The 113,918-nt window shown below is 42.7% G+C and overlaps 2 protein-coding genes across 4 annotated transcripts; one reads left to right on the top strand and one right to left on the bottom strand.

Annotated features, from left to right (window-relative positions):
- Window positions 1–20,144: 20,144 nt before the first annotated feature.
- Tmem59 (transmembrane protein 59) lies at window positions 20,145–41,635 on the bottom strand. Of its 2 annotated transcripts, XM_042669703.1 has the most exons (9): window positions 41,351–41,617; window positions 38,298–38,330; window positions 37,249–37,354; window positions 34,929–35,023; window positions 33,225–33,377; window positions 30,777–30,858; window positions 29,036–29,117; window positions 26,060–26,168; window positions 20,145–20,795 (listed from the first exon to the last, which is right to left on the bottom strand). In XM_042669703.1, the coding sequence occupies exons 1-9, from the start codon at window positions 41,537–41,539 to the stop codon at window positions 20,640–20,642; spliced, it is 1,005 nt and encodes a 334-aa protein (XP_042525637.1). In that variant the 5' UTR covers window positions 41,540–41,617; the 3' UTR covers window positions 20,145–20,639. The 2 variants fall into 2 exon arrangements, with proteins under 2 accessions (XP_042525637.1, XP_042525638.1); XM_042669704.1 differs by lacking the exon at window positions 38,298–38,330 and having other exon boundaries at window positions 41,351–41,635.
- A 272-nt stretch (window positions 41,636–41,907) lies between these two features.
- Window positions 41,908–93,180, top strand: Tceanc2 (transcription elongation factor A N-terminal and central domain containing 2). 2 transcript variants are annotated; one of them, XM_042669694.1, is made up of 5 exons: window positions 41,908–42,004; window positions 42,617–42,758; window positions 68,177–68,318; window positions 85,041–85,234; window positions 92,153–93,180. In XM_042669694.1, exons 2-5 carry the CDS (start codon window positions 42,657–42,659, stop codon window positions 92,339–92,341), a joined length of 627 nt encoding a protein of 208 aa, XP_042525628.1. In that variant the 5' UTR covers window positions 41,908–42,004; window positions 42,617–42,656; the 3' UTR covers window positions 92,342–93,180. The 2 variants fall into 2 exon arrangements, with proteins under 2 accessions (XP_042525628.1, XP_042525627.1); XM_042669693.1 differs by having other exon boundaries at window positions 41,908–42,078.
- Window positions 93,181–113,918: the final 20,738 nt, after the last annotated feature.

The raw sequence follows: 113,918 nt of genomic DNA, 5'->3' as shown, positions 1-113,918 counted from the left end.
AAATAGGTCAATGAATCAAGAGGATTAACAATCCTAAAAGCTTATGCACTAAATAGCTTTACCGTGGATGAAGCAAAAGTGATAAACTTACGAGGAAAAATAGACAAATACAGAATTTTGGTTGTTAAAAAGTCATTGAACAAGTAGTCAGAAAACCATCATGGAAACAGTTGACAACACTGTCAACTAACTTGATCTGTAATACTAGCATCTTAGGTCCACAAAGAAGATATCAAGTGCAAGGTCAACCTGGGATGCCTAAGCAAAACCTTATCTCAAAAAACAGACAGTTGAGCTGGGTACTGTTGGCTCATACTTGTAATCCTAGCTACTCAGGAGGCTGAGATCTCAAGATTGCAGTTCAAAGCCAATTTGGGCAGGAAAGCTCATGAGACTCTTATCTCCAATAAACTACTCAGAAAAGGCCAGAAGTGGCACTGTGACTCAAGTGGTAGAGTGCTAGTCTTGAGTAGAAACAGCTCAGGGATCACACCCAGGCCCTGAGTTCAAGCCCTAGGACGGGGTAGGGGTGGGGGTAAGACAAAAACAAAACAAAACAAAACAAAAACCCAGCCAGACACTTGTAATCCTAGCTACTCAGGAAGCTGAGATCTAAGGACTGAGATTCAAAGATACACAAAGCAGATAAATCCAACAGACTCTTATCTCCAATTCATCAGAAAAAGCCAGAAGTAGAAAAAAGCCAAATGGTATAGCATCAGTCTTCTTTTTTTGGGGGGGGGTTCCGGTCGTGGGGCCTGAACTCTGGGCCTGGGCGCTGTCCCTCAGCTCTTCAGCTCAAGGCTAGCACTCTACCACTTGAGCCACAGCGCCACTTCCGGCTTTTTTCTTTTTGCTTATGTGGTGCTGAGGAATCGAACCCAGGGCCTCAGGCATGCAAGGCAAGCGCTCTACCACTGAGCCACCTTCCCAGCCCTATAGCATCAGTCTTGAATAGTAAAAGCTAAGTTGGAGCATGGAACCCTAAATTCAATCTCCAATAGTGATACAACAAATAAACAAGGAAACAAACAGCCTTAAAGTAGTGATGTGGTGGTTGATGTTGGTACTTTCATTACAGTACATTATTGTTCATCTCTGTATTGGATTTATAAGTTAAACTTTATCACAGGTATATGTAGGGGAGGGGCTTGTATTATAGAGTTTGATATTATTGTCCATGTACTGGAAATTGTAGAAGTCTTAGATGTATTACCTAGAAGGATGAGAACTACTGTTTAAATACATTTGTGTGTGTGTGTGTAAGAACTCAGAGATGTAATTTCTGCCTGGAGCAGGAGTTGCTGGATGGCTTTGAGAATCAGAATCTCTGTGAGGCGTTGGGCTGGTCTCTTTCCTGTCTTTCCTCTCTTCTTCAGTCATAAGCCTGGCTGAGCTCTGGGGTCTCTGCCAGAGCTAATGTCTGTGATTCTGTGAGTCTAAGGATGAAAGGAGAGCCCCTGGCAAACAGTGATGGCAGACAGTTAAACCAGACCAGCTTTCCCATCCAAACCCTGGGGCCAAGCCTGAGCCACTTTAAATTCCATTAATCTATCCCTGCGTGTTTGCTCAGTAAAGAACCTGTTGTACTTAGAGCCCTGATCTTGGAGCTGGGGCCAGGGAGGCTGGGAGAGGACAAATATTGACACAAGCTTCTGGGTTGTCTCCCGGCTGCTGCTCGGCGGCTGGGCACCAGGGGAGGGCCTGCCTAGCCTCCCAGGCCCTGCATCTTCCTGGGAAAGCTGTTTGGGAAGAAGCTATGATACCTGCTCATTTCTGAAAGTAAGAGCCAACAAACAAGACAAGAAGAATAAATGCAGCCAGATGCTGGTAGCTCCTGCCTGCAACCCTGGCCACTTGGGTGGCTAAGATCTGAGAGGATTGTGGTTCAAAGCCAGCCCAGGCAGGACATTCTTTTTTTTTTTTTTGGGTGGGGGGGGTCCGGTTGTGTAGCCTGAACTCTCGGCCTGGGCGCTGTCCCTCAGCTCTAGAGCTCAAGGCTAGCACTCTACCACTTGAACCACAGCACCACTTCCAGCTTTTTTTCTTTTTGCTTATGTGGTGCTGAGGAATCGAACCCAGGGCCTCAGGCATGCAAGGCAAGTGCTCTACCACTGAGCCATCTTCCCAGCCCCGTCAGCAGGACATTCTTTTTTTTTTTTCGGTTGTGGGGCCTGAACTCTGGGCCTGGGCGCTGTCCCTCAGCTCTTCAGCTCAAGGCTAGTGCTCTACCATTTGAGCTATAGCGCCACTTCCAGGCAGGACATTCTTATCTCCAATTAACCACCAGAAAACCTAAAGTGGCTCTGTGGTTCAAAGTAGTAGAGTAGCCTTGATCAAAAAAGCTCAGGGACAGGGCCCAGGCCCTGAGTTCAGGCCCCACAACCAACAAAAAGCAAGCAGGAAGGAAGGAAGGAAGGAAGGAAGGAAGGAAGGAAGGAAGGAAGGAAGGAAGGAAGGAAGGAAGGAAGGAAGGAAGGGAGGGAGGGAGGGAGGGAGGGAGGGAGGGAGGGAGGGAAGGAAGGAATGGAGGGAGGGAGGGAGGGAGGGAAAGAAAGAGACAGAAAGAAAAGAACAAATGCCACTTGTGCCAACACCAGCCAATTCCTGCTTCTAGTCTGTGGCTTCTGCCTGAGCTCCACCTTTCCCCCTAAAGACACCTAGCTGAGAAAGAGGGAGACATCAGGAGGGTTGTGGTGAGCCAGACTTGGGACTACCAAAGTTTAGTTCCTAGCTCTACATCTTAAAAGCTGTGTGGCAGGTACCAGTAGTTCACACCTATAATCCTTGCTACTCAGGAGGCTGACATCTGAGGACCATGTTCAAAGCCAGCCTGGGCAAGAAAATCCACAAAACTCTTATCTCCAATTAACTACCCCCAAAGCCAAAAGTGGAGCTGTGGCTCAAGTGGTAGAACGCTAGCCTTGAACTCATAAAGCACAGGGACAAGGCCCAAGCCCTGAATTCAAGCCCCAGGACTGGCACCCAAAAAAAAGCCAGAAGTGCAGCTGTAGTTCAAGTGGTAGAACTCTAACCTTAAGCACAAAAGTTCAAGGACAGTGCCAAGGCCCCGAGTTCAAGCCCCAGAACTACACAAAAGGAAAAAAAAAAAAAGCTGTGTGATCTTGAGCACGCCTCTCCTCCACCCCTACCTCTATCTTATTCTCTTTCTCTCTGCCTGTGGAATGCACAGATTACTAAACCAGGTTCCCAGAGCAGCTGTAAGGATCAGAAAAAGTGATCCTGCTGCAGAGATCAGAAAAAGGCTTGCCACAGTGCCTGACATGAACTAAATGCTTCCTGAACATTCACAGGCTGCTAATGTTGTCAGGTAAATCAGATACAAATCCAGTCAGGAGAAAACAGAGAAGCTGCATTTTGAAAGATTGAATTGGGAGTCTTTGTTAGAAGTCCAGGTAGACTCCAAATGTCAAGATGGCATGGCTTAATGCCCCCCAACCATGGCCTTGGAAGAGGGTGGACAGCCCCCATCCTCTAGGCATCAGGATGGCTGTGAAAACAAGATGACTTACTTAGACCTAGTCTTTCCCTTCCTTCACTAACACACAGCCACTTGTCCCATGCCGGGCGCCATTTCCTCTGCGTGAAGCAGGCTTTCACATTCCAGATCTTATTCTTCCCACTCAGTAAGCCTGCAAGATTGCCTAGTGCTGCTGGATCTTTATTCCTGAGCCTTCATCGCAACCCTCCTCCCAAGGAGACATCAGATGTGTCTCTCCTGTGCCACGCCCCCCCACACCTGGTATCCCACTGCTACCCAGGATTCAGCCATGCCTTTTCCTGTTTCCCAAATGCCTCAGTCTTCTCGGATCTGCCAAGGCATCACCTCTGCTGGCAGACCTTCCCAGACCTGCAGAGATGGCCTAGAACTGTGAACATAGTTCACTTTCCAATCCACACACCAGGCTCTGGCCTCCAGCCGTCACATATCCATGAAGCTGCTTTCCCTGTCCAAGCAACAGGCACTCTAAAAATAGATGCTTCCCTGCTACATTCCCCCCCCCCCGACACCCCACTTCCTTGGGGTGAAGTGTAACATGCTGTGTCCACTAGGACCCAGCCCCTATCTCCTCTCTCCCTTCTCTTCCCGTCTCCTTTCCCTGCTCTATGTTTGGGCCACTGTAGCCTCTTGGCCATCTCCTGACTAAGCCATACCATGTGGAGGCTCCATCTCTATGGAGCCAGAGGCCCCACCTCTCCTGCTTGGGCTGCATTTATAAAGAATCTTACCAGAAGGGGCTGACCATCCTCAGGCCAGATTCCAGAGACACCTGTTCAGGAGCTGGTCCTCCAATGCTGTCTCTTTAGGGCCCAGCATTTCATGCTGTCCCACTGGTCCCTCAGTGGTGTGAGGTGTGGCCTTCATAAGACCCCTCATTCCTCATTAGCCAGGATTCATGCTTTGCCACTCAGGCTCTGGTGCCCAGCTTATGGCTTAGTACAGAGACTGATGAGTGAATGAAGGAATGAGGCACCAAATGACCCAGTGCTCACCATTTCCAAGTCAACAAGAGATTGATGTATAAAACCAAGTGTATTGACTGTATAGCTGATAGAGCTGTATTTTTCAACAGGAGTTTTCTACTTTGACTAGATTCCATGACTCTCACGATAAAGGTGGGGCATCTTGTGCCTCTCAAGCTCCCTCTTTAATATCCCACAGAGACTCTTCCCAACCATGATATGGTCACATTGGTAACTAGGAGGACTTTGGGGTTGGGCTGCTGCCATAAACTGTGTTTGAGTCCCAATTCCAGCACTTGACTTTATTGGAGATCTTGGGTAAGTCATTTTCCCTCTGGGTCTCAGTTTCCTCATCTGTCTGATGGGACCACCCATCCTTGCCTGGCTGGATGCTGAAAAGCTGGGAAGCTATGTAGGGAGATGGCTCATTCCAGCTCCAGGATCAAAATAAAACCTCCTTTTCAAAAACCAGCTGGTGGGGCTGGGAAGGTGGCTCAGTGGTAGAGCGCTTGCCTTGCATGCCTGAGGCCCTGGGTTCGATTCCTCAGCACCACATAAGCAGAAAAGAAAAGCCGGAAGTGGGGCTGTGGCTCAAGTGGTAGAGCGCTAGCCTTGAGCTGAAGAGCTGAGGGACAGAGCTCAGGCCCAGAGTTCAGGCCCCACGACCGGACCCCCAAAAAAAAAAAAAATAAACCAGCTGGTGGCTAGACATAAGAGAAAGGGCTGTGGTGGGTGGGGATGGACAGAGGGGGAAAGAGGTCCCTCAAGCTGTCCTTTCTCCAGATCTTCCATTCTCTAGCCCAAGCCTCCTGCCATGCTTCCTTCTGGGAGAATGACCCTCACCCTGCCTCCTTTGTAGGCTCATTTGATCAGTCCATCCAGCCTTCAAAGGCTGCTCCAAACCCCAAACTATCTACCTTAATTAACCAAAGGGACAGGAAAATTTGTATGTGGCCTTAAGTGATACCTGTGGAACCGAACTCCTCATCTTGGCACTTAAGGCCAGACATATCTTCTCTCAAGGGTCAACAAGATATGATCCAGGGAGGCTGAGAATGTGGCTTAGTGGTAGAGTGCTTGCCTAGCATGCATGAAGCCCTGGGTTCAATTCCTCAGTACCATATACACAGAAAAAGCCAGAAGTGGCACTGTCATTCAAGTGGTACAGTGCTAGCCTTGAGCAGAAGCAGCTTAGGGATAGTGCCCAGGTCTGAGTTCAAGCCCCAGGACTGGAAAAAAAATGATACAAGAGCCTGTCTTGGAGCAGGAGAATTTATTTCCTCTGTAAGGACCCAGAAATAGACCTATAATCCTAGAACAGCTTCTCCACATCTTTGTTAGAAGCTGCGCAACATGGTAGATGGTTCCCTGGCACTGGAGCCATCCAAACGGAGGCAGAGCAACTTGAGAGTAGAAGAAATTCCTAATCAGAAGATCTTGGGGGGTGGGGTGGGGGGTTGATTTAAAGGTTCCTTCCTACCCTCATGGTCTAGGACTTGATGTTTATGAGAAGGGTTATCAGTGCCATTCCAACCAGCCAGTCACCCCTGCCTGGGGGCCCTATTCAGGTCCAGGACAGGAGAACTCATCAGACCAGTCCGAGCAGTGTTGCACGTGGTCCCGGCACAGGTTCTTTGGAATGCAGCTGCAGTACTTGAAGACTGTCGAAGGGCAACGCCACCACCCAGGGCCACAGAGTGGGCATGAAGTCACTAGAGAGAGAAAAGTCAGCATGGGAATAGTTGCTTGTCCGGAACCGCTTCATACATGAGGGTATTCCTTTGCTGTGAAACCTGCCACAGCTCTCCAGAGCCATGACTGCCCTATCAGGTGTGGGCTGACTGAGTTTGAATGCAGCAGACAGAACTGAGACTGTGTCTCCAACACCCTGTCTAAGCTTCTGTTTCTCATCGTTGTTAAGGAAAGAAAGACAGGCAATTCTGATACTAATGGGTGTATACTATTTTCTCCATCATCTAGCTCTTCCTCCTGCCTCACCCTGATTCCAGCCATGCCCACCCCTAGGACTCCCTAAGGGTGCTCAGCTCTGTCCTTTGCCCTGTGCCCTGGTCCCCAGCATTCCAACACTCCCCTCCTGCAGAATGAACCTCTAGCGAGAGCCATGAGCGGGCTACTGGACACCCCATTGGGAGATGTACACCCAGGAGCATACCTAGGAGTCCATGAGGGTATGGGGAACCTCAGAGGTGCCCTGGACAGCCTCTACCCTCTGGCCACTGTCTGGCCACTGTTCTGGCCCAGCCTGTGCCTAGACCTCCACCTGGGCTGAGTTCATCTGAACAGTCCCCACAGTTGTTGATTCCATCACACTTCTGGTCTGAGTAGATCCAGGAGGCCGGGTTTCCGCAGTGGGCCACGAGGAAGCTGGGGAGGCTCTGGGGCACATCTCCTGCAAGGGGACAGATGAGTCAGGATGAAGTCCACATTGAAGTCCATGGCTGCCTCAGGGCCATGTGAAGATGGATGGGTCCTGGCACCCGGTTGCCTTCCACCCAACCCAGAAAGAGCACCAGGAGTTTTCCTGGGGAGGAGGTCAGCCCAAGGGAGAGGAGTATCCTGCTCCCCACCAGCAGGTGGCCCCCCAAAGCCACTGTCTTGTCCTCATTCTCATTCCCTACCCCACATAAGCGCTAGCACTATTCTTCCCTCTAGAAAGATCTCCTTAAGACCCCCACAAAACTATGCCACCTCAAGGAAAGCCTCCTCCAACTGGGGTGTGTGTAGCAAGGAGAAATGAGACACTGTAGAGCTAGGCTTTGGCTAAGGATGCAGATTTTGTGTTAGGCAGGTGTGGGCCAGGGCTGCCCAGATTCACGCAAACTCAGCCACATTGCCTCAGATACAAAACAGACTGAGGAAAGAACCAGCCTTCATTCTTTGGTCTGGCCAGATTCCACTAGAGGCCTTATGGTTACTGCAGGGGTGTGTGCAAGGAGAAGGATGCAGGCGGGTGGAACGTATTCTGTGGTACTGAGGGGCCAAGAACTGGGTCATGGGAGGTGCTGGAGACTCTGGGGTTCAAGGCATGGTCTGGAGAAGGGGATGCTCATAGGGCAAGACAGCACCTCCTACTATCTTGGAGAGAGGTTAAATGGGATCTATGGGAGCAGGGGTGGAGGGGACTCTGGAGGCAGCTCTAAGCTCAGAACAAAGAAACCTCCCTGAGGAAAATCTACCCCAGAACTAGGAGCAGCTACCTCAGGGAGTGAGCTCCTCATTCCAGAAACATGCAAGCAGCAGCGAGTTGGCCTCTGGGTCTTGCTACAGAGGAGACTGAGCAGGAGTTGGGGTAGGAGACTAGATGACTCCTCAGAGTCTTCTCCTGCCCTCCAATGTGGGGGATCAAACCCAGCACCTTGAGTGTGCTAGGCCAGCACTCTACAACTGAGCTATTACCCATAGTCCTTGGTTTCTGGAGACAGTACCTCACTATGTAACTCAGACTGGCCTCAAACTTAATATGTAGTCCAGGCTGGCCTCAAACGAATCCTCCTATCTCTTCCTCTCAATTGCTGGGATTATAGGTATGAACCAACACTCCTGGCTCGGCCGCTGTTCTTCCCAACTCACCCACCTCTCTCCCAGCTGTAGATCCAGACACTGATTCATACATTCATTCATTCACTCATTCATTCATTCATCTATTCATTCAGAATAACTCCTGTATACTAGGGCATCATGATCAAGCAGACCAGCGCTATCCCAGAGAAGTTCACAGCCTGTTGAGAGTTGCAGATGTAACAACAGTGTGATTAGGGCATATAAGGAGGCACAAGGGCTGTGGGAGGCTAAAGGAGAGTCTTAACTTCATATGGGAGTCAGAGAAGGCTGAAGGATGAACACTGATGCTCAGGGGTGCAGATGCATAGTGAAGCACCCTTTAACATGGCTGTCTGGGGGCAGTGGTGATGGGCCGAAGGCACCACGTCATCAAAAGTGTGGGGCTGTGGTGGGCCTGGCATGCTCTGGATGGCAGGGCTTCAGTAGTGCTTCAGGGGGAATGGAATCAGCCCTGGGAGGGCCACACAGAGCGTAAGTACCAATGACAAGCTACTCACGGCACAAGCTCTCGTCCTCATCCTCGCCATGCGGGCATGTGCGGATGCCGTCACACACGCCGTGGGCAGGGATGCAGCTCCTCCTGTCATGGCACAAGAAGCCTGTCTTGTTGGTTGGTGTCACACAGAGCTGGGCCCCTGCATGGGCAGAGGAGGCACCTGAGGACCAACGGACAACACCTGGACGGGTTCTCCCACCTGACGCCTGCCCTGAACTGGGGTAGTAGGGAGGCTCTGGGCTCAGTGGCAGCCTCTGCCATTTGCAGCTGTATGGCCTTGGGCAGGTGATATAACCTCTCTGAGCCTCAGGTTCTTTGTCTGCAACGTGGGGATTGTAGCGAACCCCTGGGATGGGGACTGCTGAGGAAGAGGGGTTCAGTGAGAGCTTCCCTATGGATAGGTGGTGAACTCAATGTGCGGAGCAGGAGCTGAGGGCAATATTCTAGGCAATGATGTGGCTTGAAGTGGACCTCTGGCCACAGGCAAGCTGTTGGATCAATGAGTCTGGGCCATCTCAGAGAGCACGTGTTATAATCTTGTCTATCTGGGCACATCTGTGTCTGTGAGTGTGTGTGAGCATGTACATGTGTGTGTGTGTGTGTGTCATGGGGTTTGAACTCAAGGCTTGTACACTGTCCCTAAGCTCTTTTGCTCAAGGCTAGCATTCTACCGCTGAGCCTCAGCACCACTTCTGGTTTTCTGGGGGTTCATTGGAGGTAAGAGTCTCATGTACGGTCTCAGTCCTATCTGGACTGGCTTTGAATGGAGATTCTCAGATCTCAACCTCCTAAATAGCTAGGATTATAGGCGTGAGCCACCAGCACCTGGCTGGGCATATCTTCTACATTCTTATTCTACCATTCCCCCAAACACCTCTGCCAGAGGTGCAGGAGTCATTATCAGTTCTCCACTGAGGGGGGGGGGGGGCGGAGGGAGGGAAATAACACCCTAGGGCTGCCTCAAAGAATGAGAGGGAAACTGGGCAGATGAGCCAGCCTGGGGCTGGGAGATGGTTTTCCTGGGAAGGCCCCGGAGGTGACATCAGAGCAGGCTTAGTCTCAATAGCTCATGTCACAGAGGTACAAGCAAAGGCTCAGGCATTTGTCTAGGGTGTGGGCAGGAATCTGTGTGTCTATCCACTCTCAATATAAGGAATCACCCAGGTCTCTTTATAGAGCCAAGCAGAGTGTGGGCTCCCTGTCTCTGTGCCTCCACCCTCTCCTCAGCAGGTCTGACTGGCCCTCTCTTGCCCACTCTGACCTGGTGTGCGGGATGGGAGTCCAAGGATGATGACCAGGACGAGAAGGGCTGCAAGTGTTGCCAGCAGGAGCAGCAGGAAGGCAGAGAGGCAGGCCTCACGGCGAGAGCAGCAGAGGAGCCTGTAGCCTGAGGACAGGAGGAAACACAAATGGGGGTGCAGGGATGGCCAGGCTGGTCCAGGATTTCCTGCCCTGCTATCTGCATACAGCCCATCCCCCTCCAGGGATGGCCCTGGAAAGGGCTCCTAGGCCTTCTTCATAAGCCAGGCACTGGTGGCCCACACCAGTAATTGAAACTACTCAGGAGGCTGAGACAGGAGTTCCCTAGTTCAAAGGCAGCCCTGACAAGAAAGTCTGAGGGACTCTTGTCTCCAACTAATCACCCCAAATCTGGAGGTGGGGCTGTGGCTCAAGTAGAGCATCATCCTTGAGTGAAAAAGCTAAGGAATAGTGCCCAGACCCTGAGTTCAAGCCCCAGGATTGGCCCACGAAAGAGAGAGGGGGGGGTGAGGGGAGAGGGAAAGGCAGAGAGAGAGAGAGAGAGAGAGAGAGAGAGAGTTAGAAAGGTCACCGGAGCTCTGGTGATTTCCACAGGTAGGGGAGATGAGAGGGGAGAAGCGCAGACATTCCCCAGAAGCGGATGAAGTGGGCACTGTGTGTGGGGTGGAGACAGTAGGGGCTGGCAGGCCACAGGAGGCTCAGTGTAAATCTGAAACCAGGAATCCTTCCAACTCTAGTTGTTAGCAAACTCAGGTAACCAGGGGGACAAGGTAAAGCAGGCTGTGACAGGTGTCCTGGCCAGCCAAGTGGCTGCTCTTCAAATATTTGTGCAGCACAAGCCAGGCACAAAGTGGGGTCATTTGGAGGAGAAGCTGCAGAGCTGAGGTTGTCGCCCAGGTGAAGATGCATACCAAAACGCTTGAGGTGCAGTCCTTCCCCTGGCAGATGAAGAAAAGAGGAAGTTCTTGGTTCTACTACCACCCCTTTCTACCAGCCAGGACTTGGAAATAAACTACCACCAATGTGGCACTGAGAAGGCTCTGGGATTTTGCAGCCAGAAGGACCTCAGCTGGAATGTACGCCCAGCCTCTCCCACTTCTCAGTCTTGCTAATGTCCTCCCAGTTCCTAAGAGCTGTCCGGAGGATGAACTCTGGGCCTAAGCGCTGTCCCTCAGTTCTTCAGCTCAAGGCTAGCGCTCTACCACATGAGCCACAGTGCCACTTCTAGCTTTTTCTGCTTATGTGGTACTGAGGAATCGAACCCAGGGCCTCATGCATGCAAGGCAAGCACTCTACCACTGAGCCACCTTCCCAGCCCCTGGGTAGGCTCTTTATAGCTTTCATTGTCCTGTCCCTCTCAGGTCTGCTTCCTCACCTACCAAACATGGGCCAAGATAGGGTGAATAGAAGACGCTCTTCCTCCTCTCCCTCCTTCTCACCCATTTCCTTCATTCCATGAAGGTGAAGAAAAATCGTCAGAGTTGCACAGGGAGCCAGTAACACATGTAAATACTAAGTGTGGGATTCACTTTATCCCTCTGAAGGTAAAGCAAATCGTCTAGGTCATTCTCGGAATCAGGAATTTAGCTCTAAGGTCCCTTTTTCTTCAGGTTATAGGTGTGAACTGTATACAGTGCAGTACCTGATAGGTACACAGCATGTAGTAGGAGCTCAATAAATGCTCTTGCATGGAGAGAATAAGCAATCCTATTAAGCAAGTGATCTCAGCACAGCAGGAAGCTAGAAAGCTGACACCACTTGTAGCCAACTATGGGCTTAAGGAAGCACCTTGGATGCACAGCATCTAGCCCAGCCCTCCATTCTTACCTTCCCCTCGAGGGCCAGCTTTTGTTCTGGCAGCAGCATTGTCCTCTGCGTCTCCCTGCCCAAGACAGCAGAGCCAAGGTGGGCTTGGGAGAGACCAGACCAAGCCAGGGAGTAGAGCTAGGGTAGGGGCTGTAGACTTCAGGGTATTCACAATGGGTCTCTGAGAGCACTGAGTTTACTGGTCCCTCACATCCCAGCATGCCAAGCATCCCACATTCATTTTGCCTGCTTCACATTCCTACACTTTGCCTGGGAAGTGAGTGGCTTCTGTGCTGTGCTTCTTTCTGCTGTCCACTTGGCACCTGACGATCCTTCAGGCCAGTCTAAGGAGCTCCTTCTCACTCTCCTGGTTGCCTCTTCCCTCCCAGCATCCCAGGGTGCAAGTAGGACTGAATGCAGGTTTGTCTCCCCAGGACAGCTCCTACCTGAGGGAAGATCTTGTTCATGGCTCTGGCTCCTACCTCCCAGAACCAATGGAGTGCACAGAACTTAAGGCAGGTTTTCCTGCCTGTCACCAGGGACAACCTGGGGGAGGGAGGGTGAGACAGAAGAAGGCTTCACCCCAGGCCACACCTTCCCCTGTGGGCAGTCTCCTTCTGGGCTACTTTCCTGGCATGAAGAGGGCAGGGGAATCCTGCTCAGAGCAGGCCTTCTCCAATGCAGCACGCTGGGAGCCCTCATCCCCATTCTATAGAGGAAGAGTCACACAGTAGGTGGGTGAGGACTTAGCATATGTTTTCTCCTCCACATCTATGCTGAAGCTACTGGACCTAAAAGCTCCACTCATAGGGCTGCAGATACCAATACCAACAGCCACCTTTCTCTCTTATTTTTTTCTTTTGTTTTGTGCCAGTTCTGGGACTTAAACTCAGGGTTTGGACACTGTCCTTGACTCTCTGTGCTCAAGGCTAGTACTCTACCACTCAAGCCACAGTGCCACTTCTGGCTTTTTTTTTTTTTTTTTTGGTCGTGGAGCTTGAACTCTGGGCTTGGGTTATGTCCCTCAGCTCTTCAGCTCAAGGCTAGCACTCTGCCACTTGAGCCAAAGTGCCACTTCCAGCTTTTTCTGCTTATGTGGTGCTGAGGAATCGAACCCAGGGCCTCATGTATGCAAGGCAAGCACTCTACCACTGAGCCACCTTCCCAGCCCCACTTCCGGCTTTTCTGTGTATGTGGTACTGAGGTTCGAACCCTGGGCTTCATGCATGCTAGGGAAGCACTCTACCATTGAGCCATATTCCAAGCCCCCCTTTCCATGGCCAGAAATCAGGTTCACTTTGTCACCCATGTCCTTCTATTTGGTTACATAATCTAGATTGAAAGATGCTTTTTTGGTAAAGCTAAAGCAAATACAATCTTGAACTCATCTTTAAGAACACGGTAAAAACTTCGGCGGGCGGGGGGGAAGCGGGGTTGTTGTGGAGGTGGGAGGGAAGGAATGGTAGGGGAAAAACAAAGGAGGAAGCAACAATGCTTTATAGGAAATGTACTCATCACCTTGCTCATGTAACTGTAACCCCTCTGTACAGTATTTTTACAATAAAAACGTACAAAAAAGAGAACATGTAAAGCACATTTTGATTTTCCCCTAAGATGATGCCTTAGGCTGGGGGAAGGCAAGGAGCTGACTGCATACCCCAACTCTTGCACCCACTCAGAGGGTGCCATTTTTTCCTGGCAGCAGAGGTGCACTAGAAATGGAAGGGCTGAATTCAAGGGCCTGTACCCAGAGAACAAGGCCTGCACCTCCAGAAGTGAGTTCAGGGGCTCCAGGTAGGCAAGCCCCTGCAAACTTCTCTGATGCCGGTAGGCTTTCTAACCTGTGGTCGACTGCTTCTTTTGCATTGGGAAATAAGATGCCAAACCAGGAGCAGCCTGCAGGGGGCAGCAAGTGATGTTGGGAAGAGCTGAGTCCTGGGCTAGGCATGGAGAACAGAGTCCTCATTAGAACCCTGCTTGACTCTGGCTTGAGGAAGTCACTTGTGTTTACATCCATAAAACAAAGGGATAGACTAGCAAAAGAAATGTTTTAGAGTTCCTCAGAATCAGACCTTAAGAATGGAAGGAGGTTAATCTGGATATGGTATTGCACATCTGTAATCCCAGTTACTGCAGCTAAGAGATCCATGGTCCAAGGTCGGCCAGAGCATACATGGAGATCTGATCTGAAAAACAAACTTGAGAGAAAAAAAACTTGAGAGAAAAAACCACCAGAAAACCGGAAGTGGAGCTGTGGCTCAAGTGCTGCCTAGCAAGAGCAAGGACCTAACTTCAACCCTAATATCTCCTACCCTAGGTATCCACTTAAAGCTGAGGGCACAGCCACTTCTGGGAACTACTATGGAGCCTTCCTCCCTGGCACCACACACTGGCCTACAGTAGGCACAGAGGCCCAGGATGGCAGGTGAGAGTTGGCCTGCTGGAACTTGTAATGAAAAGGGCTGAGGAGTCTAACATATTCAGAAGACATTAATCTTCTTTATGTCAACTGCAATCAACTGGTAGAGGCTATGTCAAGTATGGATTCAAAAACAAAACAACCTTGCCAGGCGCTGGTGGCTCACACCTGTAATCCTCACTACTCAGGAGGCTGACATCTGAGAATCACAGTTCAAAGCCAGCCCTGACAGGAAAGTCCATGAGACTTTTTTTTTTTTTTGGTCAGTTGTGGGGCTTGAACTCTGGGCCTGGGCACTGTCCCTCAGCTCTTCAGCTCAAGCTAGCACTCTACTACTTGGGCAACAGCACCATTTCCAGTTTTCTGGTGGTTAGATGGAGATAAGAGTCTCATGGACCTTCTTGCCCAGGCTGGCTTTGAACCGTGATCCTCAGATCTCAGCCTTCTGAGTAGCTAGGATTACAGACATGAGCCACAGGTGCTCGACCTGTGAGACTCTTATGCATGATTAACCACCAGAAAACTACAAGTGTTGCTGTGGCTCAAGAGGTAGAGTGCTTGCCTTGAGCTCAACAGCTCAGGGATAACGCCCAGGCCCAGAGTTCAAGGCCCATGACCGACAAAACAAAACAGAACAAAACTAAACAAACAACAAAAAAACCCAACAAAGCTAAAAGGGGAAGGCCACATGTATGAAAAACAATTCACCAGGAAGGAAATGCACACACCCAATGTATTTTTTAAATGGCTATAAAGGTAATGTACAGAAGGGTGACAGTTACGTAAGTACTGGGAAAGTACATTTCTTTTTGGACAATGTCACCCCTTCCTTTTCTCTCTCCCAGTTTCTCCCTCCCATCCCCACCCATGAGTTGCATAGTTCATTTTCAATATGGTGTCTAGTGAGTACCACTGCTGCATTTGTTTACTCTTTGTCCCTCCATTTCTGTGCCTCCCAAAGACATATAAACAAACATAGTTGGGGCATACAAGGTGGCCTTTGCTCACAGCTGGGGCCCAGAGGCATTGGTGGGTACCGTTTCTTCCCTGGTGGTCCAGACATGGTTGGGTGCCTTCCTCCTGGTAGCTGCAGAAGGTGGGCCACTCCCTGGAAATAGGGAGTGAGCAGGTGAGGGGAAGGGACATGCCTGCCTTACCTCAGGGACTGCAGCTGTTCTAACATCTTTGTTGGGCTGGTCCCACAGAATAACTCATTCATGGCTGTATAAACCTTGTAGTTGAACATCAGGTCCAGTTTATAGACTAGGATATACTTCCTCAAGCTCTTCACAAGGTTGTCCTTGGCCTCTAGATAGACCTGCTGATGCTGACCTATTTCTGTGTCAACAAGGATATAGTCGTTGCTGATTGCCCTTGCTGATATAGTTAAGGCCAGCATAGAATCAGTAGATGACCTTGAAGCCAAAAACAATGCTAATTAGGACCTCTATATCCATGGCCCATATCAGCTACGTCATTCTGGCTCTACCTATGGCTTTCTACAGGCTGGATTTGAATAATTCATTATGTGGTTATATATCTCTCAGTGTATCGCTTGTCATGTGTGCTGGCTCCCTCTACCTTTCTAAATCTCTTTCCTGCCCAGATCAGATAAAAATCTCACTCTACAAAACCTTCTGATTCTCCTTTCTCTCCCAGGTTCTCTCTTTCCTTGCATTTCTTAGGCTTTGTCTTCATCTTAGCCAAGCTGTAGTCAGGAGACACTCAGTGGATATATCAACTACACAGATACCTGTTTGCCAAGTTAGTATCTACCCAAGGTGGCAGGTCAGTCTGTCTAAGCCTCAGTTTCCTTATCTGAAGAACGGGAATAAGAATACTAAACTCAGAGGTATAATGGGGATGGAATGAGCACATCCTTTGAAGATAGGATTTTTTTTTTTTTCTGGATGCTTTGCTTTCTTTCCAGTTCTAGAGATTCTTGACAGTTGAGGTTACTTTAGTCTGGGGCCCAGCACTGAGCAATGCTGTGGGCACTGAAGTTAGCTGGACTGATAAGGGAGCTGAGAGGGCATCTAGTCTGCTTAGAGGGAGGCCCAGCCTGTCACAGCCATTATCACTCTTCCTTGTAGCCTTATATAATTGAGAATTCCAGCTGACTAGCTCCACTCTCTGAGACTACTTCCTCAATTGTGAAACAGAGATGACAACCCCATCCTGTTCTCCTAGAGGGAGAGAAATTAGGATTCATTCAGTAGACATGTAAGGCTGTTATAAACGGCTTTGCAGACATCATGGGGAGATACACAAACCAACCCCACAGTGAATTATCTAAGTTTACAAGATTGCATTATACCACTGTTTAATGTAGATGGTCCACATTTTATTAAAGCTCACACACTTAAGCATCATGAAATTAATAGATTTTGGAGTACCACAACAATGGCAAGATAGTACACCTAAGGTACAATATCAGGAGCTTGTCTTGAAGCCTTTCTTTTCCAATCCATTGCTGATTTCTTTCCACTCAAGCCATCAATTATTGCTGTTCTAACACTTCAAAAACAATTCAAGGGCTGGGAAGGTGGCTCAGTGGTAAAGCGCTTGCCTTGCATGCATGAGGCCCTGGGTTCGATACTTCAGCACCACACGAGCAGGAAAAAAAAAAAGCTGGAAGTGGCGCTGTGGCTCAAGTGGTAGAGTGCTAGCCTTTAGGTGAAGAGCTGAGGGACTGCGCCCAGGCCCAGAGTTCAGGCCCCACAACCGGACCCAAAAAACAATAACAAAAAAATTCAAATATAAAAAAGCACGCAAGAAGCAATATAAGAAGCAACAAATAACTTAGAACTGAGCCGGCAAATGAAAATAGTTTGCTCTTTAGATTATGAAGTAAAATCAGGCCAGGGTTTTGGTGAATCTGGATGGGGAAAATAATTTTTAGCAGCTTCTAGCTGAAATGTACCCTTTAACAATCCAGTGTTATTAGTAGTAGTGCCTGTGATGTCATTACCTATAGAAACTCAGATATTTAGATGTAGATGTATTCCATTGAACTTATTTCAAAATACTACTTTGAAATCACAGAATTTTTAGAACTACCACTAAATCTTATTTTGTGTTAATAAGAAGATAATACATTATCGTACTACTTTTTGGAAAATATTACAACCCTTCATATTTAGTGTTCATGCATTAGAAAGCGTTATTCTGAGAAGGTATTCACAGATCACTTGATTGCCAGAAAGGTCTGTGACAACAGAACAGGTTGAGACTCTCTGTTGTAAACAAGTAAGTCATGAACATCCCAGGAAGACAGTGCTTGAAAGTGAAATATTTGACTTTAAACAATTATAAACTTGGACTGGGAAGGTGGCTCAGTGGTAGAGTGCTTGCCTAGCATGCATGAGGCCCTGGGTTCGATTCCTCAGCACCACATAAACAGAAAAAGCCAGGAGTGGCACTGTGGCTCAAGTGGTAGAGTGCTAGCTTTGAGCTGAAGAGCTGAAGGACAGAGCCCAGTCCCAGAGTTCGGATACCATGACCAGCAAAAAACGAAACAAAAAACAAAACAATTATAAACTTTAGAAAAGGTGCTTCAGAATTTCATCACTGTAAGGAACCAGAAAATCCAATCTAGTTTCCCTGACTACATTTCCCTCTATCTCTGTCTTTATTGCTGTCCGAGATCTCCCCACCCCAGAATCTGGTTGAGAACAAGTAGTCAAGGAGAGATTATGAAAGAACCTCCAGCTGACCATACAAACACAACATGACATGCTTAGCAACTGGAAACCCAGGGGAGAAGGGGAACAGCTCAAGAGTATGCTGAGCATGTACAGGCTGGCTAGCCAACAGAGGGTTAGAGGACGGCAATGAGTGGACTAGCACTGTAGTTTAAGGCTCAGCCCAACAGGAAGCATGTGGGAAGTGCTGTTAATGGTGGGCTGGTTTTGTTGGTTTGGCAGCACTGTCCAAGACCCAGCCAAGACCACTCCTAGATCTATCCTCTGATCAGTGAGGAACAAGAGACCTTTTAGATAAGAGCAATGGAGTGACATAAAAGTAGGGCTGTTGGGTATTAAAAGAACAGGGATAAAATGTTGGCCTCAGGACTACTCTGTCCCAATTTACTTTCCACATGGTAACTTCAATTATTTTAAAACACTGTTAACTCTGTTGCTTAACACATTGCAGCTCTCCTCCATGCTCAGGATCAAGTCTGGGTTTAACAACATTCCTTATTATCTGGCCTCTCTAGCTCATTGTTGCTGTTTTTCTAAGTTGGGTCTGGGCCTACTGCACAACTTGAATTCCCTGCCTGCACTGCCTAGAAAGCCACTCCTTAATATTTTGTTTGGCTTTCCCTTTCCTCCAGGTTGAAGCTTGGCTATCAGTTCCCTGCAGAAATTAGGGGTCTGCCCATGTGCTCCATAGTATTCCATGCTGGTGATATGACTTGAATATGAAGTGCTGTCCTCATCAAGGTGCATATTAAAGGCTTGCTCCCAAGCGTGTGGCACTACTGAGAGGTGGCTAGATCCTGAGGGTGCTAATAGCTAAACAAGTTATTTATTAGAAGTTGGACCCAGTTAAAAAAAACAAGCCTCTAGCTGTGCTCTGGAGAGGCATCAGTTGTTTCTTGAGAGGAGCAGCTCCCGTGTTGTACCTTACCTCAGGCCCAGAACAATGGAGACAGCGAGGATGGCTTGAACCCCCAAATCATAATAATCTTTTCTCCCTCAAAAGTTGATTTTCTATTTTGTCACAGCACCAAAAAGTACACATCGGGTCCTAGTACTTGTACTAACAGTGTTTCCCTCAGATTTCTCAGGGGCTTGTGGTTGCTAGGCAGGTGCTCTGCCACTTGAGCCATACCACCAGCCCTTTTTGCTTTTATTTTTCAAATACAGTCTTATTATTTGCCTAGGCTAGCCTGGACCTTGATGCTTCTGCTATAGCTTTAAAGACATGTACCACTGCACCCAGCTTTTTCTGTTGAGTTAGGGTCTAATATTAATGTTTCTATTGGACTTGCCTTCAACCACAATTCTCCCAATCTCAGCCTCCCTAGTTACCAGGATTCTGTGTGAACCACTTTATCCGGCCTAGTTTGACCTTCTTATCTAAATATTTCTTGGTATTGCTTTTAGAAGGGAAGCATTTCTTCCCAGTGGGCTAACTCCTAAGCTTGTAGAATCGTGTACTTTTCTCAGCCTTCTTCACTGAGTATTTCAGTTAAACGTGTCTGATTAATTAGTGTCAGCATGGGGCTGGGAAGGTGGCTCAGTGGTAAAGCGCTTGCCTTGCATGCATGAGGCCCTGGGTTCGATTCCTCAGCACCACATAAGAAAAAAGCCGGAAGTGGCACTGTGGCTCAAGTGGTAGAGCGCTAGCCTTGAGCTGAAGAGCTGAGGGACAGCGCCCAGGCCCAGAGTTCAGGCCCCACGACCGGACCCAAAAAAAAAAAGAAGTGTCAGCATACACTAGGGATGTGATGTGAGACAATGTCTTTTAAGGTAACTCATAGTCATGTTTTGCCTGCTTGGCAATGACTGCTTAGTAATTACTCCTTTCCCTATCTGTATGTGTTCACCACTTTCTGACCCTCCATCTTCCAAATCCAGACAAACTATTTTAGAAATGAAAACCTATATTTTTGTGTGAAGAGTCTTACTTGCTTAGCTGTTAATTTTATTTTCTTTGGACTCAGGAAAATCTGAAGACTAGGCCATTGGGTGAGTATGACTCACTAGTAGAACAGCACTACTGCATCTGCCAGCCATCCTCTGTGATTAAAACAACTGTTGGTTTGCAAAGGTATTTAGTACAATGCTGGAGCACGTTAAGACTCTGGTATATTGTTACCTGACATCACTCTAGTTTTTAAATCTGTATTCTTGTTGGCGAAAGAATGGTTGTAATAATAGTTTTTGTCAAATGTAGAGGAAAAGCAGTTCTCTGGGAACTCCTCCAACCTGTGTTATTTTACAAAGTAATAGCAAATGCATTGCTGAGAGGGTCACTGTGCTTCAATCCTGTTAGAGAGGAGTAAACACAACACTACATAATTCTTTTCTAGGCTGGGAAGTAATGGGTGGGAAGACCAGGGAAATCAGATACTCAAATTTCAGCACATAATTATTCAAATAAAATTTTAATGATTTCAGTTCAATACAACTGAAAATGTAGTGTCATTAAATGCCATTTTCTGCTAAATTTCAAATTACAGCTTTGTGGGCCATTGCTGAGCAAAAGCGTCATATCCTACTAAGTATTCAGCTTATTAACTAAGATAACTGACAGTATCATGACAGGAGGTGGGGAAGAACTACAATCAGCTCATAGAAATTGGCTAACAGAGAAAAAAACAAACAACAAAACCAACACAACTTACAAAGTAACTACAGATATTAGTAAAATAAAAATACAACCCCAAATGTCCATGTCTTAAGTTACTAGGGGGAAAAACCCTATAGGTAAAGTTATAGCAAATACAGTCCTCACACATTTGGGTGAGTTTATTTGCACTTCATATTGACTTAAGGCCTAAATCCAATGAAACCATTTTAAAAGCTCTATGAGGAATGGAAATTTCAGTGTCCCTGACACTTTTCTTTTTAAGAAGAGCTCTTAAATTTCTGAATGGGCAAGATTTACTTTAGTAGGCAGAGGCCCTGCTTCTTCATGATCTTCAGCTTTAGATCTAACAACCACAAGAGAAGAAGCTGGATATTTGCTTAGCTTTTGTTCATTCACAAATTCCAAGTCACCATAGATACTCAGCTTCTGCAACAAAAAACAAAACAAAAAATTATTTCCAAATAGCAATTTTATCAATCGATATTTAGTTTAAAAAAATTCTATAAATACTTTTGAAAAGGAAAGGAAGTATTTAGCAGGGTTGTGGTGGCTCATAACTGAAATCCTAGGTACTCAGAAGGCTGAGCTCTGAGAATCGTAGTTCAAAGTTAGCCTGGGCAGGAAAGTCCATGAGACTCATGTACAATTAATCAACAAAAAACTGTAAGTAGAGCTGTGGCTCAAGTGGTAGTGTTCTAGCCTTGAGTGAAAAGCTAATGGACAGCAACTAGGACCTGAGTTCAAACCCTAGTACCAACACAAAAACAAATTAAAAAAAAATCCAAAGTATTAGAGATGCTATGATTCAGGTTCCTTGAGAAAAAAAGCTAAGGAACAGCAACTACGTCTTGAGTTCAACCCCCAGTACCAGCACAAAAACCAGTAATAAAAATCCAAAGTATCAGAGATTATGTGATTCATGTTCCAGCAGATGTGTAAAGATTTCCCATGTGACCTAAGGCATAGCAAACGAGTACCAAGTGGAGTTAAGTTTATATAAAGTTGTACCAAGTGGAGTTAAGTTTATATAAAGTTAAAGTACTCATATTAACAGCTCTGACTCTGAAGGCTAAAACGACCAGGTTCTTTAAGATCTTAACTCTCATTCTGAGTAGCAACAGGATTTGGTACAAATGTTAATTAAAAAAGAGAAAATAAGGGCTGGGAAGGTGGCTCAGTGGTAGAGCGCTTGCCTTGCATGCAGGAGGCCCTGGGTTCGATTCCTCAGCACCACATAAGCAAAAAAGAAAAAAACCGGAAGTGGCGCTGTGGCTCAAGTGGTAGAGCGCTAGTCTTGAGCTGAAGAGCTGAGGGACAGTGCCCAGACCCAGAGTTCAGGCCTCACGACCGGACCAAAAAACAAAACAAAAAACAAAGTTCATAGTAACTTAATTACTAAAAATTATAGAAAAGGGGAAAGATAATGATGTTATCAGTAGAAATTTATAAAATAATTATAGAAAGTAGACAAAATAATACGCATTTCAATAACCATCAGTGAAGAAATGTAAGAGAACCAATTCCTCTCCCTTTAGCAGGAAGATACTAGATAATATCTCAAGTTGATACAATAACAAAAATAGATGTTAAAATCTGAATGAGCAAGAAGTTTCTTTCTGAAAGTTAAGAAATTTAATCAACAAATACATTATGGGCTACAGGCTCAGCCCTGCAACTAAATGATCTGAGATAAGTTACTTAAAAAAATTTTTTTTTAACTTTGGTGCCAGTCCTGGTACTTGATTTTTAGGGACTGCATACCATTTCTGGGCTTTTTTGATAAGGCCTAATGCTCTAACACTTGGTCACAGCTCCAATTCTGGCTTTTCCTAACCACTTTTAACTAACTGTATGCAATTAAGACCATCATGGTCTTGACAAATAACTTCAACACTCCTCTTTCAGAAAAAGTAGCAGGCAAAGATAATGAGACAACACCAAGGAAGCACCTATCATCACATCTGTTGCCACAGCAAATTTCTGTCTGAGGCTGCCTAGTCCTTAGGAAAGAACACTGGTAAACTGTTCTCATGCCAAGTTGGGCCTGCCTGAAAAACAACACCATGAATGACAACTTTTTATTGTCTTAAATAGATGAGCTCAACAAAAATATTCCCTGGGCACCTGAGATTCATGTCAGTGCCTGTAATCCTAGCTACTCAGGAGGCTGAGATCTGAGGATTACAGTTTCAAGCTTGGTGGTGTGGGGAGATATATTCTGTGAGATTCTTATCCTATCTGTAATTAAGTAGCAAAAACAACAACAACAACAACAACTGCCAGAAGTAGAACCACTGAAATGGTAGAGTGCTAGCCTTGAGTAAGAAAAAGCCCTGAATTAAAGCCACACCCACACCTACACCCACACCCACACCCACACACACACACACACACACACACACACGAAAGGAAGGAAGGAAGGAAAGAAAGAAAAAGAAAGAAAGAAAAGCTTCATTCTAAACTAAATGCGGTGGTACATGCCTATAATCCTAGTACTTGGAAGGCTCAGGCAGAAGAATGTTGAGGCCTGCCTACATAGATAGCAAGATTCTGTCTCTAAATGAATGAATGAATGTGACATCATAACAGTTAAAAAAAAACGAGGGCTGGGAAGGTGGCTCAGTGGTAGAGCGCTAGCCTTGAGCTGAAGAGCTGAGGGGCAGCACCCAGGCCCAGAGTTCAGGCCCCAAGACCGGACCCCCCCCCCCCACTCTCCCCCCTAAAAAGAAATGGGAACAAAGCATCAAAATTTTATGAAACTAAACTGACACTAATTCAGCTCACTGGTAGTGGTTTAGAGCCAGTTGGGGCAGACAAATCCAAGAGACTCTTACCTATAATTAATCTGCAAAAAGACAAGAGGTATGGCATAAGTGGTAAGGAAAAGCTGAGTAAGAGCTTGAGACTCTGAGTTCAAGCCCCAGTACTGGCACCAAAAAAGAAAGAGAGGAAAGAAGAAGAATGGAGAAAGAGAAGAGAGGCTAGGAGAGAAGAGAAAAAGATACTAATTGAGGATAACCAAGTAAATGATAGCCTTTGTTTCTTCTAAAATAAAAACTGATTATCAATATGTATTACAAACTGCTCATACTGGAAATAAACAGCACACTAACTATGGATGGTAGAATGAGTGATTTTCCTGCCTTACAGGTGCGTAAGTGCGTAACGCTTTTATAGAAAAACATACTTAAACAAAATTATTACCTTGCCAAAGTATAGTTTCACATGTAAAAGTCAAGTCTAAAAGTAATACATCCAAATGGCTCTTTTAAATAAACAACAACCAAAAACCACCCCAAATGGTTCTTTAATGCACATTTTCTCAGAAAATGTATTTCCTTAGAAGAGAACAGGTTCTCTTGGAATGCAGTCATCATTTTAGCTGCCAAGGATAGGAAGAAGGGACCATAGTGAAGGGGAAGGAAGCAGGGCCTTCATGGCTGATTATCCAGAGGCAATGCAATGGCAGCCAACAAGGCCACAAGTGTGTCTCTGATGCTGTACGTTTTATGGTGACAGAGGGACACATCTAGGAATGAGGTGATGTACTCCCCAAGAACTTAGGGGTGAAATTTTCTCACAAAATTAAAAAGATATATGCTCCCAATAAAACTTGTCCCAACAGAGACATCAACTCTAAGAAAAAGAGCAAAAGTCACCTAAAGGGGAGAAAGATCCTCATGTCTAGCATATCTAACCAAAAGTATGAGAGGCACTAAAGGGTGTGCGAAAACACCTCCAGAAGAGGAGTTACCTTTGTAAGTAAAGGGAAAAATAAGCCCGGCACCAGTGGCTCACACCTGTAATCCTAGCTACTCAGGAGGCTGAGATCTGAGGATCGTGGTTCAAAGCCAGCCCAGGCAGGAAAGTCCATGAGACTCTTATCTCCAATAAACCACTAGAAAACCGGAAGTGGCACTGTGGCTCATGTGGTAGAGCACTCCCTTGAGCTGAAGAGCGCAGGGACAGCGCCCAAGCCCAGAGTTCAAGTCCCATGACCGGCTGCCCCCCCCCCCCCCAAAAAAAAAAAGGAAAGGAAAAAATAGAGCTCCATGAATTGCCTGGCTGAGGACCATTAGATAAAAGTTTTGGGCATTGTGGGGCTTACCACATGAATCAGGTGGTCGCAGTGGTGTCTATCTTTGACACACAGGACAGCAGCTCTTGATAAGAGTCATATAACCATCTCCCCTACTTAGGATTCTAGGCTAATCAAAGGAAGTTAGCTAAGAGCAACAGCTCTGGAGTCATACTACTAGAGTTCATGTCCGGGTTCTAACACTTCCTGATATTTAACACTGGGGAAATTACAAACTCTCTCCTGAAGTTTCTTCATCTGAAAAATGGGGATGACAACAGCAGTCACCTTACACATGAAACACTCAGAACAGAACCCATTAGAAAGCACTGAACACTAGTCAGAAACCAGGCTATGGGGATTCATCAGGGTAAATTCTACCTGAAGCTGGTTTTAGTCTTTCTAGGCAATAGCTAGACCAATGGAGATATATATATCTTCCTTTAACAAGAGGCTTCCCAGAAATAAGATATAGAGAAAGGAACCAACTATCCCTGGGTATTTATTTATTTATTTTAATTTATTTTTGGGTCGTCGTGGGCCCTGAACTCTGGGCCTGGGCACTGTCCCTCAACTCTTCAGCTCAAGGCTATCGCTCAACCACTTGAGCCATGGCACCACTTCCAGCTTTTTTCTTTTTGCTTATGTGGTGCTGAAGAATTGAACCCAGAGCCTCATGCATGCAAGACAAGCACTCTACCACTGAGCCACCTTCCCAGCCCTCCCAGGGTATTTATTATCATAAGTTTGCAGCTTGGTCACCATGAGGATTTTGACTGCATGAGGTAGTTCACGGGGAAAAAAAACAGAAAAGACAATTCTATGCAAGATGTACAATTTCAGCTTTACTAGGGAAAATAAATTTCTTAAGATAAAGAAACCAGAAGTATAGCTTGGTGGTAGAGCACTTGCTTAGCATGTACAAGGCCCTGGGTTCCATTATCCAGCATAGTAAAATTAATAAGTAAATAATTTAAAAATACATATCAGGGAATATAGCAGGTAATCTAGAAAAAAGGACACTGTCAGTATATTCATATTATAAACAGAAGAGGGCTACAGATATTTAGCAATCATCCCTCATAATGAAACAAAACCCCTTTATCTTAACAATTAAGCTTCTTAGACAATTATATTTTAATTCCCAAATAATTCACACAATGGTCTTCCAACTCTCTGGTAGTTAGCAATCAGAGCAAAATAACTAAGAATCAAAAGTGCCAGTTTTATGGCTTCTAAAGTAACAATTACTTCTGAACAGTCACGGCAATTGGCTCAAAATTAAGTGGTCTACAAGTGTTCTTTTCTATATACTATCTTAGAAAACTGTATCAACCTTTCTTGTCAGTCTCAGAGTACCAGGGAGACATTACTCAAGCCAGCCAACACATATCACCCAGAACACTGGAACCAGGAATTTGAGCTAGTGATTGCAAATTTACAATTTTCATGTGTGATAACTTCAAACAGATAGGGTAAAGTCCTCAGATCTTCTCTCTTATATTAGTACAGAGGCTTTGTTTCTTTTTACTAATTAAACAAATAAGGCACTTAAAATGGTTTATGTCATGGCTCATTCTTCAAATGGCCCAAGGGTTAGAATTAAATTTACCTCAGGGGGAACATACTGTTCCACAGCTGTAGCAACAGCTGCACAACAAATCCAGAGCAAAACCATCACTGAGAGGACTAGAGTCGTGGTTAAAATCCACCCAGAGTTACTAAAAAACAAAACAAATGACAATTAGTCATATTAAAACTCACATTGTAAAAATTAGGAGAGTCTTAATTAGGCAACAACCTTATGTATTTACTTACCTGAATTGAAACTTGGTGTGCTAACTTTAAAATTATTTAAAAAACATGATTATAGAAGGAAAAATAAGAGCCAGTATGTTAGGGTGATATGACATTTTCTTTTTTTTTTTTGTTGGTCGCGGGGCTTGAACTCTGGGCCTGAGCGCTGTCCCTCAGCTCTTCAGCTCAAGGCTAGCGCTCTACCACTTGAGCCACAGCACCACTTCCTGATATGACATTTTCTTCTATTCCAAAAGTTTCTGTAGCCTGGCTAAAGAACTTGTATAATAATAATAATAATAATCATAATAACAATAAAACCAGTCACATTCCTTCTCTGCTAAGAGTACTTCCTAATTACTAAAAATAAGTATCCTATAAATTTAAGTCATATAAATGTTACAATTATTTTACAAAGTATTATACTCACTTTAAGAAAACTGTATCCCAAAAAATTAAAGTATACAATTCATACATTATGAGATGATTGTTTTTTTTTTTAATTTTTTTTTTTGGGTCCGGTTGTGGGGTCTGACCTCTGGGCCTGGGTGCTGTCCCTCAGCTCTTCAGCTCAAGGCTAGCATTCTACCACTTGAGCCACAGCGCCATTTCCGGCTTTTTTTCTTTTTGCTTATGTGGTGCTGAGGAATCGAACCCAGGGCCTCAAGCATGCAAGGCAAGCGCTCTACCACTGAGCCATCTTCCCAGCCCGAGATGATTGTTTTATAAAAGGATTCACAACAGATTTCTAGAAGTCAGTTTCTTATAACAGCTCAAACATTTAACTGGTAACAATTTATTTACATTTCAAATGAAAAGACACATTTATTAAGAGGCATCTTGTGGCTATTATAATCTGTCTTAATAAAGAGTTATATTTTACTTATGATTAAAACATTTTAAGGTAGAAGGCCAGTTTATGAGAATCAGTGACTGAGGTTTTTTCTATAATCGATTTAATAAGATTCAAAACACATTTTTTAATACTAAAGGATCTAATTCTGAAAAACTATATAATTTAAGAGAGTCACTGCTCATCAAACATTGCCTAAAAAAGACCTGTATTACCACCATAAACCATTCACTTGATGGTTTGTTAACACTGGGGCATGCAAAAGGAAAAGGTACCGTTGGACACTGTTGCCCAGAAAGTGAAATGCAGGGAATTCTGCTATAAAGCTTTAAGTGAAAAAATACTCACTTTCCTTTACTTTTTAAAATTTTTATTTTGTCAGTCATAGTGCTTGAACTCTGGGCCTGTCCCTCAGCTCTTCAGCTCAAGGCTAGCGTTCTACAACTTTGAGCCACGATTCTACTTCTGGTTTTCTGGTGGTTAACTGGAGATGAGTCTCATGGACTTTTTTCTAAAAGCCTAGGCTGGCTTTGAACCTCGATCCTCAGGTCTCAGCCTCCTGAGTAGCTAGGATTACAGGTGTGAGCCACTGGTGCCCAGCTACTTTCCTTTGTTTTTAAGGAATTTATATCCATGAAAAAGAAAGGTATGTTTGATATTTGGACTGCAACAGCAAAACAGAAAACTGGGGTTCATCTTAGAATCCATCATCTTCCTCACTCCACAGAAAAACAACTCCTAGATCTTATAGATTCTCTACTATCTCCATTATCTCTTGATTTTCTTGTCCATGGCTCTAGTTTAGGCCTTATAATTTCTTGGTTAAAGCTCTCTAGCCTGGTCTTCTGATTACCCTTCACATAGAGGGTTCTTAACACATTGATTTCTTTGCCACTGTATTTGCAGGAGTTTACCTGGTTTGGTCTAATTTTTGGCTCTTTGGGCTATAATACAAAATGATACATCTTACACATTCAGCTGAAAGACAGCTTATCTGAAATTCTAAAAAAATTAACGTCGTCGTCGGTTGCCAGTGTCTCATCACCGGTAAACCTAGTTACTCAGGGGACAAAGATCTGAAGATTATGGTTCAAAGCCACCCATGGCAGGAAAGTCTGTGAGATTCTTTTTTTTGGTTGGTCATGGGGCTTGAACTCAGGGCCTAAGCAATTTTTGCTCAAGGTTAGCACTCTACTATGTTAAGTCACAGTGCTACTTCCAGCTGTGAGATTCATATCTCCAATTAACTTCCAAATGTCAGTGAGCACCCAAGCCCTAAGTTCAAGCTCCAGTGCTAGCACACTTATACCAAAAAAAAAAAAAAACTCTTCCTATAACTAGCAAAAAGCTCTATTCATCATTAAAGACTTATTTCTATCACCTCAATATTTTCTTTTTCTTTTTTTCAGTCGGTCGTGGGGTTTGAACTCTAGGTCTGAGTGCTGTCCCTCAGCTCTATTAGCTCAAGGCAAGTGCTCTACCACTTGAGCCACAATGCCACTTCTGGTTTTCTTGTAGTTTATTGGCGATAAGAGTATCACAGACTTTCCTGCTTGGGCTGGCTTTGAACTGCGATCCTCAGATCTCAGCCTCCTGAGTAACTAGGATTACAGGTGTGAGCCACCAACTCCTGGCAATATTTTCTTCTCCTTGAAACCTCTAATAGATGTAGGGATATTCCTATGCTCTGCACATGAAGTATATGGAAAGGTGTGTGCATATGTGGAGCAACTACTAATCATTTTCAGTCTGTCTAGACTTAAGAACTAAACAGAGGCAGAAAGTAACACCCCTTTCACTTCCTATCATAGCTGGGAAAACAGGCTTATACCACTATGGAGAGGGAGAGAGAGAATAACAAAAAATATTAAGAAAGGGAACCTTAGTTTCTTAGACAAATCATATTCATCTTTTATACATAGAAGAAAGAATACATACAGAGAGAGGCATCTCAAAAAGCCATCACTTTCTCCATCTTCAAGATAGTTTCTGTGTGCCTGGGAACTTCTCAAGTGCAGATCTGAAAAAATAAGGTCCAAGTTTATATCTTATATTCTAAATGCTAGTCTCATAACTACTTCTAGGTAGAAACACTGTACAGACATCTAATTGCTTTCAATGACATATTTTATAATCTGTGAAAATTCATCTGGTACAACAGTGATGAAAAGTTATCTTACCATATTATTGGTTTCCTGTTTAATTTTCAAATTCTTGACATTGATACTTTCTATTTAAAAACATGTGGGCTTGAATAATAGAATTTGGTTTACTCTAATCAAAACTGTCTATATATGTTATGTGCTATTATCCACCCATTCCCATTCACAAATATAATCAGCAGGTTAATTAAATAAGTATTTAAAATAAAAGTTTTAAAAGGTACTCTCTGCCTTAGCTTGATATTTTGTGTTCTTATGGGTTAAAATTCACTTCTACTATGAAAATAAAATAGGAAACATTTTTCAGTAGTTCTACCATTTAATTTATTGGGAAATATCTAAATGTTTGATTGGTTCATACTTAAAACATCCTTTGCTGGGTGCTGGTGGCTCACTCCTGTAATCTTAGATACTCAGGAAGCTGAGATCTGAGGATTGAGGTTTGAATCCAGTCCTGGCAGCAAAGTCCATGAGACTCTCAACTCTAACTAACCACCAAAAAGCTGGAAGTGGCTGGGTGCCTGGAATTCTACTCAGGAGACTGTGACCTGAAAATCATGGTTCAAAGCCAGCCTGGAGAGGAAGTCTATGAGATTCTAATCTCCAATTAACCACAGAAAAAGTTGGAAGTGGTGCTATGGCTCAAGTGGCAGAGTGCTAGCCTTGAGCAAAAGAAGCTCAGAGATAGCACTCAGGCCCAGAGTTCAAGCCCCAAGATTGGCAAAAAAAAAAAAAAAAAAAGCAGACAGAGCTGTGGCTCAAGTGGCAGAGTGCTAACTTTGTGTACAAAGCTCAGGGACAGCACCCAGGTCCTGAGTTCAAGCCCTAGTATAGAAACATATGTACGTATACACACGCACGCACGCAGACACAAATCCTTTGAAACAAGTTAAATATTTTTGAATAGTGCTTTTCAAATGTCTCCATACCAATAGCATCAGCAAAAATGTAGAACTTGCTAGAAATACAAATCCTCAGATCACTTCTCAGATCTAGTAAATCAGAGGATGGGCAACTAATTCTATCAGATTTGATGCTAATTTTTTTTTTTTTGGGGGGGGGGGGGGGGGGGGTCTCGTCATGGGGCCTGAACTCTGGGCCTGGATGCTGTCCCTCAGCTCTTCAGCTCAAGGCTAGCACTCTACCACTTGAGCCACAGCGCCACTTCTGGCTTTTTTTTTTTTTTTTCCTGCTTATGTGGTGCTGAGGAATTGAACCCAGGGCCTCATACATACAAGGCAAGTGCTCTACCACTGAGCCACCTTCCCAGCCCCTTGATGCTAATTTGTTTATTTAAAAATTTTTTTTTTTGCCAGTCCTGGGGTTCGAACTCTGGGCCTGTCCCTGAGCTTCTTTTGCTCAAGGCTAGCACTCTACCACTTCTGGCTTTTTTTGTGTATGTGGTACTGAGGAATTGAACCCAGGGCTTCATGCATGTGAGGCAAGCCCTCTACCACTAAGCCATATTCCCAGCCTGATGCTAATTTTTTATACAAGTTATTTAAAATAAAACTTACAGGACATTTTGCTCAGAGATGATTCTCCCAAATTTGTAGCCTCCTGCTCCAACTGTGGTGCATACTGAATTTCTGGCTTTGACTAAAATGGTAATGAAAGTCAATTAAGTCATTTATACTTAAAGCTTTTTTTGGTAACTAGTTCTATAACACATCATCTCTATAAACATTTAAATTGAGAGAAAGTAACAAAAGTATGGTATAAAACATAAAACACATTAACCACAATATAGTTTTAATTGCACTTCCTGAACATCAGATCCAGTGCCTTTCAGATAAATAGACAGATTTCTGGCATCATCAACTAGTTAGTCAGTTCAACTTCCTGTCTCTTAAAAAAAGAGACAAGAGAGGGAAAAATTACGACAAAACATTGCATTAAACATTATACTTTGAAAAAACGAGCTCTAATTCTAGTTGATCAGGAATAATTCAGCAGATTGCCAAAACTTTTGGCTAAACATCTATTATCTCTATTCTTTATCTGAAACATCCCATTCTCTAAATAGGAATAATTTGTAATTTACAGACGAACACACCATACTTTACATTTTTTACTAGCTCTGATCCTCTGGAATGAGAGCTACTCCATCTCAGTTATAGTCGTATTTCTGAGAGCAACAGAACTACTCTTACATTTAAGGAGGACTGAATTAGCGTTCTATGCTGAACATCAACTGAAGCTTTAACACAAGAAGGTTTAGGACATAAAATTTGCTCAGAAATTTAAGTAGAGAAAATTACTGTCACTTATTACTAAATCAAGTACAAAAGATCCAGGCCTACGACAGTGCTATAACATAATCACACAGTAGTCATATGAGTAAACCAAAAAATGTTTAAAAAAATTAAAAAATAGCTGGGCACTGGTGGCTTATGCCTGTAAACCTAGGTACTCTGGAGGCTGAGATCTGATGATTGTGGTTCAAAGGCAGCCTGGGCAAGAAAGTCTGTGAGACTCTTATCTCCAATAAACTACCAGAAAAATGGAAGTGGCACTGTGGCTCAAAATGGTAGGATACTAGTCTTGGGTAAAGAGCTCAGACGGGGCTGGGAAGGTGGCTCAGTGGTAGAGTGCTTGCCTAGCATGCATGAGGCCCTGGGTTCGATTCCTCAGCACCACATAAGCAGAAAATGTTAGAAGTGGCACTGTGGCTCAAGTGGTAGAGTGCTAGCCTTCAGCTGAAGAGCTCAGGGACAGTGCCAGGTGCAGAGTCCAGGCCCCACAACCCAAAAAAAAAAAAAAAGTACTCAGAGCCCAGACTCTGAGTTCAAGCCCTATCACTGACCTAAAAAAATAAAATAATTAAAAGATGTACCTTATTAGCAAAAATAATTAAAATATTTACTTTATTACCTGAAAAAATTGAGTATCACAATGTATTTTTTAACAATATAATTTGTTGAATGGTATATTTGAGAAATTTACTGCATTAAAAGAAAATTACAAGCTGAGTGCTTGTGGCTCATGGCTACTCCTAGCTACTCAGTGTGAGGATCATGGTTCAAAGGCAGCTCAGGCAGGAATGTCTATGAGACTCTTATCTGCAATTAGCCACCAGGACAACAGAAGTAGAGCTATGGTTCAAAGTCGTGGAATGCTATCCTTGAACATAAGAGTTCAAGGACAGTGCACAGGCACTGAGTTCAAGCCCCACTACAGACAAAAAAAAAACCCCAAAAAAACAGAAAAAAGAAAAGGAAACTACATAGTAGGGAGATGTGTGTAGATTAAAGAACCTGACATTGGGGCTGGGAAGGTGGCTCAGTGGTAGAGTACTTGCCTTGCATGCATGAGGCCCTGGGTTCGATTCCCCAGCACCACATAAGCAAAAAAAAAAAAAAGAAAAAAAAAAGCCGGAAGTGGTGCTGTGGCTCAAGTGGTAGAGCTGAAGAGCTGAGGGACAGCGCCCAGGCCCAGAGTTCAGGCCCCATGACCGGACCCCCCCCAACCCCCCCCCAAAAAGAACCTGACATTATCAAATTTCGGTTTCCAAGGGAGTCTCAGAACCATTTCCAATACTTGGGACAAATGTACATACAAAATGTCTACTACAACAGAAACTTCTAAGAATAGTAGCTATTATCATATCACATGGTACATGGTAAGATAGGAAAAAAGTAACCTTTCTAAATATTATGTCACAAGTATCTACATATTATATACCACTACTTATGTTCAAAGTATATAAATATATTATCTCCTTTTAATTTTATTTACTTAGTCACTAGAAAATTTAGAAAATTCAAGAGTTCTGATTACAAGGCAAAGAGGAAGGGGCAATTACAGAGTCCTCATGCCCAATGTTTTCATCAAGGCCAAATAAGTAATTTTTATTTGATGATAAGTATTTTTAAGTGACCAAGTACATAGTTTTATGCCAAGACACGTAATCATATACATTCACTGTTGCTGGTACTTAGATGAATCCGAGGCACAATAGTTACCTGGAATATTACTATCTTCCCATCATCAGCTTGAAGATAAAAGGTCCATGAAGAGGTTATGAAGCTCTGTGCAGAGTCCATCATGTCACTCCAGAATGACCTCACCAGAGTTAGAGGGAAGAGGAGGTGCATTTTTGGCATCAAGGACATTAGCTAAACAAACAAACAAATTTAAATCTGAAATGCATTTATTATATATTATAAAGAACATACACATATAATCAATATAATCATAAAATAATTAAATGAATTTACCACAATCATTAGCATTAAACTGCTATTTATGCACATTAACTATAGTAAAACTTAAAATCCCAGGCTGCTTTTACTTGCCACCAGACATATTAACGCACTACCTCTCACTTCTATTAGAATAGTCAGTTTTTGAGTCAGGTCCAAATATACGGAAAATCAAAATCTGATGAAATGTCAAGCAAGGCAATTAGAAGTTAGGGCAAAAAAAGAGGACTCTATCAGTTTCTCTTAACTTCAGTTTTTTTGTGTGTGTGTTTTTTTCTTTTTGGTGGTCGTGGGTTTTGAAATCTGGGCATGGGCACTGTCCCTGAACTCTTCAGCTCAAGGCAAGTGCTCTACTACTTGAGTCACAGTGCCACTTCTGGTTTTCTGGTGGTTAACTGGAGATAAGAGTCTGACAGACTTTCCTGCCCAGGCTGGCTTTCAACCTCAATTCTCAGATCTTAGCCTCCTGAGTAGGTAGGATTACAGGTGTGAGCCACCGGAGCCCAGCTACAAACATAATTTCACTTGATGAAAATTAAATATAGGACTGAGGATAAGGCTCAAGTGGTAGAGCAAGGCCAAGTTTAATCCCGAGTCTTTCAAAACAAAATGAATTTTAAATGAATAAAGAAATGAATCACTATTAAAGTAGGACAAAGCAGGTAAAAAACACTTTGAAATAATGCAAGTCGATACCATCTAAACAGGCATTTATTTTTTTCTTTCTAAGAAAGATCCTGCAGGCTGGGAATGTGGCTTAGTGGTAGAGTGCTCGCCTATCATGCATGAAATCCTGGGTTTGATTGTTCAGTACCACATAAACAGCAAAAGTCAGAAGTGGTGCTGCAGCTCACGTGGTAGAGCACTAGCCTTGAGCAAAAGCAGCTCAGGGACAGTACCCAGGCCCTGAGTTTAAGCCCCAGGATTGGCAATAAATAAATAAATATCTTGCTACGTATCCCAGATTGGCCTCGAACTCATGGTCTTCCTGACTCAAACTCTCCAGCACTAGATTTAAAGGTATGGGCCAGAATGCTTAGCTGACAGACTTTTTCTCTACTAAGGGGAAATAAAGAAATGTCACATCTTTACTCTTTGTCTAAGATCCTCATTCTATCCTTGAACATATAAATAATATGCCAGTTATATTACTACATTTTAAGACTTAGGAACAAGTTATTCATGGTACAACAGGAATAGTTATGACAAAGTGAAAAGTCCTGGGACTTTTTGCTAGTCCTGGGACTTGAACTCAGGGCCTGGGCACTATCCCTTAGCTTCTTTTGCTCAAGGCTAGTACTCTACCACTTGAGCCACAGAGCCACTTCTGACATTTTCTGTTTATGTGGTACTGAGGAATCAAACCTAGGGCTTCATGCATGCTAGGCAAGCACTCTACCACTAAGCCACATTCCCAGTCCTCAAAAGTAGACAATTTTAAAAGATATTATTATTATTTCTTACTTGTTCTTGTCTCAGTTCAGCAAATGGTAGCTGATCTTGGCATCCGAGATGGCAAGCATATTGCTCATCAGGTTGGGAATATGCTTCTGTACATGCTGAAAGAGAAAAATAGTACATTTAAAAAAAGAGACGGGGGTAAGCAAAAAATAAAGAACAGGGTAAATGCTAGAACTGACATTTTTCTTATGAATGTATAAATTTTAAACATGAATGTACAAATTTATTAATAGAAGAAGTGTATTATTTTAAGAGAATTCCCCCTGTGTGTTTCTTACAAATTAAATGTGTCATGGTAAATCTCTTAATATCCAGGTTTTGGTTATGTGATAACATTCATGTAAGTGAAACTTTAAAGCTAAGTTTTGTGTATTAGTGTCCTTAAGATGCCATTTGAAGTTTTTTGTTGACTATCTATGTGGGCAGTAGTATTTAACCGCTAACTTGATTTCTATAGGTCTAAAGTGGAAATATCACTGCTTACTACATAGGGTTAAAAATAACGTATTTAAGTCATTTATACAAATATTTGTGATTACTGTTAAGAAATTAACCATTTGGTATTCTGATTAATGGTGTTATCATTAAAGGGTACTGGATTTTGTAGAAAAAAAAGGGATCACTTAGCTGAGAAACAAGGAAAGAAAAAAAAATAAGATGAAACAACAAGGAAAGAGAAAAGTAAGATGAAACAATGAGTCTAATACCCTAAGTCTTAAGAAAACTGAACTGTTCTATAGCAAGTGATTTTAAAACTGAAATAGGGCTAGGACTGTAGCTCAGTGACACAGTTCTTACCTGGCATATACTAGGCCCCGGGTTTAATCTGCAGCACAGCAGTGGGGTGGAGGTTGAGGCCGGGTGCCAGTGGTTCATGCTATAATCCTAGTTACTGAGGATGCTGAGATCTGAGGATCTTGGTTTGAAGTTTGCCTGGTCAGCAAAGTCTGTGAGACTTTTTTTTTTTTTTTTTTGGGTCCGGTCATGGGGCCTGAACTCTGGGCCTGGGCGCTGTCCCTCAGCTCTTCAGCTCAAAGCTAGCGCTCTACCAGTTGAGCCATAGCGCCACTTTCGGCTTTTTTCTTTTTGTTTATGTGGTGCTGGGGAATCGAACCCAGGGCCTCAGGCATGCACGGCAAGCGCTCTACCACTGAGCCACCTTCCCAGCCCCCAGTCTGTGAGACTTTTATCTCTAATTAACCACCAAGAAATAGAGCTGTGGTTCAAATGGTAGAGCAGTCACTAGCCACTGAAATAGATCTTTTTTTGTTGTTGTTGTTTGTCATGGATCTTAAACTCTGGGCCTGGGTGCTGACCCTCAGCTCTTCAGCTCAAGGCTAGGGCTCTACCACTTGAGCCACAGCACCACTTCTGGTTTTTGTTGTTAATTGGAGATAAGAGTCTCATGGACTTTCTTGCCTGGGCTGGATTTGAACCGAGATCCTCAGATCTAGGCCTCCTGAGTAGCTAGGATTACAGGCGTGAGCCACTGGCAGCTGGCTTGAAATGGATCTTTACTAGATATAATCTCTTCATTTAGTTCATTATAGTCATTTTTGTATGTATGTACTGATTTTATTTTTATTCAAGTCAGATATGCATTTATAATACTCTTTTGAAAGGTGCTGAATGATAAATTGAACAGTACTGTGCACATAGAAAAATGGCCAGTTAGTAGACAAAGCTTTAAAAATAAAGCAATATCACAGAAAACTAGGTATGAGTTACAACAATGACAGACAAGAGTTGTTTTGTGAATAAACTATAACAAATGGAGACAATCCCATTAGTTTTCTAAAAAGCTAAATGTTCATGTGTCCTGATTATAGGCTTATATGTCTTTCAGCATCAGAACAGTGATTAACAGGTTACAAAGTCTCCAATTACTTTTACTGGCATGACCAATAAAGAATACACTATTAAATAATGAGTCAAAGACTTGATTCAGTAAAAATTCTGGAATGAAGTTAACTATCCTATGATTGAAAGGCTTAGTAGGAAAATTATACTATCTATGAAAAGGTAATGATAGGCAGGGTAATTACTGCTGCATTTGTGGAAGTAGAACACTCAGGTTACACAAAGACATTCTGTCCATAGTACAAAATAAACATCATCCCAACAAACAGATGAATTTAAAGTCCATGTAATGTTTTAGTAGCATCTGTTAAAACTCTAAATTTGTAATTATTACAATATATGTAATTATGGATAACTAATTTAAACAGTATGTCATTTTCTAAGGAAAACGTAAAAAAAACATAACACAACTCAAGAAAAAACAATGTTATACACAGCTGATGTCATTAGCGTAGCATCTTACCAGATTCACATTCCAATTTGGTCCGATTTAAATCAATTCCATCATCCACAAACTGACAAATTGAAAACAGCCTGCAACCTCTCTGACATGCATACAACTCCTCTTCCTGGGGAGTTTAAGAACAGAGAGCATTATGAAAACATAAAATATTTCTCTCAGTTGAAAGAAATCAAGAAAAAAAAAAAGCAATGTTAGTAGGGTTTATTTTAAACCATCCAGTAGTTTGATAACTGAAAGGAAAAAAAAAATAATGGAAGGCAATGTTCAAGATCTTAGCCATACAAAAAGGTTTTAATTCTGTATTTTAAAAGCAATACAAAGAAAAGGTCTAGTGGCTAAAAATAACATCCTTTTCCCATAATTTGTGGTAAGAACATTTGGAAATAAAAATAGCAGTGACAGAATCTATCTCACCGAGGTAGAAAGGAGTAAGAAAGTCCACTAGGCTTAAGGGCATGCTTCTCCTAAGGCCAAGCTCACAGAAATCAGATTTAGCAGGAAAAGTATCATGACTCACTTCAAGAGGCAAATGGTGAAACATTTTCCCCTGATAAAATGAGGTACATATTTATAAAAATTTTATATTAAAGGTTTTTGAAAACTTGGCTTAACTGAAAACATATACAGGAGCAACAAAGTGATATATGGAAAAGGATACTGTAAGCTACCTGATGAGAATCAAAGCTTTTAGGGGGCTAACTGCACAAGTTATTTTATCTGTTAAAATCTGTTTTTTCATTGTGAAAAGAGACAATAGCTATTATCTCCAGATTCCTCAATAATTGTGGAAGCTGCTATTCTTAGCACAGTGCCTGAGACATCAAAAGGTGCTTAGTTAATGGTAGTGTTAATCATAATAGATTGCAAAAATAAAGACAAGCATCATGGTGTATGTGTGTTGGGCAAAAATGAGATAAATGATTCCTCATTACTAGAAAATAGCAATTGCTTAATAAAACTAATAACAATGTCTTCAGTTTTTTTTTCCCTTGTTGAAATACATACAGTACTTGAAACAAACTAGTGCATATGGGGAGCCCCCAACTTACTGTGTGATCCACTGTGTACAAACTGGCAGGCAACTAATAAAGAAACAGCATGTGTATACACCAGTTAGCATCCAATGGAGTGTACTAGTATGCATTTCTTTCCAGCAGAAGAATTATTAAAATTAATGCAGCAGCAACCATCTGTAAGAAGAGGTGGCTGCAAGTTTAATATTAAATACATTTATTATACAATTTTGAAAGTGGTATCTTTTTGGACCTCAGCTCTACCTGTATTTAATTTGGGAAAATTTAAAGAACTCTTAATAATTAAGATGTACTTCATACTGAATAGAATCTGCAGGCTTTTCAAAACGGTGAAATAATTCTCCTGTATTTGAAGCACCACATATTTCCTTTTATTGTACAGAGGAAGCATGAGCTCCTGGACACCATCAATACTGTCATTATATTTCAGATATGTTTTTCCCCCTAAGATAAGGTTTTGCTAGACAGCAAACTGGTCTTGAACTCAAGCTCCAAGCCTCTGCATTCCGAGTGCTGGGATTACAGTTGTAAGCCAATATACCTTTAGTTACTAAACCAATCCCAAAAGGTAACCAGAATTAAAGCTCACAAAACCATATGGCATGCTGAAACTACATAGCATGCTGAAGTCAGTCTTGATTACACATTAGGAGAATTATAAAATCACATCTAATTAAGATTACTATCATACTGTATTATCTAATAAATACATCACATTAATAATTAACATAATAATAAAATAATGTGCCAGGTACTGTGTAAACACCTAATATATTATTTAATACCTGCACAGACTAGGCACTTGATAGGTATTAAGAATCAAATCCAAATACTTCCTATTCTATATAATAAATATTTTATGCTGTACAAATTGTAAATGATGGCAAGCTCATGTAAATGTTAATTCCTCCGATACACAGTACAAGGAAAATAGTGCTTTTAATCATATTGAATATCAGGTAATATATGTGGCTGTGTGTTAGGCATTGTGCTAAGCATGTAACATATACGGACATACAGGGAGCAATAGTGGAGCTGAAACCAAGCCTGCATGGTTCCAAAGCCCAAACTCAATAAAAAAAGGCCATAGTGATTCTAATTAGCTTTGTTATTAACAGGACTTATATTTCTTGTTTTTGAAGCCAGACAAATTACGCAAGTACATTTCTGAAGACACAAGATAAAATTCAGTAATTTTAAAATAGCTACTTACAAACAGGTAGAGAATTCTATTTTCTTACAACAAGTAATTCTGAAAAACAGTCATTAAAATGAGATTTCTACTTTCTAATTACAAGTACCAGATCAAGAGCAGTTATAAGAACTTATGAATTGATCTAATTTTTTTCCCTTCTTTTTTCAGTTTGTCATGGGGCTTGAACTCAGGTCCTGGGTGCTGTCCCTGAGTTCTTTTGCTCAAGGCTAGCGCTCTACCACATTGAGCCACAGTGCCACTTCTGATTTTGGTGGTTAACTGGAAATAGGAGTCTTATGGACTTTTCTGTCCAGGTTGGCTTTGAGCCGTAATCCTCAGCTCTCAGCCTCCTGAGGAGCTAGGATGACAGGCTTGAGCCTCCACTGCCTGGCTTTATCTAGTTTTTGTTTTTTTTTTTTTTTAATAATACACTGCTTTTCCCTGAACTGCAAACCTCAGTAAGAGACTGAGGTGTAACACAGTTTGCAGAGTGCATGTACAGCATGCATGAGAACCTAGCAGGCACACACACAATGGAGAACTGACAGAAATCAGTGAAGTAACTATTTGTAACCCAATGTACAAGGCGGTGACAGTACAGTGTAGCTAATTTGAAGATCAAATTTCTGTCAAATATTTCTTGGTTATGGAACTTTGGGAAAGTCACTTAACTTTTTAAGCCTCAACTTAATTATTAAATCAAACTTTGCAGGATTATTCTGAGGATTAGAGATAACGGTATGGCATAGCCCATTGTATTGCCTAACAGATAGTAGAATCCATATATTTTGAACCAAAGTGGTACATAGCTGTAATACTGGCACTTGGAGGCTGAGGAAGGGCAGAGAGTTCAAAACACGCCTGCTCTATCTAGTAAGCAAATGTCACTGGCACTATCCTTGTAGCCACTTTGTAGTAGTTGAAGGCAGAGGGTTAGACACAACAGCTAAGCAAATAGTATACAGAGGATGAAAGAAAAACAAGAAAAAGACCAGCCAACCGGCATAAGTACTTATTTATAACTCCAGAGTGGAGGAGGGGAATACACCCAAATTACATATGGGGAAGGTGTGGGGAGAGTCACCAAGCAATTTTGAGTGTTGAGTAAACAGTTTTCAAGACGCTGAAAAACCTAAGAGAAAATTAAAAGCAAGGGAGCAACTGAGGGGCGGGTGGGGGAAGTGGTGAAGGGATTAGGGATGCGAATGGGGTTAACTCTTCTAAGCAATGGACACCCCCTTCCCGAGGCCAGTCGCATCTCCCCACCCACCCCACGGGATTTCCTGTCTCCTGAATGGGGCGGGGGGGGGGGGGAGGAGGGCAAGTTATTTGAAGGCAGAAACCTGCCTTTCTTAAGACATTCTAATTCCTAGTGGCGCCGTCTCGCACAGAGTAACTCAACACAGGCAGGAAGTCTTTCCTGTACGTCTCAAATAACTCCTGGGGGCTGACTTAACACTTTCAGGCTACAGTGATTGCCCGCAGCGAATATGGGGTGGCGATCAGCCTTTCCTGGACGGGTGCATCTGCGCCTCCCAGCTCGCGTCGCGAGGGCTCCACGCACATCTGGACGCGGTGTTCCAGATCCGAGCGGCCCCGGCCCCCGCCGCCGCCCTCGAGTTCCCCACCGAGGAAGGGGGTCGCGCGTCTTTCCCCCTCTTTTGTGTTGCCCACCTATCACCGAGGAGAGGAGCACAAACTTCCGGTAATTACAGCAGGAGCGGGGTGCAGACGGGGTTTAGGAGGAAAACCGGAGCTATACCCCCGGGGAGGCCGCGGCGGAAGCGCTAGGGTCCCAGAGCCCACACCGGGGCACGCAGCGGAGAGATGGGCGGCGATGGAAGGGCGGAAGACCGGTTCGGACGGGCCCTACCTTGGGGTAGGTGTGCAAGGGATAGGTCAACTGACAGGCCCGGTGGCAGGACGCCGTATCACCCAAGACCGAGTCAAACGCTTCGGCCGCAGCGGTGCCCGAGCCCCCAGCCAGGGCCATGGTCAACAGCAGCAGCGGCGGGAGTCCCAGTCGGGCCCGGACCCAGTAGCTCCCTCTCAGCGCCGCCATCTTGCTCCCCTCTGTCACCGCGGCAGGGCTTGTTGCTGTTTTCTTTTCAGGGTTTCTCCTTCTTCCGGGCCAGCCTCCTTTCCCTTCCCCGCCCCCTTCCCCGCCGTCCGCCGCTTCCGCCGTCCCGTCGGCTCCGCCCTGACTGGCCCACCCGGCTGCCTGCGCCCCTCCTCCGGGACTAGCAGCCTCTCCGGGCTGGGCTTGACGACGTGGTCCAACCATCGCGAGAATAGGGGAGGACAGGCGGACCGGCCGAGCGGTGCCTTCCTTGTCCTTCCCCTCGCGGGGCAGCCTGGGGTCTGTAGTTCTCTCTCTGCCCGGTGCCGTCGGAGAGTCGCCCTCGGATGACGCAAATCGGTCTGCGTCGCCCTCCCGCGCGTGCGCCTCGCGGTGCGTTCTGGGAAGCGTGGTCCCGGAAGGACCCTCGTAAGCAACCAGCCTGAGACTAGGCCTGGGAGGAACCAAGTGTATATTTCCGACCTCACGGCCTGGAGCCTGTAGGAATAGAGACCTAGTTGCTGCCAGGGCTGTTTCTCCTGGTGGGTCCCCTGTGGGGTTGTTTTGGGGTGCCTCTATTCGGGCCTCTGGAGTGCTAATGGTGCTTCTCTCCCATCTGGGTCCATAGTCTGACATGGATTGGGGCCTCTGCGGTACCGCGGAGATGTGAAGGGGCTTGTTGGGGGTTCTAAGGGCACCTTTTAGGACTGAGCTTCCGTGGAGCGCACTGGAACCCCTAACCTTGCCCAGCCCATTCTAAGCGTGGAAGAGGGTTTTAAAGTCAGGTTTAGCGCCTGATTTGGCTGTGAACCAGTCCCATCTGCCCCCCCCCCCCCCGCACTTCCCTGCACTTCTGGAAGCTAGGAACTCCTAACCTAGAAGTAGAACGACTAGTGTATACACTTTCAGTGCTTAGGAAGTGTTCCCCCAAGCCCAGTAGAAAAGCTTACTCCTGTTAATACCACCCAAGAGTGGCCATAATTTAGGAATGTTTCCTTAAAACCCCGTCCTGTCATTTTGGGGAATACACAGCACAACAGTCTTGGTGACATTTTAGAATCTTCCATCTTTCTTGAGCAGAATACGCTGCAAGCACGGGAAAGTAGTTGGAGTCCTAACAATGGATAAGTTTGTCATTCGAACTCCTAGAACCCAGAATAGCCCACAGAAGAAAGGTACTGGAGGAAAGATTTACAAGCAGGCTACGATTGAATCTCTAAAGGTGAGAGGGGATTTGGGCTAGAGGAAATGTGCAGAGGATTGGGATGCCAAGGGTACTAATTATGGGAGACTGAATTCTTGCTACACCCTCCCTGAAAACAGATCTGATTACTCCTTCTGTTTCCCTCATGACCAGTGCAGGGTGTCTTTTGTTTATCAATTCCCTTCCCCACCACCCACCTCTGCTAGACTTTTTAATCACTCTGGTTTTATGGAATGTTTGCTTGTTGAAAGTAGAGCCTTTAAATTGTATGTGTGTGTGTGTGTGTGTGTGTGTGTGTGTGTGTGTGAAAATACCGTACAGAGGGGTTACAATTACACGGGCAAGGTAATGAGTACATTTCTGATCAAGTGTTGTTGCCTCCTATCCCTTCCTATCCCTTCCTATCCCTTCCTATCTCCCTCCCTATCTCCCTCCCCCCCGCCCCTCTTCCCGGCCAAAATTGTAAAGTTCATTTTTCGATATAACATCTTGTACATCTCATTGTTGCAGTGGGTCCACCAAGACTATAAAGTTTTGAAAAACAATTCATCTCTTAATAACGTCAAACTATAAAAGATTCTATAGGCCCTGTACATACTGGTAAGGCTAAATAATGATATTCTACTTTTATTGGCCAGAACTCTTATCACGTAGCCTCCACAGGTACACTTGGGACTGAGAAAGAGACTCAATGGGCTCTTGCTACCTGGAACTGTATCTTTTTTCTTTTCATTATTATTATTAGGTGGCCAGGGATTCATGATTGTTAGGCAACTACCACTTAAGGCATGCCTCCAGCCCTTTTAATTATTTTCATTAGTGTACATTAGTTATACAAAAGGCTTTCATTGTGATATTTCCATACATGCATATAATACACTTGGATCACATTCACCTTCGTTTTGTATCCTCTTTCCCCCCTTTTAAAACCGATTTAAACAGGGTTCCTTCTATTTTCATACAAGAGAAAGAATGAAATGCTTCCATGATCTTCACATCCCCTTCACCCTCTCTGTTTACCCTCCTCTGTCCTGCTGTTCCCACTTCCAGTCTCCATTTTACATTGATGCCACTCTTTTATTTTAAAGTGTAGATTCCACATATAAGAGAATATGAGAAAACATGTAATATTTGTCTTTCTTAGTCTGGTTCATTTCATTCAACATGATCTCTAGTTCTAGCTATTTTTCCTGCAAACAATATAATTCTTTAGGGCTACATAATACTTGGTTCTGTATATATACCCATTTTCTTTATTCATGACTCCATTGTTTGTCTTTTGTGAATATAGTGCTGCTATAAAATGTGGTTATCTCTAGTGTGTGCTAGCTTACGTTCTTTAGGATATATGTGCAACAGTCGTGTAACAAAATCATACGGTGTTTTTTTTTTTGAACCACCGTTCAAATTTCCATATTGGCTTGCACTAATTTACATTGCTCACCTACTCCTGTCTTTGCCAGCATTAGTTGGCATTTGTTTTCTTAATGACTGCCATTCTGACTAGGATGAGATGGAATCTCAGTGTAGTTTTGATTTGCTTTTCCTTAATGGCTAAGTATATGTTCCTGTGTGTATTAATTAACCATTTCTACTTTTGAAAACTGTCTGCAACTCATTTGACCATTAATTGGATTGTTCTTTTTTGGTGTTTAATTTTTAGAGCTCTTTATATATTCTGGACATTAATTCTTTCCTGATGAGTAGCTGACAAAGATTTTCTTCCATGCTGTAGGTTGTGTCTTTTTTTTTCTTTTTTTTTTTTGGTCGGTTGTGGGGCTTGAACTCTGGGCTTGGGTGCTGTTCCTCAGCTCTTCAGCCCAAGGCCAGCACTCTACACTTGAGCTGGGGCACCACTTCAGTTTTCTGAGTGGTTTATTGGAGATAAAAGTCTCATAGACTTTCCTGCCCGGCTGGCTTTGAACTGTGATCCTCAGATCTCAGCCTCCTGAGTAGCTAGGATTACAGGCGTGAGCCACCAGCACCCAGTTCTTTTTCTTTTCAGTTTTATTTTATTGTAAGGATACTGCACAGGGAGTTACAGTTACATGAGTAAAGTAATGAGTACATTTCTGTTTGTTTATTTGTTTTTGACAGTCCTGAGGCTTGAAATCAGGGCCTGGCACTGTCCTGAGCCTCTCTGTGCTCAAGACTAGCACTCTACCACTTGAATCACAGCACCACTTCTGGCTTTTTCTGTTTATGTGGTTCTGAGGAATTGAACCCAAGGTTTCATGCATGCTAGGCAGCACTCTACCACTAAGCCATATTCCCAGCCCTAATGAGTACATTTCTTGTAGAACATTGTTACCCCCTCCTTTGTTTTTCTTCTAATATCCCTTCCCTCCCCCATCTCACCCACTCCTTCCCCCCCTCCCCCAAGAAGTTGTAAAGTTCATTTCCAACATAGTGTCTTGTGAGTATCATTGTTGCAGTGGGTCATCCTGTGTCCTTATTTCAGCATTTTGTTATTCCTCTTCCCTGTAAGTTGTCTCTTAATTCTGGTAATTATTTCCTTTGCTGTACAGAGTATTTTGTTTGTTTGCTTGCTTGCTTGTTTGCTTGTTTTTGCCAGTACTAGGGCTTGAATTCAATGTCTAAGTACTCTCCTTAGCTTTTCTTTTCTCAAGGCTAAGACCTTACCATTTAAGTCACAGTTCCACTTCCAGCTTTTTGGTGGCTAATTGGAGCTAAGAGTCTTTTGGACTTTCCTGCTCCAGTTGGCTTTGACCACAGTCATGATCTCAGCCTTTTCAGTAGCTAGAATTCAAGGTGTGAGCCATCAGTACATAGTTTGTACAGTTTTTTTTGTTGTTGTTGGTTGTTTTTTGTTTTTTTGTTTTATAAATCTCATTTGTCATTTTTAAGTTTCTGAGCAATGGGAGTATTCAGAAAGGCCTATGTCTTCAAGGGTTTCCCCTATATTTTTCTGTAATAGTTTAGAAGTTTCAGATTTTGCATTTAGATCTTTGGTTCAGTTTGAATTAATTGTTTTGTAAAGGGTGATATTTAGGAACCTAGTTTAGTCTTCTGTATGAGGATATGCAATTTTTCCACAATCATTTGTTGGAGAGGTTGTCTTTTCTCCAGTGTATGTGCTGGGTACCTTTGATGAAAACCAGATGGCTGGATCTGTGTATAATTTTTTCTGGATCTTCTGCTCTGTTCCATTGGTCTCCATATCAGTTTTTTTTCTTTATTTTTACATGTCAGTTTTTGTGCCAGTGCCATACTAAGTTTGTTACTATGGCCCTGTAGTGTAACTTAGAGTCAAGTATTAAGATACCTTCAATGTTACTCTTTATTTTTTTGGGGTCCGGTCGTGGGGCCTGAACTCTGGGCCTGGGCTCTGTCCCTCAGCTCTTCAGCTCAAGGCTAGCACTCTTACCACTTGAGCCACAGCGCCACTTCCGGCTTTTTTCTTATGTGGTGCTGAGGAATCGAACCTAGGGCCTTGAGCATGCAAGGCAAGTGCTCTACCACTGAGCCACCTTCCCAGCCAATGTTACTCTTTTTGCTAAGGATTATTATTGCTATTTGGGATCTTTTATGTTTTTATATGACTATTAAGACTGATTTTGACATTTTTGATTTTTGACATTGAGATTTGATGTGAGTTACATTGAATCTGTAGTTTGCTTTTGGTTATATAGCCCATTTTCATGAAACTAATACTGCCAACCCATCAACATGGAAGGTCTTTCTGTCTTCTAATGTCTTCAGTTTCACTCTTAATTAAAAGTTTTGTCATTTTCTTTCTTTTTTAAAAATTTTATTGTAAAGGTAATGTACCAGAGGGGTTACAGTTACATAAATCAGGTAATGAGTACATTTCCTTTTGAACAGTGTCACCCCCTCCTCCCTCATTCTCTCCCAGTTTTTCCCATCCCAATTTCCACCCAAAATTGTATAGTTAATTTCCAACATAGTATCTAGTGGGTTTCACTGCTGAGTTGGTTCACCTTTGGTCTCACAGTTTCTGTGCTTCCCTATCCTGCCCAAATCAGATAAACTTTTATACAAAACAAAGGGTTTTGTCATTTTCATTGTGACGCTCTTTGCTTGGTTAAGTCTATTCCTAGGTATTTTATTTTGTTTTGTTGTTAACAGTTGTTCGTTTTTTGGCAATCATGAATGGAATTATTTTCCTGATTTCTTTCTCATATTTTACATTGTTAGTATAAATAAAAGCTGCTAATTTTTATATGTTAAATTTATATCCTGCCACATTTCTGATAATATTTATCAGATTGAGGGGATTTTTGATAGACTCTTTATGGTATTTTGCATATAGGAGCATACCATATGCAAATAGGGATACTGTTTATGACTTCTTTCTTCTCTGTTTGAATTCCTTTTATTTTTCTTGCCTTACTGCTCCTGCTGGAATTTCTAGTACTATATTGAGTAAGACTGGGGAAAGTGGACACTATTTCTTATTCTTGCTTTTAGTGGAAAATGATTTCAGTTTTTCCCTGCTTAGTATAATGTCATTTACAGTTGGTCTTATATACTCTTTAGTATGTTGTGGTACATTCCCTCTATTCCTGTTTGTACAAGATTTTTATCATGAAAGGATATTTGATTTTGTAAAAGGTTTTTTCTACACTATTGAGATGATAATATGATTTTTGTTCTTAATACTTTATGCGTTATATAACATTTATTGATTGTATTTGAACCTTCCTTGTGTCTCTGGAATGATATCAGCTTGATCATTGTGTATAATCTTTGTGTGTGTGTGTGTGTGTGTGTGTGTGTGTGTGTGTGTGTGTGTGTGTGTGTGTGTGTATGTGTAATCATGGGCTTGACCTGAGGGCCTGGGCACTGTTCCTGAGCTCTTTGCTCAAGGGTAGTGCTCTACAACTTTGAGCCACAGCTCCACTTCTAGTTTTATGATGGTTAATTGGAGAGAAGAATCTCTTGGATTTTCTTCCCTGGGCTGGCTTTGAACCATGATTCTCAATTCTTAGCCTGTGCCCAGCTTGCATAATCTTTTTTATGTGTTATTACTTTCAATTTTCAAGTATTTCATTTAAAATTTTTTATCTCATGTTCGTCAAGGAAATTTTTTATGTGTGTCTCTCTAGTCTAGGTATTGTATCAGGGTAATACTGTGTGGTCATACTCAGAATGTTTGTTAGCATTTTTCCTTCTATTTATAGACTAGTTTAAGGAACTAATTTCAGCGTTCTTCTGTGAAGATTTGGTAGAATTCAACAATGAATGCAGCCAGTTCTGGACTTTTGTTGTTGTTGTTGTTGAGGGATTCTTTGCTTGTTTGTTTTTTTTGCTGTATCAGGGCTTTAACTCAGGGCTTTGTGCTCTCATTGAGCTTGCTTGCTTGTGGCTGCCACTCTACCTTTTTTGTTGTTGTTGTTGTTGTTGTTGGCCATGGGGCCTGAACTCTGGGCGTGGGTGCTCTTTAGCTCAAGGCTAGAGCTCTACCACTTGAGCCACAGCACCATTTCTGGCTTTTTCTGCTTATGTGGTGCTGAGGAATCGAACCCAGGGCCTCATGCATGCAAGGCAAGCACTCTACCACTGAGTTACTTTCCCAGCGCCCACTCTACCATTTTATCTAGGTAGTGTCTCCTTAGTACTGCTGCATTTGTTTACGCTTTCTCCCTCCATTTCTGTGCCCCCTCCTTTCCTCCCAAAGTCAGATAAATTAACAAGCAAGACAAAAAGAAAAGGAAACACAATCCACAAAGAACAACCCTCTTGTTTATATTTCCTGGAGTTCATTTCGATAAATATTATTTTATATGATCAGAAGCACATAGACATTGTGCCTTTGTGTTCCTCCCCTAAACATATCCTCGTTTATTCTCACTTTTTGTGAATGGCTAGCTTCCTATATAATTTATCATGTCCCAGTATATTTTAGATCTAGCTTCCACATGTGTGCCATTTGTCTCTTTGAGCTTGGTTATCTCACTTAACATGATTTGTTCGAGGTCCATCCATTTCCCTGCAAATGGCAATATTATTCTTTCTAATGTCAGCTTGGCTTTTTGCAGGTTAATTGGAAATGGAGTCTTGTAGACTTTACTGCCCAGGCTGGCTTTGAACTCAAACTCCATCCTTAAGGGACTCTTTGTTGCTGCTTTAGTTCTGTCCTTGTGATAAATATGTTTTAAGTGGTTTATATCCATTTTGGTTCAATTTTGGTAGTTCATATGCATCTAGAAATTAATGTTTCTTCTAGATTTTTCCAGTTCATTAGAATATACTTTGAAAGTATGCCCTAGTGATTTTGTGAATTTCATTGATATTTGTTGTGATATCTCCTTTTTCATCTTGAATTTTATTAATATGGATCTTCTTTTAGTTCATGTTCCTTAGTTGGCTAAGGTCTTGTCAATTTTGTGGTTTTGTCTTGTTTTAAACCAATTTTTGTTTCATGGATTAATTGATTTGCCTATTTATTATTTTTAGTCTCCATTTAATTGATTCTCCCTTTCTTGTCTGCTACTTTGGGGTTTGGCTTATTCTTGTTTTCTAAGAGTTTAAGGCACATAGGTTATTTATTTGAGATCTCTTTGGTTTTTTTTAACATAGGCACTCATAGCTATAAACTTCTCACTCTGTTTTTGCCATGCCCCATAATTTCTGGTAAACTGTGTTTTTATTCTAGGAATTTAAGTCCCCCCCCCCCCCCCTTTTTTTTTGTTAGTCATGGGCTTGAACTCTGGGCCTGGGCACTGCCCCTGAGCTCTTTAGCTCAAGGCGAGCACTCTTCCACTTGAGCCACAGCGCCACTTCCAGTTTTCTGGTGGTTAATTGGAGATAAGAGTCTCACAGGATCTTTCCTGCCTGGGCTGGCTTTGAACTGTGATCCTCAGATCTCAGCCTCCTCAGTAGCTAGGATTACAGGAGTGAGCCACCGCCACCTGGCCTTCCATCTTATTTCTTTGATGACCTAGTGCAGTGATCCTTCAAACGTTTATTGTTCGGGCTGGGAAGGTGGCTCAGTGGTAGAATGCTTTCCTTGCGTGCATGAGGCCCTGGGTTCGATTACTCAGCACCACATAAACAGAAAAAGCTGGAAGTGGCGCTTTGGCTCAAGTAGTAGAGCGCTAGCTAGCCTTGATGTGAAGAGCTGAGGGACAGCGCCACGACCCAGAGTTCAAGCTCCATGACCAGAAAAAAAACAAAAGTGTATTGTTCACATCAAGCCATCTTCCTGAGCAGCCTCGCTGCGCCGAGGTTGAGCTTTTCTTCTCTCAGTGACACACAATTTCTTCTGACAAGTGTGATGTGTTGCAACTGTATTCTAAAATCATAAAGCTAGAGTCTGGGCCAGACCTTCTGCTATCTCTCACAGGAATGCTCTGTAATTGTAATGTACAATGAGACATGGAGAATCATAAGCCATTGTCCCCTTACCTCTGAGAGATGGCTACTCCTAATGTCTGATGGAGTTGTTTAGAAAAAGAAATACATGAGAGCATTCATTCTCTCATCCTGGCAGTTAGAAACTCTTGGAAAAGGGGGGCTGTGATTTAAAAAAAAGCGTCTAGCACATTTACCCCATTTTTTGGAAGTGAACATTTCATATGTAGGTACCAAAAGTGAATGGGGGTGGGCCAAGCTGGAGCCTTTTGTCTTTATGGTTGTTACGGAGATTTTGGGAATTGCCGCCGGACTCCTGGCTACCAATCTTGTATCACTTCCCAAAGAATCATGGGCTTTAAAAAAAGAATTAAAAAAAACAACAACAAAAACCCAACCATAAACTAAAAGTATATTGTTCAGTCTTGATGTGTTTAAATATTTTCTGTAACTTTTCTTGTTATTGATTTCTACTTTTATTCCATTGTGCTCTGATAAAATGCAAGTTGTGTCAGTTTTCTGGTACTTGTTAAAATTTGATTTATGTCTCAATATATGATCTATTTTGGAGACAGTTCTATGGACTGAGAAAGATAGTTTTGCTTGATTCTGATGTTTCCTTGTTTTTTTGGGGGGTGGGGTGGTTCTGAGTGACCGATCTATTAATAAAGGATATAGTATTAAAGTCACTCACTCTTATTATGTTGGAAATCAGTCTGTACTTTTCTTTCTCTTGCTAATACTGGGGTTTGAACTCAGGGCTTTGAGTTGGCCAATAAAGAAATCTACCATTTGAGCCATTTACCCAGCCCTTTTGCCTTATTTTTCCAGTAGGGTTTTGTTTTTATGTCTAAGCTCTCCTAGAGTGTAATCCAGCTGTTTATGCTTCCCATATAGCTGGTTTGACTGGCACATGTCACTGCACTTTTTAATTGATTTGAGGTGGAGTCTTGCTGTTTGCCCTGGTTGACCTGGCAGTCTTGATCTCTGCCTCCTGAGTGGCTAACATTACAGGCATGAGCCACTGTACCTGGCTTCTATTGGTGCTTTTGTGGCCAGAAAGGTGTGTTTTATGAAATCCAGTATATCTGTATGCTTACAATTGTTATGTCCTCCTGATAGATTGTTCTCTTTATGAAGTGACTTTTTTTTTGTCTCTTCTAATTTTAGCTTGAAGTCTGCTTTGTTGAATACGTGTATAACTACTCATGTTTGTCTTTGGATTCCATCTGCTGGGATAATCTTTTTCTATCCTATCCCTTTAAACCTGGGTTTGTCTTTGCGAATTAGATACATTTCTTTTTTTTGTTGTTGTTGGTGGTGGTCATGGGGCTTGAACTCGGGGCCTGGGCGCTGTCCCTGAGCTCTTCAGCTCAAGGCTAGCACTCTACCACTTGAGCTACAGCACCACTTCCAATTTTCTGTGGTTTATTCGAGATAAGAGTCTCACAAACTTTCCTGCCCAACCCTCAGATCTCAGTCTCCTGAGTATCTAGGATTATAGATGTGAGCCACCGGCACCTGGCTAGATACATTTCTTATAAGCAACAAATGATTGGGTCTTGTTTTTTAGTCCGGTTTGCCAGTCTGAATTTTGATTGGAAAATTGAGACCATTATCATTCAATTATTATTGAAAGGTATTTAATAATTTCTGCCAGGTGTGTGTGTGTGTGTGTGTGTGTGTGTGTGTGTGTGTGTGTGTGTGTGTGTGTGTGGTGTGTGCCAATTCTTGGGCTAGAAATCAAGGTCTGAGTGCTGTGCTCAAGGTTTGTGCTCTACCATTTATCATTCAATTATTATTGAAAGGTATTTAATAATTTCTGCCAGGTGTGTGTGTGTGTGTGTGTGTGTGTGTGTGTGTGTGTGTGTGTGTGTGTGTGTGTGTGTGTGTGTGTGTGTGTGTGTGTGTGTGTGTGTGTGTGGTGTGTGCCAATTCTTGGGCTAGAAATCAAGGTCTGAGTGCTGTGCTCAAGGTTTGTGCTCTACCATTTGAACCACAGCTTCACTTCCAGTTTTTAGGTGGTTAATTGGAGGTAAGAGTTTTATGGACTTTCTGTCTAGGTTGGCTTTGAACTGTGATCCTCAGATCTCATCCTCCTGAGTAGCTAAGACGTCAGGCATGAACCACCAGCCAGTTTGTTATTTTTTGTTTGATTATTCCTACTCATTAACTTATCTGCTTGCCTATTGAGATTGTCCTTCCCATATAGTTCTGGCTGGAGTTACCTTTAAGTATCTTCTGCAACATTAGTTTTTTCTCTTTCTTTTTCTTTTTTTCTCTTTTCTCTTTCTTTCCTTTCTTTCTGTTTGTACTATGGCTTGAACTCAGGGCCTGAGCACTGTCTTTAGCTTTTTCTTTCAGTGCTAACACTCTACCACTTGAGCCACACAGCTTTGCTTCTGACTTTATGCTAGTTAATTAGACCTAAGAGTCTCATAGGCTTTCTTGCTTGGGCTGGTTTTAAATCTTATCTTCACATCTCAGTCACCTGGGAAGCTGGAATTACAGACATGAGTCAGTGGCTACTGACTAGTTTTAGTTTCTAATAGAAGGTTGTTGTTTTTTGTTATTGTTTTTTTTTGCCAGACGTGGGGCTTGAACTCTGTGCCTGTGCATTGTCTCTGAGCTTCTTTTTGCTCAAGGCTAGCACTCTACCACTAGAGCCACAGCACTACAACCAGCTTTTTCTGTGTATGTCATACTGAGAAATCAAACCCAGGGCTTCATGCATGCAGGGCAAGCACTCTACCAGTAAGCCACATTCCCAGCCTTAATAGAAGGTTTTTATTTCTGCTTTAATTACAAAAGGTAGCATTACTGGGTATAGTAATCTAGATTGGCATTTATTTTCTTTCAGGGTTTGAAATATATTATTCCATGCCATTCTTGCTTTTAAAGTTTCTGTTGAGAAATCTGCTTTTATTCTGATAGGAGTATTTGGCATATTTCTTTTGCAGTTTCCAGTGTTGTTGTTGTTGTTGTTGTTGTTGTTGTTTTTCAGAGCTGAGGACACAACTCAGTATTCTTTCACTGAGTTAACTCTCCAACCCCTCAATGTTCTTTTCTTATTCTGTATGCCTAAATGTTTTAACTATAATATGTCTTGGAGAGGTTCTTTTCTGATCTTTTTTTGAGTTCTAAAAGCTTTCTTGTACCTGGATGACTACCATATTACGATTTAAGTTTTCTGCTATCCTTTATTTGGTGTTTTCTATGCCTATGACTTGTGCCTGTTTTCTTTCTGATATACCTATGACTTGTAAGTTCGGTCTTCCAATAGTAAACCAGAGGTCTTTCATATTCTATTCATACTTCTTTAGTTTTTATATTTCTTATCTTTGTCTGCAAGCTCTAATCTGTCTACCTGGTCTTCAAACCCTGGTATTCTGTCTTTAATTTGTTCTAGCTCCCAGAGATGTGTGTGGTTTTTATTTAAGTAATTAATTTAGTGCCAGTTTGGGACTTGAACTCAGGGCATCATGTTTTTGCTTGGCTTTTTTACTCAAGGCTGGCATTCTACGTACTACTTGAGCCATACATAATTGGCTTAAATTTCACAGAACTTTTTTGCCCAGACTGTCTTCAACACAGAACTTTTTTGCCCAGACTGCCTTCAAGCTGTGATCCCCAGGTCTCAGCCTCCTGAGATTACAGGTGTGAGCCACCAGCACCCAAACTGGAAAGGCTTTTAACTGAGTTTTCGTTTGGCTTATTGAGCTTTTTGTTTCCATAATTTCAATTTGATTTCTTTCCCAGAATTTCTCTATCTTTATTGAATTCTTCTATTATATCTTACTGTGTCTTCTTTGTTTTGTTTAGTTGTTTGACTTTTTTGGAATTCAGGCATGTTATTCATGAGTGTGTGTGTGTGTGTGTGTGTGTGTGTGTGTGTGTGTGTGTGTGTGGTGTGTTGGTCCTGAGGCACTAAGGTCCTGGGTGTTGTCCTTTGCTCAAGGATAGTGCTGTACAACTTAAGCCACAGTTTGATTTCCTGCTTTTTTTTGGGGGGGGGGGGGTGGTTTTTGGGTCCGGTCGTGGGGCCTGAACTCTGGGCCTGGGTGCTGTCCCTCAGCTCTTCAGCTCAAGGCTAGCACTCTACCACTTGAGCCACAGCGCCACTTCCAGCTTTTTTCTTTTTGCTTATGTGGAATCGAACCCAGGGCCTCAGGCATGCAAGGCAAGCGCTCTACCACTGAGCCACCTTCCCAGTTCCTTTACTGATCATTCTTATAATCACTTTTTAAAATTGTGATTTTTATTTCCCTCACTGTCAGTAGTGTTTGTTACAAAGTTGTTAAATTTTGGAAATCATGTTGTCTTGTTTCTTCATATTCCTTATACTTTTGATTTTTGTTCACATTGAAGAAGCAATGTGTATACATATATATATGCAGAATCAGTTAACATGGATACATTATAAATGATTCAGTAATTATTATCTAAACACAAACAACTTGCAGTTAGTCCCTTTTTTATCTTGAGCTACTCATCCCTTGTGTCTGACTCAGTTTCCTTTTATTGGTTCCTGTTTCTTCACTAGATTTCTAACTTTTGCACATTCCAGTATTCTGTCACCCAGTAGTCCATAAAGTATTTGGCCTGGGGGTCTTTTCCATCTCAAGGCTTTCTATGCAAGAAGACTATCAAACCTGTACCTCCAATCTAAATCTCTGACAGTGAAAGAGGATGTGGGGTTAGAAACAATGTGCCAAAGCCCTGATAGCAATGTAGTATCCTGAGGACTTGACTTAAATACTGTGAGACTCCTTTTTTGGACAGCTCACAGGTTTACAGATCCTTTTTTTTTTTTGGTCATGAGGCTTGAATTCTGGGCCTGGCCCTGTTCCTCAGCTCTCCAGCTCAAGGCTAGCAGGCTGCCATTCAAGACACTTCTGGTTTTCTGAGTGGTTTATTGGAGATAAGAGTCTTACAGCCTTTCCTGTCTGGGCTGGCTTTGAATCGTGATCCTCAGATCTCAGCCTCCTTAGTAGCTAGGATTACAGGCATGAGCCCAGCGGGTTTATAGATCGATTTAGAAAGCATTAATTAGCTATGAACAGAAGCCCTAGACTCAAGGTCCAACCGTGCAACTGGTCATCTTAAACAAGACATTCTCTTCTCAAAATGTGGAGGTTGAGCTACTGTAGTATATCTATAAATGATACAATTGTCATTTGGAGCAAGAGAATCCTAAATTACTGAAGCTATCCTGAAATTATAGGATGTTTAACATCCTGACTAAATGTAAATAGCACCTCCCATTGAGGTTCCTTCATTTCCAAGCAACCCTTGGTTGAGACCTAATGAATGCTAGAGGATCTTTAAAGTTTCTCCTTGTCTTTCAGTACTGTGACTTCATAGTACACATTCAGGTTTTTCAGCTGTCTGTAGTCTGCTATTTTGTCTCCCTGACCTTGGCATCCCCTGTTGGTCTCTTCTCCATGCTTGTGCTGGAGAAGTTTGTCTCAGTCATAAAATAAAATCTACTCTGAGCCAGGCATGGTTGCTCACACCTGTAATCCTAACTACTCTGGAGGCTGAGAGCTGAGATCTGAGGGTCTTGGTTCAAAGCCAGCTGGGGTAGGAAAGGTCATGAGACTCTTATCTCCAATAAGCCACTCAGAAAACCGGAAGTAGCTCAAGTGGTTGAGCATTGGCCTTGAGCTGTAGAGCTGAGGACAGTGCCCAGGCCCATAGTTCAAGCCCCACAACGGACAAAAAAAAAAGAAAATCTACTTTGATTACCTCCATGCCTAGTCATTTGGTAATTTCTTTTTCTCTTCTTTCTTTTTTTTTTTTTTGAGTCTGGTCGTGGGCCTGAACTCTGAGCCTGGGCGCTATCCCTCAGCTCTTCAGCTCAAGGCTAGCGCTCTACCACTTGAGCCACAGCACCACTTCCAGCTTTTTTTTTTCTGCTTATGTGGTACCTAGGAATCGAACCCAGGGCCTCATGCATGCAAGGCAAGCACTCTACCATTAAGCCACCTTCCCAGCCCTCATTTGGTAATTTCTTCTTGTCAATAAAGAGCACATGTTACCATAAGGCACCCTGTACCTTCTCCTACCTGTCACCTGCCTGTATCATCTCCTCCTAATCTTATTTATGCTTCACCAATTATCAGCAACTTGGAATTCAACAAAGATATTATGTTCTTTTTATTTGTGGGACGAAGGGAGGAAATAATTGGGCAGTGCTGGAGATCAAACTCAGGGCCTCTTGCATGCTAACAATTGCTCTACCAGTGAACTACATTCCTTATGAGGTTCCCTTTGATATATCTGTAACTTTCAGATAGGATCCTGTTTGTCATGAGTGCCCTTACCCTACTTAATGCCATGAAGGTAAAATCACTAGTACTTTAGAACACAGACCCTGAGTTCTTAATTTTAACATGAGCCAAAACTGTTTGTGTTAAAATCCAGTTCTGCCTTTATGACCTTGGGCAAGTTATTTTACTTCTCTGAGTCCTCATCTATAAAATGAGACTGATAACACCTGTTTTATAATGTACTATGAGGTTTAAAAGGAAGCAATATTTATCAAATGTTCTGGTACATGCCAAGTACTATGTAAGTATTTGCTATCACTGTTGTTAACATTGCTTTATGAAATCCTGTTTATCACCCATGACCTAGTTCAAGAGTCTATGAAGCCAAACTACTCTTCTCTCTGAAATACAGCCAGTCTAACCTGAGGCTGGTCCTTCCCTGAGCCATCCTAATATCTTAAACATTTCCCTCACATTACACCAATTTATACTTCATTACAGTTTTTTTTAAAAATATGACTGGGCTTCCTGAAAAACTGTACCTTAATGGTTTTGTGTTCCTTGTACCTGGCATAAAACTTGGCACACAATAGGCCACAATATATTTTTCTAAATGACCAAATGAAAATCAAAGCTTTGGCATGGGATTTGAGGCCTCTCCTATTCTGCCCAAATATGCTTTATCCTTGTAGCTCCCTATTTATGTGAAAGCATTCTGGTTATATCCCATTTCTTACTATGTAAACTAGATTATTTTGATCACTTTTCCTGAAAAGCCTTTCTCTTTCTTTTTTTTTTTTTGTCGGTCGTGGGGCTTGAACTCTGGGCCTGGGCACTGTCCCTCAGCTCTTCAGCTCAAGGCGAATGCTCTACCACTTGAGCTACAGTGCCACTTCCGGTTTTCTGGTTTATTGGAGATAAGAGTCTCATGGTCTCTCCTGCCCGGGCTGGCTTTGAACCATGGTCCTCAGATCTCAGCCTCCTAAGTAGCTAGGATTACAGGCGTGAGCCACCAGCGCCCGACTCTTTCTCTTTCTTTTTATAGAGAGCTTTCTTACACATTTGTCAACCTACCAGAACCACTTCACCTCGGAATCCTAGATTATTATATGACCATGGGTATAGAGACCCTTGAGTATTTTATTTACATCTGTGTCCTAGACCTAAGCAGTACCTGGTACATATAAGTTAGTGAATTTTGAAATACCTTCTGGGTTCTTTGTGGGGACTGAATCCTTCCCTCTTCACTATTGTCTTAACATTTAATTCAAATATCTGAAATAGCACTTATCTTACTGTATAATAATAATGTGATTACCTGTAGCTGTCTGAGATCCACTATAGGCTCCTGAGGCCTGGGACTATAGTATCTTATTATGTTCTAATTCTGCTCCAGAACTTAATGTAGTGCCTGCTACATTGTAAGTGAAATCTATTGAATAAACAGTATCATCCCTTATTTTGGCATGTACATTTAATTTTTTGTGTGTGGTTCTTTGGTTTGAACTCAGGATCTCAAGCTAAGCCAGGCCTCCAGCCCTTTTTTATACCATTTGAGTTTAAGGTCTCACTTTATTTCCAGGCCTGAGTCTAGACAGTATTCTTCTGAGGTAGCTAAGATGACAGATGTATAACACCACACTCAGCTTCTTTCTGTTGAGATGAAATCTCACAAGATTTTTTTTTGCCCTGGCTGGCCTAGAGCAACAGAGTTCCAAATTTAAGCCTCCCACATAGTAGCTGGTGTACAATTTTGTGTGTGTGTGCCACTAGACCCAGTTATTGGTCAAGAAGGGATTTGACATTTTTTTTGCCTAGGCTGACCTTGAACCATGATTTCTTGATCTCAGCCTTCCAAGTTGCAAGTATTATAGGTGTGAGCCACTGCACCTACCCTTGGTGTTTTGATAGTAAACTATTCTCTTTCTCTCTCTCTCTCTCTATATATATATATATAAATGATATATATGTATAAAGAATATGTATATAAATGATATATATGTATAAAGAATATATATATGATATATATATGTACACACACACACATATTACTTTGAAACAACTCTGTGCCCAGAATTATGCTAAGTCCTATAGGGAACATAGGAGAAATTAAAGATCAAAGTTTAAGACCTGTTGGGACTTCCTGCAAAGGATCTGAATACAAGAAATTAATAATGATACAAATAGTTGTTATTTATTTTTTGTTGGTCATGGGGCTTGAACTCAAGGCCTGGGTGCTGTTCCAGAGTTTCTTTTGCTCAAGATTAGTGCTCTACCACTTTGAGCCACAGTACCACTTCTGGTTTTATGGTGGTTAATTGGAGATGGGGTTTCATGGCCCTTCTTGCCCGGCTGGCATTGAGCTGTGATCCTGAGATCTCAGTCTCCTGAATAGCTAGGATTACAGGCATGAACCACCAGCAAATTATTGTAATTTATTGCAGAATTGTCATGCAGACAGTAGAGAGAAGAGAGATCAGGGAATTAGTGGTCAGAGGCTGTGTGGCGGTTTGGTTAGGTAGCAGAAAGCTATAACATACCATTTGATGAGTAGTACTTGCTATTCTGTTAACTTTTTACTTATGTATATAGTGGCAAGTTGTGTTAGGCACCTGTAATCCTAACTACTCAGGAGGCTGAGATTTGGTTATCATTGTTCAAAACCAACCTGCACGGGAAAATCTGAGATACTCTTATCTTTAGTTAACCAGCAAAATGCCAGACCGGAGGCACTTCTCAAATGGTAGAACTCCAGCATAAGAAAAAAAAAATCCAGGGTACCAGTGGCTCACACCTACTAGTTACTCAGGAGGCTCAGATCTGAGGATCACTGTTCAAAGCTAGCCCAGGCAGGCATGACCATGAAACTCTGGTCTCCAGTTAACCCTTAGAAAACTAGAAGTGGCTCTGTGACTCACAATGGCTCTGTGACTCAAAGTGGCTATGTGACTCAAAGTAGTAGAGTGCTAGCCTTGTGTGAAAATGTTCAGAGACAGCGCCTAGGCCCTGAGTTCAAGCCCCAAGACTGCCCCCCCCCAAAAAAAAACAACATAAAACACAATACTGAGTTTAAGTTCAAATTCCAACACATACACACACACATACATGCAAACAAAACCAAATTGTATTGAATGTATACATTTAAGTCACTCATTCTCACTATGTTTGGGTTTGGTTTTTGGTTTATTTGTTTTCAGACAGGGTCTTTCCATGAATCTCAGGGTAGCCTCAGACCCATAATCCTCCTGCATCAACCACTCAAGCTAATGGGATTATAGGCCTGTCACCATACTATGCTTAGCATTGTGTTTTAATGCCACGAATCTGCTGACTGTTAAAGCTGTGTTTTCCTCATGAGTATCAGGAATGATACCTCATATTCCTTACCTGAATTTTTTTTTTGGTCAGATGTGAGGCTTGAATTCAAGGTTTGGGTACTCTTCCTGAGCATTTTTACTCAAGGCTAGCACTCTACCATTTTGGATCACAGCACCACTTCTGGTTTTCTGGTGATTAATTGGAGATTAAGAGTCTCACAGACATTTCTACTTGGGCTGGCTTTGAACTGTGATCCTCAGATCTCAACCTCCTGAATAGCTAGGAATACAAGCGTGAGCCATTAGAGCCTGGCTACCTGAAGAATTTTTATGAGGGCTAACTAAATAAATGCGTATTTATAAAAGCTGACATGCAGTAAAAAGTTTCCTTGTTTACAAAAAAGGAGAGGCTTATGTAGTAAAACTCAAACTGATAATGATAATGATAATGGAGGCAGTAATGATTGCTACTAACACTGAGTCCAGTTCTATGGACAAGGAAGGCATGTGCTAGTGCTTTACATGTCTTAACTCTTCAATTGTATGTGTGTTTTTGTATGTGTATATCACCCCAGGCTGGCCTCAAACCCATAGTCCTTCTGCTTTAACCTCTCAAGTACTAGGATTATAGGTATGAACCACCATGCTCATGTATATTAACTCTAAATCTTAATAATACCTATGAAATACATGAGTTTGTTATGGACATTTTATAGCTGAAGAATAAGAGATTAAGTAACTTGACTAAAGTCATGCAGCTTATACTGGCATAGTTTGGACTTGAACTAGTAATCTAAATTCATAATCTGTCCTATAAAGAACAAAAAAAGGTAGAGATTTATTTTATTTTTTACTTTTTTTGTCGGTCATGGGGCCTGAACTCTGTGCCTGGGTGCTGTCCCTCAGCTCTTCAGCTAATGCTAGCGCTTTACCACGTGAGCCATAGCCTCACTTCCAGCATTTTCTGCTAATGTGGTGCCTAGGAATCGAACCCAGGGCCTCATGCATGCAAGGCAAACACTCTACCACTGAGCCACCTTCCCAGCCCTGGAGACTTATTTTTAAGATTTATTATTAGCATATATTGATTGTACAAGGTGGGGCAATTGTGACATTTATACACATACATGCATGCATGCATGCATGCACTATGCTCAAACTTACCCCCACAAAATGTAGATTTCTGACTGCCAGGCTGAGATGTAAAGGATCTTAGACTATTAGGACCATTGTACTTCTGTTATCAGTGTATTACGAGTAATTCCGTAATTCCGTGTAGCCTTATCACAGTCAATAAAAGTGATCTCAATAGAGCTCTTGTAGAGTACATTTAAATGGTAAAGGTTAATTCGGTTAATCTGTTCTTATTCTTTAAAGGGGAAGTGATTTTTTTTTTAAATTTTAGAGTCAAAGTATCACTTTTTAGCACAGTCTAGTCTTGAACTTAGGTTAGGATCCTTGTACCTCAACTTTATGAGTACTGGATTTCAGATATGTCCTACCATGCCAGTCTAGAAGTGATCTTTTTTTCTGGTTGATTTTTTTTTTTTTAAAGATGTCCTAGAATAAAGGGTTATGCCTGTAATCTCAGCTTCTTGGATAAGGATCATGATTCTGGGACAGCCAGGCAAAAATTTAGCAAGACCCTATCTCAACTAAAAAAGCTGTGTGGTGACTTGTGTGTGTAATCTCAGCTATGCAAGAGGTCTTAGGTAGGAAGATTGCAGTCCAGGCTGGCCCAGGCAAAAACATGAGGCTGCCTGAAAAACAAGTAAAGTACAAAGGATTGGAGATGTAGCTTGAATGGCAGAGGGCCTGCCTCCTAAGTTCAGAACCCTGAGTTCAAATCTCAATACCACAAAAATAAAAAGGATCCTAGAATATGCTAATTCTTTTAGGTGGACAGTTCTTCCAGGTTCAGCACTTCTGACTGTTCTGTGAACCTTTTTTCCTTCATAGGATTGAATGCGTTGTCTCCTGTCCTACCCCCATAGTGGAATAGTATCATATTATTACTTATGAGTGGATTGTTTTCCCTGATTATTTTTTGGAGGATGGGGAGGTCAGTCATGGCACTGTACCACTTTGATCTGTGTTTTTGTGAAACCTGATATTCTAGGTACTCCCAAGTATAAGACCAGATGAAAGGTATGTCTTCTTTCTGTAGACAACTTTTTCTACTCATTTTAGTTCCCAACATTGACAATTTGTGTCCATTTGCCTTATGTTCTTTCATTTCCGAAATGATTTGTGTAAGATTTGAAATACTTGTTTTCAGGCCCATATTTAGGCAGCTATAAGGAGGTATTCTTTTTTTTCTTTCTTTTTTTTTTTTTTTCTTTTTTGTCGGGGCTTAAACTCTGGGTTTGGGCGCTATCCCTGCACTCTTCAGCTCAAGGCTAGTGCTCTTACTGCTTGAGCCACAGTGCCACTTCCGGTTTTCTGGTGGTTTATTGGAGATAAGTCTCATGGATTTTCCTGCTCTTGCAGGCTTTGAACCGTGATCCTCAGATCTCAGCCTCCTCAGTAGCTAGGATTACAGGCGTGATCTACCGGTATCTGGCAAGGAGGTATTCTTTGATAGAAATGGATTTCTTTTGTTCTCCAACTTTTTCTGTCCTAAAATTTTAGCTCTGAAAACTATAATTTAGTTCAAGTGAGATGCTGGTGGCTGAGCCACTGCACCTGTAATCCTAGCTACTAAGAGGCTGAGATCTGAGGATCATGATTCAAAGCCAGTTTGGGCAGGAAAGGCTGTGAGACTCCAATAAACCACCAAAAGCTGGAAGATGAGCTGTGACTCAAAGTGGTAGAGCACTTAGCCTTGAGCACTAAAGTGTAGGAACAATGCCCAGTCCCTGAGTTTAAGCCCCAGGACTGGCACACAAAAAATAGTTTGAATCAGCTACACTTATTCTATGATGAGCACAGAAAATAAATAGGCAAATAACTGATTGAACCTACTCTTGAGTTACTCAGTCTGGTGGGAAAGATAGTTGGGTTGGTTAGTATATGCAGAAAACATAGATGTAGCAATAGCAAGGATCCTATACAGGTTGTAAAAGGACTCAAAAGGCAAATTGGTCAAATGTGGTAGGAGAGAGGCAAGAAAGGCTAGCAGAGGTGATTTTTATAAAGAGTCTTAAAAAAACAGATAGTTATCAGGCAGAGCAAGGGCATGTGTAGGCAAAGGGTCTGAAATGCTGTGACTCATTTAGGTAGTTCCCGTTTAAGAGCAAAAAGATGAGACCAAAAAGGATTGTCAGAGCCAAGTCATAGGTCTTCTATACCATACTAAAGAGTTTGGACTTCTGTAGTTCCAATTAATATGATCTGATATGGCATCTCTAACTCAGTTACAACCATGTAGAAATGTTATATAAAAGTCTCTACTAGCCAGGTACCAGTGGTTCATGCTTGTAATCTGAGGTTTGTGGTTTGAACCTAGCCTGGGCAGGAAAGTTTGTGAGACTCTTATCTCCAGCTGGAAGTGGAGCTGTGGCTCAAGTGGTAGAGTGCTAGCTTTGAGCACAAAAAGCTCAGGAGTAGCACCCAGGTCCTGAGTTCAAGCCCTAGCACCAAAAAAAAAAAGTCTGAGCTGAGTTTGAAAGCAAAAAATCCTCAAGTGCCAGCCAGGAAGAGGAAACAAAGCCAGATCTGCAACTGGGAATATTGATGCAATACTGAGGGACTTGATATTTTAAGGGGCAGGAGATAAGGCCTCAGGCTAATGTGATGGGAACCGGAACTGACACACACTTGAATCTGAGAGCCAGAACAGGTACCATGTTTGTGATAGGTGAGCTAGAAAAATTCCATCCACTATTTCAAGAAAGCAATATGAAGAGGGCAATTTTCTCAAGGTCTTGTGTGGAAAAAGAGTTGACTGTCACACATTAGAACCACATACTTATTACCATACATTAAATTTATACTACCTAAAAATTAACATACAGTATGGCCAAAGGTTGAGTGTGATGGCTCATATCTGTCTTAACAAGATGTCTTTTGGGGCGATTGTGGTTCAGTCCAGACAAAATGTTCATGAGACCCCATTTCAGCCAATAAGAAGTTAGGTACAGTGGCACATGTCTTTCATCCCAGCTATGTGGGAAGCATAAGTAAGATGACTGTGATCCAGGCTGATCTGTATATAAACATGAGGCCCTATTTGAAGGATAATTTAGGCAAAAAGGAGCAGGGCATAGCTCAAGTAGATAGATTACCTGTCTAACAAGTACAAGGCTGTGTACATCCTAGGGCACTCAGGACTCCATCAAAAATAATTCGCTTAAAAAAAAAAAACTCATGGCAAAAAGTTAACAAACTCTGGGAGCCAGGCGCTGGTAGCTCACACCTATAATCCTAGCTACTCAGGGCTGAGATCCAAGGATCTCGGTTCAAAGCCAGCCATGGCAGGAAAGTGACATTCTTATCTCCAATAAACCACTAGAAAACCAGAAGTGGTGCTGTGGCTCAACCAGTAGAGCACTTGCCTTGAACTGAAGAGTGCAGGGACAGCATTCAAGCCCAGAGTTCAAGCCCCCACAACCACCACCACCAACAACAAAAAAGTTAACAAACTCTGTAAGACAATAAATTGCCTAGAGAGACAATGAGTAGTTTGATGTAATAGATTCTCTGTTCTCCCAAAAAATGAGATTTAAAAAAATCTTAAAGAGCCATTAAACATGTTTGCAATGTTCACAGAACCCCCCCAAAAAATAGAAATCATAAGAATAGAGTAATATGGAAAGACAACAAGCAGATTTAGCAGGGAAAAAAACCAAAACAAAAAAAAAACTTGTCCAATGAGGGAAAATTTGTTTATGGTATAGAAACAGGTTAAAAAGAAATAAGCTAATAGCTAAAGGGAGAAATAGATAAATCTGAGAAAAGTACAGAAATATGAAAGAAAAGGTCTATAATAGTTTTTTTAAATAGAGGTCATGAATAGGTTTGAATAGAGTTTTTGGTGAGGGTCACGAGGAGAAGACTGGTCAGATTTTATTGAGAATACATACATGTTTAAAATTGTAAGGCAAAACACCAAAATGAAACAAATATAATGTCTAACTTGCAAATTAAAAAGGCAAAACAAGCTTAAACTCAGCCAGGGAGGGTGGTACACAGCCATGAGTTCAGCATTCTGCAGGCTGAGGCAAGAGAACCCCCAGTTCAGTCTAGTCTACATAGTAGACCTGTCTCGAAACACCAAACCAACCAACCAAATAAACACATAAAACTAAATATGCTATTAAAAGGTGAAGAACCTCAGATTAGATAGAGGTGGAGCTAGAGAAGCTATGTAAAACAGCCATGGGCTATTTAAACCATAATAATCCAGAAAAGTCAAAAGTAAGGATAAAAGAAATTATACAAAATATATCTAACAGTATCACATTCAAGAGTTCATTGAAGCAGTGTTCATAATAGGAAAATACAGGTGAAAGAACTCTTCAGTATCCATTAGGCGAATTGATTTCATGGTCTTAAATTATTTGTATGTAAAAATAATGAAACACGCTCCAATGTAACCAAGTGGATTAACTGGGATTATATATATCTATTTGGATGAATCAAGAAGATACACTGAGAACAGTAAAATATTTACCTCTTTCCAAAAGAAAATTTCCTCTTATTTGATTTTATTGTTCATGTGATTTAGCACTAATAATACTATTTTGTAATGTAGTGGATCATAGGCAAGGACATTGTCTCAGGTTTGTGGGGAACGGGGTTGTACCTTTTGTCTCATTTTGATTGAGACTCTTAAGGCTGTGAGCAAAGTAATAAGATACAAAATGATATTCCCAAATGAGCTTCTAGGCTACCTGCATGGTATATGTAGAATAATTTTTGAACCTTCCACCCACTATAGGCTATAAAGAGGGGTGAGATTTCATGAAGCCCACAGAGAGGAGTTGCTTTGGGTGGAGCATATGCTGTGACTAGTTTCACTTGGGAAACTTAATTTCAGTTCCTGGTTGGTGAACACAGGCATGGTCCTGCACTTGGGAAAGTTTAGAGACAGAGACCGACTGGCAAAAGCCAGTGGGAATAGACCATTACAAAAATGGCAATCATGGGAGAAAATACTGCTGGCCTGGAGATGAATTAGGGTAGCCAGGTTCACAGGATCCTTGGAAGGATTTTGAAACCCCTACAGAGAGTCACACTGTGAAGTGTGTTGCCAAAATGGGAGAGTTAGGGAAGGACTTAGAAGTGGCTGCCTGGAAGAAGCATTACCCCATGGTATGGGTACTTGCCAGTGAGTTCTCAGCAGTAGGGGGCTCTCCAAGGGACTACAAAAGCTACCCTGTAAGAAAAAGAGAATCAGCTTTAAATATGTCAGTTCAGAGAGCACCAAAACCTTATTAGTGCAGTATTGAAGCAGAAAGCAAAGCTGTTCCTTTTCCCAGCTTTGAACTTGGAGGTCTTAGAAACCAAAGCAAACATTGAAGATTACTGGAGGTGGGGGTAAAAAATGGTGGGGGGGGGGGGGGCAGGACTAGGAAATAGGGGAGTCAAATATCCTCCTCCCAGCATGGACTTCTAGGCTAAAAACTTCCCTCTAAGGGAAGGAGATGAGACTTGATTGAGGGTTCATTTTACCAAACTGTCATATCAAAATTGTGTACTTAAAAGTGTACAGATTGCTGGGTACAAGTAGCTCATGCCTGTAATCCTAGCTACTCAGGAGGCTGAGGTCTGAGGATCATAATTCAAAGTCAGCTCAGGCAGGAAAGTCTATGAGACTCTTACCTCAACTACCAAAAACCCAGAATTGAGCTGTGGCTCAACTGGTAGAGTATTAGCCTTTAGCAAAAAAATCTCAAGTACAGTACTCAGGCCCAGGATTAGGACCAAAAAAAAAAAAAAAAAAAAAGTGTACAGAAACCTAAGCATATATCTTGAGGAACTTCTACAATGTGAATGCATCAGCATGCGATCAAGAAACCTTACCAGGATCTCAGAAACCCATGCCCCTTTTTAATTCCTAACAGCCCACCTCCCTGGGGCTAATAATGATCCAAAGCAAGATTTGTTATTTTGTGATTATAAAAGCAATTTTAAATTTTGTCTTCTGCTTTGTGCTTTTAATTAAGTTCTTAGTTGAGGACAAATGTAGGGAACTCTGAAGCTGAGCTGTGAATCCTGGAAAAGGTTTGAGAGATTGGAGCACTACCTAGACAGCACTCAGAATGCTGAGCACTGGCCATAGAAGGGTTAAAACAGCTCTGGAGAAGGTGAAGAGACTGGAGTGCTCCCCTCCCCCACTTTCCTTAGGAGGTTGGCAGCTGTGCTAGGGACCTTGTGGGCTGGAGGAAAGACTTGCAGAGCATAAGCTTGGGCTAGCTAAGTGGACATCGTGTCTGGACTTCCTCTGGGCTGCAGTCTCCTTCCTGTCTCAAAAGAATAAGGGAGCCAATGTGTCTCACAAACTCTGCTTTAGCTCTGATTGTAATATTAATATAGATGCTTTATGTTTTGCATGTATCCATGATAACCCTCCCTGTGTGAACTCAAATAAATACGCTTGCTTGTGGGGATTCAGGTCCTAAGTGCCAGAGAGGCTTGGGACCCCTGGTCCCCACTCGTATCTCTCTGTCTCTACCTTTTCTACTTTTCTTTAGTATGGTATCTTGTCACATTGCCTTTGGTTGCGGTTAGCAACTGCTTGGGTATGGTTCTACTAAGTGGTAGAGCACTTCCCTAGAAAGCAGAAAGGCTTTAGTTCAAATTCCAGCACCACTAGGAATAACTTTAAAACTATAGAGAAGTTACATCATAATACAAAGAACTTTTCTATTATTCTTTACCCATATTCCTTAATTGCTAATATTTTACTCTTAATGGGAAAGAGCATACCAACTTTTAAGATGGTTGTTTCTGGAAAGGGAAGGAAGGAAATTACTTTGGTGAAGTCTGTAAAGGGACTTAAATTTTATAATATTTTGCAGAAAATGACAAAGTATTAGCCTTTTCCACTATAACTTGTGGCTTACTCTCTATAGTTTTCTATGTGTTTGAAGTTTTAAAGAATTCCTTTAAAAATGGAAAAGTTCAGTTTTCCCCTCTGGGAAGTTGGGAGACTTGAAGGTGCTTTGTACTATTGAAATAATATATCTTTATGACTTCTCTGTTTTTTCCTTAATATGAATTAAGACTCTCTTAAGTGAGCTATAAGGTTGATTCACCTCAACATCATTTTTCTTTTTTTTTCTCTTCCTTATTACCTCTCAATGCTAAGTGCCCAGTAGTGTCTGACATAGTAAGATTAAAACTTGCACTTTTCCTAATAGATACAACTCTTCCTGATTTGCAGTGAGCAAGGACCTGCTTTTAAGCAATTACCCCTCATTTGGGGCCATCCAGACACATTGTGCTTTGGTTCAGGTCATAATCAATAATTCATATGTCAATAGGAACCCCATTAGCTCAGGTGAAGGCAGATGTCTTTCTAATGAAAATGTTCCATTTTCCAAATGACTTTTCTTTTTCTCAGAGAGTTGTGGTTGTAGAAGACATAAAAAGATGGAAGTCTATGTTGGAGCTTCCTGACCAAACCAAAGAGAATCTAGTTGAAGCCTTACAAGAATTAAAGAAGAAGATACCCTCAAGGGAAGTGTTAAAGTCAACGAGAATAGGTATTGCCTAATTTTCTGACACATACTTGTATTTTGTCTCCTTTTCCCCCCTTTTCTACCTTCCTTGAAGTAGTGTCCCCTCATCAGGGCTTTTAAAACTATCTCTGGGAGAAGACCATTGTTTTAGAAATGTTCATTGGCCATGAGCCAATACTTTTGTAAGATAGTAAAAATAACAAGAAAAGTAAAATTGAGAATATATAATGTACAAACTTCAATTTTAAAATTAAACCCATCAGATGTAAAATTACTGTCAAATTTCTGTACGTTTGTAAATGCCTGTATTGATTTTTGGTATTTAACTTTGTGGAATGGTAACTAACAATGATCTACATGACACATAACATTTTGAGTGTGGTATGCAAAATGAAGAGACCTCAGAAAACTTAGGATTTGGTCAGAGACAACAATGTGGACAGATGGAGGGGTAAAATCCTGTAGGTTATAAATAAACACATAAATAATTTTCTGAGCACTGTTCTGCTATGGACAATTGTTATGCTGTCTCTAAAGAATGAGCAATCACTTAGATCTGAGGAATTAAATGAAAGACATCGTAGAAGAAGTGACATTTTAGTTAATCTTGAAAGAAACTTAGCTTTTCTGTCTTGAGTTGAAATAAAAGCCTGGATTGTAAAGCAAGATGATAGGAACGTTTGCTTTCCACCATATCATTTATTGTAGCTTTGGAGGTATTTCAAAGGTAAGTGAGGCACATTGAATTGCCATTTTAGTACAGTACACAACTGTGGATAATATGCAAGGGAGGACCAACATGTGTTCCTCAAGCTGCTCTTGAGTCTCCAGAGAGCCCAGGGCATCATTCACAGCTGCTGCTCTTGCCCTCAGTAGTGCAGCCAGTGCCTCGCCTGCCTTTCCCTGACCTCTTGTTCTGAGAAGGAGGAGAGAAAGCTGCTTCACCCTGGCACTAACAGCTGGGAAGGGCTGTGTAGAATCCCCAGGAGGACCCCCAGGAGTTTTAGAGTTGCACCCCTGTAATATAAACCAGAATTGGAGAAAATTAGATGCTTAAAAAACATAAAACCCTATCATTATAGCCATGGAGACTCTCCCATCTGCTGCTGGATTTCCTGTCTTTATAGGTTGTGGTCACTAGAGGGCAATAAGACCTTTCATATGAGCCCATGAGGCATCTCCACCAGTAGAGGGTACTAGTGATTAATATTTTATGATGTATATGTGTACATATGTGTATGTATATGTTTATATTTAGGCATGTGCCACACATGCCATGGATGATCAGATCTTACATGTCAGCATAATAAATTAGAATTTCCCTAAAAATGCAAAACAGGTAATAATTTTCAAAACATTTCTGTATGGCCTTTGAGTACAATGGTAAGTATTTATTTTCAAGAATGGGTGTGTCTGATGTTGAAAGATTACAGTTCAAGAATCATAATGAAATTGCAATGGTACTTGACTTAGAAGGACTGGAAACCATCCAACTTTGAGATCTTGACCTACCCAGTCCTTTCCTAAACAAGGATATGTGGAATACAGGGGTTTCTTGATTCTGAGAGTTATGCCCTGTGTGGTGCTTGAAGATTTCATTTGGATTATTCTTAAGAATATTTGTATTTTTCAATGGTTGGCCTTCCTGCCTGACCCTGTCCTGTGAACAGGATATTTGTAAGATACAAATATTTACTGAGCACCTTCTTTGTACTGGGAACTGTGCTGGCACAATAATGAAAGAGAAAAGTCATGGCCTCATCTCTTTGGAACCTGAAGTTTAGTGGAAAGGCATGCAAGTTAACAAGACTTTGTCATACAGTGATAAATGCTCTGAAGACGGGGAGGAGTTAGCCAATTGTGTGTGTTAAGAGAAAGGGGGAAAGTGTTAAAGAATGTGTCAGGCAGGGGGTACACCATGTAAACTGTAAAAAGGTGGAGGTGGGAAAGAACGTTGTGCATTCCAGAAACTCAAATTTATTTGGTGTGTTTAAAATAAAATACTCTAAAGAGAGCGTGGTAAGAAGTGTGGCTGGAGATAGTCTGGACCAGATGGAAAAGGCTTTTTGTAAGCCATTCAAAACTGTTTGGTTTTGGCAATGTATTAGATATCTGTCACTGTGTAAAAATTATCCTAAAAATTAGCTTCATAAGACAGTATTATTTCACATAGTTTTTCTGAGAGTTAGCAGTCCATGAACTACTTATCTAGGCAGTTCTAGCTCATCAGTATCTTTTAAAAGGTTGCAGTCAAGCTGTTGGCTAAGGCAGCAGTCATCCAGTGTGAGGATCTGCTTCCAAATGGTCTACTCACAGGATTGTCTCAGTTCCTCATTGTGTGGACCTCTGCTTAGGGCTGTCATGGTATGGAAGCTGTCTCAGATCAAGTGATCCAGGAGAGAACAAGAGAATAATCCACGTGAAAGTCAGTTTCTGGTGTAGCCTAATCTCAGAAGGAATACATTATTATACCCATCCTGTATCTCTATTAGACCAATGTTGGTACAGTTTGAAAGGCAACTCGACAAGATATAGATACCAGGAGATGCGACTATCTGGGGGGCTGTCTTATAGATAATTCTCAAACTTGAAAACAAACTTCAACCATTATCTCTCAATTTTAAAATACTTCCCTATGATTGTTTTGGCCTGCATATGTACTAAAATAAGAATAATGCAAAGATTAGCATGTCCTCTTAACAATGACAGGCAAATAAGTGAAGCATTCCATATATTTTTGTTATTGTTGTTGTTTGTGAGGCTTGAACTCAGGGTTTGGGTGCTGTTCCTGAACTTTTTTTACTCAAGGCTATGCTCTACTACGTTCAGCCACAGTGCCTCTTCCAGTTCTCTGTTGGTTAATTGGAGTCTTACAGATTTTCCTGCCTGGGCTGGCTTTGAACCACAATGTTTAAATCTCAGCCTCCTGAGTAGCTAGGATTATAGGAGTGAGCCACTAGTGCTTGGCTTTCCATATTTTTTAAAGTGTCTCCTGTTTATTTATTTATTTACTTTTGGTAGTATTGGGGTTTGGACTGGGGGCCTTGTGCTTGCTAGGCAGGCTCTACTACTGAGTTTCACTTCCAGCCCTGTCTCCCTTTCATTATCCCTGTTTCTTCCTTCTGAGATCCTACAGTTAGAATTAGGTTAAGCCAGGCTGGGAAGGTGGCTCAGTGGTAGAGTACTTGCTTTACATGCATGGGACCCTGGGCTCAATTCCTCAGCACCACATAAGCAGAAAAATCCTGAAGTGGCACTGTGGTTCAAGTGGTACAGCACCAGACTTAAGCAAAAAGGAGCTCAGGGACAGCACTGAGTTCAAGCCCCAGGACTGGCAAAAAAAAAAAAAAGTTGGAAAAAAAAAAGAATTAGGTTAAGCCTTCCATTTTCCAAATTCTATAGCCATATCTATAGCTATTTCTATAGCCAATTTTATGGCATTTCTGCCATAATTTTTCTGTCTCACAGCATTCTAGGTAGTTTATTCTGATATTTCTTCCAACCCACTAATTCTTCCTTCAGTTGACTCTAACCCATTCATTAAGCTCATTTCAAAAACTGCTTTTCATTTTTGCAAGTTTGCTCTTTCCTCTAAATCTGACTTGTGTCAATGCTATTTGTACATTATGATTATGTTTTTATTTCTTGAAACGTTTAGCACATAGCTCTTCTGTATCCTTCAGCTGGCTGTTCTAATATTGATAGTCCTTAGGGATCTAAATCTGTTGTTTATTTAGTGTGTGCTGACTCTCATGGTGCTTGTTTTCCCTTCAGCTTGTTGATTTTCCATTGTGAACTTGTTGTATTTTTCAGTGTATAGGAATTCTATGGAACTAAATTGGTGAAGCTTCCCGCTAAAGAGGATTAGCTTCTTGCTTCGTTTCTGCCAATAGTCAGGGGCACCTCAGGCCTGGGACACTTTAGCACATCTCAAAGATTCATCTCAGTCAATATAGGAGTTTCAGGATTAGCTCTCTCACCTACCATTAGTCCAAAGCCAAGTATTTCAGCAGCATTACTATTGATTGGTTTAGCTCTTAGGCCTAGCCTATTCCTCTCTGAGCCTGCTTTTCTGGCTACTGCTCACTTTTTGGCTGGTGGGTATGAGGTGACTTTTATCTCATATCTAGCTGTACTGTAGTGAAATGATAGCTTTAGCCTAAATTTAGTCAGAGTGTTTACTTTTTATCCTAAAAGTAATACTGTTATTATTCAAAAGTTTTGAATGAAGGAAAGACATTCAGATTTTTATTTTTATTTTTGCTGGTCCTGGGGCTTGAATTCTGGGCCTGGGCACTATTCTTGAGCTTTTGTGCTCAGTTCTCTACCACTTGAGCCACGGCTATACTTTTCCTGTGATTAATTGGAGATAATAGTCCTCCTCCCCTGTCTGGCTTCTTACTGCAATCCTCATCAGATCTCAGCCTCCTGACTAGCTAAAGTTACAGACGTGAGCCACTAGTCCTAGCTCAGATCTTTATTTTAGAAAAATCTATCTGTTTCTATTGTGGGAAAGTGTTAGAGAGAAGCAAGCCTAGAGGTAGGAAGCCCAGTTAGGAAGCTGCTAAAACATCTGGATAAGACATGAGAGTGGCCTGGGACTGATAGTGGTAGGGGTACAGAATGCAATCAAGAGATATAAATGTGATTGGATATTGGGAATGATGATTGGGGGAAGGTAGACGCGTAGGTGTCTGGTATGAACAAGTAAGTGGATGGATGGTAGTACTACTATAGCAATACAGAACAGCAGGTTTGGGGGTGGGGAAATAGTAAGTTCAGTTTTAGACTTACTATGTTTGGCATTCTATAGAACATTCCAGAGGAAGTGTCCCTCAGGATGTTGGATGTACAGGCTGAAACTAAGGAACGATTGTAATTATGTATGCACAAGTTATTATCAGCAAATGGTTAGGAATTAAGGTGGTGAAAATAGATAAGCTTTTCCAGAGAAGTATATAAGAAAAGCAAAAGCTTGGCATGTTGATAAATGCCTATAATCCCAGCAGTCAGGAGGCTGAAGCAGCAGAATCATGAATTTGAGGCTAGTTTAGGTTATATTGTGAACTCCAAGCTAACTTGAACTACACAGTTAAGACTATCTCAGTACACAAAAATGAAAGAGAAGTACCAAGTCCAAAATCTTGAAGCACACCAATATTTAAGGGACTTGTAAGGAGACTGAGAAAGTGTGATCAAAGGAACAGAAAGGAAACAGAAACAATACTGTCATAGGATGCAAAGGAAATCGTGTTTTCCGGGGGCAGAGGAAGTTGATCAGCAGTGTCTATGGCTGTGAAGGGGCCCAATAGCTTAGTCTACAAACTGCACATGGGTCTGGGCACCAGTGATTCACCCTTATAATCCTAGTTATTCAGAGGGTTGAGATTTGAGGATTACAATTCAAAGTCAGCCCAGGCAGGAAAGTCCATAAGACCCTTTGTTTCCAGTTAACCATCAAAATGCCTGAAGTGGCACTATGGTTCAAGTGGTAGAGCACTAGATTTGAGCAAAAAGCTAATGGATAGCATCCAGGCCCTGGGTTGAAACCCTGGTATTGCCACTGAGCGAGACAGAGACAGAGATGGGGGGGGGGGGGCAGAAGTATAAGGAAGAGAGGCCTAAAAATCTGAGAACAGCAAGTTAGAATCTAGGATGCGTGCCCAGGATGGGCAAGGGCAAGGTAGAGATAGGACTTGATTATAAAGAAACTAAAAAGCTGACTAATTGGGTCAGTGTTTTCTATTGCATATTTTTCAGAACTCTGGTGTAGTAAAGTGTCCCGTGGAACAAAGGCAGATCAGCTGGAAAATGCTGCATGACTGTTTCTTCTCCCTTGGAGATTTTTAGTTTAATTTCTCGTGTACATAGACTGAGAAATCGCACAACAAAGAAATCTGTGCTGGGGATGAGCTCAGTGTAGAAGCCCTTGGCTTCTATCCTCTGCACTACAAATAGACATCAACAAAAATGTGTTTAATTTTGTTTTATTCAGTGTTAGCTTTGTCAGAAACAAAAACTTAATGGAACTATTAAATGGATTTAAACTATAGATTGATATGGTTGTAGGACTTCAGGTGGCCAAGAGAAGAATGTGTAGGAAAGGACAGGACAAGAGAAAGGGAGATCAGACAGGAAGTCATTCCAACATTCATTCAGCTTATACTTAGTGAATGTCCACTGTGTGCCAGATTCTGTTGGGAGTGCCAAAGATTGACATGAATAAAACTCCTAATAGTGTGAACTTTCCCTTCTTTACAGGCAGTAAAGAAGCAGCGTAAGCATATTGTGTATGTTAGAAGATGATAAATGCTGTGGAAAAGGGAAAAGTGGGACAGGTACAGTGGGGGGTGGCAGTAGATGAGCAGAGAGGAGTGAGGGCAAAGAAGTGAATCATGGGACCCAGAGCATGGCTGTGCTTGTTTGGGTGAGGCAGTGCTCATATGGAGGATCCAGAGAGTAGAGAAGGGAAACTGCTCCTTAGCAAGACCTCAGAAGGTGCTGGACCTAATGACTGGAAGTGGGCAAACTGTATCATCCCAATGCCTCTCACACTGTTATCATTGTTATTCTCTATACTGGCTCTTTCTGCCTCCAGATACGCACAAATCTTCCCTTTAATTGTCTTTGCCACCTTTTCCAGACATTGTTTTTCTCTTTTTCCTTTTGTAGTCAGATTCCTTTAAAACTGGCCAATACTCACAACTTGAATTTCTGACCCTCCCACTTCTTTATGAAAACCTTTCCAACCTTTTCAAGCTGTGGCTTCTGTCATAGTCAGTCCTCTCTCCTCTGTCTGGACACGAGTGGTTTCCTTCTATCCAGAGTTATTGATGTTCTCTTCCCAGAACTATGAATTGGACAGCATCAGTGATTCTGCTTTCTATTGACATAAATGACACCTACCTGGTTGTCACTTCTGCATCTATTTTTAAACATTTTCCTACCAAAACGTTATCTTGGTTTATCATTTCTTGTTTTGTCTTGTAATTGTTGTTTGAGGCCTGCCTCACTATGTAGTTGGGGCTGGCCATGTGATCCTCCTGCATGCATCTCCCTAGTGCTGGGATTACAAGTGTGTAATACTATGCCAGCTTTGGCTTATAATTTATTTAATTATTTACGTCTTACTTTTTATTTGCTAGACAGTAATACCATGCTGTCAGGACCATGTTATTTAATTTACCAATACGTTTTAAGCCTTAGTGTGGCATATTACTGAAGCTTAGTGAATATGTGTCAAGGGAGTGAAAAATGATAAGGTTGAATAAGATTATACATTACCTGTCTTGATCCATTTTTGAATCTTATGGTTTTTTTTAAAGAAAGGTTGTTCTAATAAAATCCCTACCATTTCTTAAAATCTTACCAATCTAATAGGTAAAGGTAGCCTCTTCATTTATTATATAGAATGATTTGCCATGTGTTTATTGGTACCCTCCCTCCCTCCCTCCCTCCCTCCCTCCCTCCCTCCCTTCCTTCCTTCCTTCCTTCCTCCTTCCTTCTCTCTCTCTCTCTCTCTCTCTCTCTCTCTCTCATAAAGTGTTTGTGTTCTTGTTGATGTATTGGTGACATCCTAGAGTTTTCTTACTTGTTTTTGTGAATTCCATAAATCCATTTAGCTGCCTCAGTATATAAACAAGGAATGTAAGACACATTTTGCTGAAGTGAGAGGCCCAGAGATGCAGGGAGCACCCAGTTCTTTTGGGGCAGAGTTCCTTCCTGGTTAGCATGCAGCCTTGTGCCTTGGACCCCAGCCATATGTGCCTTTATTTTGTCAGACCTTCTCTGTGGGTTCTACCATCTGCTCAGATTTAACCTCTTTTAAATCAAAATTCAGTTATTTCTCTCTTGTACCTTAGATGGGAATTTTATCCTACTATTTCCATTTTAGTCAATTTCTGTAGTGTTTTGCTCTACCATATAAATTCTTCTGGTAGAAATGTCCCAATATAGAAGAAGTGTGATTGAAGCTAAGATGAGAAATTTGACTATTTCTAGGAAATGTTTGTTTAAAATCATCCAAATGTATACATCCTGAGTAAAAGGAAGGATTAAGGACTGGAAGACTGAACCTGGGGTTTTTTCAGAGACAGAGGAAATGAGGGTCCTCAGGGTTTCCCAGTGATCTGGGAAGGTGAGAGGAAGCTGCAGGAAACACCTCTGGATCTGGCATTCAGGCCCGACAGTGGAACCTTTATTGTAAAGAAACCAGCAAGCAAGGAGCATCATTGCCTTATCACAGCTGATAAGGCAATGGGGTTAGTTAGGCCTTGCACTCAGCCTGGTGAGCAGACATGTGCTACCCTACAGTACTGTGCATATGACTGTAAGTCATATAATTATTTTCTCCATTTCACAAATATGAAAATTCAAGCTTGGAAACTTTCATTTGCCTCAAGTCAGATAATCAAACAATATGACAGCATTAAGATGTTCTTAAACTATGCGATATCTCCTCCTGAAACCTAAAGTTGCATGAAAGATTAAGTTAGGGTTTGGCAGGACTACATTCCTTTCTGGAATCTCTAGGGGACAGTTGGTATCCTTGCCTTTTCTGGTTTGTGAAAGCTGCCTGAATATCTTGGCTTGTGGTTTCCTTTTTTCAGCTTCAAAACTAGCAGGGTTAAGTTGAATTCTCCTCATCCTTGTCTCTCAACCTACCCTTCTGCCTCTTCTACTGTTTTGTTCGTCCATCTTAAGGATTGAGCCCACCTAGAGAATCAAGGCTAATATCCCCCTCTTAGAGTCCTTAATTTTAACCAGAGCTGTGAAGTCTATTTTGCCACTTAAAATAACAGCTACAGCTTCTGAGGACTAGTGAATGGCTATATACCATTTCTTGTATGTTTTTTATTGTAAAAATACTGTACAGAGGGGTTACAGTTACATGAACAAGGTGATGAGTACATTTCCTATGAGCATGGTTGCCTCTTCCTTTGTTTTACACCTACCATCCCTTCCCTCCCACCTCCACAACTATCCCCCCCACCCCTCCATTTAAGCATTTTGTTGTTGGGGTTTTTTTTTGGTGGCTCGTGGGGGCTGAACTCTGGGCCTAGGCGCTGTCCCTCAGCTCTTCAGCTCAAGGCTAGTGCCCTACCACTTGAGCCACAGCGCCACTTCTTGCTTTTTTCCAGGGCCTCGTGCATGTAAGGCAAGCACTCTACCACTGAGCTAACTTCCCAGCCTGGTACCATTCTTTTGTTTACCATAGTAATCAGATTATACCATAAAGTTCTTTATTTCTTGTGCTATTCCTGTCCCCTTGAGTCATTGTCAATACTCAGGATAAATGCTGTCAATTTTGTGGTTTTCCCTCCCCAGCTGAATTGACTCTTCTGTCCTTTTAGTCCTCCTTGAAGTTCTTTTTCCTGTGAAACTAGGACCTGTGACATTTTCATGTATTTAGCTGTCTTCTATGCTTAGACCTGCCTCGAGCCCCTTAGTTCTAGGCAATGACTGGCTTAATGTTCTATTCCAGTGCCCAGCATAGGGCCTGGCATATACCTAGTATTATATATAGTATTTAGTAATGTTTACTAAGTGAGCAAAAGACTGTTTTCACAAGGAATTTGCCTTAACAGTGTTCTAGGATGCAGAAATCCCTCAACTTTAAACCCAGGGGATCTGACCCAAGTTATAGGACCAGCAAGGGGTATTGCTTATTTTAAAACAGAAACTTTGTGGAGCAAATAATGACTTTTTGCAGATCATTAACTTCCTTGATGTAGCTACTGACCAACTTGTGACCTTAGGGAAGGGTTATAGGGCCTCATTTTTCCATCTGAATGATCACAGCATGGACCGTACTACAGAGTAAAAGCAGGGGCATAAGCCGGTGCTGGTGGTTTACATCTATAATCCTAGGTTCTCAGGAGGCTGAGATTTGAAGGTCACAGTTCAAGTCTAGCCCAGGTGTGAAATTTCATGACAATTATCTACCAAAAAGCTGGGAGTGGAGCTGTGACTCAAGTGGTAGGGTACTATCCTTGAGCAGAAGCAGCAGCACAGGGATAGCACCTAAAGCCCTGGGTTCGTATGTTAAATCTGAGAACCATATGTCAAAGGTGAGATGTAGGTAACTGTACAATGTTGGGCTGGTTGCAGGAAGTAGATCACTGGGGACACACTTCTGAAGGGAATATTGGAATATCCATGCCCTCCTCATTCTTTTTGCTTGAGAGAGCAGCTTTGTTCTATCACATGTTTCCTAGGATGGTCTCCCTCACCACAGGCCCAGGAACAATGGAGTCAAGTGACTATCAACTGAAATCTCTGAACCATGAGCCCAAATAAATCTTTCCTTCTTTAGTTCATTTTCTGAGGAAATTGTCACAGCAATGGGAAACTAACACAGTATCTTCACTCATGTAATCCTAAGAACAACCCTCCAAAGTAGGGGCTAACATAATTTCTATCTTTCAGGTGAAGAAATTGAGGTACTGAAAGACTAAGTTAACTCAGGACACAGGGCAAAAGGCAGGGCTGAATGTAAACACACACACATACACACATGCACACACATGCACGCACGCACTCTTCTGCCTAGGTTGGCTTCAAACCATGATCCTTAGATCTCAGCCTCCAAAGTAGCTAAGATTACAAGTGTGAGCCACCAGTTGACAGTGGGGTTTTGTTCTTGTTTTGTTTGTTGTTGTTTTTTTACACCCCTGGTTCTGGCATTTGAACTCAGGGCCTCATATTCTCACTCAGCTTGCTTACTCACATCTGGTGCTCTATCACTTGAGCCATGTCTCCAGCCCAACTTTTTGCTAGTTAATTGGAGATGGAGTCCCATGGACATTTCTACCTTTCTGGGTTTTTTTTTTTTTTTTCCCCTTCTGGTTCTAGAGCTTGAATTCTCAGGATAACATGTTCTTGCTCAGCTTGCTTGCTCACAGGTAGTGCTACCACTTGAGCCACACCTTCAGCCCAGCTTCTTTTTTTGCTTTAACATACATGTTCTGCCTCAAGATGTTTTTGCTTGCCGGGTATCGGTGGCTCATCCCTGTAATCCTAGCCACTCAGGTGGCTGAGATCTGAGGATCACAGTTCAAAGCCAGCTCAGGAAAGTCTGTGAGACTCTTATCTCCAATAAACCATTCAGAAAACCGGAAGTGGCGCTGTAGCTCAAGTGGTGTCCTCACCTTGAGTTGAAGAGCTGAGGGATAGTGCCCAGGCCCAGAGTTCAAGCCCCACAACCAACCAAAAAAAAAAAAAAAAGATGTTTTTGCTTGAGAGAGAAAATAGGTACTTAAATACCGTAGGCAGTGCTGGGGAGGTAGCTCTGGGTCAAGCTAGCAGTTTATAGCATGTATAAGATCCTGGGTTCAATCCCCAGCACCACATAAAAAAATTAAGTAAATATTTCAGGCGAGGGAACAATGTTAACTATAGGTCAGGAATGTAGGAGAAGACCAGACAGCATGACCCAAAATGGACATACAAGGTGCTTTCTATAGATAGAACTTTATTCATGGAGAAAAGCTTGTGGAAGGACTAGGAATGAGGGGAGGAAGGAAAGAGGGCAACATGTGAGAGGTAACGACAAGAAGGCCCAGAACATCCAGAGCTTTAATGATTCATTTGGCTTAAGGACAGTGGAGAGTCATTGAGGGGTTTTAAGTAAGTATGTTATGTGATCCAGTTCATATTCTCTCCCTCTCTTCCTCTCCTCTTCCCTTGCCCTTCCCCCTCCCCCATTCCTTCCTCACTCCTCCACTGCCCCCCCATGCTGGAATTTGAACTCAGGGCCTCACAGTCATTAGACAAACTCTCTTCCACCGATGTATATCCTCATGCCTGTCAAATTGTCTTAAAACAGTCATTAAAACAGACTTCAGTGTTGAGAATGAATTGGAGAGGGCCAGATTGCAGACAGAAATTGTTCAGTAAACTGCTGCAGTAGACCAGTAGAGAATGAGGAGAATCTGAATCAGGGCAGTAAGAAGGAGAGGGAAATGAGGAGGAAGAGTAAAGGATGTAGAGAATGATAAGAAGTGGGTCTGTCTGCCATAAAGAATGAAATTATATCATTTGCAGGAAAATGGATGGAACTTGGAGGTCATATATAAGTAAAATAAGCCAGACTGAGAAAGACAGATATTGTGTGTTTTCTCTCATGTATGCAATCTAGACCTAAAAAAATAAAATAAAAATGTTTACAAGTATAAAATGGGGACTAGGGACTGTTACTGTTTGGGGGTGGGTGGAAATCCCAAAACCCCCAGTGGAAGTGGGGGATGTGATCAAAGCACCATATATGCTTACATGGAAATAAAATTGTTTGCAAAGGAGGTAGAATGGATAGGAGAGTAAAAGAGGAGTGAATGTGATTTAGTACAATATTTGCATGTATGAAAATAACACAAAGGAACCCCTTTGTAAAATTAATCTATGCTGATATTTTTAAAAAAAAAAAAAAGAACTGGGGCTCATGCTTGTAATCCTAGCTACACAGGTGGCTGAGTGGTTGAAGCCAGTAGAAAAGTCAGAGAGAGCCGGGCGCTGGTGGCTCACGCCTGTAATCCTAGCTACTCAGGAGGCTGAGATCTGAGGATCGCAGTTCAAAGCCAGCCCGGGCAGGAAAGACCGTGAGACTCCTATCTCCAATAAACCACCAGAAAACCGGAAGTGGCGCTGTAGCTCAAGTGGTAGAGCGCTCGGCTTGAGCTGAAGAGCTGAGGGACAAGCCCAGGCCCAGAGTTCAAGGCCCACGACCGACCAAAAAAAAAAAAAGAAAAGTCAGAGAGACTCTATCTCAAATTAACTAGCAGAAAAAGCTAGGTAGTAGGCATGGCTCAAGTGGTAGAGTACCATCTGTGAACAAATAAGTCAGGGGAGATCATGGGGTCCTGGTTTCAAGCCACAGTAGTGGTACACACAAAAAAGTAGATCTGTACGTCTTGGAATGACTGCATGAACATAGGATGAGAGAAATTGTAGATTGCAGAAGGATGCTTCACTGTGTGACAGGAAATGCTGAGTTAGAAGGGCATGTGGAATAAGCAAGTGGACATGTGCAGTGAGAATTGGGTATTTGAGTCTTGTACTCAGTGGAAACTTTTGCTAGAAGTTAAGTAGTTAGAAGTCATCTACTTGTAGGTAAAGGTTGCACTACCAGTGTAGGTAGGATTACTCCAGGCAAGGCAGGTAAAGGAAGGGAAGGCCAAGTACAGTCCCAAGTTGAAGTTCTTTAATGAAATGTTTAGCAAAGGATCAGCAGCCAGCAGAAGAGGTAGAGAAGGAACAGTACCAGTACAGGTATTGTCTCATCAAGGAAGGAAGAGCATATTTCTGAAGGATGAGGCAACAGTGTTATATGCAGACAGGATAAGCAATGTCGGGACAGGGAAGGTTTACTGGATTTGGTAAGAAGAACTCTGCATGAGGACTCTCCACATCTGTATTTCACATATATTAAACTGGGTCAACAGTGACTTTCCAGAGAGAAAATAAAAGGATAAAGTAAGGATTACATGATGGGAAGGAGCTCTGTTCCAAAGAACCCTGGATGTTTCTCTATTACAGAACAGCACAAGCTATTAGATGTTTAGCTAGGCTAGCCACTAGATTGTGAACAGAACTGCATAGATGCATATGGTCCCACTACTCAGAAGCGACTCCTCTGTTAATAATTTTATTATAAATTCTTTAAGGCTTTTTTTTCTCTCCTTATAAACAAATATGGTGTTTACATGTATACACATATGTAATTTTAAAAGTAAATATTGGCACATAATGAGCATGGTCTTTAAACACAGTGATCGTCTTTCCATGTTACTGCATGTAGAACTATTCCAGCATTTAGTTTTTGTTTGTTTGAGTCAGAGTTTGTTTGTTTAAGCCCAGATTGGCCTAAAACTCAATAATCTCCTTGCCTCATTCTCTCAAGAGTAAGAATCACAGGTGTGTGCCATCACACCTGATTTCCTATTCCTGTTTTTAATGACAACACAGCAGTTATTGTTTCAATGGACTATACTCTTTTTTTCTGTGCAGAGTAGAGCCTTAATGATGAGCTTGTAGGTTGTTTCTAGTTGTTGTTGTGTTTTTTTTACTATCTCAAACAGTACTAAGGTGAATATTTCTGTCTTCTTTGCACCCTTTAGCAGAATAAATGTTGGCAAAAGTCCAAGGATTGAGTATTAATCATTTCTGTGTCCTTAGTACCAGGCATGAAGTAGATGCTCAGTAAAAGTGTTAAAGCACCCTGAATTTAGGACTTGCAAGTCCTATAAAAACATTTATCTTTTGTTTATTTATTTTTTTAATTTTATTTATTTATTTTTTTTGGGTCTGGTTGTGGGGCCTGAACTTTGGGCCTGGGTGCTGTCCTTCAGCTCTTCAGCCCAAGGCTAGCACTCTACCACTTGAGCTACAGCGTCACTTTGGGCTTTTTTTTTTCTGCTTATGTGGTGCTGAGGAATCAAACCCAGGGCCTCATGCATGCAAGGCAAACGTTCTACCACTGAGCCAACTTCCCAGCCCTTGTTTATTTATTTTTGATGCTACGGATTAAATCTAAATTCTCAAATATATAAAACACATACTGTGTAACTGAGTTATACCCCCAATCTTATCTTTGTTATTACCATCTGAAATAGTAGTTAACTACACATGCTATTGGCCGAGTGAATAATCTCCAGGATATGGAAAATTATACTCAGAAAAGGAAAGTATTCAGCAGTAAATTTGCTTTTAAGTGGCATATGTATCAAAAGTATTTTCCTCAGCATTGGTACGCTAGGAAGCATCTTTAAATAGATGTTTAAATAGTTCTTTTTTTTTTTTTTTTTGGTTGGTCGTGGGACTTGAACTCTAGGCCTAGCAGCTGTCCTTCGGCTCTTTAGCTCAAGGCAAGCGCTCTAGCACTTGAGCCACAGCACCACTTCCCGGCTGTTTCTGTTTATGTGCTTTACCACTTGAACCACAGCGCCACTTCCCAGCTTTCTCTGTTTATGTGGTGCTGAGGAATTGAACCCAGGGCCTCATGCATGTGAGGCAAGCACCCTACCACTGAGCCACCTTCCCAGCCCCAATAGTTCTTATTTAAATTAATTAATTAATTTTTTTTCGGTCAATTTTTTTTTTCTGGGCCTGGGAGCTGCCTGAGCTCTTCAGCTCAAGGCAAACACTCTACCACTTGAACCACAGTGCTACTTCTGGTTTTCTGATGGTTAATTGGAGGTAGAGTCTCATGGACTTTCCTGCCCAGGCTGGCTTTGAGCTATGATCCTCAGATCTCAGCCTCCTGAGTAGTTAGGATTACAGACAGGCTTGAGCCACAGGTGCCTGGCTTAAATATTTCTTTATTTCATTTTATTTTTGAGTTAGCATACATTTGTATTAATGGGTTTCTGTGTGATATGTCTCTATATGAACCCAGTGCACTGTGGGCAAACTCGCCCCCTACACCGTATACCTTTAGCCCCTGTCATGCTCTCATCCCATTGCTGTTAGTGTGTTACTTGGTGCTATGTGATTTCCACTAGTTCAGGCAGCATTTCTCTGGCTTTTCTAGATATTTGTTTTTGTAGAGGTACTTTTGCATATTGATATTTTTTATACTTCCCTTTTTTCTACACAGAAAGACGTAGAAATAAACTCACTACTTTAACAAATTCCCATAGTCCCTTTTTGTCCCATTTCATCTTTCTCTTTTGTGTATGGGGTGTTTACTGAAGTATTTTTTAAGGCCAGGTCTTAAACCTTTTGTCTTTTGGGGCCAACATACTTGAGTTTGTGTGTCTAAAAGCTATGGATGGTACTGGGGTTTGAGCTGAGGGCCTTGCCCTTGCTAGGCAAGCACTCTACCACTTCACCAATCCACCAGGCCAAATTTCACATCTTTTCTTAGGTAACCCTAATGCTATTTTTGTCTTTAAAAAATTAACAATCATTCCTTGATATATCTTGATATATTCCTTGATATATTCCTTTAATATCTAGTGCAAAGTCCTATTTCTTGTTTATCTCAGAATATCTTTCAATGGCTCCAGTAGGAATTTGCATCCCATTTGGTAGTTTGGACTCCGAAGGCTCTTTTAATCTTTAGCAGTCTCTAGCCCTAAGCCCCTTTTGTAAACAAAGCCAATGACTATTGAAAACATGTCTGCTGTGCTATAGAATGTTCCACATTCTAGACTTCTTTGTTTCTTCATAATGATGTTTTAACTTATCCCTGTCTCTCATATTTCCTGACTGGAGGTTAGTTTTGAATGGCTAATTGGGTTGTGGTCCACTTTTTCTGTGAGGGAGGTTGTAGAACTGCTTTACAGGCAGAGTTGTCAAGCACTTCCTTTATGCCATAGCCAGCTTTTAGGTGCTAACAGTTCATCCCTCTGAAGGTGCCTCATCAACCTTCCATGGAGTTGAATTACTTCATCAGGGGCTAAACATTTTTTATTTCTTTTCAATCAGTTAGTTAAATAAAGAATTTTCCTTTAATACCTAGGGTTGTTTTGTTGTCTTGTAATGTAATACATACCAAAAAAACGCACAGAAAATGATTAGCTCATTTTCTTTGACATTTTTGAACTAAAGAGTTAGTACCTCTTAGTTTTTTTTAAAGAATCTATTGATATTACACTGGCCAGTCCTGGTTCTCTCCCAGAGGTTGTCTAATTTGTGAAAGCATGTCTGATTCTGCACAGGAGCCTTTGCGTCCTTGGGTATGTAAGGGACACACCAGTTCATCTAGTCCTGTGCTTTTCAGAAGACAGTTTCTCTCCTCTGTTCCAGGTCATGCCGTGAACAAGATGCGTAAACACTCAGATTCAGAGGTGGCTAGTCTTGCCAAAGAAGTTTATACTGAGTGGAAAACTTTCATTGAAAAACATTTGGATAGACCTCCTATTGAAGTTCGAAGTGATCCCAAAACTGAGTCATTTAGAAAAAATGCCCAGAAATTACTTTCAGAAGCCTTGGAATTAAAGGTAATATACTAATTGGAGTGTAATTACTAGGGTCTCTTGGTTAAACTTTTTTTTTTTCATGAAGAACTTTCAATCTTAACACTGTAGTCTTATTCTAATAGGTAATTCTTTTAAGGATTCTGGGAGAGAGGCTTTGGAACCACCAAGATTTGGGTTGAGCTAGTAGCTTATGCCTATAAGTATAGCTACTTAGGAGGCTGAGACTTGGAGAATCACAGTTTGAAGCCATCCTGGACAGAAAAATCTGAGTAACTGACTATCTCTAATTAATCAACAAAAAGCTAGGCTGGAGGCATGGCTCAAGTGGTAGTGCACCAGCTGTGAGTAAGCAAGCCAGACACAAACAACAAGGCCCTGAGTTCAAGATCGGGTACTGACAAAAGGAAAAAAAAGAAAAAATAAATTTAAAAACCAAAATGAATTAGATAGACATATTCCCTATCATCTCCATTACCAGAAATTTCCATAATATTCGTGGTTTGAGATGTATATATATATATATAGTGGACGGAGAATTTTTGCTCATTAACAATAATATTAGTCATTATCAAATAACAAATCTTGAAAGTAGTTAGTACCTGAAAAATCAGACATGTACCATACTTATTTTTTTCTTTCCCCATCATACTCCAAAATATCCTTATTGAAGTACTTTTGAAGTATAATTTAGTATTACTAACAATGGAATTCAGAAGTCTGATTTAAGTGCTAGATATCATACATTCTTAGAGAAGTTTGTTTTGTTTTTCTGCACTGCTGTGTACATGCTAGAAAGTCCTTTACCACTTGAACTACATCTCTAGCTATTACTACTATATCCTCAAAAAAATAACAAACCAACCTTTTTAATCTTTCTAGCTCATTTATTTATCCACAAAAGAAAATCACTTGGAGTTTGATATATACCAAATAAGATGCTGGGTTTTTAAAACAAGAAAATGAGAAAAAAGCAGAAAGGAAAAGAAAAAAATGATCACTAAACCTATCACTCAGACATAATCTTTTTCGGTGAATTATTACAGCATTTTAAAGAAGTGCTGGGCAAATTATGATTATCCAAGGCTTTTTTAGAGTGAATTATGTATCAGATGTTCTGTAATACTTTTTATTGATCATGTAAATAATAATGCAGAAAATTGACATAATTATTTACATTTGTGTTGTCTCTTGAATATTGATCAATTTCAATTAGTGTCATATTGTGTATCCTTGTTTATATGTCTTTGTTTTTCATGTTTATGATTTTTAATGTCTTCTTGATAGTTCAGTGAATTCCTAAAGGAAACTTCAATATGAATTAAAGAGAGGGGGGAAAAAATGTGAAAGTTGTAAGTAATTTTCCAGAGTATTGATTAGCCAACAGACTTGCTATTTTAAATAAAGTTTATTTTTGAAATAAACTAAAATTACTGCGCATACAGTGTGGGTATATAATATGTAGCTAATGTGGTGGTAAATATCAGTTCCCTGTGGTATCTTTTTAAGTAAATGATAATAACGAAGCCATGCTTGTAAGAATTAATGAGCAGTTTGCCTGCTATATTAAACTCCATAATAATTATCCTTTTAGTTTATCCATTAATTATCCCTTAAATGGCACATCAAGTGGTAAGCACTCAAGTGTTACAAAGCAAAGTTAAAAAAGTGATACATTCGTTAGTGCTTTCCAACTTAATTGGGGGAAAGATCAGATTAAGCATAACTGACTGGTTTAGGGCCTAAATTAATTTTTTTAAATATGTATCTTACTATCTTCCTTGGCCAAAAAAAAATTGATGGCTCTTCCTTGCACAAGCAGCATTTAGTGATATTTTTGTATGGCATGTCAGCAAATATAAATACAAACAATTTTACTAAATATAAATACAAACATTTTTACCCTAGCACCCATCATTATGAGACATTTCCATATTAGGGTAAATCAGTGAACCATTTAATCCAGTTTCTTGTCTTTGGCCATAACCAATATTGGGTGTATTCAAATCAGACACTGAGTTTCCATAAATGTTCTTGTTATCAGGCAGTACTGAACCACAGGTAAGTTATTGGCACAGTGACTGACAGGACTTTACAGTTTGATCTTAGCATGTGTTTTTTGGAAATACCATAATCTACTCATTACATTTTTTGATAGAAAAATATGTTTCCATTTTATTTGTTTCCGTTATATCCTTTAATAGTGAATACCACCAATGAAGAATATGCACACAGCCAAATGTTCATTTCTTTATTGCCTTATAGATCTTGCTTTCTAAATTCATGGATTATTTCCTTGTTCTTGGAATAATAGAACAGATGAATAAAAACTCTATCGTTGAAACCCAGGCTCCCTTCCTCTTTCTCCCTTCTGGATCATCTTTGTTCTTCCTTGTCTTTTAGATCTTTCCTCCCATGAACATCCCCTGTGGTGTCATTCTCTTACTTCCCCTTCCTCATTATCCACTCTCCTTCCTACCTCTTGGCCTGTGATCATTTTCCTATTATGTCATTAAAAAAAAAATGAACCTGATTCTCAAAGTGAGCCTGTATCATTAAGAGTTATGAAACACTGGCTGGTTGGCGCAGTTGGTTGTCAGATGGTGCTAATGAGATCCAGGTCAGGGGGACGTTCTCATATGGGACTATTAGTTTTTCCTTTGTTTAATGGTTTCGGACTGCACCCCTGGCTTTGACCAGCTCTCTCATAAATGTTATCAAGTGGTCAAAAAGAAGTGTAGATAGATATATACAAACCTAATCAGATGATCAGAAAACCCATTCAAAGTTTGCTTCCAGTAGATATTTTAATTCAACAAATGTTTGGTGGGGATCTACTAAGGTGCTAGAGGATATTGCAGACAGTCAAGTTGCATACTTTGTTCTAAGAAGGCTTATTCTGTTGTCTTAGAACCTGTAAATGACCAATAAAAATGTGATGGGGTCTGAAATAGTGGTGCTAGCAAATCATATTAGAAACACCAAGTATGAAGCAATTAAGACTGAGCTGATCATGAAACTTCATGGAAGAGGTGGTAGACATTGTTTGAAACAGTAGGAAATGAGGGAGTATGCATGGGGAGAAAAGACATACATCCGACAGATATTTATTGAGCACTTACTGTGTGTCAGCACTTAGACTGGGTATGGAAAACTTAGAAATGGATCAGATCTATGGTGTCAGCTCTAGAGGTGCTCACAGTCTTCTAAGGAAGCTAGACAAATGCATAGTTACAGAGAAACATACAAAGACCTTGTTCCCTTGTGTTTAAAGAGCTTATAGCTACACTGATTGATTATGATAGTTTCCTTTCCTTTTTCTTTCTTTTCTCTCCTTCTCTTTCTTTCATTTTCCCTGTTTCCCTCTTCTCTTTCTTCTCTCTGTCTCTTTCTTTCTTTGTGTATGTAGTGGGGGGGGGGGGGTGCGTGTGCACACACATGTACATGTACATGCCAGTACTGGGGCTTAATCTCAGGGCCTGATGCTCTTGTTTATTTTTTTTTCTCTACCACTTGAGTCACTTTAGTTACGGTAGTTTTCTACCAAGTATAATAAGTTCCATTCTCTTTTGTTTTTTATTGGTTGTAGGACCTGGACACTGTCCCTGAGCTTTTCGTCAAGGCTAGCACTCAACCACTTTGAGTGGAGCAACAGCTCCACTGCCAGTTTTCTGGTGGTTAATTGGAGATAAGAGTCTCACATACTTTCCTGCTCATGCTGGCTTTGAACCACAATCCTCAAATCTCAGCCTCCTAAGTAGCTAGGATTATAGGCATGAGCCATCAGCGAGTGCCTGGCTAATAAGTCTATTGTTTAATGAAGGACAGCCCTAGGTGGTTGTGTTTTCTATCTTCTTCCAGCTATAGCCAGCCACTTGTTCAGCATTGAAGAACTGAATAACACATAGATACAATAGATAAGAAAAGCAAATTTCATTTGATACTGAAACAGGAAAAAAGGAGGTTGACTGGGTTTTGTAGGTGGGGAGATGGATAGACTAAAGGGAAGGAAAGGGGCAACAGTTGGGATTGGTAGTAAGGCCAAGGAAAAAGCAAAAGCAATATGAAACCATGTAAAAAAGAGACCAGGCGGCTCATGAAATACCAAGAAAAGATCTGGTCACTGAATGAAGTAAACCCCTAAACTCCTTTCTAGGAGCCCTATTCCCACAAGTGCCTCACAACAACCTCTTTTCTCAGTCTCAGTCAGACACTGGTCTTTTCATCCTAAAGCACTTCCTTAAAGCACTAATTTAGCTCCCACTGGAAAGGGTTCATCATCTTGGGCAAGTTTGTGTCACCTAGAGGCGTTCCTTACTGCATTCAGTGAACTTGTTACACATAATAATGTATAATGAATCATTTTCCTTTGTGATTTATTTCTTCACTGATTGGCTATCATTTAGCAGGAAGCATGACAAAAATTCTTGATGCTCCTGTTCTCCCCGGTCGGTGGCCTACAGTTTTCTTGTATACTCTGTCCCCTCTAGGCTGAGAGGTCAGGTCTTTTATGTTCTGTGTCTCCAAGATCAGACCAGACATTGTGGCAATTTTTTTTCTCTCCAGTTCCCGGTTTTGAACTTAGAGTCTCATGCTTGCTGGATAGTCAATCTACATGCCTCCAGACTGTTTTTTGTGCTGATTATTTTGTAGATAGTCTGGATTCCCACCTGAGTATTTGCCTGGACTGTAGCTAGGATAACAGGCATGCAGTACTACACAGACTTTTCTGCCCAGTCCTCATGATTTCAGCCTCATAGTATCTACGATTACAAATATGAGGCATTGGTTCCCAGCTAGTAGCAACTCTTTCTTGAATGGAGTATGTATGAGTATCCAGTTTTGTGAACTTCAGGATACTCATCAGAGTTCTCTTTCTCAGAGTCTCTCTCCTTCCCTCCCTGCCTCCCTCTCTCTGTCTCTCTCTGTTTTTCTGTGTGTGTCTCTCTCTGTCTCTCTTCTGCTCCCTTGTTAGTCCTTACATCTTTCTTTCTGTGTGTGTGTGTGTGTGTGTGTGTGTGTGTGTGTGTGTGTGTGTTGTCAGTCATGGGGCTTGAACTCGTGGGCCTGGGCACTGTCCCTGAGTTCTTCAACTCAAGGCTAATGCTCTACCACTTTGAGCCACGGCACCACTTCTGGTTTTCTGGTGGTTAATTGGAGAAGAGTTTCACAGACTTTCCTGCCCAAGCTAGCTTTGAATTGCAATCCTCAGATCTCAGCCTCCTGAGTAGCTAGGATTACAGGCATGAGCCACCAGAGCCCAGCTTGGTCCTTACATCTTTAAAAATTCTCTCTCTCTCTCTGCCTACTACTTTCCTACATAAGGACATGTTGTCAAATGTCAGGTAACCCTTTGTTTTTGGTGTGCTTTTTGAGGCAAGGTCTTACTATGTTTCCTAGGCTGTTCGCAGACTCTCAGTTTTCTTGCCTCTTCCTCCTGAACTTGCTGTCCTCCTGCATCAGTCTCCTGAGTGCTGGAATTAAAGGCATGCACCCAGCCTGATCTTTTCTTCTTACATAGAAGTAGAATAGATGTGCATAATAGTATATAAAACACGGTGTCCATCTTGGTGAATTTATCGCAAAACAAATACCTTATCAGCTTGCCAGTTCCTGTTCACTCTCCCAAGCTAGATATAGTCTCCTCCCAAAATCAGGTGCTGGCCTCCTGGGTCAGGTGGCTTCCTTAGAGCCTTGCTCCTCACTGTTCAGCCCCTCCTCTTTTCTGTCAGCCAGTGCCCCTATAATCCCCACCTGAGCTTCCCCCTGGACTCAAAGCCAGGCCTCCCTGGGTCACTGCTTGGTCCTCCGCCCAAGCTCAGGGCTTGGTGCATAGTAAATGCTGATCAGATAGTAGAATAATGCCTAGTGGGAAGAGAGAAACAAAGGAAGAGAGAAAAATCTGTTCCTGTTTTCAAAGAACTTATTGGGGGTGGGGGGTGATGCAGTCAAATAGAGATAATTATAGCATGACATATAACAATGGCTATGGGGAGCTTGAAAAACCTCCTGTCCTTTGTGCTCTCTGTGTGTCTGTGTGTATGTGTCTATGCATGTGTTGCCTAGGTTTTAACACAAAGTCACAGAAGTATGTTTCCTAGGGAAAGGAGTGCCCTGCTGAGGGAACATGTGCCAGTCAGAGGCACAGAAAGAGGGGCCTGATAGCAGGTTCTAGTGGTTACACTGTACAGTCAGGATGGGATTGAGGAGGAGGAGGAGATGGGGCTGGAAAGGAAAGTAGGACAGACTGTGTGGACAAAGTCCCCAGAATTGCTACAGGACTCATCCCATAGGCTTGCTTTGTTAATAACTAAGTCTGTCTGCTGAGGTCTCTCCAAATTCAGTGGGTTGCCAGGACCTATGCTGACATGGAGGAGGTCAATCGGAGTCTGGGTCATATCCCAGCTCTGTCTTGTAGTAGTTTCAAGAAGCTTGACTTCTTTACCTTGAACCTTAGCTAGCACATGTGATCATATGAGTTATGAACATTCGGTGTGCAAAGTGATTTATAACCTGTCCGTACACATTTTAGGATCCTAGCCCAGTGTTTCTAGAATGCTGTAAGGGGTTAAAAGACACTTGAAAAACAAAAAGAAGTACAAACTGTTACACTGATTTATTATCCTCGGACTTCGTTTCCTGGTTGGGAAAGTACAGAGCCCAGTACCGGTTGCTTAGTTCAGGCCAGTTTCCTGTTATAATGGCAAATATTACCACCCGGCAGGGGTTGTGAATGAGGTCCCTGTCACAAAGCACATGGCCTTGTTCCTTAATTGCCAGGGTGGAATTAATTTGCTCTTCCTGTTTCTCTTGTGACAGGAAGTAGATGTCCTTGAATTTCAGTTGATTAATGGAGGCCTCAGAGCAGAGTGCTCCAGCCTCTCTTGCTTTTAATCCTTATGCAATGCAAGGCCCTAATTTGATAATTTTGCTGTTTTTTAGATGGATCACCTACTGGTTGAAAATATTGAGCGGGAAACGTTTCATCTCTGCTCCCGCCTCATTAACGGGCCGTACCGGCGGATGGTGAGAGCTCTGGTCTTCACATTAAAGCACCGAGCTGAGATCCGGGATCAGGTGAAGAACGGCTCACTGCCGGTCGGCACGTTTGTACAGACCCACAAAAAGTGACCCAGGACCGTTCCAACCCTGGGCTGGGCAGAGAGGAAAAGGGGCTTCTCTTTGCCATTCAAAGACTCTTTTGAGTTTGGGTGACGGCGGGCACTGGCTGTGCTAAATTTTCCCATGGTGCCATTCCTTCAGACAGGAGGCTGGAGCCATGGGAGACAGGCCTGCAGGAACATGCTTCATTAGCTGCGGTGCGCGGGTGCTGCCTAACAGGACGCACGCCGGCTGTCACTGGGAAGCGCCATACGGTTGCCATCACCCAACACGGGGGAAGGGTGATGGATTTCACTGTGAGCATGCCAAGGACACCTCTAAACTTCCCATGTCAGGCAGATGAAGTTACCACTTTATTTCGCCACCCTGCAGGTAACTGAAACTCAATTACCGCTGCTGCTCACTCGGTTCCATCCCCCTGAGTTTAGACAGCTCCGGTGCCTCTCAGAACTCCCTGTCTGTTCTCTTTGCTCTACCCCAGGGGTGAGCCTGCCAGAGCCTTGCAGTAGCCCTGCTTTCCACAGCTCACTTATCTGAGTGGTTCAGCTCTCCCTGGAAGACCTTCTGCGTTGGTCTCCGGAGCCCCCATGCTGAGGCTTCTAATGAGGAACTGGCCCGAAGCCTTCCCCGCACCTCGGGGTTTATTTGAATACTTCTGCTCTCAGTCTAAGACTCTGTAGAAGATGCATAATGAAATTGCTCTTGCAATGAATTACTGCTGTTGAAAAAAAACACATACATAGATTTCAAAATGGAATACTTTCATAGGGCCTGCCCTGTAAACATTTATGTAAATGATATTTGCTTTTTAAAAATAATAATAAACTGATGTGTATTTTAAAACAAAAGGCATGTTTTCTTCATTGAAAAGCATTTGGGGTTGAGAAAAGGAACAATTGGTGTAACCAAATAATAGCAGGACAAGAGTTTGCAGGAGGTAGTAAGACCCAAGGAATGCTTTTTGTAGATTAGGGGAGAAGGGAGCATGTTTGCCATCAAAAGAGAAGGAAGCAATAGAGAAAGCTTAAAAGCTAAGGAAAAGAAGAGATGAGTTGGAAAGCAAGGCTAGGAGAAAAGGGGCTGCTACTTTCAAAGCGCTGCTTGCTCAAGATAGTTGATTGAGATGAATCTTTCTTCAATTTTTTTTAAACCCTGCTTAATGTTCCTACCTATTATATGATTTAGGTATTGTTCCCACATTTCAGATTTACTCACTTGTTCCACACCCATTTCCTGAGCTCTCATTCCATGAGACCTGGTGGACACCTAGCAGTAGCTTCGCTTAAAACCCTGAGGCACACGGAGCAGGACTATCTTGTTCAATTTCCCACTGCTAGTAACCATTGCAGCTAGAATACTAATTGAGCACTTCCCACTGTGGTAACATTCAACAAAAAAGGAAATGCTCAATTAAAGAATAGAACAGGAGATTCAGAGAGGTGTTGTAAGTTACTGGTTCCAGCATCCCAAGCACTCTAGCTGGGAACCAACATTGGAGGGAGGATGTCAGACTAGCTCCCACCTCTCCTTCCTGTGGCCAGATGAGTCCTAATGCTTCCTAAATGTATGTATTTTTATGTACATATGTATGTATGTGTGTATGTATGTTTTTGTTAGTCATGGGGCTTGAACTGAGAGCTTGGGTGTTGTTCCTGATGGGCTGGTTTCAAACCACAGTCCTCAGATCTCAGCCTCCTGAGTAGTTAGGATTACAGGCATGAACCACCAATGCCTGGCTCCCTAAATTTATTTAGAATTTGTGTGTGTGTGTGTGTGTGTGTGTGTGTGTGTGTGTGTGCGTGTGTGTGTGCGTGTGCACGCACGCACGCGCCTATGTGGACACACACATACACCAGTTCTGGGGCTTGAACTAAGGGCCTTAGCACTGTCCTGAGCTTCTTTACCACTTGAGCCACAACTCCACTTCCAGCTTTTTGATAGTTTTATTGGAGATCAGAGTCTCACAGATTTAACTTCCCAAGCTGAGCTTTGAACTGTGTTCCTTAGATCTCAGCCTCCTGAGTAGCTAGGATTGCAGGCATGAGCCACTGGTGCCTGCCTCTTGTCCCCTTTCTATCTGCAGCACCGGCTCAGGATTTCATCCTCTTGCCCAGATGACTACATGGCCTCTACCTGGTCCCTTTGTCTCCACAGTTGCCCCTCCAGGATGAACTAAGTGACGTCACAATGGAAATCCACCAGAAGTTGGTGACTCACACCTGTCATATGCCTTAGCATTGCTTGGCAAGGCTGTCTCTGACCCAGCTCCCTCTTCTCTGTTCTTACCTCCTCCTAATCTGTGCCCTCTTGAAGCAGTGGAGCTCACATGCTGTGTCTTTAGAAATGCTTGTCTACCTAACTCCTTTCCTACAGAGTTCACTGTGTACTATCCTAGACATATGTGTTTTGTACTTCGGTTAGTTCTTACTGGATTGTAAGCTTACCATCAGGGGTTTCGGGCTCATGGCATACATTTAGTGCCTAGAGTAGTACTTGTCTGTGGTACTATCCAGTTAACACTGTAGTGAAAATAATGGATGTCCAGATGCCTGTGATCTTCATAGTTTCCCATAGTCTTATCTAGAAAATAGCCAGAATGAGTCTTTTCCATTGTAATCCCTTACTATGACCTTACAAGGCCCACCATGATCTGGCCCCTGTAGCCTTTGAATTCACTTCCTCACACTTCCTGCTCCTCATGCCTCTGTGGTCACACTGGCCCTTTGCTGTTTTACACACAAATAATTCAGACCAGAATGTTCTTTCCCTATATATCTGCATGTATCTGTTAATTCAGATCTCTCTTGCCCTTATCGGAAATGCCTGCACTGATTAAATAAAATAATATTCTCTTCCAAATAATCTTTAATATTCTACCTTGCTTCAGGGCTGGCATATAGTTCAGTGGTAGAGCATTTGTCTAGCATGTGCAGGGCCCTGAGTTTCTTTGATTCTCAGCACCACAAAACAAGAAAAAAACACAAAACCTTCTTATCCTGCTTTATTGTTCTTAACGGTATTTATTACCCCTTGGCACAGTTACTTATTTACTTATTTAACTTCCTTTTTGTGTGTGCCAGTACTGGGGCTTGAACTTAGCTTGGCACTCTGGCTTGGCTTTTTCACTCAGGGCTGGTGCTCTACAACTTGAGCCACAGCTCCACTTTCAACTTTCTTATTTTTGACATTTTCATTATATAGCCCAGGCTGGCCTTAAAGGTGTGATCCTCCTGCCTCAGCTTCCCAAGTGCAGAGATCTCAGGTATGTGTCATCATGCCCAGCTATTTATTTCTTCATTGTCTTCCCCTCTTCAAGAATGTACTCTGTGTAAAGCCGGGCGCTGGTGGCTCACGCCTATAATCCTAGCTACTCAGGAGGCTGAGATCTGAGGATCGCGGTTCAAAGCCAGCCCGGGCAGGAGAGACCGTGAGACTCCTATCTCCAATAAACCACCAGAAAACCGGAAGTGGCGCTGTAGCTCAAGTGGTAGAGCACTCGCCTTGAGCTGAAGAGCTGAGGGACAGCGCCCAGGCCCAGAGTTCAAGCCCCACGACCGACAAAAAAAAAAAGAATGTACTCTGTGTAGACATGGTCTTTGTTTTCGTTTTCTTCCCTGCTCTATCTCCAGCACCTGGAATGGAGCCTAGTACAAATTGGGCCTCCTAAGTATTTATTGCAAAGTTGGATAACAGCATGTTGTTTGAAAGCATCAAATCCAGTTGGGAATCCTTCCTGAAGAAGATGACACCTGCTTGTGATTCAAGAGCAGAAATGATTTGTTGGTGGTTGAGGTGAGTACCCACAGAGAAAGTAGACTATGCACAGACCTAGAAGTGGAGATACCTCAAAGGTAGCTGGCATGATTGGATTGGAGGACACGTTGCTGTGGATGAGGCAGCAGAGGAAGGCAAAGACCAGGACCAGTTCTGAAGGGTATTGAGCATCAGATGAATTCGGACTGGTCAATTTTGTGTTAACAGGCTATATAAGGAGAAGCTGGAGTCAGGAGAGAGGGGAAAAGGTTAGGGGCTTCATTTACAACCAACCAAAGAGTTCTGCTAACTTAGGAACCTAGAGTAAGTTGGTAGCAAATTGCTTTCTGGCTGAAAGGCTTTGGTGGTGATAGCTAGAAAGTAAAATGATTGTAGAGATGTTCTTGGAAGATTGGGAAGGCAGCTGTGTTATTTGTGGCTGTTTTCTCCTGATGCATGAGCAGAATTTCCATGAACACTAATAGAGCTACTCTGAGCCCTTGCTAAAAGGAAAGAGGCTTGCAGACAGCAATCCCCACTTGCCCACACACTAAGAAGCACTGTTGCTTTGGCCTGCTAAACACAAAAGGGTTGTTCCTAGAATGAGGCACAGGTTCCTGGTCCTTCTGAGTTACCTTTGAGTCTAGCTTCAAACAGGCTTCTATGCCTGTTCATTTGTTAGAGGCAGTTTGGGGCCATAAACACCATTAGAGAGTTCTAGCAGCTTATAATCCTTCGGGAGATTGAATTAGAGATCGTGGTCCATTGGATAGGAACTGAGTCTATCTTTGTTCATTCACTCAACAAATATTACATATCTTATGTGTAGCAAGGACTAGACTGGCGAATAGCAATTAATAAGATATGATTTTCATTCTTAAAGGACTTAACCTGGAGAGGAGATGGGCATATAATTTAAATAACTGTAATGTAGCACATTAGGTGTTCACTGTAGATATTTATTGTGGAAGTGGGGAGCTAGGTGCCAATGTAGCTGCTTAGGAGACTGAGATCTGGAGAATTGCAGTTTGGATCTCCACAATACCAGCTAAAAGTGAGCTGTGACTCAGGGGTCGAGCAACCATGAGTCCTTGAGTCTGCACCTCAGAATATTATGGAAATAGAGAAGGAATGAATTACTCTCCAGGAGGAAAGCTTCACAGAAGAGTTTAAGAATTTATTAAGGCTGGAAGGAAAGGTCAAAGTTCTTAACAGTGTGAAACACTTCCTTCTTCAATAAAGAAAGGAAAATGAGCTAGGCATCAGTGGCTCATACCTGTAATCCTAGCTACTCTGGAGGCTGAGATCTGAGGATCAGGAAAGTCCATAAGACTTCCATCATCAATCACCAAAAAATCTGGAAGTAGAGCTGTGGCTCAAGTGGTAGCACACCAGCCTTTTTTTTTTTTTTTTGTCGGTTGTGGGGCTTGAACTCTGGGCCTGGGCGCTGTCCCTCAGCTCTTCAGCTCAAGGCGAGCGCTCTACCACTTGAGCTACAGCGCCATTTCCGGTTTTCTGGTGATTTATTGGAGATAGGAGTCTCACAGTCTTTCCTGCTTGGGCTGGCTTTGAACCGAGATCCTCAGAACTCAGCCTCCTGAGTAGCTAGGATTACAGGCGTGAGCCACCAGCGCCCAGCTCACACCAGCCTTGAGGGGGGAAAAAAAAACTAAGAGACAGCACCCAGTCCCAGAATAAGGAGGAGACAAAAAAGCAAACAAACCCAAAAAAGAAAACATTCAGGACCTTGATCAAGTAATGGAGGAACTTGAGAAGCTTTTAAGGAGATGAACAACCTAATTAGGTATGTGTTTCAGAAAGATAAAAATGTTCCTAATCTAGGGGCTGGGAAGGTGGCTCAGTGGTAGAGCGTTTGCCTTGCATGCTCAAGGCCCTGGGTTCGATTCCTCAGCACCACATAAGAAAAAAAAGAAAAAAGCCGGAAGTGGTGCTGTGGCTCAAGTGGTCCGTGCTAGCCTTGAGCTGAAGAGCTGAGGGACAGCGCCCAGGCCCAGAGTTCAGGCCCCACGACTGGACCCAAAAAAAAAAAAAAATGTTCCTAATCTATAACTTCAGAAAAAAAGTGAAACCTTCAAAAATTTTTCAATAGTTTAAGGCAAAGAAACACTTGCAATTCAGTAAATTGGAGGCTTTTTCTTTCTTTCTTCTTCTTTTTTTTTTGACAAATGAAGTTTAGAGTTGTCCAGATATTAGAGAGTCCCAGGTTTGAAAGATGACAGAAGGCCTAGATAACACATTTACCATGCTCAGTGGTGAAGACAGACAGCAGGCCGTTTTCATTTATAGGATATCGGGTTCTTAAACTTGTGCCTGTCAACCTTGGTTTTCTTTTGCAGCAGCCTCAGGCCTCAGAGCCTCACTGTGAGATTTGTAATGTGTTTTGGATGTGTTTATCACAGTCGGATGGGGTGAGGGCTCAGTTTGTTACTGCCCATTATTGCTATCAAAAGGAGTCCAGACAGAAGACAAGGCTCTGGGAGCTTCCATTGGGTTGTGGCACTGCCTTTATTTCAAAGGAGGAATAATTCAATTGGACAACATTGTGCTTTCTTTTAAACTTTCCAGAATGAAACAATTGCTTCATCAGGGATGTACTTAGCCATCAGCTGGATGGATTGGTTTCAAGGTCCAAGAAGCCTAAGATGTCCAATGAAATGCCATTTTTTGATCTTGTTGAAATCATTCATTCAATGCTTATTTGTTGAGTTCTTTCTTTCTGGTTACAGGGGTCACAGGGACAAGTAAAACATTGGAAGCTCACAGTTCAGTGATGTAGACAGACAATAAGCAGTCCATTTTTTAAGGCTATTATGACAGGACTTTTAAAAGGAAATTTAAAAATCCATCACAATGTTTTATTTTGCTTTTTGAAACAGGGTCTTGCTATGTTACCTGGGCTGGCCTCAAATTCTTGATCCTCCTGCCTCAGCCTCCTAAGTGCTGGGATTATAGGCATATAATAATACACTCAGCTCTAATTTTTTGTCCATGCAGGAGATGGAACCCAGAGCCTCGTGAATGAATGTTTGGTAAGTACTTTACCACTGAGCCACACCTCTAGGCCAATTTTAAAAGATGTTCAGGCTCACTGGTAATCAGGATGGTAAAGATGGACTCCAATCTTAAACCTAAGCCTCCTGGAATGGAGATTTTCTATTTTTCTCTAATTCCTGGTCTGGCCCCTACCAAGACCAGGTATTGGACTGAAGATATGGCTCAGCAGTAGAACATCTGCCTACAAGTGAGAGGCCTTGAAGCTGAGGGATCCCTGAAGATGACTATATAAAGCAAACCCTGTCAAGAGGTAGCTCTGGTTCAGCTGCTGTGGCAGATGTGAATCTTTCCTAGAGTGCATGAACATGCCTCATAAGTCACCATTACGCTGAGATCAGAAATAGTTCCCATCTACTTGGAACAAATAGGAGTATACATTTGCAGACTCACCCTAGGAATGTAAACTCTAGCCCTCTCACTACCTAGTCCAAAAAGGACCTACACTGCCTAGACATCTGCCTAGATGTCACACTGAGCCAGTTCATTGGAGCCCTCAGCTAATTGGACCAGAGGATCAAAAAAATGGCACATGTGTTAGAAACCTCCATGAGACATGCATTGAGAGAACAGGAGAAAACCCTATGATAATTCAGAGGCCAGGGCAGTGACTTTTTCTGGGATGTGCTAGGGACATTCACTCCAAAGTAAAGGACAAGTTGTACCTGCCACTTCCACTATTAAGAAAGAAACACAAGACCAGGCACTGGTGACTCACGCTTGTAATCCTAGCTACTCAGGAGGCTAAGATCTGAGGATCACAGTTCAAAGCCAGGCAGGAAAGTCTATGAGATGCTTTTTTCCAATAAACTACCAGAAAACTGGAAGTGACATTGTGGCTCAAGTGGTAGAGCACTAGCCTTGAGCTGAAGAGCTGAGAGACAGCACCTAGGCCCAGAGTTCAAGCCCCACAACCGACCAAAAAAAAAAAGGAAGGAAGGGGGAAGAATAGGAAGGGAGGAAAAGAAGGAAGGAAGGAAGGAAGAAAGGCAGGAAGGAAAAAGAAAAGAAAGGAAGCATACAGTGGAGGTACGGCTCAAGTGGTAGAGCAAAAGTGGTTTTAACATACGTAAGTCAATAAATGTAATCCAACATATCAACAGAGCCAAGGTCAAGAATCACATGATTATCGCCACAGATGCAGAAAAGGCCTTTGATAAAATTCAACATTCATTCATGCTAAAAGCTCTGGAGAAAATAAGAATAGAAGGAACATTTCTAAAAACAATAAAAGCCATTTATGACAGACCAATAGCCAATATTATACTTAATGGGGAAAAGCTACAACCAATTCTCCTAAAATCAGGAACAAGGCAAGGATGCCCACTGTCTCCACTCCTCTTCAATATAGTCCTGGAACCCTTAGCCAGGGCAATAAGGCAAGAAAAAGACATTAAAGAGATCCGCATAGGGAAAGAAGAAGTTAAACTATCCCTTTTTGCAGACGACATGATACTATACCTTCACGATCCCAAAAACTCCATCCCCAAACTCTTGGAAATCATAAATCACTTCGGCAAAATAGCAGGATACAAAATAAACCCACAAAAATCAGTTGCCTTCCTGTACACTGACAATGTACAAGAAGAGAGGGAAATAAAGGGAGCAACCTCATTCACAATAACCTCCCAAAAAATAAAATATTTAGGAATTAACCAAAGATGTAAAAGAACTATTTAATGAGAACTATAAAAAGTTAAAGAAAGAAATTGCAGAAGACACTAGGAAATGGAAAGACCTCCCATGCTCCTGGATAGGCCGACAATATAGTAAAGATGGTAATACTTCCAAAACTAATATACAAATTCAATGCAATTCCTATTAAAATCCCAATGACGTACATCACTGAAATACAGAAAACAGTCCAAAAATTCATATGGAACAACAAAAGACCTAGAATAGCCAAAACAATTCTAGGGAATAAAGACAATATGGGAGGGCTATCCATGCCGAACTTCAAACTCTACTACAGAGCTATAATAACAAAGACAGCATGGTACTGGCACAAAAACAGACCCGAAGACCAATGGAACAGAATAGAAGATCCAGAAATAAATCCACAGGCCTACAGCCAGCTGATATTCGACAAAGAAGCCAAAGACATACAATGGAAGAAACAGCCTCTTCAACCACTGGTGCTGGGAAAACTGGGCAGCCACATGCAGAAAACTAAAAGTGGACCCCAGCCTATCACCATGCACCAACATCAACTCAAAATGGATTAAAGACCTTAACATTAAACCTGAATCTCTGAAACTACTGCAGGACAGAGTAGGAGAGACACTTGAACTAATAGGCACAGGAAGGAACTTCCTGAACAGAGTCCCAGGGTCACAACAAGTTGGAGAGAGACTCGACAAATGGGATTACCTTAAAATAAAAAAGCTTCTGCACAGCTAAATCTATCGCAACTAAGCTAGAAAGACAACCAACTAATTGGGAAAAAATATTTACCAGCAATATATCAGACAAGGGGTTAACATCCTGTATATACAGGGAACTCAAGAAACTAATCCCTCCCAAACCTAACAAACCAATTACTAAATGGGCAAGGGAACTAAAGAGGGACTTCTCAAATGAAGAAATAAAAATGGCAAAGAAACACATGAGGAAATGTTCATCATCCCTGGTGGTGAAGGAAATGCAAATAAAGACAACCCTGAGATACCACCTTACCCCAGTCAGAATGTCCCACATCCACAAATCAGCCAACGACAAATGCTGGAGGGGATGTGGAGAAAGAGGAACCCTATTACACTGCTGGTGGGAATGTACACTTATACAACCACTTTGGAAAGCAGTCTGGAGGGTCCTTAGAAAGCTAAAGATTGACCTCCCTTACGACCCAGTCATACCACTTCTAGGCATCTACCCTGAACAACAGGAACCAATATACAAGGACACGTGCACCTCCATGTTTATTGCAGCACTGTTCGCAATAGCTAGGATATGGAAACAACCTAGATGCCCCACCACAGATGAATGGATCCAAAAATTGTGGTATCTATACACAATGGAATATTATGCAGCCATTAGAAATGACAAAATAATGGCATTTGCAGGGAAATGGATGGAGCTAGAAGGAATCATGTTGAGCAAGGTAAGCCAAGAACGAAGAGACAAATGGTTCATGGTCTCCCTGATGAGTGGATGCTAAATCCAAAATGTTAGGTGATACAACAAAACTAACAGGACTTAAGAAACAAAGAACTCCCACTCATCTGGTTGAACCATTACTAAATATCCCCATGCTGCTGATCACATATATGGTATATAACATGTGAACACCGTTATATGTTACAGACTGTGATAGACAATTTGCTCCAGGAAAGTTAGAATGAACTTGTGACTTTAAATGAGCATCATTATTCCACAATACTGTGAAATTCCGGAAATTATGTAATCACTTAATCACAATCAAAAAAAAAAAAAAGGAACCTAGGGGAAGGGAGGGAGGGAGGGGATGATAGGGGGAAAACAATGGAGGGGGTAACAATGTTCAAGAGGAAGTGTACTCATTACCTCACTCATGTAACTGTAACCCTCTGTATAGTATCTTTTTTTTTTTTTTTTTGGGTCCAGTCGTGGGGCATGAACTCTGGGCCTGGGTGCTGTCCCTCAGCTCTTCAGCTCAAGGCTAGCGCTCTACCACTTGAGCCACAGCGCCACTTCCGGCTTTTTTCTTTTTGCTTATGTGGTGCTGAGGAATCGAACCCCGGGCCTCAGGCATGCAAGGCAAGCGCTCTACCACTGAGCCATCTTCCCAGCCCTGTATAGTATCCTTACAATAAAAAAAAAAGTGGTCTTAAGCAAAAAAGCCAAGTAAGATCTTGAGGCCCTGAGTTCAGGCCCCAGTACTGGCACTAAAAAGTAGATAGATAGTCGGGCGCCTGTGGCTCACACCTGTAATCCTAGCCCCTCAGGAGCCTGAGATCTGAGGATCATGGTTCAAAGCTAGCCCAGGCAGGAAAGTCTGTGAGACTTTTATCTCCAATAAACCACTCAGAAAACCAGGAGTGGCTCAAGTGGTAGAGCGCTCGCCTTGAGCTGAAGAGCTGAGAGACAGTACCCAGGCCCAGAGTTCAAGGCCCACAACTGACAAAAAAAAAAACAAAACAGATAAATGAAGAAGGAGGAGGAGGAAAAGAGGAGGAGGAGGAGGAGGAGGAGGAGGAGGCAGCACAATGCTATAGACCTCATTGGGTTCTGCCAGTTTTTATAGGAGCCAAGAACACTAGTCTCAGAAGGAGCTGCAGGCTGTGTTCTTAAGTGGCCATGCTGTGTGGACCACACAGCTAGTAGAACTTGTGGTGTTTAAGGATTGTAGGAAAAGATGCCCATGAACTTTACAAGAGCCAATAGGAGAATCACAAGGTAGACCCCTAGAGATCTGGAGCAGGGCCACACCATCTATAACCAAATACTTCTTGAAAAATGGCTCCCAGTTTACTAAAGTCTCTAGTAGAGATAAATTGCCTAATGACCCACCTGGGCCTCAAACTTTCTGTTCCTACAACTCTGGGATCAGCGGATTTAGAGTTCCTGAGTCCCAAAGTGGGAAGCAATACTTCTGCTGGAAGAAACAAGATGGCCACTCAACTTTTAGCTATGCTATGACCCCACTCTTCATGTTAGGCAAGAATAGCAGTCAACATTCTTTCAGAGATCATTAACCCTGACCATCAGGCTGCTGTTAACAGTAGAGGCAGGAAGTTAGATATTTGGTGCCCCATTGATCCCTTGAAGACTATTTGTTGTTTTTTTTTCCCTTGCCTGGTATTTACAAACTAGATAAACAAGTACGGGGACCGTGCCCTGAGTAGGATGTGCTTCCTATGTGCTGGGATTACAAGCGTGTACCACCACACCCTGCCATACATTACTATTAACTAAGCCTAGTCATCATTCAGACCTCACCATCAATGTCCCGCCTCTGCTCAGGGTTCAGCCTGGGACCCCACTTTGCATTTAGTCATCCTGTCTCTTCCTGCCTCCCCTTCTCTGTGGGTTTTCAGTCTCTTTGTTTCTCCCATGACTTACCAGTCTTCAGCACAGTCCAGGTATTTGGTAGTTTGGGTTTGTATGAGGATTTCCTCCTGTCCACACTGAGACAGTGAATTCCTGGCAAGAATACCACCGAGGTGAGAGACTCTTCTCTCAGATCCCACCAGGGCCCTGACGCATGGCTTATTCCTGGTGATGGGGCCCTGAAGATGTGCTTGCCAGACTCCCCATTTTCCCTTCTTATGCTGTGTACCTGGGAGGAAAGATTAAATCCAGATTGTTCTCAAAGATTGGACAATGGGGGTGAGTTCCACCCCCAGCTCCTGGGGGGCAGGGTGCAATGTCTACTTACAATACTTCGAAGTCTTTTCTAAGGAAGATTTCTTCCTTCTTTTTTATTTATATCAATATGGACTCATGTATACTTAATTTATATACTGGATTGTAATCCAGTCAGATAAACTTGTATAATATATATAATTTGTAAAACATTCAAATAACCATGCTGTGTAATAAACAAGTCCTATGATGGCCCAAGACATTTTACCCACATCTAGTCATGACTGTCTTGGAAGAGATAAGCATTTATTCATCACTATTCAAGTAGCAACCTGAGACAGCTGCTTCAACTTTCCAAGCCTCAGTTTCCCCATCCAAATACATAGATGCTTCATGAGATGGTCTTGGGGTGATGAAGGAGATGATGGTATTTATAAGTGTTTTGAGTATTTTGCTGCCTGTTAAAGAGACCTTAAGTCCTTAATGATTATCTTCTTTTATTTATGTTGGAAAGTAAACACAGAGCTAACAGCCCTTGGAGAACATCCCATAAATATAATCAATATTTATATCACCTTCCCAACCCAAAATCACTCTCCTTCCCTGCCCTTTCCCCCTCTAAGTGGGAAGTGGTTCTCTTCTACCACAGCTTTTTCTCCAGTGACTGAAATCTACCTTGAAACCCAGTGTTGGAGACTCTGCCCTACCAAGGTCTCATCTGGGCCCTTCGTCTACCTGTGCCACAGGCATGCCATCATCCTGTGGCCCTCTTATAGGCTGCTTGTGTCCCCACATTCAGAGGTGAGATCTTACTTGTGACTAGGTTTAGAGATAGGGCCTTTGAAGAGATAGTTAATGTAAAATGAAGTCATGTGACTGGCCCCTAATCCACTATGATGATATATACATAGAGAAGAGATTCAGACCCAGACATACATAGATGATATAAAACACAGCAAGAGGGCTGGGAAGGTGGCTCAGTGGTAGAGGGCTTGCCTTGCATGCCTGAGGCCATGGGTTCAATTCCTCAGCACCACATAAGCAAAAAGAAAAAAGCCGGAAGTGGCGCTGTGGCTCAAGTGGTAGTGCGCTAGCCTTGAGCTGAAGAGCTGAGGGACAGCGCCCAGGCCCCGAGTTCAGGCCCCTCGACCGGACCCCAAAAAAAAAAAAAAACACAGCAAGAATATGGCTCCCTACAAACCAAAGAGTAGCCTTAGGAAAAACCAAATCTGTTGCCACTTGATCTCGGACTTGTAGTCTCCAGAACTGTGGTCTCCAGCACAGCCTGTGTTGCTTGGTTGTGGCAGCCCTGGTAGAAATGAGCGAATACTGATTGGACACCATCATCTCTAATCCTGCCCCTGTTGATGCTCACAGACCTTGTAAGTGAACCAACAAGGGCTCATGGCCCAACAGGGAACCAAGTCACTGACCCACAGCAGTCCGGTGTAATACGGGGTGACAGGAGGGTTGAGGTGTGTAGGCAGCTTCTCTAAAGCCTGTGGAGGGCCTGATCTGCACAGACCAACAAAGGCTTGGTGAGGTGCTGATTTCTGAGCAGGCCTTTGACAGGTATCAGGGAACTTGCCAGCTAGTGACTAGGACAAGTGGAAATCCAGGCTCAAGCAAAGATACAACATGCATATATGCAGGGCGCAGTCATAGATGTAATGTGGCTGGAGTAAAAGCAGGGGAGAAGGAAAATGGCCTAAAGTGAAACTGGAGAATGTAGTAGAGACTGGTCTGTGAGTGGCCCAGATGTTGGCCTGGGCTTTTCTACTACTTCTACTATTTTAAAGACGGGAGATTAGGAACCTGCTAAGCAAAATCCTAGTTGCATCATCCGGGGCTTGCCACATTGTCAAACAACAAAAATGGAGTTCCTATAGCACGCCAGGCCCTTTATCTCTTTCCCTCTGCATTTGAACCTGAACTTCTCCAAGGCAAAGATTGGGCCCCATTCATTTCTGTGTCCCTAGTGCAGGTCAGAGGCTCAGTAAACATGCACTGAATGAGTCAAGTAGAAGACCAGACAGAACTGGGGTCATGCCCTCCCTCGGCCATGGATTCCCAGGGCTCAGAAGCTGGTGATGGATCAAGGCAAGATTGTGTCACCTCCTCCCTGAGACAGCAGTAAGGAGACTTAGAGTCAGAAGGCTCTGACAGGTTTACTTCAGAGGGAAGCAGTCTATATGGCCGTGGGGATGCACCTTGAGGCAGGCTCACAAAGGAAGAGGCATCTAGAATTGTTGCAGGGAACATCAGGCCAGTACCTGAGTCAATCAACTATTATACTTTACATTGGTTGCTTAGGGGAGACTAGGTGCCAGAGGGGAGTCAATAAAAAGCCTCAACCTCCTAGTTATTAGTGACTTCCTGATAGAGATGGCCTAGGAACCATCGTTACCTTTCATATTCTACCTCTTCTCGCTGTTTCTTCCTACCTAGAATCTCACTCCCGGCTCTTCTCATCCCTAGTGCCGGAGCCTTTTATGGCTTCTCTGGGACACTACTGCTCCACATCTAATCTGTTCTCCCAGCAGACAATGAGCATCTAGAACATACTGCAGGTCATGTCACTGTCCTGTCCAGAACCCTCTATGGACTTCTATCAATCCCAGTAAGAACAAATCCAAATTTGTCCAGTGGCCTTCAAGCCTTTCATGTCCTGGCCTCTGGCATGGGCTCCATCTTGTCTCCTATCCTGGCTGTATCTGTCCTTTAAACTGGCAGGCTGTGAGTTTCCCTTCCCAGCACACTCTGATCATCTAAGGGTGGCTTCTTGACCTTCAGACCCTCCTCCCAGGGGTTTTCCTGGGCACCCTATCTAATTAGGCTGATTCCTTCCCTGCTCCCCCACTGCCCCGCTCCCCATCCCTAGTGACTGCCTAATCAGTGCTGCTTTTTCTTCATAGCATGTAATGACATCTGAACTGACCACATTTGCTTATTCCTTGAGGGCGTCTGTGGCCTCTTAGATCCCTCCTTCCTTGGCCACCATGCAGGTGCACAGTGTGGCAGAGCAGGACCAGCACTGTGCTGAATGGATCTGGGGCACCAGGTGGCTCCCACCCAGCCTGCAGGTGGCCAGTTCGTCTGAGCAGCCCAGAGTCTGCCCTTGCGGGCAGCGACAGATGGTGTGGAGCCCAGAGTGGGTGCAGATTTATTAGTCTGAGTTGCTTTGGCCCCGAATGGGATTAGCATAAGCACCGACCCAGCAAGTGGATAAGGCAAAGCTCCCTTAGTTACATTGGGATTTTGCTTTGCAATCCTGAGCCCTCCTGCTGCTGGGGGAGCCAGGCTCTAGGCTCAGGTGCTGCTCCTAGGAAAGATGGGGTGGCTGGGCTGGGGACAGGACAGACAGAACATCTCCCTCAGCACTTGTGCACCTTGACCTTGAGGGGAGGGGCCCACGTATCCCTACAGCCAGCCGTCCCTCACCAGGCAGAAAGCCTTACACTGGTCCCCCGAAACCCTCCCAGCAGCCTGCATTTAACACCCTCCTTAGGGAGGAGGGTGACTTGCCCAAGGACTCAGCACATAGGCCGAGGGGAAAGCTCCCACCCTCCTCCTTTCCCCTCCTCTACCCACATTTCTCACCCTCCTCCTCCTTCCTTCTCTGCCCCCCACCTTCACCTAGATGCTGCTGATAAGTCAGAGCTGGTGAAATTTCTCCGCTCTGCCTACAAGTACCACTTGCCCTGATCCCTCCATTGTCCCTTCAGCTCTGTCAGGAGCCATTTATCTTTTGTGAGGATTTTTTTTTTGCTAGTCCTGGGGCTTGAACTCAAGCCCTGGCACTGTCCCTGGGCTGCTTTTGCTGAAGGCTAGTACTCTACCACTTGAGCAACGCTACTTCAGCTTTTTCTGTTTATGTGATACTGAGGTATTGAACCCAGGGCTTCTTGCATGCTAAGCAAGCACTCTACCACTAAGCCACATTCCCAGCCTGGAATATTTATTTTTTATTGTGCTGGTCCTAGGGCTTGAACTCAGAGCCTGAGTGCTGTCCCTAAACTTTATTTATTTATTTAGCTGGTGCTGGGCTTGAACTCAGGGCCTGGCTCTGTCCCTGAGCCTCTCTATGCTCAAGGCTAGTACTCTCCCACCTGAGCCACAGTGCTATTTCTGGCTTTTTCTGAGTAGTTTTTGGACATAAGAGTCTCATGGCCAGGCACTGGTGACTCATGCCTGTAATCCTAGCTACTCAGGAGGCTGAGATCTGAGGATCACAGTTCAAAGCCAGCCAGGGCAGGAAAGGCCATGAGACTCTTATCTCCAATAAACCACCAGAAAACTGGAAATGGCACTGTGGCTCAAGTGGTAGAGCACTAGCCTTGAGCTGAAGAGCTGAAGGATAGTGCCCAGGCCCAGAGTTCAAGCCCCATGACTGACAAAGAAAAAAAAAAAAAAAAAAAAAGCATCTCCTGGACTTTCCTGCCCTGGCTGGCTTTGAACCATGATCCTCAGATCTCAACCTCTTGAGTAGCTAGGATTACAGGCATGAGTCATTGGTGCCTGGCCCTTGAACTTTTTGCTCAAGGTTAACACTCCACCACTTGAGTCATAACTCCACTTCCAGGTTTTTGGTGGTTAATTAGCCATAAGATTCTCATGGATTTTCTTGCCTGGGCTGGCTTTGAACCATCATCCTCAGATCTCAACCTCTGGAGTACCTAGGATTACAGGTCTGAGCCACTGGCACCCAGCCTTAGGAAGAGTCAGGAAGTTCTAAAAAATCACTTGTGTAATGATGTGCATTAAAACAAGGAAAGCTCCTATTTATGGAGTAGCTCAGGGCCAAGACTGTGCTAAATGCCTCATATACTATTTCATTTTATGAAATTCCACTGATTAATTTATCTGAATAAGACATTCCCTGCACTTAATTCTGTGTGCATATTCTGTGAGCTGGTCCTAGGGCTTGAACTCAGGGCCTGGGGCCTGGATACTGTCCCTGAAGTTAGTTTTCTTTTTGTGTTTTTAGTTTGGTTTTGTTTTTTTGCTGAAGGCTAGTGCTCTACCTTTTGAGTTACAGCTCCATGTCTAGCTTTTTGGTAGTTCATTGGAGATAGTCTCATGCCCAGGCTAACTTTGAACCATGATCTTCAGATCTCAGCCCCTTGTAGCTAGGATTATAGGTGTAAGCCACCGGCACCCAGCCCCTATGCATAATTTTTAAAATAAGAGCCATGTATGGTAGAACACACCTATAATCCCAGCATTTGGGAGATAGAGGCAAGAGGATTAAGAGCTGGAAGAAAGCCTGGGCTATCAAGCAATTTCAAGAGCAGCCTACATAATGAGATCTTGTCTCAAAAAGAGAAAGAAACTACAATAAAGGATGTAGGAAAGTAATCACCCACCCCACCCCCAGCACTCTTGTGCTTCCCCCCTTCCTCCCCACGTCACTGACTAGTTTCTTGCATAGCCTGCAAGTTGCTACTGTCTCATTTAATCCACGCACAGGTCAGTCTTATTATCTTTGTATTGCATATCAAGGAACTGAAGTTCAGTTATTCAAGGTCAAGCCACAGAGCTGGGATTAAGCCCTAGGTGTACTCACTTTAAAATCCGTATACCGAGGCCTACTCTGCCTCCCACGTCAAAAAGAGACCCAGAAAATGTCATTAGGAAGCACTGCTGGCAGTCAGCATTTTTAGCACCCCACACTGGGGGAAAATTTGAGTGAGGAATTCAAGTTTGGATCTCAGGAACATGACAAATTATGGCCTGTCACAGACCTTCAACATTACTGACAAATAGTCAAAACCTTGGATATGGCAGTGCTGAATCTAGCTAGCCATCAGTATTTGCTGCTTCCTGCTTCTTGTGTCTTGTGCCCTTGGTTTGCCATTGGAGGTGTAGACTCAGACTAGTGTTTTGCATGAAAAATGTTATGGGAAGGCTGACAGGACAAGCCCAGCTCAGTGCCTCAAACACCCGCAGCAGCCTCCCTGCCCTCACTCTGTCTGTGAAATGGGAATCATTCCACCTAACTCAAAAAGTTTGGAGAAGTGCTGAGAGCCAATGGTTAGTAGCAAAGCCCCCTGCAAGTGGGGCTGGTTTTTCTGTTTGTTTGTTTGTTTGGTTGGTTGGTTTTGGTTTTTAATAACAGAAGAAAACTGGAGTACATTGCCTAGGCAGCCCCTTTGTGACACAGCTGGCATTGCTGGGTGCTGGTGGCTCAGATCTGAGGATCAAGGCTCAAAGCCAGACTCTTATCTCCCATAAACTATCATAAAAGCCAGAAGTGGAGCTGTAGCTCAAGTGATAGGATGCTAGCCTTGAGCAAAAGAGCTCAGGAACAGCACCCAGGCCCTGAGTTCAAGTCCTAGTATCATACACACACACAAAAATAAAATGAAATATATAAAACAGCTGGCATTTGTGAAAATTTTGACACGTCACAAAATCCTTTTGGGCCTCATCATTGTTCTGGATCAACCCTGGTGAGGCAGAAATCATCCTTCCTGGTTTGCCAAGAGGGACATTGAGTTTCTAAGAGGGGCAGTGACTTGGCCAAGGCACCAGAACTGGTAAGGGATAGCCTTGTCACCACCTTGCTGAAAACCTTCCTGCCCACACCCGCCAGTTTGAGCACTGGCTCCCCCCCCCCCCCCCCCCCAGGCTCCTAATCCCAGCCATGCTTACATACTCCAGACTTCCGAATGATTGTCATTCCTTAGACACAGTGACCTTTCTCAACCCCTTGTTTTTGTCTCCAAGCTGCTTGGGGTGTACCTTGTGCTCATCTGTTGTTGATGTATCCACTGTCCTTGTGATCACTTCTAAATTGGTGCTTTTGCAGAGTGGTTCAGTGCCCAGGTTCTGGGAGCCAAGGAGCTTGGGTTTAAAGCATGGCTCAGCTTCATAGCTAAGTGAGCAGAACAAGCTCCTTCCACTTCTGTTCCTAACATCTGCAGATCCTTTCTCAACTGCACGGTGAAGAAGCTCCTGGGGGTGTTGTTGGCCCATGGAGAGCGGTAAGCACAGGGTGTGGTGCAGAATTAGCGCTGGCTACAGGCCTTTATCATTCCATTTTCTTTGCTTTGTGTTCAGGGATGCCTGCCTGCTCTCTGCCCCTCCCCTCTCTGTGCTGGGCATGGTGAGCTGACTCAGATGCCATCTCCAGCCTCAGAACCTGGGGAGAAGAGGGCCCCTCCAACACTCCGTGACAATGTGTTCATTCCACTGCTGTTTGTCTAAATCATGCTGTGTCAGGTTTGTGGGCTCCAAGGAGCAAACAGCATTCTGCATCCAGTCCTCCTACCAGAGGTGGCCTAGGGCCTTGTGGCCTCATCCTGCTGAGTCTCATCTGTGGGGGATGCCTTTGTCTGTCCTCCTCTCACTCCATGTGAGCTCTGGGAAGAGCCGACTGCAGCACAGTTGATCTCTCCAGGCTGCTTCCCAGCTGAGATTTACGGGCTCTGCCTGTCACAGTGACCCTGCAGGCTCAATTACAGACTTGCTTCCAGGCTAGACTAGGGCAGGAACCTGCCTGCAATTGCCAAGTGGCCCTGAGGGAAAGCCACAGGCCCTGTCACAGGGTGAGCGCCCCGACCCCAGGACCACAGAAAGTATGGGCTCCTTCAGCTGCCTCATTTGTCACATAAGAGGAAACTGAGGCTAGACCTAGGAAGGTGTATTCAAGATTCCCTCCAGAGAAAGTGGGTCTGGTGTGAGGCCTAATACAGATCCTGAGCACCTGGGGAGCCACTTTACCACGTGCAGCTTTGTGACTTCGTCACAAGCCACAAAGCTTTCTTTTTCTTTCCTTTTTTTGTTGGTCTTGGGACTTGAACTCTGGGCCTGGGTGCTGTCCCTCAGCTCTTCAGCTCAAGGCTAGCACCCTACCACTTGAGCCACAGTGCCACTTCTGGCTTTTCTGCTTATGTGGTGCTGAAGAATCAAACCCAGGGCCTCATGCAGGCAAGGCAGGCACTCTACCACTGAGCCACCTTCCCAGCCCTTTCTGAGTAGTTTTTATTGGAGATAAGAATCTCATTGCCTTTCCTTCCCAGGCTGGCTTTGAACTGGGATCCTCAGATCTCAGCCTCCTGTGTAGCTAGGATTACAGGTGTGAGCCACTGGCGCCTGGCTTGACTGCCACTCTTGATAGTACCTGCCATGGGGTTGTATCTTGGTGCCAATGTTGCCTCTTCTCAGGGCATGATGACCAGGGTCTTAGAGACTGAGGCTGAGTCCCTGGGTCATTGACTGCCAGTCCTACACACAGTCTACGCAGTCTACCTAGGCCTTTTGTGGATAGAAAGCTTCCCCACTGCAAGTCCTCGGTCAGGCTACTTCCCACTTCTGAACCCAGGCAACCTTAGCAGGACACAAAATGATGATGTCCACCTGGAAGTGTGATCAAATAAGGTCCTAGGAGAACAATGCCCAACACATTATGTGCCATTCATTCTTGCACTGTGTGAGGCTGGGCTTTGAGGTAATTGAAACAGACAATTCTTCACAAATGTATTGGAAGGTGCAACAGAAAGGTAAGAAGCCAGCAAACAGGGTGCTGCAGGTTTCTGCTGGAGCCAGCCAGGCTCAGTTCCACTGAGAAATTCTGGATGGCAGCAGAACTTGCCCCAAGTTGTCTCTGCCAGGGGGCAAGGATCTGGGATCCTAGACATGAGCCCTGGATTTGCAGTAAGGATGGATGTTAGCTCCCTGCTCCCTTTCTTACAGGCATGCAGACCAGGCCAAGGGGGCTCCACAACCAGAGAGGGTCCCCAGAGAGAGACAGGGACTGGCACCCAGAAGCAGTCAGGTTGGCATGCTCAGAAACGCAGCACTGTGAAGTACAGAAGGAACTCCCAGCTTATGCCACAGTTACCAGGAAGAGTCATCTGGAAAGATAACAGGACAGCATCTCTTCAGGATGGGGAGACCGGAGGAGTGTGGGGGCTGCTGGGGAATCTACTTCAAGCCATCACCTTCACATTGAGCATGTGACCTTTGTCTCTGCTACCTACGGTCTTGTTTCCTCACCTATGAAGCGGGGAGTTCAACCAGCTCTCAGACTCCATATACACCTGGCTTTCTAACAAGCCTCCCAGCCTCCCTTAGGAGGAGGTGGGTAGCACCATTGCTCTTCTGGTCAAATCTGAGGTCATTCAAATGCAGAGGGAGGTGGCTAGGTCAGTGGGTCTGGCCTGTTTCGTGGGCAGCACCAGAATACTTGCTAGCCATGTAAATTCTTGGGCTCCACATTCGACCTACTGAGTCAGGAATTCCAACAGGGGTGGAGCCAGCAATCTGTGCTTTTTTTTTTTTTTTTTCCAGTCCTGGGGTTTGAACTCAAGGCCTGGGCACTTTCCTTCAAGGCTAGCACTCTTACCACTTGAGCCACAGCACCACTTCCAGCTTTTTCTCTTTTGGTGGTACTGAGGAATCGAATCTAGGGTTTCATGCATGCTAGGCAAGCACTCTACCACTAAGCCACATTCCCAGCCCACTCTGTGCTTTC

This window comes from Dipodomys spectabilis, unplaced genomic scaffold (assembly GCF_019054845.1).
Source record: "Dipodomys spectabilis isolate Male_0828 unplaced genomic scaffold, ASM1905484v1 ptg000504l, whole genome shotgun sequence".
NCBI lineage: Eukaryota > Metazoa > Chordata > Mammalia > Rodentia > Heteromyidae > Dipodomys > Dipodomys spectabilis.
The sequence above is the reverse complement of the archived record's forward strand: the minus strand, read 5'-3'. Positions and strand labels throughout refer to the sequence as shown.

Coding starts and splice junctions, on each gene's coding strand:
- Tmem59 (XM_042669703.1), bottom strand. CDS start 41,539: ATGGCGGCGCTGAGAGGGAGCTACTGGGTCCGGGCCCGACTGGGACTC. Junction 38,331..41,350: donor CCTTGCACACCTACCCCAAG/GTAGGGCCCGTC, acceptor TTTCTTTATTAG/TTGCCTGCCAGTTTGTACAC. Junction 35,024..37,248: donor CAAATTGGAATGTGAATCTG/GTAAGATGCTAC, acceptor TTTCTCTTTCAG/CATGTACAGAAGCATATTCC.
- Tceanc2 (XM_042669694.1), top strand. CDS start 42,657: ATGGATAAGTTTGTCATTCGAACTCCTAGAACCCAGAATAGCCCACAG. Junction 68,319..85,040: donor GTTAAAGTCAACGAGAATAG/GTATTGCCTAAT, acceptor CCTCTGTTCCAG/GTCATGCCGTGAACAAGATG. Junction 85,235..92,152: donor CAGAAGCCTTGGAATTAAAG/GTAATATACTAA, acceptor GCTGTTTTTTAG/ATGGATCACCTACTGGTTGA.